General features: G+C 48.9%; 6 protein-coding genes and 1 non-coding gene across 11 annotated transcripts; 5 read left to right on the top strand and 2 right to left on the bottom strand.

Moving 5' to 3' along the window:
* The first annotated feature begins 17,342 nt into the window (after positions 1–17,342).
* SRCAP (Snf2 related CREBBP activator protein) lies at positions 17,343–48,932 on the top strand. The gene is made up of 34 exons (XM_036074266.2): positions 17,343–17,439; positions 18,006–18,079; positions 18,676–18,938; positions 20,121–20,372; positions 22,267–22,452; positions 22,701–22,841; positions 24,797–25,019; positions 25,135–25,412; positions 26,055–26,145; positions 26,286–26,375; positions 26,877–27,065; positions 27,151–27,485; positions 27,589–27,766; positions 28,312–28,448; positions 28,688–28,857; positions 28,973–29,165; positions 30,484–30,620; positions 30,710–30,896; positions 32,377–32,546; positions 32,943–33,208; positions 33,419–33,703; positions 34,200–34,364; positions 34,645–34,830; positions 35,049–35,315; positions 35,663–37,170; positions 40,264–40,529; positions 40,649–40,851; positions 42,667–42,836; positions 42,987–43,183; positions 43,279–43,393; positions 43,807–43,926; positions 45,312–45,506; positions 45,659–45,742; positions 45,855–48,932. Exons 3-34 carry the CDS (start codon positions 18,885–18,887, stop codon positions 48,537–48,539), a joined length of 9,723 nt encoding a protein of 3,240 aa, XP_035930159.1. The 5' UTR covers positions 17,343–17,439; positions 18,006–18,079; positions 18,676–18,884; the 3' UTR covers positions 48,540–48,932.
* LOC118524213 (small nucleolar RNA SNORA30/SNORA37 family) lies at positions 25,836–25,964 on the top strand. Its single transcript, XR_004911508.1, has one exon. It is a non-coding gene; the product is annotated as a small nucleolar RNA SNORA30/SNORA37 family (small nucleolar RNA).
* Positions 48,933–49,067: 135 nt separating the features above from the next.
* On the top strand, positions 49,068–52,457 carry TMEM265 (transmembrane protein 265). The gene is made up of 3 exons (XM_036074296.2): positions 49,068–49,514; positions 50,556–50,726; positions 51,964–52,457. Exons 2-3 carry the CDS (start codon positions 50,559–50,561, stop codon positions 52,123–52,125), a joined length of 330 nt encoding a protein of 109 aa, XP_035930189.1. The 5' UTR covers positions 49,068–49,514; positions 50,556–50,558; the 3' UTR covers positions 52,126–52,457.
* A 3,659-nt stretch (positions 52,458–56,116) lies between these two features.
* Positions 56,117–65,811, top strand: PHKG2 (phosphorylase kinase catalytic subunit gamma 2). 2 transcript variants are annotated; one of them, XM_036074287.2, is made up of 10 exons: positions 56,117–56,326; positions 56,728–56,840; positions 60,963–61,138; positions 61,414–61,468; positions 62,490–62,555; positions 62,639–62,802; positions 64,597–64,687; positions 64,787–64,940; positions 65,013–65,138; positions 65,245–65,811. In XM_036074287.2, exons 2-10 carry the CDS (start codon positions 56,746–56,748, stop codon positions 65,536–65,538), a joined length of 1,221 nt encoding a protein of 406 aa, XP_035930180.1. In that variant the 5' UTR covers positions 56,117–56,326; positions 56,728–56,745; the 3' UTR covers positions 65,539–65,811. The 2 variants fall into 2 exon arrangements, with proteins under 2 accessions (XP_035930180.1, XP_035930179.1); XM_036074286.2 differs by having other exon boundaries at positions 56,118–56,399.
* A 52-nt stretch (positions 65,812–65,863) lies between these two features.
* On the bottom strand, positions 65,864–69,613 carry CFAP119 (cilia and flagella associated protein 119). Of its 2 annotated transcripts, XM_036074289.2 has the most exons (9): positions 69,261–69,610; positions 68,903–68,934; positions 68,435–68,500; positions 68,102–68,271; positions 67,471–67,541; positions 67,154–67,270; positions 67,002–67,071; positions 66,827–66,928; positions 65,864–66,099 (listed from the first exon to the last, which is right to left on the bottom strand). In XM_036074289.2, the coding sequence occupies exons 1-9, from the start codon at positions 69,462–69,464 to the stop codon at positions 65,921–65,923; spliced, it is 1,011 nt and encodes a 336-aa protein (XP_035930182.2). In that variant the 5' UTR covers positions 69,465–69,610; the 3' UTR covers positions 65,864–65,920. The 2 variants fall into 2 exon arrangements, with proteins under 2 accessions (XP_035930182.2, XP_035930184.2); XM_036074291.2 differs by lacking the exon at positions 66,827–66,928 and having other exon boundaries at positions 69,261–69,613.
* A 270-nt stretch (positions 69,614–69,883) lies between these two features.
* RNF40 (ring finger protein 40) lies at positions 69,884–81,968 on the top strand. Of its 2 annotated transcripts, none has more exons than XM_036074272.2 (20): positions 69,884–70,028; positions 70,138–70,341; positions 70,761–70,928; positions 71,063–71,204; positions 71,940–72,146; positions 72,693–72,814; positions 72,916–73,062; positions 73,156–73,230; positions 74,148–74,267; positions 74,364–74,543; positions 74,728–74,863; positions 75,724–75,845; positions 75,929–76,356; positions 76,443–76,560; positions 76,679–76,828; positions 76,996–77,208; positions 77,289–77,414; positions 78,406–78,546; positions 78,657–78,758; positions 80,691–81,968. In XM_036074272.2, the coding sequence occupies exons 2-20, from the start codon at positions 70,210–70,212 to the stop codon at positions 80,865–80,867; spliced, it is 3,006 nt and encodes a 1,001-aa protein (XP_035930165.1). In that variant the 5' UTR covers positions 69,884–70,028; positions 70,138–70,209; the 3' UTR covers positions 80,868–81,968. The 2 variants fall into 2 exon arrangements, with proteins under 2 accessions (XP_035930165.1, XP_035930164.1); XM_036074271.2 differs by having other exon boundaries at positions 70,000–70,066.
* Positions 81,969–85,154: 3,186 nt separating this feature from the next.
* On the bottom strand, positions 85,155–94,078 carry ZNF629 (zinc finger protein 629). 2 transcript variants are annotated; one of them, XM_036074273.2, is made up of 3 exons: positions 93,886–94,078; positions 91,197–91,304; positions 85,155–91,041 (listed from the first exon to the last, which is right to left on the bottom strand). In XM_036074273.2, the coding sequence occupies exons 2-3, from the start codon at positions 91,267–91,269 to the stop codon at positions 88,508–88,510; spliced, it is 2,607 nt and encodes an 868-aa protein (XP_035930166.1). In that variant the 5' UTR covers positions 91,270–91,304; positions 93,886–94,078; the 3' UTR covers positions 85,155–88,507. The 2 variants fall into 2 exon arrangements, with proteins under 2 accessions (XP_035930166.1, XP_035930167.1); XM_036074274.2 differs by lacking the exon at positions 93,886–94,078 and adding an exon at positions 93,181–93,308.
* Between the last annotated feature and the right edge of the window lie 43,219 nt (positions 94,079–137,297).

Here is a 137,297-nt window from a genome sequence, read left to right as displayed (position 1 = left end):
GAGAGAGAGAGAGAGAGAGAGCATGCACGCATACAGGGGGAGGGGCAGAGGGAGAGGGAGAGAATCTCAAGCAGACTCCGTGCTGAGCTCAGAGCCTGACGCAGGACTTGAACTCACGACCCTAAGATCATGACCTGAGCTGAAATCAAGAGTCAGTCGCATAGGGCGCCTGGGTGGCTCAGTTGGTTGAGCGACTGCCTTGGGCTCAGGTCATGATCCTGGAGTCCCTGGATCGAGTCCCGCATCGGGCTCCCTGCTCGACAAGGAGTCTGCTTCTCCCTCTGACCCTCCCCCCTCTCATGCTCTCTATCTCATTCTCTCTCAAATAAATAAATAAAATCTTTAAAAAAAAAAAAAAGAATTTTCTTTACAGGGCGCCTGGCTGGCTTAGTTAGTAGAGCATGAGACTCTTGATCTCAGGGTCATGAGTTCGAGCCCTACTATGGGCATGGAGATTACTTAAAAAAAAAAAAAAGAAAAAGAATTTATAGATTCACTTGTACAGCTCAAGATATAAGTGTACAAGGTTGCCATCACAGCAGAATACAAAATTAGCTACACACCATGGTGTATCCACTCAAGTGAGTTTTCAGCAGCTATTTAAAAGTAAAAGATAAGTCTTATGTATTAACCTGGAAAGATGTTACACATATATTAAGTGTAAAAAGACAAAATGTAGGACAATATATATAGTATGATATCATTTGCGGGCATAAAAGACACACATACTCATGGAAAATTCCTGAGCAAATGCAAACAACTGTTAACACCAGTTACTTCTGGGGAGTGGAATTAAAAGGGTAAAGGAAAGGACATACTTTTTGGTTTATATTTAATACTGGATTTTATTTTTTATAAAAAGCAAACACTTATTACTGCTGTAATAAAAAATCTATTTTAGGGGTGCCTGGGTGGCTCAGTTGGTTAAGTGTCTGACTTTTGATTCCACTCAGGTCTTGATCTCAGGGTCATGAGTTCAAGCCCCATGTTGGGCTCCATGCCTAGCATGGAGCCTACTTTAAAAAAATAAAAATTAAATTAAAAATCTATTTTAGAAGTTCAAAAGAAAGCGTTATATGTCAATTATATCTCAGTGAAGCTGGGGGATAGTTCATAAATTAAAAAGAGGCAATGTGGGGTGCCTGGCTGGCTCAGTCCATAGAGCACGTGACTCTTGATCTTGGGATTGTGAGTTGGAGCCCCATGTGGGATGTACAGATTAGTATTTTTTAAAGATTCTATGTATTTATTGTGTGTGAGAGAGAGAGAGAGAGAGAAAGAAGGCACGAGTGGGGAGGAGAGGGAGAAGCAGGCTCAGTGAGAGTAAGGAGCCCCACGCGGGCCTTGATCCCAGGACTCTGGGATCATGACCTAAGCTGAAGGCAGACGCTTAATCAACTGAGCCACCCAGGTACCCAGGAAGTAGAGATCACTTAGAATAAAATCCTAAGGGGTGCCTGCGTGGCTCAGTCGGTTGAGTATCTGACTCTTGGTTTTTTTTTTTTTGCTCAGGTCCTGATCTCATGGGTTGTGAGATCCAGCCCTCCCCCCCAAAAATTGGGGTCTGCGCTCAGTGGGGAGTCTGCTTGAAGATTCTCTTCCTCTGCCCCTCCCCCCACTTGTGCATGGTCGCACACGCTCTTTCTCAAATAAATAATCTTTAAAAAATAAAATCTTTTTAGGGGTGCCTAGGTGGCTCAGTTGTTGGGCATCTGCCTTCGGCTCGGGTCATGATCCCGGGGTCCTGGGATCGAGCCCCGCATCGGGCTCTCTGCTCAGCAGAAAGCCTGCTTCTCCCTTTCCCACTCCCCCTGCTTGTGTTCCCTCTCTCACTGTCTCTCTCCATCAAATAAATAAATAAATAAATAAAATCTTAAAAAAAAATTTAAAAAATAAAAAAAAATCTTTTAAAAAAATATTTTGTTTATTTGAAAGAGGGAGGTAGAGAGTGAGAGAGAGAGAAAGAGATCATGAGCAGGGGGGAAGGGTAGAGGGAGAAGCAGACTCCCCGCTGAGCAGGGAGCCCGATGCAGGACTTGATCCCAGGACCCTGAGATCGTGACCTGAGCCAAAGGCAGATGCTTAACCTTAACTGACTGAGCCACCCAGGTGCCCCATAAATAAAATCTTTAAAAAAAAGAAGCAATGGGGGCACCTGGGGGGCTCAGTCGTTAAGCGTCTGCCTTCAGCTCAGGTCATGATCCCAGGGTCCTGGGATCGAGCCCCACATCGGGCTCCCTGCTCCGTGGGAAGCCTGCTTCTCTCTCTCTCCCACTCCCCCTGCTTGTGTTCCCTCTGTCGCTGTGTCTCTCTCTGTCAAATAAATAAATAAAATCTTTTAAAAAAATAAAAAATAAAAAAGAAGCAATGTGGGGTACCTGGCTGGCACAGTCGGTTGAGCATCCAGCTCTTGGTTTCGGCTCAGGTCGTGATCTCCAGGTCATGAGATCAAGCCCCACTTTGACTTCGCACTCAGTGGGGAGTCTGCTTGAGATTCTCTCTCCTTCTCCCTCTGCCCCTCCCACTCATGTTCTCTCTCTCTCGAATAAATAAATAAATAAATAAATAAATCTTTCAAAAAAGAAGGAATGTAAAAAGAAACAATTTTTTGCTCACTGCAAAAAAAATTTTTTTAGGACAATATAGAAGCATATGAGGAAGAAAAGATGACAGTTTTTGCCTTCTTATCCTCAACAAGAGGTCACATTTAATAGTTTGGCGTATATTATTTTATTTTTTTTAAAGATTTATTTATTTATTTATTTGCAAGAGCGAGAATGAGAGAGAGAGAGAGAGCACGAGAGGGAGGAGGGTCAGAGGAAGAAGCAGACTCCCTGCCGAGCAGGGAGCCCGATGCGGGACTCGATCCCAGGACTCCAGGATCATGACCTGAGCTGAAGGCAGTCGCTTAACCAACTGAGCCACCCAGGTGCCCCTGGGGTATACTATTTTTAAAATTTTGTCTGGTTTTGGGCGCTTGGTGGCTCAGTTGGTTAAGCGACTGCCTTCGCCTCAGGTCATGATCCTGGAGACCCGGGATCGAGTCCCGCATCGGGCTCCCTGCTCGGCAGGGAGTCTGCTTCTCCCTCTGACCCTCCTCCCTCTCGTGCTCTCTCTCATTCTCGCTCTCGCAAATAAAAAAAAATTTTTTTTGTTTGCTTATTTAGATTTATTTATTTATTTATTTATTTTATTTATTTGTCAGAGAGAGGGTCTGCCGTTGGCTCAGGTCACGATCCCAGAGTCCTGGGATCGAGTCCCACATCAGGCTCCCTGCTCAGCAGGGAACCTGCTTCTCCCCTGCCTGCCATTCTCCCTGCTTATGCTTGCTCTCTGTCTCTCTCTCTCACTCTCTGTGTCTCAAATAAATAAATAAATAAATTTTTTTTTAAGATTTTATTTCTTCATTTGAGACACAGAGATACAGGGAGAGAGAGAGCATGAGCAGGGAGAGAGGCAGAGGGAGAGGGAGAAGCAGGCTCCCCGCTGAGCCAGGAGGCCAATGTGGGGCTCGATCCCAGGACCCTGGGATCATGACCCGAGCTGAAGGCAGATGCTTAACCATCTGAGCCACCCAGGCGCCCCAATAAATAAAATCTTTAAAAAAAAGAAATGCAAGTTGTAGAACAATACATACAGTATCATGTCGTTTTTGTTTTTAAAAAAACAAAATGTGAATGTGTGAGGGTCTGAAAGATGGTCTATGAGGAGAACCACTAAACTCTGTTCAGAGTATTGACAGGTGGGAGATTGGATTGAGGGGGTTTGGGAGTTTTGTAGTGCGTTGCTTTCATAATAATGATACATGCGTGTGATCACAATTTTTGAAAATTCAGACAAGCATACAAAAACTTGAGATCATCCCTAAATCCTACCACTCAGAGATAATCCCAGTCAGTATACAAGTACACATTCTTTCTTCTTTCCTTCTCCACCTAGAGAAAGATATTCATCCTTTCAATCGATAAACTGGAATCATCCAGAACACACTACTCTGTGCCCTGCTGTTTTCAATATGTTCCATGTCAGTACATCACTGCAATGACTGCACATTTTGCCGTTATAGCAACTATCCCATAATTTAATCATGCGATCCCTTGCTGTTGCCCCCCTTTTTTTAACTTTTTAATTGTAAAGTATAACGCACATTAGAAGAATGTATAAGTACATATATTTTTTAAGATTTTATTTATTCGTTTGAGAGAGAGAGAGCACGAGCAGGGGGAGGGGCAGAGGGAGAAGTAGACTCTGCTGAGCAAGGAGCCCAATTTGGGGCTCTATCCCAGGACCCTGAGATCGTGACCTGAGCTGGAGGCAGATGCTTAAACATCTGAGCCACCCAGGTGCCCCTAAATACATGTATTTTTAAAAGAGTAATTATAAAGCAAACATTTATGTTACCTCTACCCTAGAAATATTATTTTTAAATTGTTTTGAGGACGCCTGGGTGGCTCAGTCGGTTGAGTGTCTGCCTTTGGCTCAGGTCATGATCCCAGCACCCTGGGATCGAGCCCCTCATCGGGCTCCTTGCTCACCGGGGACCCTGCTTCTCCCTCTGCCTGCTACTCCCCCTGCTTGTGCTCGTGCTCTCTGACAAATAAATAAATAAAATCTTTTTAAAAAATAAAACTGTTTTTAAGTTTTCAAAAAATAAGGAAAGTATAAAAAACACCTGTGTACTTCTTTCCTAGAATTAACAAATACATGTTCTCTTTTTTTGTCTCCTTTTTTTAAGTTAACAAGACAACAAAACAGAATGTATTTTATCCTACACCTTGTTTACATACAGTACTTTATGTTTACTCTTTTGTGAAAACTTCAATGGACCAAGGCCAATATTGACAGCTCGATATTTTAAGGTTTCAGTAGTCTTAGAGTTGGCCCTGAGTGAAGGTTCTTGTGTCTTTCCAACAAGATTTCATTAATCTTTTTTTTTTTTTTTTTAAAGATTTTATTTATTTCCTTGACAGAGAGAGACACAGCGAGAGAGGGAACACAAGCAGGGGGAGTGGGAGAGGGAGAAGCAGGCTTCCTGCTGAGCAGAGAGCCTGATGTGGGGCTCGATCCCAGGACCCTGGGATCATGACCCGAGCCGAAGGCAGACCCTTAACGACTGAGCCACCCAGGCGCCCCTGTTTTGCTTTTTTTTTTTTTAGATTTTATTTATTTATTTGACAGACACATAGAGAGAGAGCACAGATAGGCAGAGCGGCAGGCAGAAGGAGAGGGAGAAGGAGAGCAAGAAGCAGGATCCCCGCTGAGCAGGGAGCCGGACGCGGGTCTCGATCCCAGGACCTTGGGATCATGACCTGAGCAGAAGGCAGCCGCTCAACCGACTGAGCCAGCCAGGCGCCCCTTGTTTTGCTTTTATAAATAATGCTGTGATCAACATCTTCACACATGCACGTTTGCTCATTTTTCTGATCCATTCCTTATCATAAGTTTCTAAAAGTGGAATGTCGGGGACAAAGGATATAGTTTAAATTTACAACTTTTTGGGATCGAGCCCCGCATCGGGCTCCCTGCTCGGCGGGAAGCCTGCTTCTCCCTCTCCCACTCCCCCTGCTTGTGTTCCCTCTCTCGCTGTGTCTGTCTCTGTCAAATAAATAAATAAAATATTTTTTTAAAAAATAAATTTACAACTTTTTTTTCTTTTTAAGAAACAATCATTTAAAAATCCAAATCAAAGGGGCACCTGGGTGGCTCAATCGCTTAAGCATTTGGCTCAGGTCATGATCCCAGGATCTTGGGATTGAGCTGCATCGGGTTCCCTGCTCAGCAGGGAGTCTGCTTCTCCCTCTCCCTCTGCCACACTCACTTGTGCTCTCTCTCAAATAAATAAATAAAGTCTTATTAGAAATCCAAATAAAAAAGACTGTGTACATCTACACTCCCCCCCGCAGCAGCATGTGAGTGCCTGTCTTCCCACACCCTTCCCAGAACTGAGCGTCATGGTTTTAGTTTCCTTCTTTGAGGGTTGGGGATGTTTTTGATTGGGGATGTGCTTGCTTAAGATGTGCTGGATTCCGGGCGCCTGGGCGGCTCAGATGGTTAAGCGTCTGCCTTCGGCTCAGGTCATGATCTCAGGGTCCTGGGATCGAGTCCCGCATCGGGTTCCCTGCTCAGTGCAGAGCCTGCTTCTCCCTCTCCCTCTGCCACTCCCTCTGCTTGTGCTCTTCTGTCTATCTCTCTGTCAAATAAATAAATAAAATCTTAAAAAAAAAAAAAAAAAAAAAAAGATGTGCTGGATTCCACCTGTAAAGTCCCTGCGCCGTGTTGGCTGTGTTCTCAAAAGTTCCCAGGCGTCCTAGAGAGGAGAGAGGGGTTCTAGCAGCTCGCCACCCTCTCCTAGCCTCCTGGGACCTCAGCCCCTTGACCGCTGCCTTCCGGAGGCTCCTCTCAGAGGTCCCCCCCCGGAAGAGCTATTTGCTAAATCTGGCAACGCTACCCTCAGGTTCCCGTTCTACTCCTCTCACCTAGACTGCAGCAGTCGCCTCCGGGTCTCACCCCTACGGCCCTTCTCGACACCAGCCTCTGCTCGTAGCCCTCCTGCTACACTTAGAATCCCATCTAAACTCCTGAGCTTGGCCTTCAGAGGCCTGCCAGATGCAGGCCTGGCCCTTCTCTCAGACCCCATTGCCAACCGTTCCCCAGTCCCCTGCAGCCCCCTGGGCCTCCTGGTTGTTTCCTGTTAGGATAAGCTGGGCCAGCCTCAGAGTCTTTGTACTTATTTACCTCTGCTTAGAATGCTCTCTCCCCCAAGCATTCTCTGTTCAAATGTCACCACACCAGAGAGGCCTTGTCAGGCCACCTCGTCTAAAACAGCACCTTCCCTGCCCCAACCCTGCTTTATTTTTCCCTAACACACATTACCCGTCATTATTTTATACTTTGACTTGCTTAATGTGTTTGTTCTTTGTCTTCCCTCACCAGGAATGTAAGCTTGATAAAAGCTGGAACTTAAAGTGTTTTACTGGTTTGTTTTTCCAGTATTATCTCCCTGGTGCCTAGGATAATGCCTGACACTTCTCAGACCTGGGTCTGACAGGCTGTCCTGCACGGCAGTTAAGGGCACGGCGGTGAGTCAATCTTTCTGGGTTCAAGCCCCTGCTCTGCTGGTTGCTTTCCAGCTGTGTCATTTGGGGCAAGTTACTTAACCATCCTTTCTACCGTCTGTAAAACGGGGATGACAATCTACTTTAATTGGGTTATTTTTAAAAATATTTTATTTATTTATTTGACAAAGAGAGAGAGCAAGAGAGCAGATACAAGCAGGGGGAGTGGGAGAGGGAGAAGCAGGCTTCCCATTGAGCAGGAAGCCCGATGCGGGGCTCGATCCCAGGACCCTGGGATTATGACCTGAGCCGAAGGCAGACGCTTAACGACTGAGCCACCCAGGCCCCCTAATTGGGTTATTGTGAGAATTAAATGAGTTAATCCATGTGAAAACATAGGCTGGTGTTTAGTGTTTGTCACTATTACAGTTTTTGAGAGAATTTTTTTTTTAAAGATTTTATTTATTTGACAGAGAGAGACAGAGCAAGAGAAGGAACACAAGCAGGGGGAGTGGGAGAGGGAGAAGCAGGCTTCCCACCGAGCAGGGAGCCTGATGCGAGGCTTGATCCCAGGACCCTGGGATCATGACCTGAGCCGAAGGCAGACGCTTGACGACTGAGCCACCCAGGCACCCCAGTTTTTGAGAGAATTTAACACCAACGGGTTATTACTATTATACACACATGCAAGTGTCACCCAGCCCTGATCTACTGATATTTAGTATGTGCCTGTCACTCCCCCAGATGATGGGTATCGACACCTACACAGAAATTAACAAGACAGATGTGACCCCTCCCTTACCACGAGTCTTCCGGAACTCAAATAATTATTGCTAGTGTTAAAAGTGTTGAGAGGCAACAAAGCACAGAATTTTTCAGGAGATATAACTTAGTCTGAGGGCCAGCAAGAGATCCTGGAAACTTCCACTCTGTAGGTTCTGACGTGGTGGAGAGGAGAGAGAGAGCCATGTGTGAAAAAGAGCCTGTACGGTGGGAAGGCCAGTGTGGGAGGAGTGCAGGGCTGGGGAGATAAACCTGGAGAATCTGGCAGGGACCACCAGGCGGGGCTTTGGTGGTCTCAGAAAGGAGTTTCACAGGAGCCGTGAAAGGACTCAAAAGTTGGAGCCTGACTCTGTCCGCTAAGGAGTTAGCCAAGTTTTCCCTGACTGTCACTTTAGGTCTCTGTTCAACTGCCACCAGAGACCACCTTGTCTAAAATGGCATCTCCCCTGCCCCCCCATCTCTGCCCCTCTTCCCCTGCTTTATTATATCATGAGCCCTGGCATTCTATCACACACACTCTTTTTTTAAAAGATTTTATTTATTTATTTGAGCGAGAGAGAGAGATCATGAGCGGGGGGGGGGTAGGGGGAGAGGCAGAGGGAGAAGCAGACTCCCTGCTGAGCAGGAAGCCCGATGTGGGGCTCAATCCCAGGACCCTGGGATCATGACCTGAGCTGAAGGCAGACGCTTAACCGACTGAGCCACCCAGGCGCCCCTCTATCACACTGTCTTATGCTTGTTTTCATGTCACCCCCATTGGAATGGAACCTGCGAAAGAGCTGGGACTTCGGGGAGGGGGAGAGAGACTGGCCGCAGGAAGACCGGTTAGGAGGTTGGCCAGAGCTCTAGAACTTTGATTTGCTAGGAGGGTCAGGAGCAGCTGGCTGGCTGGTAGAGAGCAGGAGGCTAGAGGACTTGACAGCTTGAAGCTTCATTTGCATAGCACTTTACACAAGACTGAAAAAAGAGCAATTGTCCATATCAAAGAATGGAGTGGGGAGGCAATGGAGATAGTGGTGCTGAGGAAGGGGGACTAAAGTCCCAGCAGTCCCAGGGCGCCTGGCTGGCTCAGTCGGTAAATAAAGTCCCAGCAGTCCCAACAAGCCAGTTCTTGGTACTGTCACTGATTTTGAGTCATCAAGGGCGAAGGATCAAGTGTGGGGCTGGAGAGAAATAGAATATAGAAATATTGGGGTGCCTGGGTGGCTCAGTCGGTTAAGCATCTGCCTTCAGCTTGGGTCATGATCCCAGGATCCTGGGATGGAGCCCTGTCGGGCTCTCTGCTCAGAGGGGAGTCTGCTTCTCCCTCTCCTTCTCACACTCCCCCCGCTTGTACTCTCTCTCTCAAATCTTTATTTGAGAGAGAGCATGAGCAGGGGGAGCGACAGGCAGAGGGAGAAGCAGGCTCCCCGCTGAGCAGAGAGCCCTACAGGGCTCCATCCCAGGATCCTGGGATCATGACCCAAGCTGAAGGCAGATGCTTAACCGACTGAGCCACCCAGGTGCCCCAAGAATACAGAAATCTTTAAGATGTAATGGACAAGACTTGGTGGCCGGATGTGGGGCATGAAGGAAAGGGAGGGTGATGGCTTCATTTCTAGTTTAAGCAACTGGGGGAATGGTGGTCCCATCTACTCAGAGCAACTGGGAGGCCTGGAGGAATCCAGGAGTTAGACTGATTGGAACACAAGCTCTGAGCTGGGGGAAAATGCTTGGCTCTAGAGATGGTAATTGGAACGCACAATGAAATCATGACAAAATGCCTTTTTCTTCTGAGATCCCTTTCGGCAAATTACCAGAAATGTTTATATGCAAATGCTTTCTGGTTGCAGCCGGGGCTTCTCCACTTCATCTAGACCGTTCTATAACCCCCAGATACTTCTAGCAACGGAGCGTCCCTGTAAAGAAGGGGTCCAGAAGCTTAAACTTCCTTAGCTTCAGGGTATCTGCCTCTGCCCTTGTGGATGTGTTGGATGAGAGAAGGCAATTGAGGGAAGAATCTTGAGGAATGCCTACAATTGATGGACGGGTCCAGGAGAAGTGGCCTGTGAGGGAGACTGAGAAGGGGCATCCAGAGAGGTACGAGGTAGGAGGAGACTGGGAAAGGCTTCACAGAAGGCAAGAAGAATGGCTGTTTAGAGGATCATTATCACTAGCAATCAACTGCCAAGTTCTGCTAATGCTTCCTCTGCAATATCTCTCCCTCTAACTCCACTGCCACCTCCTGGCCAATAGTCCTCATTACAACTGCTCGGGCTTCTCTATTTCCAGCCTCTAGTGGAGCCTGGACCATGCCCATCCCTCCTCAACAACTCTCAGGAGCTCCCTGTCACCTCCAAACTAATCCCACTACCCAGCCTGGAATGCTGGACCTTTGGCCGCCTGGTTCCAGGTGACTTATCTATCTCAATCTGCTCCCTCATAAAGAAGATAAGCTGATCTATTCACTATCCCCGCAACCCTCAACCTTTTGTGGCTGGGTCATCTTCCTGAATTGCCCACCCTTCATGCCTAAATTTTTCAAGGTCAGGCTCAAATGACATCTTATCTAGGAAGCCCTCCCTGATGCCCAGTGGATCGGATCTGACCCTTGACCACCTTCTCTTGTGACATCAAAACACTGCCCTGATTTTCACAAGCTCACAGATCACCCCCAATGAGACTAAATTCTTGAGAGTAGAGACTGTCATCTTCTCTGCTGTCTCTCTCATTTTACCCAGTACAGGGCCAGACACTCAGTGGGCAGAGGAAATGCTGGTCAGGAGAGAACACCCACTACCACCCAAATGTAGGAACAAGAAGTCACAGATTCAACTACCCCCAGGAGCCAGACAAATATGACAAATGCACAAAGTTGCCCAGTGCAAGACAATTAGGAATGGTGGGGGCCTATGGCAAGTAGGAGACTTCATTCTTCTGCCTAAAGTATTAATAACACTCAGAACATTAAAACACTCTGTAAAGCATATCTGAAAACTAAACTTGACCTGAAGAGTCATGAGTTTGAGACTCTGAAATATGGGTCCAAAATACACCCCTCTATTTAGGCAGTTCTTTAGAGCTTTCAAAGCAATTTTACATCAGCAACTCTATCTCCCTTATACATGTGAGAAAAGTGAGGTTCAGAGAAGTGAGGTACTTCTTTTTTTCTTAAGATTTTATTTATTTTTTGACACAGAGAGAGACAGCAAGAGAGGTAACACAAGCAGGGGGAGTGGGAGAGGGAGAAGCAGGCTTCCTGCTCAGCAGGGAGCCTGTTGTGGGGCTTGATCCCAGGACCCTGGGATCATGACCTGAGCCGAAGGCAGACGCTTAATGACTGAGCCACCCAGGCGTCCTGAAGTGAGGTACTTCTTAAGATGACATAGCAAGGAATTAGTAGGACAAGGCTAGGTCCAACCCATTTGGACTCTGGCCTGGCTTCCTGTCTTCTGAAGGTGATGGGAAGAGGGTCTAAAAAGAGGGGCATCATTCACATTTTAGAAACTAAGGCTATTTTTTAGGGCAATATTACATTCACAGCATTGAGGGGAAGGTACAGAGATTTATTATACACACCTGGTCCCCACACATGCAGAGTCTCTCTATTATCAACATCCTTCACGATAGTGGGACATTTGTTACAATTGATGAACCTACATTGACACAGTCTAATCACGCAAAGTCCATGATTTACATTTTAGTTAACTGTTGGTATTGTACATTTTATGGGTTTAAAAAAATGTATGACAACATGTATCCACCATTAGAGTATCATAGAGAGAATTTTCTGCCCTAAAAATCCTCTGTCCTCTCCTCCTATTCATCACTCCCCCACTGACCCCTGGCAACAACTGATCTTCTTAGTCTCCATAGTTTTGCCTTTTCCAGAATGTCATAGAGTTGGAATGATACAGTTTGTAGCCTTTTCAGATTGGCTTCTTTCACTTGATAATATGCATTTAAGTTTCCTCCATGTTTCTCTCTCTCTCTTTTTTTAGAGAGGGAATCGGGGGTAGAAGGGGCAGAGTGAGAGGGGGAGAGAGAATCTTAAGCAGGCTGCACGCCCAGTGCAGAGCCCAATGCGGGGCTTGATCTCACATCCCTGAGGTCATGACCTGAGCCAAACTCAAGAGTTGGATGCTTAACTGACTGAGCCAACCAGGTGCCCCTCCTCCATGTTTCTCTGTGGCTCAATAGCTCATTCTTTTTAGTGCTGAATAATATTTCACTGTCTGGATGTATCACAGTTTATCCATTCACCTACTGAAGGCCACCTTGGTTGCTCCCAAGTTCTGGCAATTATGAATAAAACTGCCATAAATATCTATTTGCAGATTTTTGTGTGGATATAAGTTTTTTTTAACTCCTTTGGGAATTAGGAGAGTGATCGCTGGATTGTATGGTAAGAGTATGTTTACTTTTGTAAGAAACCACCAAACCATCTTCCAAAGTGGCTGTACCATTCCCACCAGCAATGAATGAGAGTTCCCATTGTTCCACATCCTTGTTGGCATTTGGTGTTGCCAGTATTCTAAATTTTGGTCATTCTAATAGATGTGTAGTGGTATCTCACTGTTGTTTTAATTGGCATTTCCCTGATGACACATGATGTGGAACATCTTTTCATACGTTCATGTGCCATCTGTATGTCTTCTTTGGTGAGGTGTTTGCTAGGGTCTTTGGCCCATTTTTTAATCAGGTTGTTTTCTTATTGAGTTTTAACAGTTCTTTGAATATTTTGAGTAACAGTCCTTTATCAGATGTCTTTTGTAAATATTCTCTCCCATTCTGTGGCTTGTCTTCTCATTCTCTTCACACTGTCTTTCACAGAGAAGTTTTTAATTTTTTTTAAGATTTTATTTATTTATTTGACAGAGAGAGACACAGCGAGAGAGGGAACACAAGCCAGGGGCGTGGGAGAGGGAGAAACAGGCTTTCCGCGGAGCAGGGAGCCCAATTCGGGGCTCGATCCCGGGAACCTGGGATCATGACCTGAGCCGAAGGCAGACACTTAACAACTGAGCCACCCAGGCTCCCCAGAAGTTTTTAATTTTAATGAGATCCAGATTACCAATTATTTCTTATACGGACCATCCTTTTGGTATTGTTTCTAAAAAGGCATCAACACCACTGTCAAGGTCATCTAGGTTTTCTCCTATGTTATCTTCTAGGTGTTTCACAGTTTTGCTCTGTACATTTAGGTCTGTGCCCCATTTTGAGTTAACTTTTGTGATGGGTGTAAGGTCCGTGTCTAGGTTAATATTTTTGCTTATGCATGTCCAGTTGTTCTAGTTCCACTTGTTGAAAAGAGTATTTTTGCTCCATTGTATTACCTTTGCTCCTTTGTCAAGATCAGTTGACCATATCAATGTGGGTCTACTTCTGGGCTCTCTATTGATCTATTTGTTCCATTGATCCATTTGTCTATTCTTTTGCCAGTATCACGCTGTCTTGATTACTGCAGCTTTACAGTAAGTCTTGAAGTCAGGTAGTATCAGTCTTCCAACTTTGTTCTCCTTCAATATTTTGGCTATTCTGGCTCTTCTGCTTCTCAGTATAAACTTTAGAATCAGTTTGTTGATATTCACAAAATAACTTGCTGCGATTTTTATTGGGATTGCACAGAATCTATAAATCAAGTTGGGAAGAATGGACATCTTGACAATATTCAGTCTTCATCACTCACTTTTGATTCAACTGAAATTTAATTTGTCAAATGGAACAATCTCCTTTTCACAGGATTGTCTGAAATGTTTTTCATTGTTCAGTAACTACCTAGAATACTGTAAACCCTGTGACAATGTCCCTGCTCTCAGGGAGCTTATCTTTTAGAGGGGAAGGGGGCAGACGATAAACAAGCATACAAATAAATTAGTGATTTCAAATAAGTGTTGTGAAGAAAGCATGGAATAGGGAGTGACTGGCAGTGAAAGGGCTATTTAATACCAGGGAACTTCTCTGAGGAGGCAACATTTGAACTGAGACCTTCATGAAAAGGGAGAGTTAAGGAAAAACTTTCAGAGGAAACAACAAAAATGAAGGCCCTGGAAGCAGAAAAGAACTTGATGGATGGTTTGGAGAAGGGCATGTGGCTTCAGTACAGTGGACAAGGGGTAAATGAAGTTTTAAAAAAAAGTAGACAGGGGTCATAGCCTGTAGGATATTTATTTTTAAAATTTAAGTATAAAATACATGCTTTGAGGTACACAAAGTACACAAATTTTAAGTACACAGCTCAATGAATGTTTACATCTGTATATATCCATGGAAATGACCTCATCCAGATCAAGATAGAGAACATTGGTCAGCAGACATTTTTTGGTAAAGCACCAGACAGAAAATAGTTGAGGCTTTGTGGGCCTAGGGCCTGTGTTGCAACTAGTCAGCTCTAGTACTGTAGTAGGGAAGGAGCCAGATGCCATGTAAATCAGTGGGTACACTTCTAGTAGAGCCCTGTGGCTCTTCCCAGGTAAAATCTGTCTCTCAATGGTTATTTTTATTTTTATCACCTGCTCTTGAACTTTCTATAAATGGGATTATATATATTCTCTTGTGCCTGGCTTCTTCAGCTCAACATGTCTGTCCTGTGGAGATTTTAAGTCATGATACATAATTTGGGTTTTTATTTAAGTGAATTAAGATGCCATTTGGGGGGCTCATAGGTGTGAGAGCAACATGATCTGATTTATGTGTAAAGGTCACTCTGGTTGCTATGTGGAGAATGGAGTAGAGAAACAGGAGTGGATGTGGGAAACCCAGTCAGGGGTAATCCAAGCAAGAGATAATGGTGACTGGCTCAAGGGTGATAGTCATGGAAATAGAAGAGAGATTTGGGGTTTATTTTCAGTTTGAGCTCATGAATCCCATACCAGTTATTTTTGTTTTTAACCAAGTATTATAATACAAGTAGTTCACACTAATACATTTCCTGAATAATCTTTCTGAGACTGGCTTAGTGGATTTTCATGTATAAACCATGTTGCTATCCTCAAGGGGTTAATAATACTTTTTGGGGTGGAGGGGACAGACCATGAATCCAGATATAATGCAATCAGTGCTTTATGAAACCCAGGAGGCTATGGGAGCCAACAGTATGAAAACCAGCCTAGGTGTGGTCAAAGGAGAGAGATCACCTGGGGGTTGTCGCCCTTGAGCTGAATTTTGAAGGAAGAATAGCTGAAAAAGGACAAAAAGGTTTATGGGAGGGCCAAGAGATGTGAGATCTCTTGGAAGCTCAGTGTGGTTCTATGCTGGGGTCTCAGAAATATGTAAGCTTGGTATAAAAAAAAAAAAAAAAAAGACTGAACTTGCCCTAAATGGATAGGCCTTCAACCACTTTTTCAATCAAACAATCTGTCCTGGGTGCTTTTGTATGCCTTGAGGCCCCAGCATAGGCCAGAGGTAGTAAACTGGCAACCTGCGGCTGAATTTGACCCTTTTGGCCGGCAGGGTGACCACTGGAACAGTGGTGTGAACAGTGGCTGTTCTTGCGGGACAGAGCATATAGTCTCCAGTCCCTCACGTTTCTCACCTGACCCTCTTCATTTTATTTATATTACCTTCCTAGGTATTTGAGTTTTCTTTCATTTACATTTATTTTCTTAATAAAGTATAACGAGCATACAATGTTATGTTAGTTTCACGGGTACACGTTTTTCAGTTTTCAACCCTGATCTTTGCTGTAAGAAAAACATCTTCAAATCAGTGACACCGAGAGAAGGATCAACTCTTTGAGTAAACCAGGTAAGAACTAAACTGAGTGGATGAAGAGGACCTGAATGAAAACTTTATCAGGGCTTCCTAATCTGACTTTAGTTGGTAAATTTTGCCTGTGTATCCTTGTGATTTAGACTGCTTGGCTATGAATCCTGGCTTTGGGCTCTGTCACTGGTTAATCTATGAGCTTCAATTCATTTGTAAAATGGAGCTTGTTGGGATTAAAAGAATTAGTGCACAAAGTGATCTCAGTAGAAGGTAACTGTTGTTATTCTTTTCTGGGGTGAGGCATCTCAAAGGAGTTCTTAACCTAGAAAGTTGGCCAACAAATGGCATATAGGTGCTTGGGAGCTATCGGGAATAACTCCCTTGTGTAAAACGGAGCAGCTCTCTATGTAAGTGGACTGCCGTGGGGAATCCAGAGGCCCAGGCTCTACTGCTAACTTGCTGAAAGGACCTGACAAATTGCTTTAGCTCTCCGGGTGATGTATTAAAAAACGGTGGACTAGTCCGAATTGGCAGCCGCAATGCAGCTCCAGGAGCACTTTCGCTGGTGGAGGATAAAAACGCTCTGCCGCCGGGCAAGCGCGGAGTCTCCGAGAGGACTACATCACCCAGCCTGCTTTGCGCTTCAGGCAGCGCCCTACGCTAGCACGCGAGCCTCCCCGTTCCCCCAACCTCCAGTTACTGTCTCTCGCGAGAGGACGGGCCGCGCCGGCGGTAGCGATAGTGAGCTGTGGTGGTGGTGCTGGTGGTGGTGGTGGCGGCCGAGACGGCGGCGGCCATTTTGGTGGGGCCTCGGAAGCAGCGGCGGCGGTTCGCTGAGAGTAGCGTCTTCCATTTTTCCCACCCACCGCCCGCATCTCTTGTGCCGTGAGAGGAGGCAGTGGAAGCAAGGCGGTGGCAGTAGCCACGGGCCCCAGGGGAATTTAAAGGCCGCGAAGGCGGCAGCCAAGAGGGGGCCCTCCCCCCTCCTCGGCGGGAGGGGGGGTGGTGCGCACGCCCCCGAGGACGCAGGTAAGGAGAGGGAGACAAGATGGCGGACGCTCCACAGTTCCCCCTCCCCTGACGGGTGACTGCGCGCGCATCTTTCCGCCACCGCCTCTCCTCCCACCTTCCCGGGGTGCTGCGCGCGCACCTTCGGCCGGGGCCCCGGGGCCGGTGCGCGAGGCTGTCGGCGCGAGCCCATAGAGACAGGCTGAGGGGGGCCAGGCCGGCCAGCACAGGGCCCGGGCGCATCTCCTCTCCCCTCCCGCCCGTCTGCGCACGCGTGCCTGAGCGAGCGAGCGAGCCCTGAGAGGACGGACCCAGGTGCGCTCCTGCCCGCCCACCAACCCCATTCCCCCCCCCCAAGGGGCGCGCGGGAAGAGGAAGGGGGGCGTGGGACGAGGAGTCGGGGCGCGCGCCCACCATATCCAGTCAGTAACCAGGACCTGGCGGCACGAACCCTCCCTTATGTCAGCCCTTCGCGGTCTGGTGGTGGGGGGCTCCCTGACGGGTAGGGATGAGAGACTTCCCAGCCTGCGACCCTTGTGTGCGTGGGTTTGGGCTCTGGCGGGAGCCCCCGGGCGGTGCGCGCAGCCGGCTCTCTCCACTTCCAGGCGCGCACGCGCGGGCCCCTCCCCCAGTCTGTCGCGCACGTTGGGTGGGGTGGGAGTCTAGGAGGGGGCGGGGCTAGCTTAGGGTTAGTGGCAACTTGGGGCAGAGGTCAGGGGTCACGCCGGGTCAGTCTGTTGGAAGGAGTTGGGAGAGAGCAGTGAAGCGGGGGAGTCAAGAGTTCAGGCGTCTTGGATTCTGGTTAGCTCGGGTCCTGTGAATCTGTTGTGGAGGAAGGAGTGAATCAAAGGCTGCACCGTGGTGAAGGAATTTCCTTAAACACTGGGGAAACACTTCCGGGCCTTTGGTGGGTTTACCCTACCTGTTTCCGGGGCATGGTTCTTTGCTGAGCGGTCTTTCTCACTTCGGACTTCTCCTCTAATGTCTCCTGCTGCAGTTCTTGTGTTTGGGGAAGTGTCTCATGGCTCAGGTATAGGAGTTACAGGGCCCTGCCCAGAGAGGAAGAGTGGATTCTCCTGTGATTTTGTGCAGCCCTCACTGCAAAGGAGAGCCAACATCTTTGAGCTTCTGGATGTGACAGCTCTTTTTGCTTTATTTGCTCTCCATTCAATGGTTGGAGCCTTTTACACTTCAGCTTTTTAAACTTTTTTCTTTTTTTTTTTTGCTTCACTTCAGTGCTTCTCCTCCAGCCAGAATCTTAGGTCTCTAGGGAATTTTGTTTTTGAAAAACATGATTTGCTTTTATTTTTCTGAAATGTGAGCTTTTCTTACTACTGTAACTCTCTTCTTTTCAACCTTTGATTTGGGTATACTTAAAAGCCTCAAAAGTTGTTGTAAAGAAGGTTTTGATAGGTGTTGGTAAATGTGGATTGGTTCCTCACTGCTGTTTTTCTGCCCTTCTGTTTGTTTCAGGCGTGATTTCCCTCAGTACGGCGGCACCGTGGAAGTACAGACTTTCACAGGGGGTGTGGTCTCAGCTCACACAGGTGAGGGTTCAGATACTGTTTTGTGTACTGATGCTAATGGGAGAGATGTTTGAGATAATTAATGAGGGAAATTATAAGTCAGTATTTTTGGTTTGATAATGGTGCAAGAACAAAACTAGACGTGTGGATAGAGAAAGGTCTGATCACCCTGGTTCTCCCAAGGAGAGTAGCATGTTCTCCATGGATTTGGCATCAGACTACCTGAGTTTCGGTCTGTCAGTTCCTTACTGTGTGACCTTATGCAAGGCATTTAGGTCTCTGTGTGTGCTGATTTTCTAACTTATAAAATAGGGAAAGTATTAGAATGCATGTTTCATTTAGGTTAGGGATATTTTCTGTCTCTATCCTTAGTATATAGAAGGAACTGAATAAACATTTCTTAAGGTGTGAAAAGTACCTGACTTGCAGGGTAGGTGTGAGGATTATAGAACATACCAAGTCGGTGTTCAGTAAAGTATGACACATAGTGGAAGCTTAGGAAATGTAGGATATAATCATTGTTCATTATCTTTATTCTTTAACATTGTTCTTGGTTTTTTTTCTAAAGATTCATTAATCTTTTTAAATCCCATTTTTACTCTTTTTACCCATTTTAGGTGCTCCAGAGGCCGGTGGACCTGAGCGGAGGCTGGGACGCCCTAGTGGGCCCCGGGCCCTGGAAGGCGGGTCCCGGTGGCCGGTGGCCCAGAATGAGGCCAGCTCCCAGCATGCCCTGCAGCCGGACGCCAGCCCCTCGGCCAGCAGCAGTGGTGATAACGACCCAGTCATTCTTCAGGCGTCCAAAGAGGAGCCTGGGAGTGGGACCATGCAGAGCAGCCCCTCCCCTGCTCACCCTCAGCTCCCAATCCTGCAGACACAGGTTTGAAAGTGGGGAGGGTTCCTTCTCTGTTTCTGCTTTGTGGGCTGTTGGGTCTGAGGCAGAAGAAATGTGGCAAGTTTTAGCCACATATCCATGATCCTAGCTATCTGTGTTTAGAAAATTTTTGGTGCTCAGGTTGAGCATCAGTCCTATTAGATACTCACATTCTTTTTGACGTTAATACAATATTGATCACTAAGAGTGTAGAAACTTCTTGTTACCTGAAAAGGGTTCAGTTAGGCCAGGTTGGAAATGGAGGTTGGGACAACATGCTCCTAAACTGTGAGCTTTGAGAATAGCTCAGTTTCTTTAGGAATTGGAGCAACATAAGCATTATGGATGGTGTGTAGTGTTGATACTTTTCTTATACTAAGGAAGTGTAAGAGTATAAAAAATGTGGCTTTTGAGAGTATACCTATACATAGGTTTGCAAAGAGTAGGCTTTTGACGGGTATGGATTTGATACTTATAATTTTCCTGAGCAGCTGGGGAATTTTGTGACATACAGTCTTCTGTCATTTAACTGAGGTAGGAATTTCAGTGGCACACCTGTGAGGATGGTGTGCCGGAGTGATTTTTATGAGTTTCTTCACTGTCCACATTCAAGTGAGACTTTGTTCTCTACTTACTATTGTTTGTTCCGTACCTTGTAAAGTAATAGGTGAGTATTTGAGAACAGTGACCAACCCCACGCCCCTTCCCACCTTCCTAGTAAAAGAAACTACCAAGATTGATGAAGAACATAAAGAGGTTTAAGTGATCTTGGTGGTAGTCATTGTTGCTTTTTGAATTTGGTGATAACTCAAATTTATTCTAATAGGTGAATCTGCCATACTTGCTGTGTAAAGGAAGGAAGAATAGGGAGTTGTTTATGTGAGTGGAATTCTTGAGTTTCTGAAAGGATCATTAGCATTTGAAATCACATGCTATGGTATTATTCTTGAATTTGGGAACTGTGTAAATGTCAGGTTATAACTCTTCTTGCATGCCAAGCATCTCTAAACTTGGGTCTGTTACCTTGAACACCTCATCAAAACATTACCCAAAAATTTGTGTTTATAAAAACGAGGTTGATCATTTACTCCGGAGTTTTTTTTCCTTGTAAGATAGAATGAAATAATATGATGAGAACTTCTCATGGTGCTAAGCATTCATTTTATCTATCATTTTCCGTTTTTCTAGATGGTGTCGGACGGCATGACAGGCAGCAATCCTGTGTCCCCTGCCTCATCCAGTTCCCCAGCCTCTAGTGGGGCAGGCGGCATCTCCCCCCAGCATATAGCTCAAGATTCCTCTCTGGATGGACCTCCAGGGCCCCCAGATAGTGCCACAGTGCCCCTGGAGGGGCTCAGCTTACCCCAGGCTGCTGACCTGGCTAACAAGGGCCCAAAGTGGGAGAAGAGCCATGCTGAGATTGCAGAGCAGGCCAAGCATGTACGTATTGGGAAGGCCTTTGAGGATTCTTCTTTCCTCGACTTCTAAGTCCCATGAGCATTTTACATTTCTTTCCTTGTGGATTTAGAGTATAGGCTGTGCCTTAACATATCTTGAGCAAGTTGCTTGATCTCTGAGCCTCCTTTTCTGTAAGGTAGAGGTGGTGTAGTAGTCTATAGACTGTTGTGAGGTCTAAGTTAAAGGAGAAAATAGACATGAAAGTGCTTTGTAAACTGTAAGGCTCTTAATATTTACTGGTTTCTACTTCTCATTTCTATCCTCTAGCCTCTGTTGCCTTACCCAGTGGTTAAGTGTGGTCCCTGGACCAGCAGCATTGGCATCACCTGGGAAGTTTGTTAGAAATGCAAGTTTGTTCGTACCCCTCTTCCACCTATCCATTTAAAGGTCGAGGGTGGGGCTCAGCAATCTGTCTTAAAAAGTACTCCAGATGATTTTTTTTTTTTTAGATTTTATTTATTTGAGTGAGAGAGAGAATGATCAAGGAGAGCAGCAGAGGGAGAGGGAGAAGCAGACTCCCCGCTGAGCAGGGAGCCTGATGTGGGGCTCGATCCCAGGATTCTGGGATCATGATCCGAGCCGAAGGCAGATGCTTAACTGGCTAAGCCACCCAGGCACCCCACTCCTGATGATTCTGATGCATGCTTAAATTTGAGAGCCATTGGTCTAATACCCTTGTCTTTCTTGATTTTTTTCTTCACCATCAGGTCATTTAGTTCCCTGTGTCATCTATGGCTGTTATTTTCTCTGATTTAGTTTTTGTCAGGAGAGAACAAGAATAATGAAGGCAGTTTTCTTGAGTTTATTTGTTTTTAAAGATTATTTTAGGAGCTTCTGAGTGGCTCAGTCAGTTAAGCATCTGCCTTCAGCTTGGGTCATGATCCCAGGGTCCTGGGATCGAGCCCCGCATCAGGCTCCCTGCTCAACGGGGAGTCTGCTTCTCCCTCTCCCTCTGCCCCTCTCCCCCCGCTTATGCATGCTAGCTCTCTCTATCTCAAATAATTAAAATCTTAAAAAAAAAAAAAGATTTATTTATTTTAGAGAGAAAGTGGGGGGGGGCAGAGGGACAGGGATAGGGAGAAAAGCCGAGTGGGGAGTCTGACGGGGGCTGGATCCCACAACCCTGAGATCATGATCTGAGCAGAAATCAAGAGTCCAATGCTCAACTGACTGAGCCACTAGGCGCCCCAGTTGTCTTGAGTTTTTAAGTCACTTTTGTTGATTTCAAATGCTTTTACTTTCCTGCTTATGAAATTTAACCTTTATAGAAACATGTTATCTTTTGTCATACTATTGTTTAATCTTTTTATGTATAACTTTCTAGTATTTTCACCAAAATGTACGTTTTTATAAAACATACATTTGTTTTGTAAAAACAAATCAGATTGTATACGTTGGGCTTTATATTTCTAAGCATGAACATCTTTTTCTCAAGCGGAATTCGACAGTGATGAAGATCCTTTGTATCTGGTATATAAGGAAGGGTACGCTCCCTGCTTCTCTGGAGGCTTCCCTTGGAATATGTTTTCCTCAGTCTTTGCTATGTTCATGGGGCATGGAGATTGAGTGAAATAATGGAAAGAACGTGAAATCTGGTGTCTGGAGTCATTAGACCTATTTTTAATTCCCAGCTCTTATCACTTCCTGGTTGTGTGATCTCAAGTAAATCACTTAATCTCCCTGATCTTTTTTTTTTTTTCCTCACTTGAAAAGGTTATAATATCTACTTACTTGCAGGATTGGTATGTGAACTTAAGACTCATAAAACACTCAGTCCAGACAGTGCCTATATATAATCAGTGCCCAGGAATTCAGCTGTGTTCATGAGGTAGCATATATGTGCAGTAACTTGATTGACCTAGCTCTTCCTCGTTAGGAGGCTGAGATTGAGACTCGGATTGCTGAGCTGCGGAAGGAGGGTTTTTGGTCACTGAAGAGGCTGCCTAAAGTGCCCGAGCCTCCCCGCCCCAAAGGCCACTGGGACTATCTTTGTGAGGAGATGCAGTGGCTCTCTGCTGACTTTGCTCAGGAGCGACGTTGGAAACGGGGTGTGGCCCGTAAGGTATGTCAGCAACTGGACCTACCTTCCATATTTCTTTTCCAGGTTTCCTTTTCCTTGATAAGTGAGTTGGTTTGAAGGGAACCAAACAGAACAAACAGTATAGGGTGCTTATTAATGCCCATAGTCTCAGGAGGCAAGCTCTGACTTCTCAGATTTCTTGGACTTGATTATTCTCTTTGCTCTTGATTTGAGGAGGGAGTAGGAGACTGGCCTTGGAGTGTTTTCACTCTGGTTCCTTATTCCCACAGGTTGTGCGCATGGTCATCCGGCACCACGAGGAGCAACGGCAGAAAGAGGAACGGGCTCGGAGAGAAGAGCAGGCCAAGCTACGCCGAATCGCCTCCACCATGGCCAAGGACGTCAGGCAGTTCTGGAGCAATGTGGAGAAGGTAGGTAGCAGGAATTGGGAAAGGGAAATGCCTTAGGTTTGCTTAGTGGATAGCATGGTAGCAGGAATGATCAAAACATCTTGAGAGAATGAATATTCTAATTTCAGGCAACTTTAGTGACACTTCTGTTGTGCATTGGATCTCTCTAGCATTGAGTGCTGTGAAGAAGAAAGAAATACAGTGGAAAAATACGGTCCTGCCTTTGGGGATTGTTAATAGGACTTCTTGATCCCTCTAGGCCATCTGTCCTCTGCAGGGCATTCAGCATGCTTTTCCTAAAACCTTTCAGTGCCATTTACTTGTTTAAATACCATCGAAGTTCTTAGTAATCAAATTGTTCTCATATATTAAGTTTTATTTCTCAAGTACCACCTGGTTTCTGTCTGTATTTTCAGTCTTGTCTCCTGTCAATTCCTTTTTTTTCTACTTCAAATATTTTTTTTGCACATCCCTGGTAACTTACCCATGTTCTTTCTGCTGCCAGGAATGCCTTTTTCCGCATGCCCACTTAGGGAACACCTACTTACAAACAGAGAAAGACATGTATCATATGACCTCACTGATATGAGGAATTCTTAATCTCAGGAAACAAACTGAGGGTTGCTGGAGTGGGGGGTGGGGTGGGAGGGATGGGGTGACTGGGTGATGGACACTGGGGAGGGTATGTGCTCTGGTAAGCGCTGTGAATTGTGCAAGACTGTTGAATCTCAGATCTGTACCTCTGAAACAAATAATGCAATATATGTTAAGAAAGAAAAAAAAAGAGGGGCGCCTGGGTGGCTCAGATGGTTAAGCGTCTGCCTTCGGCTCAGGTCATGATCCCGGGGTCCTGGGATCGAGTCCCACATCGGGCTCCTGACTCAGCAGGGAGCCTGCTTCTCCCTCTGATCCTCTCCCCTCTCATGCTGTTTCTCTCTTGCTTGCTCTCTAAAAAATAAAATAAATAAAATCTTAAAAAAAAAAAAAAAGAAAAGAAAAAAAAGAAAAAAAGAAGAAGAAGAATGTAGCAGGAGGAGAAGAATGAAGGGGGGGAAATCGGAGGGGGAGAAGAACCATGAGAGACGATGGACTCTGAAAAACAAACTGAGGGTTCTAGAGGGGAGAGGGGTGGGAGGATGGGTTAGCCTGGTGATGGGTATTGAGGAGGGCACGTTCTGCATGGAGCACTGGGTGTTATGCACAAACAATGAATTATGGAACACTATATCTAAAACTAATGATGTAACGTATGGGGATTAACATAACAATAAAAAAATTAAAAAAAAAAAAAAGGGAACACCTACTTAGTCTTTTAAGATTCAGCCCCAGATACATTTGTAAATCTTTCCCTGCTGCCTGAAATTAAACTGGCTTTTCTCTTTCCTGTCCTCCCTTTGTGCTTTCCTCAGAAGCACTTTTTAGGTCATTTAGTTTTTCCCTCTTGAAAAGCCAGTCAAGGGGCGCCTGGGTGGCTCAGTTGTTAAGTGTCTGCCTTCGGCTCAGGTCATGATCCCAGGGTCCTGGGTTCAAGCCCCACATCCGGCTCCCTGCTTGGCAGGAAGCCTGCTTCTCTCTCTCCCATTCCCCCGCTTGTGTTCCTGCTCTCGCTAACTCTTTTTCTCTGTCAAATAAATAAATAAAATCTTTAAAAAAAAAAAAGAAAGAAAAGCCAGTCAAGAGGCTAGCACAGAGGAAGTTTCCCTAAATGTTGGGTAAAAGAGTACGTGAATAAAAGATTATCTTAGGGTACCTGGGTGGCTCAGTTGGTTAAGCAACTGCCTTCGGCTCAGGGCATGATTCTGGAGTTCCAGGATCGAGTCCCACATCGGGCTTCCCACTCAGCGGGGAGTCTGCTTCTCCCTCTGACCCTCCCCGCTCTCATGCTCTCTCTCTCCCATTCTCTTTCTCAGATAAATAAATCTAAAAAAATAAATAAAATATTATCTTAGTGACCCATCTATTTCATGCTATGGCAGGTGGTGCAATTCAAGCAACAGTCCCGGCTTGAGGAAAAGCGTAAAAAAGCTCTGGACCTGCACCTGGACTTCATTGTGGGGCAAACTGAAAAGTACTCAGACCTTTTATCTCAGAGCCTCAACCAGCCACTAGCATCCAGCAAAGCTGGCTCTTCCCCTTGCCTTGGCTCTTCCTCAGCTGCCTCTAGTCCTCCACCCCCGGTTTCCCGGCTGGACGATGAAGGTGTGTGTCCTCTTTGGCTCTGTTACTCTTCCTCATGTACCCTTTCCAGAGCTGAAAACCCACCCTGTGGCTTGCAGGGCCCCGTGGACTTTGTGACCTTGTTCTCCTGCTATAGATGGGGACTTCCAACCCCAAGAGGAGGAGGAAGAGGATGATGAGGAGACGATTGAGGTTGAAGAACAACAGGAAGGCAACGATGCGGAGACCCAGAGGCGTGAGATTGAACTGCTTCGACGTGAGGGAGAATTGCCATTGGAAGAGCTGCTCCGTTCCCTCCCCCCTCAGCTGCTAGGAGGGCCTTCCAGCCCCTCGAGAACCCCCTCATCTCGTGACAGTGACACCCGAGATGGGCCTGAAGAAGGTGGTGAAGAAGAGCCCTCTCAGGTGTTACAGGTATAGGGAGAATGGGTAGAGGGAGGACTCAGAGTGGGAGCAGAGGTAGAGGTTCAAGGACTGATTTCTGGTTTATAAGGTCTGTTTTGGTGTTCAGGAGTTCTCCCTGGTTAAGGGCAGTTGGCTCTCATTTAGGGATGGATAGGGAAGAATCTGAGTTTGGGGAAAGTTGCATTCTGAGGTGGGTAGTTTCTGATGCGGTACTGGAAGAGCGTATTGTTCTCTACTCTTTAATTGCTATGTGGTCTTGAAAAAAATACTTAAATCTGGTTCTTGCCATTTTTGTGAAATGGTCCTAATACTCCCTCTTGGTTTGTCGGTTTGGAGCTGGGATGATAATCTTGAAGTGTTTCCTGGACTAGGCTGTCTCTTTCTCATATGTCTGAGTGTGTGGGGATGGTGCTGGGGGCCTGTGTTTCTTATCTAGCACTTTCACAGATCCTCCTCCAGGCAGTGGGGCCAGGATTTGGTAGCTGGTGCTGAAAGAAAACCCTTGGTTGCGTCCTTGCCCTGGGACTGTGCCAGTGGCAGCTGTGACTCAGTGGGACAGAGAGACTGTTTTGTGACATCGTATTCAACATTGTACCTTTCTCTTGCTGCTCTAACCTTAGGTCTTCTCCCTTTTCATCCTTTGCCATATAGGTGAAGCCCCCACCCTCTGTCACACAGCGCAACAAACAGCCTTGGCATCCAGATGAGGATGATGAAGAGTTTACTGCCAATGAGGATGAAGGTCAGGCTTGTTCTCTTTATCCTATTGCCCCTTTCCTTTTAAATTATCTGGACCTAACATTTCATGCTTTCTTTTCTCCTCAACTTGGACTGGGTCCTATGATTCTGTTCCCATTGATTTTGCTTCGTTCTCTTTCCTAGCGGAGGATGAAGAGGATACTATAGCAGCTGAGGAGCAGTTGGAAGGGGAGGTGGATCATGCCATGGAGCTGAGCGAGTTGGCTCGAGAAGGTGACATTCACCAGACGTTTACTGAGCATCCGCTTGGTGTCTCTTCTGTGCAGAATGCCAGGGATAAAGAGATGAATAAGACACTTTTTATCCCCCCTTGGAGGAACTCCAGGTCTAATGACAAAGACAGATGTAAACAAATAATTATAAATAGAATGTGATGACTGGTTACGATGGAAGTTTGAACAAAGTGATACAACAGCTTAGTGGAGCTAATGTAAGAGGATGTTGGCCATGTTTGACTTGTACTTTAAAGAGAGGTTTAGTTTGATATTACCCTTCCCAGTGGAAGGCAGCATCATCCACAGTTCTAGCCCAGGCTGTGGGCTTGGCTGTAGTGCCTGGTGCTGAAAGCAAACTCTTCTGTCTCCCTTCAGACATAAGCCCAGTAGTGTCTGTAGAAACCTGGATAAAATGAACTGGCACCACTCAGACCTCTCCTTCTCCTTTACCCTCTTTCCCTTGAAGCACCCGGAAGCTTATCCGCTGTTTCTTCTCCAGGTGAGCTATCTATGGAGGAGCTGTTGCAGCAGTACGCGGGAGCCTATGCTTCTGATGCCTCTGCCCCAGGCTCTGGGAGTAGTGAAGAGGAAGACGAAGATGAGGTTGAGGCTAACAGCTCTGACTGTGAACCAGAGGGGGCCCTGGAAGCCGAAGAGGCTCCTCAAGAGGATAGTAGCAGTCAGTCAGGTGAATGTGTGGTCCTGGGCACACCGGAGGGGAGACACTGGGGGAGTAGGTATGGTGAGCGCTAAGCCTTGGTCTTGTGCTTTAGAATCTGCTGAGGAGCAGAGCGAGGAAGAGGAAGATGAGCGTTCAGAGGAGGAAGAAACAAGCGGCAGTTCAGAATCAGAGGAATCTGAGTCTGATGAGTCTGAGGAGTCTCGATCACAGAGCCAAGCGGAGGAGGAGGAGGAGGAGGAGGAAGACGATGACTTTGGGGTGGAGTACTTGCTTGCCCGGGATGAAGAGCAGAGTGAGGCAGATGGGGGCAGTGGACCTCCCACCCCAGGACCTGCCACTACTCTAGGCCCTAAGAAGGAAATTAGTGACATCGCTGCGGCAGCTGAAAGTCTTCAGCCCAAGGGTTATACCTTGGCCACCACGCAGGTAACCCCAGACACCAGCTTCTGCTTTCTCATGTCTTGACTTATTTGTTTCTCAGTGACTAGTGCCTCATTTCTACTGTGATACCTCTCTTCCTCCCTACCAGGTGAAGACTCCCATCCCCCTGCTCCTGCGGGGTCAGCTCCGGGAGTACCAACACATTGGGCTGGACTGGCTGGTTACTATGTATGAGAAGAAGCTTAATGGTATTCTTGCTGACGAGATGGGGCTAGGCAAGACAATCCAGACCATCTCCCTTCTTGCCCACTTGGCCTGTGAAAAAGGTAACGAGGCAGGGCCGTCCCTCTTGGGTCTCCTTGGCCAGCTCCCTGCAAAGCCTGTTTAATGGTGACTAGCTTCGGGATGGTGAAACACTCACTGTTTGTGCTATCTTGGTGGCTTCATTGACTCTGGTCAGGAACTATGGAGATGCCAACGTAGGTGCTAGGATTCTTAGGGGGGGCCATTGGGGTAGAGTGGTCAGGGTTATACCTGAGGAACTAGAACAGAGCCCCAAAGTTTGTATTTCCTAACCATCTCTCTTTTTAATTCTGCTTAAAATCTTTCTATTTTGTTTTTTTAAGTTGAGGTATAATTGACGCCTAACATTATGTGAGTTTTGGGTATCCAGCATAATGTTGTGATACTAGTACGCATTGTGAAATGATTAGCACAGCAAGTCTAATTAACGTCCACTACCACCCAGTTACAAAAACTTTTTTTCCCTTGTGATGAGAATTTGTAACATCTCTTTTAATGATTTTCAAATATGTAATCCCGTATTACTATAGTCACCATGCTGTACATTTTTCTGTCTTTTTCTAAACAGGTAACTGGGGTCCCCATTTGATCATTGTCCCCACCAGTGTGATGCTGAACTGGGAGATGGAGCTGAAACGGTGGTGCCCCAGCTTTAAAATCCTCACTTACTATGGAGCCCAGAAAGAGAGGAAGCTCAAGCGGCAGGTTCGCGCTCCATGTGATCGATCACTCCTCCGCCCGCCCCCCACTGATGCCTCTTTTACTCTTAGGCCCTTTCCTCAGAGGAGTTCCTTTTCCTCCCCTCTCTGTTGCTGCCTTCTGCTCCTGGGACTTTCTCTTTTCTCCATACCTGATTTATGTCCTTCGAGGACCTTAGCATGTCTTTTCTTTATCCTTTCTTTTCTTTTCACCCCATCGTCTGCTGCTTTCTTCTGCTGCTTTAGGGCTGGACGAAGCCCAATGCCTTCCATGTGTGTATCACGTCTTACAAGCTGGTGCTGCAGGACCACCAGGCCTTCCGTCGCAAGAACTGGCGCTATCTCATTCTGGATGAGGCACAGAACATCAAGAACTTCAAGTCACAGCGCTGGCAGTCACTGCTCAACTTCAACAGGTGGACATGGAAATGGGGATCTGGAGGAGGGTTGACTTGACCTAAAGAGTGGGATACTCAGAAGGTTGGGACCTTGCTGATCATCCTCCTTCTAATTCCCTCTGTTTCTTTGCAGCCAGAGACGCCTGCTCCTCACAGGAACGCCATTGCAGAACAGCCTCATGGAGCTGTGGTCCTTGATGCACTTTTTGATGCCCCATGTCTTCCAGTCTCATCGCGAGTTTAAAGAATGGTTCTCTAACCCCCTAACTGGCATGATTGAGGGCAGCCAAGAGTACAATGAAGGTCTAGTCAAACGTCTCCACAAGGTAGGGCCTATAACAGTTTGGCAGGGGGATTGGTAGTGGCAAACTAAGGGCAGTACCTAAAAAAGCTTTAGGGAGAGGGGTGGCAGTGTTGGGCTGAATTCACTCAGTTGTCAGGTGGCAGTGTTGTAGTGACTGACCCATTGCGAAATTGAGTGACTTCATCTTAGTCATCATTTTACTTGTTTTTTTCTAATAGTGACATTTCTGTCTTTATTCTCTGAGTAGAATGATACTGCTGACCAGTCCTTGCTTAGATTTCTTCTTACCAGGCTTTCCTCAACTTTCGTTGGGTTCTCTCTCTCTCTCTCTCTTTTTTTTCTTTTGTTTTCTCTGGCTCCTCTTCCTTTGTCCGGCTTTTTTTTTTTTTTTTTTTAAGATTTTATTTATTTTAGAGAAGGGGGGGGAGTAGAGGGAGAGGGACAAGCAGACTCCACAGTGAATGCAGAGTAATGCGGGGCTCGATCCCACGACTCTGAGATCATGACCTGAGCTGAAATCAAAAGTCAGACACTCAACTGCTTTGTCCAGTTTCTAAGTAACATGTCTCAGCGTACTGATGAGACAACTTTTTTGTCTCAGTTTATATGTCTTAAGGCTTTAAAGACACTCTGATTTATATTTTTACTCTTAACCAGTCAAGCTGTATTTTAAATTTCTGACTTGATATTTTTAATTCAGAGTTTCTCTTGAATACACTCTATTTAAGCCAAATATCTCAAGTCTTAAAGCCTACTATTTCTGCTCCATTTTGTTCAATCACACCGTTACCTTGGTACATCAAACTAGAAACCAGAGTTGTCTTTAGCTATGTCTCTTTCCTTCATTATATTTCTATTTTCCATTTCTTCCATGTCATAAAGACCATGTCCTATCAGATTTTACCTCTTCGGATTTCAGACTTGCCTTTTGTTTTCTATGCTGCTGTCACTGCCACAGTTTTTGTTCTCAGCTTCTCTCCTGGATTTACTTTCATAATATTATAAATTTACAGTTCCTCCTTGGAATGTAATTTGAGTCCTCTTTTCTGCATAGTTACTCTGCCCTCAGTGTCTTTTTTTTTTTTTTTAAGCGTTTCTTAAGCAGTGGTATTATCATCTTTATATGTCTCTTTCAACAGACAGTAAAGTCCTGAGAGGAGGGCTTACATTTGATTCCTCTTTGTGTGATTGATTCCTGGCATGCTTCATGGCTTCATGAGTGTTTACTGAAGGGCTGAGCCAGGGTTCTGCTGGACATCAGGCCAAGACCCAGCTAGAAGGGCTAGGCTGGGGCTCAGTGCCCTCGTTCTCCTGTCAGCATCCTGCTTATTTACTTTTAGGTTTTGCGGCCTTTTTTGCTGCGCCGAGTTAAGGTGGATGTTGAGAAGCAGATGCCTAAAAAATATGAGCATGTTATCCGCTGCCGGCTCTCCAAGCGTCAGCGCTGTCTCTATGATGACTTCATGGCACAGACCACGTAAGGGAGGATCGAGGGTGGGTCTTGGGGCCCTATATTGGAACAGATGTGATTGTCAGGATGCCCCATTTATTTTTCCTCTCTCCCAGAACTAAGGAGACACTAGCTACAGGCCATTTCATGAGTGTCATCAACATCTTGATGCAGCTGCGAAAAGTCTGCAATCATCCAAACCTGTTTGACCCTCGACCTGTTACCTCCCCCTTCATCACCCCAGGAATTTGCTTCAGCACCGCCTCTCTGGTGCTAAGGGCCACTGATGTCCACCCCCTCCAGGTAAGTTGTTCCCAAGGTTATTGGCCCTACCCCCAACCCTGCATCCTTTTCTTTAGGCAGGAGTCCGACCTTTTGCATCCTTCCCTCCTTGTAAACTGAGCACTGTTCCCCTAGTTTCATCGTTTTCTAGCTGTGTGCCTTAGGGCAAGGTAATTATTAATTGATCTCTAATCCTAAGTTTGCTTGCCCTTGAAAGTAGGGATTATAAAGGCCATATTATCTGCGGTATGTTTGTGAAAATTGTGTTAATATTTTTGAAAGTGCCTGGCATGTTAGTGATACTTAAATATTATTTTGTTTTCCTGTTCCTTCTCTCTTTTTGACCACTTTTCCCCCCAAAACTTTTGGTTTTGTTGTGGTAAAATACACAAATTTTACCATTTTAATCATTTTTAAGGATATGTTTTAGTGGCATGGGTACATTCACATTGTTGTGTGACCACCGCCACCATCCATCTTCAAAACTTTTTTCATCTTTCCAAATTGAAACACCATGCACACTAAATGATAACTCCTCATTCTTCCCTTTCCCCCAGCCCTTGGCAGCCACCACTCTACTTTGTCTAAGTTTGAGTATTCTGGGTACTCATTATAAATAGGATCATATGGTATTTGTCCTTTTGTGACTGGCTTATTTCACTCAGCAGATTGTTTTCCAGGTTCATTTTGTAGCATGTGCCAGAATTTCCTTCCTTGTTAAGTTTGAGTGTTGCTGCTTTATATCTGTGTCTATATATCCATATATATTTACACTTATACATGTGTATATACTGCATTTTGTTCATTTGTTTATCCATCAATGGACACTTTGGGTTATTTTCACCTTCTGGCTATTATAAATAATGCTACAGTGAACATGGATGTACAAATACCAGTTTGAGTCCCTGCTTTCAATTCTTTTGGGTACATACCTGGACACAGAATTGCTGGATCATATGGTAGTTTTATTTTTAATTTTTGAGGAACCGCCGTAGTATTTTCCATAGTGGCTGCTCCATTTCACATTGCCACAAGCAGTGCACAGGGTTCTGATTTCTCCACATCATTGCTAGCACCTGGTATTTTCTGTTTTATTATAATAGCCGTCTTAACAGGTGTGAGATGGCAGTACCTTGTGATTGTGATTTGCATTTCCCTAATGATTAGTGATGTAGAGCATCTTTTCATGGGCTTATTGTATATTTCCTTTGGAGAAATATCTATTTGGTATATTTGCCTGATTTTTTAATTGGGTAGTTTTGTTGTTGAGTTGTAGGAGTTCTTTATATGTTCTGGATATTAATCTCTTATCAGATACATGATTTGCAAATATTTTGTGCTATTCTGTGACTTGTGTTTTCACTTTGTTGGTAGTATCTTTTGATGCAGTCCAATGATCAGTTTTTTTCTTTTGTTTCCTGTGCTATTGGTGTCATATCCAAGAAATCATTGCCATATTGGTCCCTTTGACACCATGCTTTTGTGTTCCTTCTTGTACCAGCGGATAGACATGGGTCGGTTTGATCTTATTGGCCTGGAGGGTCGTGTGTCTAGATATGAGGCTGACACATTTCTACCCCGGCACCGCCTGTCCCGCCGGGTACTGCTAGAGGTGGCTACTGCTCCTGACCCCCCACCCCGGCCCAAACCAGTCAAGATGAAGGTCAACAGGTACCAGGGCTGAGGGGTAAAGGGATGGGTTCCTAGAAAAGGTGGCTACAGCTGGCTGGGAGCAGAAATTGGGGTGGAAAGGAGAGAGTTGGAGGCTAGGCTAGAATGTTTATATGGGATGGATGCAAAGTACTGGTGGAATTGGGGGAGAGAAGAGGGTCCTGGGAGGGCCCCTTGTGTTTGTCACTGATTTGTTTTCCCGTTTTTCTGCTTGGTGCTTTTCGGTTATCTTAGATTTCTTTTCCTCTTTCTCCTTTGTGTCTGTCCTTTTCCTTTACTCCTTTGGTTTTTGTTAATCTTTGTCTTATGTTTCTGCTTCATTTTCCTTATTCCTTTCTTTTCCTATTCCTTATTCTCCTTTCCTCCCTACCCACCCTTTTGTTTTTGTTCTTATAGGATGCTGCAGCCAGTGCCCAAGCAGGAAGGTCGTACAGTAGTGGTGGTGAACAGCCCACGGACCCCCATGGGCCCTGTCCCGGTCCGACCCCCTCCAGGCCCTGAGCTCTCCACCCAGCCCACCCCTGGCCCAACCCCCCCAGTGCTGCCAGCACCACTGATGGTGTCGGCCTCGCCTGTTGGGCCCCCGCTTGTTCCGGCGTCCCGGCCTCCTGGCCCTGTTCTGTTGCCCCCACTGCAGCCAAACAGTGGGCCTCTGCCCCAGGGTGAGTTACAAGGGGGCCAGCTTGCTTGGGGGTTACCTCAGGCAGATTGTTCAGATTGGGGAAGAAGTAATGAAATTAGAGTGTTGAGGGAGCTAAGTTGGAGACAGAGGTGTGGTGTTTGATGGGTTGGGAGGGTGTATGGAGATTTCTGGGAGCAGGCTAAGGCTCTAGTCAGGGTATATCTGACAGATGTTTGCTTTGTGTCTACAGTGTTGCCATCCCCCCTGGGGGTCCTTAGTGGGACTTCACGGCCTCCTACGCCAACCCTGTCCCTGAAACCGGCCCCACCTGCTCCTGTTCGCCTGAGCCCTGCCCCGCCTCCAGGCTCCTCCAGCCTGTTGAAGCCCCTGACAGTGCCACCAGGCTATACTTTCCCTTCTGCTGCCACCACCACCTCTACCACCACGGCCACTGCTCCCACCACGGCAGTGCCAGCTTCTACTCCTGCACCACAGCGCCTCATCTTGTCTCCTGATATGCAGGCTCGCCTGCCCTGTAAGTTCTCAGGTGTCTGTGAACGAAGGCTTTGAGATGGGAGGAAGGTTTATATGCTATAGGGCTGGAGAAAAGCTCGGGAATGTGAAAGCATAAAATTCTGGGTAGTTAATGTACGTGAAGTATTTTGGCATATGGTGGAAATTCATAATCAAGTAAGAGCTGTCAGGGAGTTCTCGGGCTAGTGGGGGAGATGACCCAGAGATGAGTAAGTAGTGGTAAACCTAGTAGTAGGAAGTTATTTGGGGCAAAGGGCAGCATGGAGTTGGGGGTGGTGATTAGCTCAGTACGGTGGCAGGCCATTAGAAGATATAAAGGAGATTGCTAGGCAAACAAGTGGGATTGGAAGGAGCACATCAAAGGCTCAGAGGCTGAGTTTGTTAGAATGTGGTAAATTGAGGGGGGGAGGGTTGGAGGAACTGGAGACCTGTGCTTCGTGGGGCGAAGAGGCCTTAGAGTCCTCCCTGTGTACATTCAGCCCCTTCTTTGTTCCTAGCAGGCGAAGTGGTCAGCATCGGGCAGTTGGCCTCACTGGCACAACGTCCAGTGGCCAGCGCAGGGGGAAGCAAACCTCTCACCTTCCAGATCCAGGGCAACAAGCTGACTTTGACTGGTGCGCAGGTGCGCCAGCTTGCTGTGGGGCAGCCCCGCCCGCTGCAAAGTAGGTAAAACCCACCCCCTGTCCTGCCTTTTTTTTCCTCTTCCTTGTCTCTCTGTTTTTGTTGTTCTTTTCAGACACAGTCTTTATGTTTCTTTCCCTAGCTTTTGGTGGGTGGGGCCAAAGGGAATCTTTGGAGGGGGTCTTTTCCTGGAAAAGATAGGGATAAGGTCATTCTAGAGAAGTTATTCCCTCTCTGTTCTTTCCTTTTCCTCTTGCCCTTGCCTCTGTCCTCCTCCGGCTGATAGCTGCTTCTCTTTCTCTCTCTCTTCCCTTAACCCAGGGAATGTGGTGCACCTGGTGTCAGCAGGGGGGCAGCACCACCTCATCAGCCAGCCTGCCCATGTGGCTCTCATCCAGGCCGTGGCCCCGACCCCTGGCCCCACCCCTGTCTCTGTGCTGCCTTCTTCGACCCCCAGCACCACCCTTGCCCCCACTGGCCTCAGCCTTCCGCTTGCTGCTAACCAGGGTGAGGCTCCTGGCCTTCCTACTTTCTTAGCCCTTGCTGGCCTTGGTCCCTTTAGGCATGCCCTGGGCTACTGTCTGTCCGGCCTTCCCTCAGTGTTGTTTTCCCTTGCCAGTATCTTCAATATCTGTCTGCTACCCTCTCCTGCCCCTGGACTATTTCCATCCTTTGGGTCTCTTGTCTCTTTTCTACCTTTCCCTCAATGTAGCTTCCTCTTGCAGTGCCACCAACCATGGTGAATAATACAGGCGTGGTGAAGATTGTAGTGAGACAGGCCCCTCGGGATGGACTGACTCCTGTTCCTCCGTTGGCCCCAGCACCCCGGCCTCCGAGTTCTGGGCTTCCAGCTGTGTTGACTCCACGCCCCACATTAACCCCTGGCCGGCTGCCCACACCTACTCTGGGTACTGCCCGGTCCCCCATCCCCACGTCCACTCTGGTGAGGCCCCTTCTCAAGCTGGTCCACAGTCCTTCGCCCGAAGTCAGTGGTGAGTCCAGGTGGCTAAGAGCAGATGTTTTTGCCAGGAATGGACATAGGGTGGTCCGGAGGATTTCTTAGTCACAATAGATTTCTAGTTTATCAGCATACTGACTCGGTTTGTAGTGGGCCCCAGAACTAGGGTGCTGAGGTCTTGCCTTATCTTAGAGTATACTTCTTAGAATCTTGGAGGGAAAGGAAATGTTAAGTTGTCAGAGTCCTTGAATCTTTGACGTCACAGGGTGGGAGTGAAGGTTTTCTGGGAAAGGGATGAAGCGTGGGGGTAAGGGGAAGGGTGGGACAGGGTAATAGAGCAAGAAAAGAATTCTGGGGCTAACTCATCCTCTGTCTCCACAGCTTCAGCACCCGGAGCTGCTCCCTTGACCATCTCTTCTCCTCTCCCTGTGCAGTCCTCACTCCCTGGGCCAGCCTCTTCTCCAATGCCAGTTCCCAATTCCTCCCCCCTTGCTAGTCCTGTGTCCTCTACAGTCTCCGTTCCAGTGTCATCTTCACTTCCCATCTCTGTCTCCACCACGCCTCCTGCCCCAGCCTCAGCTCCACTCACCATCCCCATCTCAACCCCCTTGCCTGTTTCGGCTTCTGGCCCAGCTCTGTTGACCAATGTGACTCCAACACTGGCACCTGTTGTCTCAGCGGCTCCTGGACCTCCCTCTTTGGCACCAGCTGGGGCTTCCCCGTCACCATCAGCTTTGACTCTAGGTTTGGCCACAACTCCACCCCTGTCTTCATCTCAGGCACCTGGTCACCCTCTGTTGTTGGCTCCAGCCTCTTCACATGTTCCAGGCTTGAACTCAGCTGTGGCCCCAACATGTTCACCTGTCCTGGTACCAGCTTCTGCTCTGGCCAATCCTTTTCCGGCAGCACCAAATCCAGCTCCAGCTCAGGCTTCCCTTCTGGCTCCAGCACCTTCTGCATCTCAGGCTCTAGCCACTTCTTTGGCTCCCATGGTGGCTCCACAGACAGCAATCCTGGCTCCTTCTCCAGCTCCTTCTCTGGCTCCTCTTCCAGTCCTGGCTCCATCACCAGGTCCTGCTCCCCTCCTGGCTCCATCGCAGACTCCAGTTCCAGTTCTGGCTTCTTCATCTACTCCAGGAACCTCTTTAGCTTCAGCTTCTTCACTGGTGCCAGCCCCAACTCCTCTGTTGGCTCCATCATCAACTCAGACCATGGTACCAGCCCCGGTTCCATCACCTCTCCCAAGCCCGGCTTCTACGCAGACACTGGCCTTAGCCCCAGCTTTAGCATCCACTCTTGGTGGTTCATCTCCATCTCAGACCCTCTCTTTGGGAACGGGGAACCCTCAGGGGCCTTTTCCAGCTCAGACATTGTCATTGACTCCAGCGTCATCCCTAGTACCAGCTCCAGCCCAGACATTGTCTTTGGCGCCAGGACCACCACTGGGTCCATCGCAGACGCTGTCTCTGGCTCCAGCACCCCCTTTGACTCCAGCTTCTCCGATGGGCCCAGCCCCAGCTCACACGCTGACTTTGGCTCCAGTATCGTCATCTGCTTCACTCCTGACCCCAGCTTCAGTGCAAACGTTGACCTTGAGCCCTGCCCCAGTTCCGGTGTCCACCTTGGGTCCAGCTGCAGCCCAGACTCTGGCACTGGCCCCGGTCTCAACACAGGCTTCCGCTTCCCAGACATCCTCCCTTATGGTTTCGGCATCTGGCGCTGCTCCCTTGCCCGTCACCATGGTATCCCGGCTGCCTGTTTCCAAGGATGAGCCTGAGACGCTGACATTGCGCCCCGGTCCCCCCAGTCCTCCATCCACTGCTACCTCGTTCAGTGGTCCCCGGCCTCGACGCCAGCCCCCACCACCACCTCGTTCCCCTTTCTATCTGGTAAGTTTTCCTCCCTCAGAGAGAGGGAACAGGAAGTTGGGTTTCTTTGGAGTGTTGGTAGAGTGGATGGAACAGAACGGTGTTACTTTTATCTTGGTAAATTACAAAGCCTAGTTTTGTGGACCTGATACTTGAGTGTGCAGTTGGACAAGTCCCTTCTCTTCCCTGGCCCTGTCCTCTTATCTGTATAATGGGAATAATAATCTATATTTTGCCTTTCTCAGAGGAGTAATTGAGGATCTAACGTGCTTTTAAACTATGAAGAATTACTGATATGTTCAAGGCTGCCTTGTTACTGTTGGTCTTTTTGGTATTTGATTATTCTTGAGTCAGTGTTGGCATCTAATTGCCTCATTTTACAGATGAAGAAACTAGTCCGCTAAATGATGTTATAAAGGTGACACAACTTGTGAGAACTCAAATGTGTTGACTCCATTGCTTTCTCCTCTTCCACACAAGAGGTATTCCTCAGAGATAGGAAGACTTTTCTCAGTTGCTAAAACCATCACAGTTGTCAAGTATTTGAACTTCTGAGGGGGGGTGACAACATAGAATACAGTTCCTTTAAAGATCACAAGCCGCTGACTAATGGTTATTTCTTGTAGGCTTTTTTTTTTTTTTTTTTTTACCTCCACGGTGATCAAGTGGGCAATAAAAAGAACTGTTTCTTGTCCTTCCATGAACTTTGTGGTAGCCATTTTTTTTCTTTTACATGTAAGGCTGCATATATGTTTGGTTAAGTTAAACTCACAGCTCAAATTAAATAATCCGGGAGGTAATAGGAAGAAAGATTGAGTGACTTGTTCCAGGACCTCTGTTTTTTTCTCCCTTTAAAATAAAGGGAGCTGCTTCTTACTCAGAGCTGCTGCTTATTTTTTGCCTCAGCCCCAGGCCCCCACTCCAGCAGTGCCATTAACTCCACCTTTGGTCTTTTTCTAATACTACCAGGTTGGTCTGGCTTGTTGAAAGTAGAGAGAAGAGAGCTAGATCCTAGCCCAAGAGTGGCAACTCCATGGTCTGTGCTAAATTTTGGTTGCTTTGCAAGTATGTAGAAGCTTCTTAACACTTTTTTTCTTGAAACAGTTTGACATAAAGATCACATACCATAGAGCTTACCCATGTAAAATGTATAATTTAGTGGCTTTTAGTATATTCACATAGGTTGCAACCATCACTGTAAGTGACTTTAAAACATTTTCATGGTCCTGAAAAGAAACCCCACACACCCTTAGCCATCATATTCCAACCCTTCCATCTCTTCTAACTTTAGGCAAGCCCTAATCTTTGTCTCTTTAGATTTGCCCATGGAGTTAATACGGTATTTGGTCTTTTGTGACTGGCTCTCTTCATTTCATTTTCATTTTTTTCATGTTTTTGAGGTTCATCCACATTGTAGCATATGTTGGAATTTTTTTTATTGTTGATTAACATTCCATTGTGTGGATATACATTTTATGTATCTGTTCATCAGTAGATGGACACGTTTGGAATATTTCTCCTTTTTGGCTGTTGTGAATAATGGTGCTATGAACATTCACTTGTAAGATTTTGTGTCTTCATATGTTTCCAGTTACATTGGATGTATGCCTAGGAGCAGAATTACTGAGTCAGAAAGTAGCTATGTTTAACTGTTTGAAGAACTATCAGACTGTTTTCCAAAGTGGCTATACCGTTTTATATTCCCACCAGCAGCACATCAGGGTTCTAGGTTCTCCACATCTTTGCCAACACTTGCTATTACTTGTCTTTTTGATTATAGCTATCCTAGTGGGTGTGAAGTGGTATCTTGTGGTTTTGATTGGTGTTTTCCTAATGGCCAGTGATGTTGACCATCTTTTCAGTGGTTGGCCGTTTGTGTATCTTCTTTGAAGAAATGTTAGATATTCAGATCCTTTGTGTTTCTAATTTATTTTTTTAAATTTATTTTCAGAATTTTTTTGATTTTAAGTAAATTCTGCACCCACCCTGGGGCTTGAATTCACAACCCTGAGATCAAGATCAAGACCATGCTCTACCAACTGAGCCAGCCAGGCGCCCCTACCCTTTTTATTTGGGTTATTTTCCTGATTTGAAAGAGTTCTTTATATATTGTGGATACAAATACTTTTTCAGATACATGATTTGCAAATATTTTCTCCTTTGCTACTACTTTTGAGAGCTGGCCTGTTCTGCTAGGATGCTTTCCTTTTTTACCTTGATCACCAGGAGCTTAAGAGGTCAAGTTTAAGGGAGCGGTCAGGAAGGTAGATTTGGGACATTGCTTTTTTTCAGGACCATCTCCTAGGGTCCCATTTCCTTCATTTGTTCATTCTAATAGCAGCTACTTATTGAGAGCCTACTTGGTGCCAGATAACTGAGCTACGTAGTGGGTGGTTATAGTGAGCAAGATCAGATCCGGTTCGTGTTATGGTTAGTTTCGTGGATAGAAGACATTAGTCAAAGACTCATACAGATGTAAAAGTACCAATCTGGTAAGTGCTGCAAAAAAAGAGGTAGTTTTATAGCCTGTGAAACCTTGTGCTAGTGATGGGAAAAGACTGGGTCAAAGTCCTACAGATTTCCTATTTGCCCCTTTTCTCTCTTAGGGTGATGAAGTCTAGATGTGTGATTAGCTTTTCCCATCCTACCCCATTCCAGTTTGGCCCTTGGCAGAAACCTGCCATGGATTTGATTAGCCACTCTGTCCTGCTCAGTGATTGGAGGAGGGTTTTTAATAATTGTTTTGGATCCACTTCAAGAAGGCAAATTAACTTGAATGTTGTGGAATAAGTGTTAAGAAACTTCCCAGAAATCATTTATTTTATGAACTTATTAGATACACAGATCTTAAATTTGAATATTCAGGCATTCTGTTTTGGTAGCATGCAAAGGAAGATCAGTTTTTTTTGCCGAGAAGTTATTTCATATAACATTTGAAAGGAGCAATTCTCATTATTGACAACTTGAAAACCACTAAAAGTGTAATGTAGTTTTGAATCCTGTGGTTTCTATAGGTTATGTTTAATTCTGGGATGAATGGTCAGGTTTTCTATGAGGACACTGATTACTTTTTCTGTGTTTTTGTTTTTGTTTTTGTTTTTCTTTCATCCCCAGGACTCTCTGGAGGAAAAGCGGAAGCGGCAGCGGTCTGAACGCCTGGAACGGATTTTCCAACTTAGTGAGGCTCATGGGGCCCTGGCACCTGTGTATGGGACTGAAGTCCTGGATTTCTGTACCCTGCCCCAACCTGTTGCCAGCCCCATCGGCCCTCGTTCTCCTGGCCCCAGCCACCCCACCTTTTGGACTTATACCGAGGCTGCCCGCCAGGCTGTACTGTTTCCCCAGCAACGACTAGACCAGCTGTCAGAAATCATTGAGAGGTTGGCAGAAGCGGGTCTTGGGGCCTCTGAGTGGATGTAGTGGTTAGGGCTGGTGAAGGTGCACTTTTGGGGCCTTTCAGAATTCCATCTTTTATACTGCTTGCCTTCTTCCTTCACAGGTTCATCTTTGTCATGCCTCCTGTGGAGGCACCTCCCCCTTCCCTGCATGCCTGCCACCCACCTCCTTGGCTGGCCCCACGTCAGGCAGCCTTCCAGGAGCAGTTGGCCTGTGAGCTCTGGCCCCGGGCTCGTCCTTTGCACCGTATTGTGTGTAATATGCGCACCCAGTTCCCTGACTTGAGGCTCATCCAGTATGATTGTGGTAAGTTCATTGATCAGTGAGGATCCCTTGACTTTTTTTTCTCCTCTGTTAGTAGCACTATATCAAAGGGATGCTATACATAGATTTTTGTGAATTTCGTTAAACATTAGACAGTTTTTCAGGCTATGCTTATAGGCAAGATGGAGAAGTGTAGGCCTTATGGATTCTTGGCATTCATGAATTTGACTTTGATGACAGTTGAAAATGTGTGCTAACTCATTCATTCAGTAATTATTTTCTATTTGTTGTATTTTGCTGATCATTTGGGATACAGTGGCAAATAAGATAGCGCAGCAGAGGATTTTCAGATTCGTGGGGAAAGGTGCAAGGTGGTAAAAGACTGCACAGTAAATAGTAAGTTTTGTTTTGGGAAAACACAAGGATTTTCCTGTCTTTGGTTAGAATCTTGTTGGTTAGAATGCATTTGGCTGTGGAGTAATGGAAAATTGACCAATAGTGGCTTCACCCGCAAGCATTTATTGTTTCCTTAATGAGAAATTCTGAGAATAGTGGTATATGACTGGTTCAGCTTACTGATGTTTTCATGGACCCAGGACCTTCTGGTCTTTCTGCATCCTTAGCTTTTATCTTTTTATTCTCATGTTTATTTCTTGATGGTCTTATCATGGCTGCCACACAACTCCAGGGAGCACTGCAATACTCTGAGCAGGAAGCAGGGCTTGAGATAAAATATTCTCAGCAAGTTTCTCTTTTTGGGGAATGGGGAGAAAGTTCTCCCTATTGACTCTGCTTCACAGCTCACTGCCTTAATTTGGGCCATATGCCCATCCCTAGAATAATCACTGACAAAGGGAAATGGCAAAGAGGAACTACGGCTTTTTTAGACCAATCATGATTTATCTTTTGGGGTTGGGTTGGGGCTTATCATCCCTGGAATCAAGGGATCTCTGCCAGCGTGTCTACAATGTAAATCAGGTTCTATTAATCAAGAATATCTTTTGGGCAGTAGTGAATTGTTTCTGCCACAACCCAGCAGAGATATTTCTGTAGTAACATATTTGGAGATTTTTTAAATGGCCTTAGAATATAAGACAGCAAAATTTTTATTAATACATACACTCAAAAAATATTTTCATAAAAAAACAATTGTGTAACATTTCAAACCATTTAGAGTAGATGAAAGTCTTTGTTAAAAGCGTTGAAACTGATTTACCAGAAACATTGTAGAAGGTATTTCTGTGTTTGATGGGAGGTTGAACTAGATAACTTCATAAGATCCTCTCTCCATGGTTCTGATCTCAGGGGTCTTCAATCCTTGTATGTAAGTCATGACATCCAATGGATGTTGTTGATGTCTGTCCTGTGAATCTGTTTTGTGTTTTAGGTGGCATAACTCAGTGTAGTTCTTAAGGATTTTCTTCCTGCTCATACACCATTGAGGGTTCCCTTTTTTCCAAGGTGTCTATATGTTATCCTACCCCTGGTTAGACACAGAAGATAGATCCAAGACAGGAGCAGACTGAAGAGGAGGATCCCATAAGGGAATAAAATAAAGTTAAATATTTCTTTAAAAATAATTTATTTTAGAAAAAGAGCACATTTATGGGGGTGGGATGGGGAGGGAGAGAGAATCCGAAGCAGACTCTGCGCTGAGCACAGAGCCCAACACAGGGCTCAATCTCATGACCCTGAGATCATGACCTGAGCCGAAACCAAGAGTCAGACACTGAGCCACCCAGGTGCCCCTAAAGTTAAATATTTTTGATCTCCTAGGCTAATTGAAACCCTCATCTAAAGGTTTTATTATTTTTCAACCACAGTCTTTCAGTCCCTGTACCCTTCATTTTTCTTCAGGAAAGTTGCAGACATTGGCAGTGCTGTTGCGACAGCTCAAGGCGGAGGGCCACCGGGTGCTCATATTCACCCAGATGACCCGGATGCTGGATGTATTGGAACAGTTTCTCACCTACCATGGCCACCTCTACTTGCGTCTGGATGGGTCTACTAGAGTTGAACAGAGACAGGTAACCCCAGGCATCTGCAGCCCTTCAAGGCCCACCTCAGCTATTATCTCCCATTTTGCAGACCTTAGGGTTCCAGAAGGGGCACCACTAAGCCTTCGGTCTGTTTCAGAGGATACATCTCCTGATACTGTCTTTTTTCTTTCTCTCTAGGCTTTGATGGAACGATTCAATGCAGACAAACGCATATTCTGCTTCATCCTTTCAACTCGGAGTGGGGGTGTGGGTGTGAACCTGACAGGAGCAGACACTGTTGTTTTTTATGACAGCGACTGGAATCCCACCATGGATGCTCAGGCCCAGGATCGCTGTCACCGAATTGGCCAGACCCGAGATGTCCACATCTACAGGTATTGCCTAGTGTCCCCTCACCTTGCATCCTCTTTACTGATAGGGTTTTATTAATGTATTTGGCTGTTTACACATGGCCTTCATCACTCCCTAGACTTATCAGTGAACGGACAGTGGAGGAGAACATCCTAAAAAAGGCAAATCAGAAGAGAATGTTGGGAGACATGGCCATTGAGGGAGGCAACTTCACCACAGCCTATTTTAAACAGGTACTAAGATCTCCCAGTCTATGCGGGAGAGAACTGCTATGCCCACAGGAGTTGCTCCTGCTTATTAAACTGGATGCTGGGGCTCCTGGGTGACTCAGTCGGTGAAGCGTCCATTCTTGGTTTCGGCTCAGGCTGTGATTTTGTGGGATTGAGCCCCACATTGGGCTCCACGCTCAGCAAGGAGTCTGCTTGAAAGATTCTCTTCCTGTGCCCCTCCCCTCAAATGTGTGTGCTCTCTCTTTCTTTCTAAGATAAATAAATCTTTTAAAAAAATAAAGAAGATGCTTTGGTCTCCACAGATCTGCCTATTCAACTAGTGGCAATTTCTGATTATTTCTAAGAGCTATTATCTCATAGTAGACTGGGGCCCAGCATTCCATGGGCTCTGACACTTCTTCCTGTTCTCTCCAAAGCAGACCATCCGAGAGCTGTTTGATATGCCCCTGGAAGAGCCATCTGGCTCATCTGTACCCTCTGCCCCTGAAGAGGAAGAAGAGACTGTGGCCAGCAAGCAGACCCATATCCTGGAGCAGGTGAAAAAAGAGCAGGCAATCTCTATAGAGTAGAGCTAATAGTTACGGTGTGGGTTTTCCAGGGGGAAAGAATGTTTCTGCTGCTTCTCAGATGACTGTTGGCCTTTAATAGTTGTGAGTAGATTGCTTATTCGTTCATAAGATTTCATAGAAGAAAGACAGGATTTGGAATTCTCAGTTACAGGTTTGAATTCTAACAGCACTTCTTACTAATTGTGTTTGTTGAGCAAGTCTGCTTAATCTTCTGAGCCTGGAATCAATCTTTTCACTTTTCTGAACTGCTAATGGGAAGGAAGTAACAGGATGAAATGGAATAGTGGATGTAAGAAGTGCTTTTTATGTGGTATAATCTCTTGTTTTCCAAACACTGATGGGTGCTTAGAATCAGTTGGGGAACCTTTTGGCTTTTTATTTTTTTAAGTAGGCTCCACACCCAATGTGGGGCTTGACAAACTCACAACCTTGAGATTAAGAGTCGCATGCTCTACTTACTGAGCCAGCCAGGTGCCCCTGGAGAGCTTTTTTTTAAAGGACTGATTACTGGGATCTGATCTGAGAATCTACTAAATTGTGACTTTGGGGGGCAAAGGCTGGGCATTTGTATTTTTTCAGAAGTAGATGTTAGACAAATACATAAATAAAATCTTGGGGGGAAAAATAAGTAGATGTCAGGAACTACAGGGTACAGTACTGTGGAGGTGTTTTTCCCTACCAGGTGCCGTCCCCTCATTGTTGAGCACACTCTAGGTTGCATCCCTTGGTGACTTTGGTGTGAGCTTTCTGGATATTAATCACAGGGGAAAATCAGAGGTGGTTAGTCTGTTGTCAAGAGGTATCTCAGTGCAAAAAAAGAATTAGGGATTTTTTGTGTTAAGGCTTTCTGGGACTGCTCTTTTGAGGAGATCTAAGACTGACTTGAATGGAAAAGGAAGCAGAACTAGAGGTTTCTAAAACAGTTACTTTCGGGGTGCCTGGGTGGCTCAGTCATTAAGCATCTGCCTTCGACTCAGGTCATGATCCCAGGGTCCTGGGATCGAGCCCCGCATCAGGCTCCCTGCTCTGTGGGAGGCTTGCTTCTCCCTCTTCCCCTCCCCTTGCTTGTGTTCCCTCTCTCGCTGTGTCTCTCTCTGTCAAATGAATAAATAAAAATCTTTAAAAAAAACAAAAAAAGTAGTTACTTTCACACTGGTGGGCTTCCGAGTGAAATATGGTTCATCCTATGTGGAATACTGCATTGTTTTGATAACTTTGAGGGCTCAGAAGAGAGTTGAGTTCAGTTATATACCTGGTTCGATATAAAAGGGGCCTCAAATTTTTGTCAGAATCAAACCACAGGATGTAGAGTTCTTTAATTCTCCTGGTTATTCTTCCTCACATCTTTGCAGGCACTGTGTCGGGCAGAGGATGAAGAGGATATCCGTGCGGCCACCCAGGCCAAGGCCGAACAGGTGGCTGAACTTGCAGAATTCAATGAGAATGATGGGTTTCCTGCTGGTGAGGGAGAGGAGGCCAGCCGGCCTGGGGCTGAGGATGAAGAGATGTCCCGAGCTGAGCAGGAAATCGCTGCCCTTGTAGAACAGGTCAGTGTTGTACCCAGTAGTTCTCAACTTCACCCTTCACAATTTCTTCCTCTGGACCTTGTGGTCCTCCTCCTATCTTCTCTGGTGAAAATAAGGGTGATGGGCCCTGGTTACCAAGTCCCTACGTTCATCACTACTGCTCCTTCCCACAGCTGACCCCCATTGAGCGCTATGCCATGAAATTCTTGGAAGCTTCACTGGAGGAGGTGAGCCGAGAGGAGCTCAAGCAGGCAGAAGTGAGTATTTCTAGGGAGTGGGGACCGAAGTGAAAAGTGGCTGCTTTCTACCCACTTCCCACCCTGCTTGCTTCCCTCTGACCACCCACTGTTTGGGCTCTCTTGTTGGTAGGAACAAGTGGAAGCTGCCCGCAAGGACCTGGACCAAGCCAAGGAGGAGGTGTTCCGCCTACCCCAAGAGGAGGAGGAGGGGCCAGGGGCTGGGGATGAGGTTTCCTGTGGGACTGGTGGAGGCAGTCACCGGCGCAGTAAGAAGGCCAAGGCCCCTGAAAGGCCAGGGACTCGCGTCAGTGAGCGTCTTCGTGGAGCCCGGGCTGAGACTCAAGGGGCAAACCACACTCCTGTCACATCCACCCATCATACCCGTAGCACTTCCACACCCCCACGCTGCAGCCCTGCCAGGGAGAGAGTTCCCCGGCCAGCACCTAGGCCTCGACCCACTCCAGCTTCAGCTCCTGCTGTAATTCCTGCCCCAATCCCTGTTCCAATCCCTGCCCCGATCCCCATTTCAGCTCCAAATCCAGTAACCATGCTTCCTGTTCATATCTTGCCTTCTCCCCCACTCCCTCCTTCACAGATTCCTCCCTCTTGTTCTTCTGCCTGTACCCCTCCTCCTGCCTGTACCCCTCCACCAGCTCATACCCCACCTCCCACCCAAACCTCTCTCTCAACTCCTTCTTCCCCTCTCCTGCTTGGTCTACCTTCTGTGCCCATCTCCCCCCCAGTCACCAACCTCCCCTTTGGCTTGGGGCCTGAGACAGAGCTGTGTGCACAAGCATTGGCATCTACTGAGTCCCCGGAGCTGGCTGATATGGCCAGTTCCGAGACTTCCCCGCTTACTCTTGTGCCCCCTAAGGATCTGTTGCCACTTGCTGTTGAGATCCTGCCTATATCAGAGAAGAACCTTTCTCTCGCCTCTTCTGCACCTAGCCCAACCCTGGAGGCTGACAGCGTCCCCAACGGTCAAGAGCAGGAAGTGCCAGAGCCTGCTGAGGGGACCATCCTCACAGTGCTGCCTGATGGTGAGGAGGTGCCCTCGTGTCTGAGTGAGAGCAATGGGCTGGATCTCCCACCTTCAGCATCTGATGAGCTACTTCCGGAGCCATTGGAAGCTGACAAGAGCTCAGAAGAGCTGGTGGAGGCCCAGACCCCAACCTCCAGCCCAGAGAAGACACAGGAACTTGTTTCAGCAGAGGTCGCAGCCCCATCAACCTCATCCTCCGCCACCTCCTCGCCTGAGAGTCCTTCACCTGCCCGGCCCCCTCGGCGTCGCACCAGTGCTGATGTAGAAATTAGGGGTCAGGGGGCTGGTCGGCCAGGGCAGCCTCCAGGCCCCAAAGTGCTCCGCAAGCTGCCAGGACGGCTGGTGACTGTGGTTGAGGAGAAGGAATTGGTGAGGCGACGGCGACAGCAGCGGGGAACTGCCAGCACCCTATTGCCTGGAGTCTCTGAGACTGGTGCCAGCCCGGGAAGCCCATCTGCCCGCAGCATGTCGGGGCCAGAATCCTCACCTCCCACCAGTGGGCCCTGTGAAGCTGCTCCCCCATCCACACTGCCCACCCCAACTCAGCAGCCCTTCATAGCTCGCCGTCGCATTGAGCTGGGGGTGACTGGTGGGGGCAGCCCAGAGAATGGAGAAGGGGCACTGCTTGCCATCACCCCTCCAGCTGTGAAACGTCGGAGGGGGAGGCCCCCCAAGAAGAACAGGTCTCCAGCAGATGCTGGGCGAGGGGTGGATGAGGTACCTTCATCCACCCCTAAGGGAAAAACCAATGGGGCTGACCCAGTCCCTGGGGCTGAGACCCTTATTGTTCCGGAGCCTGTCCTGGGACCCCAGCTTAGTCCTGGGCCCCAGCCTCTTGGACCCCAGCCAATTCACAGACCCGAGCCCATCATCCTCTCACCTGTGGAGAAAAGAAGGCGTGGGCGGCCCCCTAAGGCACGAGATTTGCCCATTCCTGGGACCATTTCCTCTCCAGGGGATGGCAACTTAGAGAGCCGGACACAGCCACTCCCGCTACCACCTCCCCTGCCACCACTCCCACCACTCCTAGCCTGTCCCACTGCTACTGTCGCCAACACTGTCACCAATCTCACCATGTCAACATCCCCACCCAAGCGGAAGCGGGGCCGACCTCCCAAGAATCCACCATCACCTCGGCCCAGCCAGCTCCCTGTCTTGGACCGTGACAGCTCTTCTGTCCTTGAGAGCTGTGGATTGGGGAGGCGGCGGCAACCCCAGGGCCAGGGGGAGAGCGAGGGTAGTTCCTCTGATGAGGACGGAAGCCGCCCCCTCACCCGCCTGGCCCGCTTGCGGCTGGAAGCGGAGGGAATGCGGGGACGAAAGAGTGAAGGGTCCATGGTGGTGGCTGTAATTCAGGATGACCTGGATTTAGCAGATAGCGGGCCAGGCGGGTTAGAATTGACACCTCCCGTGGTCTCGTTAGCTCCAAAACTGCGCTCGACCCGGCTGCGTCCAGGGTCTCTGGTCCCCCCACTAGAGACTGAGAAGGTGCCTCGCAAACGGGCAGGGGCCCCAGTTGGCGGTCCTGGGCTGGCAAAGCGGGGCCGCCTACAGCCCCCAAGTCCCCTGGGACCTGAGGGTTCAGTAGAGGAGTCTGAGGCTGAAGCCTCAGGTGAGGAGGAGGACGGGGATGGGACCCCACGTCGCCGGCCTGGCCCCCGCCGACTTGGTGGGGCCACCAACCAAGGGGACCAGCGCATCCTGCGCAGCAGTGCCCCTCCCCACCTGGCTGGCCCTACTATTAGTCACAGAGGCCGCAAGGCCAAGACGTGAGTGGGCTGCTCCTCCACCTAGGCTTTCTGCCATGGCCCCTCTTCCTCCACAACCAGGCCTGACTCTGTTAACCACTACTTGAAGTCTTGAGGGGGAAAGCCTCCAGGGAGACATAGGGGCCTTCTCCCTTCTTTCCACCAAAGTAGGGGGTAGGCAACTGGTTGTCATGGAAATGGGGCTCTTCACATACCCCTTCCCTTCCACCCCACATGGCTGGGCAGTGTTAAGGGTGGCAAGATAGTCTCTGTCCCCACCCCCTTGTACTTGATTCCCCAGCTATCTTTCACAGCCCCCCACCCTTAGGGGAAGGGGGAGGGGCTTCTCTCTACCATGAGTTTTTTTTTTTTCTTTTTTTTTTAAGAAGAAAAAATAATAAACTTAGTTTCTGTATGAGCATCCGCGTAAGGAGGCTTCTGATTTTCTGGTCTGGTGGAGGGTTGGGTGGGAACTTGGGCACCGTTTTCCTCCTCTCTCTTGTTCTTGCCAAAACCCTAGTACCTGATCTCTAACCCAGAATTATGTGTCTTTGAGGCAGAAATCACCCAAGAGGAGGAAGATTTGGCAAATCTGATCTGGTAGGGTGCCTTTCCTTAAAATTTCAGTTTTAAGTCACTCCAACTCATAACTTTTTCTTTCCTCCTATTCCCTTAGTTCCTGGGCTTTTCCCTCAGAGCTCTCTGATGCCTCAGACTTTTCCCTGCTTTTACCCCCATTGCTCAGGTGCTTTCACTCCTTTTCCAGAAGGCAGGCATCCTACCTCCAGTTGTTCCTTCCCCTCCACCCCTTTGCTTTCCTCCATCTTGCCAAACTAGTTTGAGTCAGCCACACCCCCTTCTGAGCTCCTGGGGCTTTTCTGGCCACCCAACCCCACCCCTGGGCTTGGCTTGGAGACCTGAGTCAGCTCCATCTCCACCCAAGCCAAATCAAACCTGAGGCAGGAGCCGAAACTCACAGTCCCTCGAGGCCTATAGCCAGGTAAGAGCCCCTGTTCGTTTTTACATTTTCTTTGGTCTCAACTCCCTGGACCCTCTCCTTGCATTCTCCCCCTAATGACTGTATCTATGTTAACCTCATCAGTTCTTTCCTCATACCCACTCTCCTGCAGCCTTGTGGCAGAGATTCTTTGGGTTCTGTTTATCTTGCCTCCTTTCACTCTATCCTTTATTGCTTGTGTTCAGAGAACTGTAAATGGCTCCGTTTGTGTAGGATGTAGGGGGATGGTTGGAGATGAGGGTGGAAAGGTGGTTTGATGCCACGGCTCAGAGGACTTGAGAAGTTAGGGAGATGAGGAATGATTAAGCAGGTTTCTGTGTGGGTTATGAGGTCATAGTGTTAATCTGAATATATTGTGTGGTCTGGGTTAAAATGGAGAAAAGAGGTGGCAGGGAGTCAGCATAGCGAAGGAGGCCCAATTTGGGGAGGTAAGGTTTTTCCGATGTTCAGCTTCCTCAACTATGAAGAGAGCTTAGATGGGTCCTTTCTCCCTCTTTTCCCCCATCCCTGTGTTTTCATCCACTGTTTTCACATGAAGTGGCTGCTCTGCTTGAAGTGGGGTACCAGGGCTTAGGGTGCCATTTTGTGACCCCTCCTTAATCTTCAAGGGCAGCTTCTGAGGGACTTCAGAGAATTTTAAGGCCCTTTGAAATACAGTTTAAAATCACTGATTTGTGTAGTCTGATTCCTAGCAGCTTTTGAGATTGTGTTTCTCCTGCTTGTCAGTGTGCACCTGTCATTTTGTTTTTCCCTACTTGTCAAAACAGTTAAGTAATACAGATAATGCTATGTTGGTGCCGGCTTGCCTTTAAAGACTCAGAATCTTAGGCTGAGAAAAAAGGATTCCGGCCGCACATTTCCGCTCTTTGGTCTCTGAGTCAGGAGGGGAATTCCCCAGTAAGGCAGCATTCCTGAGAGTTGGGCCAGGTCACGAGGACACATCAGAGAGAGGGGTGGAGTCTGACCCAGCCAGGCCGATGGCTCAGTTGTTGGGCTTACAATTACCTTGACTATCGCCCACAGGTGATGGAGGACGAGGAGAAGGCAGTGGACACCTTGGTGAGCAACATGGGAGCTGCTCATTCTCCATCCCCCATCCGCTGCTGCTGGCTCCGCCTCCGCTACTTGGCGGCTACTAGCATTATCTGTGGCTGCTCTTGCCTGGGAGTCGTGGCCCTTGTGTTTGCCATCAAGGTGAGGAATGCAATGCCTATGGGAGCACGGGGCGGGTGTAGTTAGGCAATGATCTGTCTACATTGATCGCACAGCTACTAAGTACCTGTCAGCTTGGCTCCGGGCCTGGTGTCAGAAATAAGAATGACATGGTTCCTGCCCTCAAAGGGCCCACAGTCTGATGAAAGAGAGAACTGTGAAAATGGGTAATTAATGGAATGTAGCTCATCAGTATTGTGATGGAGGAAACACAAGGTATTCTGGAAGCTAGGGAGGATATGTATGTGTGATTACATACGTGTGTATGTAGAGTAGGTGACGGGAAAGTAACCTTAAAGGATTAGTGACTAAGAGTTGAAAGAGTATTCCAGGTAAAGGGAGCAGTGTGTACAAAGGCCTGGACTATTAGTTCACACGACCAGACCAGTGAGGAATGGTGACAGATGAAGCCAGAGGGTCCAGATTCCTAAGGGCCTCCCAATGCTGTGCTTGGAGTTTAAACTTCACCTTGAAAGTAGTGGGGAGTACTTTCAAGAGTTTTTGCAGAGGAGAGTGACATGGTCAGGTCTGTGTTTCAGGGCCTACCTGGAGGATGGATTGGAAGTGGCAGGACTCGAGGCAGTTGAGCAGTGATTAGAGCAATCTGTAGCAGTCGGGAAGAAGCTGTGGGGTTTTTGAGAGGGCTCCACCATTTCCAAACACCGGGACTGCACATGTACCTTTGGAAAGGCCACACAGGCTAACTTAAATAGCATGCTGGAATTTTCTCAACCCTGGTTGTATTTTAACAATCAGAAACTGTATTCTTATCAGCATGAGAATTTCTAGTTTTGTCAGGTCAAAATCATAAAAAGAATCCTTAATAATGAAAGCGATGAGGCCCATTGGGCTAATGAGAAGGGGGTGTTGTTTGGCTGGACGGGAGGGAAATATTCCAAGATAGCCCTCGGTTTCTTGCCAAGGATTCCAAATTCTGAATGAACGTGGGATGAGTAGAAAGGATGGGGGATAAAAGGATTGAAAAGTACTTTCCCATATGTGATCTTGTGAGCTAACAGTGGCTACTCGGAAAAGTACACAGTGCTGAGTGGGAGCCTTACTTTGCAGATGAGGCATGAGAAACAGACATTGGAAAGGGAGGGCAGGGGGGTTGGGTGTCAGGTTTTGAGCCATGACAGGGATGGAGGATTGGTGTGGGGCAGTGGGCACTTTGGGGCAGAAGCAGGGGGAGAACCTAACCAAAAACCTGCCCCCACAGGCGGAAGAGCGGCATAAGGCAGGCCGGTTCGAGGAGGCAGTGCACTGGGGGGCCCGGGCCCGGAACTTCATCCTGGCCAGCTTTGCCGTCTGGCTTGCTGTCCTCATTCTGGGCCCCCTGCTTCTGTGGCTGCTCTCCTACGCCATCGCCCAGGCTGAGTGACCCTGGGTGGCCTCTGCTGAGAGTCAGCGAGACCTCCTGGATCCTGCAGTGCGGCATTGCTAGGGTCTGAGGCCGGCAGTGGTCCTTCCTGGCTGGAAGGATGGTGCCTCTCTCAAAGGTCTTTGGAAGAACTCTTCTAGACCTTTCTAAAAGGAGGCAGCAGCTGAAACTGTTGAAGGGAGGCCAGCCTGCTCTGTTCTTTCAGTGCCCACCATCCCCTATTTCCCCCAGCCTACTACATCCTAGGGGCCTCGACCCAGAGGTGGGGTTGAAGACCAGGCCTGATTTTATTAGAATTTGTTTTGTAATAAAAATCTTTTTTAGTGGTGAAATGTTCCTGTCTAATTGTTGTTCCCCTACTTTCCCTGGGCCCTTGGCAAGAGCCAGACTGGACATCTGACTGATGGCAAAAGTCTGCGTTTTCCCTTACTTAGGAGCTCCAAGAGGATTTTTCGTTTTTCCTTCTCCTGTAAGTTTCCCTTCTTGGAAAAACCCCAGCTTCTCCCTTGCACATCAGCAGAGAGACCCTGCGGCCAGATAGGAAGAGGAGCCGCAGCAGCTACTCTTCATGGAGTGCTTCCTGTGTCCCAGGCTGCAGTCTTAGGCGCTTTCTATCACCTAACTCCTTCAGCCCTCACAGCCACTCAGTAGGAGGTCCCACTGTTTTCATTTTATAGTTGAGGAAGCAGGCGCCCAAGGTCATACAGCTAGTAAGAGGCAGAGCTGACATTGAACCCAGACGCTTTGGTTCCAGAGTTGAGAGAGGAATGAAAGGGTTGGATGGCAGCTGCAGTGAATTTCTGCCCTGGATATGAAGCTCTGTAGGATTATAATGAATTTTCATATCCTTTATCTTGGGCCTCCCGGTAATATTTTAAACATTTTAAATTGTGAAGTATATCACATATACAGGAAAATTTCCAAAATGAGAACATAGCTTTTAACAAAGCTAACATCTGAAAACCACCATTCAGTCAAGAAATTGAACATTGACAGCACTCCAAAGCCTCCTTTAGACCTCTCCCAATCACTGCTCCTTCCTTTCTTCACACAGATACCTAGCATTCTGACTTCTAACAATGGAGTTTAGTTTTGCCTGCATTTGAACATTTATATAAATGGAATCCTATGTATTCTTTTTATGTTAGGCTTCTTTTACTTAACATTGTTGGTGAGATTCATCAATATTGGGTGTAGCTGTAGTTGTCATTACTCTGTAGTATTCCATTATATGAATATATTAACAATTCATCCATTTTCTTTTGGTGGACTTTTGGGATGATTCCATTTTGGGGATATTATGAATCTTGCTGCTATGGACATTCTTGTACATGGCTCTTGGAGTACATATGCTCTGGGAATTGAATTTTTGGGTTACTTCACCATAATTCAGAGACAGCAGAGCACCTAAAGGAATTCGAGATATTTGTTGCACTCTGAAGAGAAGATTAAAGGGGAAGATGGTTGTCTTCCATGTTCCAAAGTGCCTCAGGAAGGAAAAGTGAAGAGTATCCATTGCTGGTCTCAGAGGTTAGAGTTACAACACTGGTTAGAAGCCACACCTAGGGCATTGGTTCTCAAGCTCAGTTTCACCATAGAACCACTTGGGGAGCTTTAAAAGGTACTTATGGGGGCGCCTGGATGGCTCAGTCGTTAAGCGTCTGCCTTTGGCTCAGGTCATGATCCCAGAGTCCTGGGATCGAGCCCCACATCAGGCTCCCTGCTCAGCGGGAAGCCTGTTTCTCCCTCTCCCACTTCCCCTGCTTGTGTTCCCTTTCTCTCTGTCAAATGAAGTCTTTAAAAAAAATAAAATAAAAAAATAAAAAGTACTTATGCCTGGGCTTCAGCCCTACAGATTCCGATTTAATTGGTGTAAAGTGCTGCCTGCCTGGGCATCAGGGAAACACATTTTAGAGAAATTTTTTTTACAGAAACCTTTTTTTAAAGCTAATATTTCAATAATCAGCAGCTTTAGGTTACTAGAGACTAGATCCCATTCCCCCAAAGTGATTAAATGAGGTCTTGCTATTTTTTATTTTTGTTTTTTTTTTAGGTCTCACTTTTTAAAAAATAGTAGAGAGAAAGGGAAAGAGAGCACAAGCAGGGGGAACAGCAGGCAGAGGGAGAAGCAGATTCCCCGCTGAGCAGGGAGCCCGATGTGGGACTCGATCCCAGGACCCCGGGATCATGACGTGAGCCGAAGGCAGGCACTTAACCGAGTCACGCAGACGACCTGGGTCTCACTATTTTTAAACTCAATTTTGAAAAAATTTCAAACCTACTGAACAATAAGAGAATGGTACAATGAACTCATGTGTGCTCTTCACCTAAGTTTATAATTTTTAACATTTCACCACATTGGTTTTACATCTAGAATATACATACTGGTATTGCAGAGCCATTGGAGAGTAAGCAGAAGGCCCTTCGTTCCTAAATTCTTATTTACAATTTTTAGTGTCAATATGATCTCAGATTGTTTTTTAGTTCAATTTGTTTTATCCATTACTGTCATCCTTCTTAAAATATTTGGTTGAGATGTAATTTACATGAAGTGCACAGATCTAAAGCGTGTGGGTTGGTGAATGTTTCGTATGATCCCAACTGTAATCACCACCTAGGTGAATAGAACATTTCTAGCACATCAGAAGGCTCCCTCATGTCCCTCTCAGTCTCATTCTTTTTGTTCCTGATTTTGACCCGTGGAAATCGCATCAACCTGGTTCTTGTGTCCTGATAAGTCCCCACACTTCTTCACTTGCTTTCTGGCACAAATTATTCCAGGCTCATCTTACACTTTCTCTGCTCCAGCCTGGGAAACTGGCCATTTCTCCCAAGGAGTCCTGGTTCCTTGAACTGGGGACTGTTACTTTGAAATCGGTATCTAGACTAGCTGTGCTCATTCTCCTGAGATGTTCCTGCTTCTAGGCCCTTTCAGAGGTTAGAGCTAGAAAATATCTAAGCTATTTTAAATTTGTGTTTAAAATCATACCTCCAGTTTCAATCAGTCATAAGGTTCTCTCTCTCCCCACCTCAAATTCCATAGTCCCACAGTAATAACCTTGGCTGCCAAATACATCAAATGTTTATTCATTTGCAAATATATATAAATATAAATATATATATTGCTCAATTTCTGAATAATTATCCCATTATACTACCAAACGATAAGCCTACTAAGTAAAGTTAAAGGTTTCTTTGCAATTATTTTGTCTTTAGATTGATGGTATAAAGTCAAAATACTCTGTTGGATTCGTTTTTCTTTTATGATTGTGATCCCAAAGTGACATTTCTAAGATAGTTGTTAGAAGGTTAAATGAATTCATTCTGTGCCTCTTTTGCTGGAACATAACTTCCACAAGGGTAAGGACTCCCTTCGCCCCCCTGCTGATAGTTTAGCGTTTAGACGCTCGGCAAATATTTATTTGAATGAGTAGGTGAATGCCAGGGTTGAGCTGTGCACTGAAAAGGCTTATGAAGTAAGTCGCTTCTGGCAATCTCTCACAACTCGGCAGGCTTAGAGTGTGATACTCCCCAAGGCTTACGGGAGGCGGTGGTGGAAGACTGGGAAAATATATAACCCTAGATGGTGAGCACGAGGGCTTTGGAGGTATTCAAGAATCGGAGCAGCCAGAGGACTAAGAAGCCACTTCTGGTTGACCGGCCGTGGTTCGTCTAAGTCCACACCAGCAGGCAAGTTGCGGTCCAAGCTGCGCGCTCCGAGCGTTTTAAGAGCTGAAGGCGGCCCCTCAAAGCACGCACTTTGGACCAGGCTGCCAATTTTAAAAAGAGCGGATTTGGACAGTGATGCTAGGAGGGGAATGAGGGAACCATGCCCAAGTCAGGGAACCGGAGGCGCAGCGAGTCCCGCGTCCTAGATACCTAGAGGCCACGCTTCTGGGTAAACCTAACTTCCGGGTCCCGTTCCTGGCCTCCAAGCCCACTAGTCAACAAGCTCCGCCCCTGCCGTCATCTGCAGATGCTTGCGCTAATTGGCTGCTTCTGAAGTCCCGCCCCAGCGTCTCAGCCTTAGGTAACTCCGAGCTCCAACGCCCGCGCCAGCCTCGGGACTCTCCGCTTCCTATTGGACTACCAATTTCCAATCGGAAGGGTATTTGAACCTCAGTCTTCACGCGGCGCTGGCCATTGGCGGACAGGATGGGGGCGGGGCCTGGGGTCGTTGCCGGCGCCGCCCGGGTGTAAGGTAAGGAACTAGAGGCGAACCCCGCGACACAGCTGCCTCGCGTCGACCCTGGCTTCTCTCTCCGCCCCCGCGGGTGAGCCTGCGCGAGACCCCGCGCCCCCTCCCAGCGCCCGCCCAAGTGCGCCTGCGCAGCAACAGCCACCTGCCAGTGTGCCCCTTCCCTTCTTCCTCCGCACCTTTTCCCTTCCCCTCCCCCGCCCCCTCCCTGCCCTGACACCCTTCACGCCCCCTAGGCCCTTTCGTAGGGTCTCCCCAGCCCTGATCCTTCCCCCACCCCGTCCCCATCCCTGAGGATCCTGGCGCCCCAGCCGCAAGGGCTGCGCCTCCGCGAGCCGCAATGTGCGTCCTCCCAGAGCCTGTGGGCCTCACTGCCCTCACTGCCCTCCGTTTCCTCCACACAGGCCCCCACCACCTTCAGAATGACGCTGGACGTGGGGCCGGAGGATGAGCTGCCCGACTGGGCCGCGGCCAAGGAGTTTTACCAGAAGTACGACCCTAAGGACGTCATTGGCAGGTGAGGCTTAAGCCAGGGAAACAGAGGTCCAGAGAGGTCGGGCCCTAGCCAGAATACAGTGTTCCATCTGAGGGCTGGATAGTTCTAAATGGGAACGAACAGTGGTTAGTGGAGGAACATTTGGTGACTAAACTCTTTCTCTGGGTCAATCCCCATTTCTTCCAAGTTCACTCATTTATGTGTTCAACAAACATAGTTAAAGCAACTATGGTCTGCCAGACACAAAGCTAAACACAGGGAGGGTAGAAGAGATGTTTATGCCTTGGAGGTGAAGTGACTGAAAGAGACACATGAGCATTCAAGTAGTATCAGGTTGTGGCATGGGGCTCAGAAAGCCACAGCTTTCCACAAGGGGTGATATTTGGGTCTTGAAGGATGAGTAGGAGTTCAGCATGCAGAGAATGGAAGGAAGGCCTCACCTGTAGAGACAGAGGCAGGCACACTTATTCATCCAAGGTTTCCTAAGCACATACAGTGTGCTGGGTGCAGTGTGCAAGGCACTGGGGATACACGCCCCACATGTTTTCTGTTCTCCTAGAGTTTGTATTCCAGTGGTAGAGACAGATGATAAAACACAAAAACAAGATAAAGGTCATCATCTGCTTGGGTGAGGGAATGAGAGTAATTAACGGGACTGAGACTTGAAGGATGGGAATGAACAAGATATATTTGGGGCAGAGGGAACAGCACATGCAAAGGCACAGGCAAGAAAGGGCCCATTCAAGTAATAGGCAGATGATCATGGTGACTAGAACGTAGTAAGCATGGGACAAGGTGGAGGAAATTAAGTTGGAGAGGTAAATAGAGGTTAGAGTATGTAGGGCCTTATGCCATGATAAAGAATTTCGATTTTATTCTAGTGAAACTGGTGGTTTAAAACAGGGCAGTTAACATGGTCTCATTTATATTTCTGTAATTTGGGGGCTAGGAACTTAGCCTTTCTATGCCCCAGTTTCACCATTTAGATTGGGAATAAAAATAGACCCTATCTTGTACGTTGCTGTGAGCGTGGGAAGAATTAGTATGATAGTCTTAGAACACTTCCTGGCACATGGTAAGTGGTCAACACAAGTGTGTTACTACATTTTAAAAAGATCACTCTGGCTCTTGTGTAGAAAATGGATAGGAGGGGGACAAGAATGGATGTGTAGAGACCAGTTAGGAAGCTGTTGATTGATTCAGGCAAGAGATGGTGATGGTTTAGGTTTGAATGGTGGTGGTAGAGATGGGGAGAAGTGGATAGATTGAGGTGATGATTTGAAGAGAGACTGATACAGATTTCCTGAGAGACCGGATATGGGCCATAAGAAGAAGGGAAGGAAACAAGAATAATGTCTAAGGTTTGGGTTTGAGCACCTGAGTACCATTTTCTGAAATGAAGAAGGCCAAGGAGGATCGGACTGCCGGGAGGGCCAAGCAAGTCAAGAGTTCAATTTTGGAGATGTGAACTTTGAGATCTCCAACTGGAGCTGCCAAGTAGGTACATGTGTCTGCAGCTTGAGAGAGAGCTGGACTAGAGCAATAAGTTTGGGAGACATTAGCATATACGTAGTAGCTGGTGAGAAGATACGTGGGGAGAGGTGAAAGGGGCCAAGCTCAGGCCTTGGGGCATGTCACCATTAGGGGGTTAGAAAAGGAGGAGTCAGCAAGGGAGACTAAGGAGAGAGCATCTGTGAGTTAGAAATAAAAACACAAAAAGAATGTGCTTCTAGAAGGTTGGCGTGGTCTGCTGTGATCAGTACTGCTGAGGCCAGGAAAGCAGAAAGGGCTATGACTATTAGATTTGTTCAGACTCCTTTCAGATATCATATGGAGATATTAAAAAGGCCTTTGGGATCAGGAATTCTGGAAAGGAATCAAGGTTTGAGGCAGTGCGGTGGGAGCCGTTTGTACAAATGGTACTTAAATCCCCCGGGACTGGATGGAGGTCATCAGGGAGAAAGAGTATCTGGAAAAGAAGAGAGCTGAGATCCAAGTCCTAAGCTGATGCAGGGTTTCAGGACCAGGTGAGGCTAGGAGAGCCCTTAGGGCAGAACAGTGGTTCCACTTCCACGGGGCGCAGAAAGATCAGTTTTGGAGAAAGCAGGTCAGGGGATAGGGTCCTTTATCATACCATTCCGGCATTACTGTAGTAGCATCATCCCCGGTCTCCATCTTTTCCCTGTGTTTCTCCTGCACAGTAAGTTACCTGCCCACTCTCACTAAATGAGTTCCCAGAGTACCAGTTTCTTTACGTATAAAGGTCTGAAGCCTTAAAAGAGCTTGCTGCATTCTAGAAATTGGTGATAAGTTATAAGTCACTGAAGCAAAGATTGAATAGCAGGACATAGCCAAAAATGAGGCTGAAAAGAAACCGAGACCATTTGGTAAAGGCCTTGAATGACAGGTGAAGGAACTGGGATTTGACTTCTATCTTACAAGGGAATAAGGAGACAGTATGGATAGAAACCAGTTTTGAGTGCCCTCCATAGTTAATAACTATATAAGGTTGAAATTATTAGGTCTCACTTAAAAAGAGCACAGTTGCTCTAGGGGTCCTGCTGAGGAATGAGGGAACACTTAGAACTTAGGGAATTTAAGCTGGAACGTTTTTAAGCAGGAAATGACATAATTGGGGCGGTCATAAGCTCATTCTGGAAGCAGTGTGGCGGATGGGTTGCGGTGGCTGAGGTTGGCAGCAGGGAGATCAGTGGGGAGGCAGTTATGGCTATGGGGGTGGAGTACTAGGAAACAGATTTGAGAAACAGAATGGAGTGGACTGGTTGGATGTGGTGGATTTTGAAGGAGAGGGAAAAGCCAAGAATCATACCAAGATTTCTAGTTAGGAGTCTGATCGAATGGTATTACCGTTAATGGAGATCAGGGAATTAAAACTGTGTAGTGGCCAAGAATAAGACAGTAGGAAGTGGTGAGCATTGTAGCAGCTGCAAGGTTCTTGTCCCACTTAAGATAGTAATTCAGAGGGGCGCCTGGGTGGCTCAGTCATGCCTTCGGCTCAGGTCATGATCCCAGGATCCTGGGATTGAGCCCTGCATCTGGCTCTCTGCTCCGCGGGAAGCCTGCTTCTCCCTCTCCCACTCCCCCTTGCTTGTGTTCTCTCTCTTGCTGTGTGTCTGTCAAATAAGTAAATAAAATCTTAAAAAAAAAAAAAAAGATAGGAATTCAGATTTGAAAAGAACAACTCACTGACCAAACAGAACACATCTGTGGGCTGTGTTTGGCTGGAGGGTCAGTGGTTTACATCTCTTGATGGAACCAGAGATGTGGGTGACAGGCATTCTAAGCAAAGGGAGTTATGTAAGGGCAAGGAAGCCGTGAAGGGCAGCCAGGGAACCAGCACAGGAAATGTGGTGTGAGATCCGATCTTGGAGAGATTTGTACTTAGCCTGAGGTACTTGTAGGGTCATAAGGAATTGGTGACAGATTCCAAGCAAGGAAATACCTGTCTAGGACTTTCTCTTCACCATGCCAAATGGGCTTTTCTGCTTCTACCTCATGTCTTTCGACATCTCTTCAAGATGTTGTTGTCCACATTTCAGAGCCGACAAAGCAAAGTTCAGAGACCTTATATCAGCGGGTCACTTGGAGGTTAATTAGTGGCACATATGGGGCCTACACCAAGGTCTCCTGATTCACAGCTTTGGGCTTCCAGTCAATGGTCTGATATTTATTTGGAGCCTCCTACACTTGAGGTATTGTAGGAGAACTTTGGGATTTGGAAGGGGTAATCAGGGAAGTGTTGAGTAAAATTTGGAGGGAGCCTTAGATCATTTCTTCCTGCTTTCTCCTTTTGGGGTTCCAGGAGGAGGGGCAGGTTCTGGGGCTCAGTGTGGAAAGGACCTGCCTAGGCTTCTCCATGCAGAGAATGGCAGAGATTGGATTCAAACCCAGGACCCCCCTGCCTTCCCTTTGAGCTTTGTGTTACACCTTGCTGGGTACCCAGGTTGCTTGCTGAGGCTACCGTGAAGCTACTGTAGGCCAGGTTGAGCCCTGGGAGGCTGCCTTGTTGTTCAGATGGGTCTTCAGAATATGGTGCAGTGGGTATGAGGATGGCAGGGCTCCATTCTGTGTGGAAATGAGAGAGCAGGAGGCCCTGACTCGTGTGCGGTCTGACTCTGGCAGAGGAGTGAGCTCCGTGGTACGCCGTTGTGTTCATCGAGCTACTGGCCATGAGTTTGCGGTGAAGATCATGGAGGTGACAGCTGAGCGACTGAGTCCTGAACAGCTAGAGGAGGTGCGAGAAGCCACGCGGCGAGAGACGCACATCCTTCGCCAGGTCGCCGGCCACCCCCACATCAGTGAGGCTGCATTCCCTGCTCCTGTTAGCTGACAGCCACCTCCTGCTGGCCCTGCCCACAGCCCAGTTCCCCCAACACTGCCTCCATGCCTCTGCTCCCTTCGTCATGGCTCCACTCCACCTCAAAGTGTGGCCAGCCTTTGGGTCCCTACTGCCTCCTTTTGGTTCTCCTTCCTTCCCAGTAACAGCCCACTGCCACCTCGGGGTGGAAAGCCCCTTTAACATGCATCCGCTCCTTTCCATCTCCGTATCTCTGCCTTTCTGCCTCTTTCCCAGTCACTCTCATCGATTCCTACGAGTCTTCTAGCTTCATGTTCCTGGTGTTTGACCTGTGAGTATCTCCCTGCCCTGATCTGAGAAGCCTCCTCCTTCTCCCCTCCATGCGTGGCCCCAGCCTGACAGCACAGTGGGCTAAGACTACCCCGCTCACACCTTCCTGTGTGCCCGAGGCTCGGGCCCCTCTCCCTAGGTGCCCTGATGAGGCAAGTTCTTCCAGAGTGTTCATGACCAGCCAATTAGAAAGGGTTTTCATGACCCTCGGGGTCACTGTTCCAGTCCCCCATGGTTATAAGATTAGGAGGGAATACTGAAGAGCTGACCACTTATCAACAGATTCTCGCTCCCTTGTCTCTTGCTGTTTAACACCCTACGTGGTGTTTGTCTCTGCCCATCAGTTCATTTCCTGGGTAGTCTGAATCCGAGTGTGAGATGTTCTACAATATAACGTAAACCAGTGCAAAGGTACTTCAAAAGAGAATGGTTTGAATAGCAAATATTTAAGAGACCCCTAGAAAAATTTCACAAAGTCTGCATACAGAATGACCCTCTGCAAAAGTTGGGGGGGGGAAGGTAGGAAGTATCTGTCACCTCATCGTGCAACTTTGCAGAACAATTATATGCCCCCAAACAACACCTGATTTCAAGGATTGTAGAGTTGCAATTATAAATTCAGTTTTTAAAGACAAGATAAAAATAAAGTCCTATTCAACTTTTTTGCTGTTATTAACTGTGAAATTTTGGTCCATGGTCTAAATAGATTCACTTTAAAAGGCCCTCTTTGAATATAATTAGTCTCAGATAATGAGGACCTCTTATAAATTATTGTTCCAAGAAGGCACGTATTTTGCTGACATAGCACCCTCCCTGCAGAGTGCCTATATTTTGACTGCCAACCCCCTGGGCCAAACTGCCCCTGGCATCCAGTTCACTCTTGGAGCACTCTAATCACTCAAGAAAAAACAAAGAGGACTCTCTCTTCACCGGTCTCTTCCATGGTATTTTCTGTGAGCACTGGCTTATTTTCTCCGCCCCCATGTAAGGTACACCTACCTCCCAACCCTCCTATCCCTTAGGATGCGGAAGGGAGAGCTGTTTGACTATCTCACAGAGAAGGTGGCCCTCTCAGAAAAGGAAACCAGGTAACGACTGAGCCTGCAGCCCGTGGGGTGATGAGGGGGCGGGGCGGGGTAGGGAGAAGCAGAGGAGACTGCGCCTCCCCCAGGTCCATCATGAGGTCTCTGCTGGAAGCAGTGAGCTTTCTCCATGCCAACAACATTGTTCACCGAGACCTGAAGCCCGAGAATATTCTCCTAGATGACAATATGCAGATCCGACTTTCAGACTTTGGGTTCTCCTGCCACTTGGAACCTGGCGAGAAGCTTCGAGGTGAGGGGGCTTGGTGCCCTAAGAGGCTTGGGAGGGAAGGAGACCCAGGCCTGAGGCCGGTTAGCTGGGTCTGACAGTCAAGTACCCAGGTACCAAGAAAAGGGGAGAAGTCAGTGAGCACTTGCCAGGTACCCTCTGGGTGCAAAGCCTCGTGTGCGTCTCAGAGTGGGCTTCCTGGTCTGGGCGGGGGAGGGGACAGAGCCGAGCGCGCAGGTCGTGGCACACAGCAGCAGGGGCCCATGCGAGGGGAAGCCGCCAGGGAGGAGCACCTGATTCCGCTGGAGGGCCCCACAGGGGCCCCACAGGGGACGGGGCTCCGGGGCTGGGCCTGGCCCCTGAGGAAGATGGCGGAGAGGGGCTAACAGGCCTCAGCTGTGTGTTTGGGTTTGGGTGCAGACAGGACCGCAGTGTGCTGCTTAGGTGCTAGGAAGAGCCCGCCGCGGCCGGACGGTGGTGCCCAGCTGCCGCACCCAGTGTTAATCCAGTTGTTGTGACAGAAATATTTTTAGTGCACATGGAAAACTTCACAAAGTTTGTGGACTCCTCAGAGCCGTTAACATCCTACTTTCTCTCCCTCAGCGGCTTTGCGTTGTGCTATTAACAGCTAACGTTCACTGGACCACACTAAGTCTTTATACAGCTGGGTTCTCTAGGTCCTCTCGACAGCTCTTTGAGATAGCATCTGGATCACCATTTTATAAATGGGCTTAAAGAGATAAGGGGACTTACCCACAGCCAGGTAGCTGGGACTTGAACTTGGACAGTCCGACTCCAGAGCTCATGTTCGTAATCTATGGACTTAACACGTTTGTCTTGCGGATGCTGTGCTTTGTTTCCCTTTGGGCTTCCCCATACACTTCTCCCCATTCTGGAACCATCTTTGCCCCTGCTCCACACCACCCTTGCCCTTGGCTTTAGGAATTCAGGTTTCCCTTTAAAGCTCCAGGTTGGGTTAGATCCCGTGCTTTCTCTTCTTGTATCTTCTCCCTTCAGGACACACCTCTTACTCTATTATTTCTTGTTTGCTTTCCGGTAGACAGCGTGGTAAGGGCACATCTAATTCACTGGCATCTAGTATGGTGCCTGGTACGTGGTGGGCATTCTTAAATACTTTTTATAGAAATGAATTTCCCGGGAGAGTCAGGCCTATTAAGATTTCCTGGAAGTATGCCACAGTTCGGCAATTGCCGGGATGGAAGAATTGGTGCCTGAAGTGGTAGAAGCAGCTACAAATAACACGCTCGGATCAAGTCATGGAGGGCTCTGTGCTGGAGCTAGACTTGAGCCTGAGGCCATATGGGGGGGTTGGCAGCCAGGGAAAGGTTTTAAATAAGGGACTTACCTAGTGTGTGCCTTAAGAAATCCCATATTCCCACTCATTCTCCTTGGGTTTGAGTGGTGATTCCACTACACAGAATAGCAATCACAGGAGGAGGAATCGATTTGGGCAGAAAGAAACAGAAGAGTGAAGATTTGTTTTCCGTGTGTATTATGTACGTAAAAATGTGACAAAAGGTTGTGTAAGGAGTGGGTGGGTGGGTTGGAGGTGGCAAAAGATATGGTGGGGTAGGACCTTGAAGTCAATCTCAAAATCAGGTTTTCCCAGGAAGGCCGCCAGGAACCTTGGGGCATACTTGAGTTGTTCAGCAGGGATAGGGGCTAGGTCAGCCCTTAGGGGAGGACGGGCAGGAACAGAATGGGAACACTTAACGGCCCTGGCAGGGTTGAGGCTCCAGCAGAGGTCTGGAGTTAGTTAGCTGGTGGCATCCATCAATCTCAGCCCTCTCTCCCCAGAGTTGTGTGGGACCCCAGGGTACCTAGCACCAGAGATCCTTAAATGCTCCATGGATGAAACCCACCCCGGCTACGGCAAGGAGGTCGACCTGTGAGTTTCTGGTCTCCCTACTTCCTTCCTCCTTTGTGTCCCATCTTTCAACACGTCTGCCTGGCACCTAGTCCTGCCTGACTCCGCTCTCTTTCCCAGCTGGGCCTGTGGGGTGATTTTGTTTACACTCCTGGCTGGCTCACCACCATTCTGGCACCGACGCCAGATCCTGATGTTACGCATGATCATGGAGGGCCAGTACCAGTTTAGTTCGCCCGAGTGGGATGACCGTTCCAACACCGTCAAAGACCTGGTGAGCTGGGGCCATGAGAGGGCTAGGAAGGAGGTCCAAGAGCTGCCTCTCATACTCTGGGGTTTCCCCTAGATCTCAAAGCTGCTCCAGGTGGATCCTGAGGAGCGCCTGACAGCTGAGCAAGCCCTCCAGCACCCCTTCTTTGAGCGCTGTGAAGGCAGCCAACCCTGGAACCTCACCCCCCGCCAGCGGTTCCGGGTAAGCCTGAGAGCATCAGGGTCTGGGCCTGCTCCTCTGTCCCGTGATCTTTCTCATGTGGTGGCTGCTCCACTGGAGCTCACACTGCCCGCCACCCCCCCCCCAGGTGGCAGTGTGGACCGTGCTTGCTGCTGGACGAGTGGCCTTAAGCACCCAGCGTGTCCGGCCACTGACCAAGAGCGCACTGCTGAGGGACCCTTACGCGCTGCGGCCAGTGCGGCGCCTCATCGACAGCTGTGCCTTCCGGCTCTACGGGCACTGGGTGAAGAAAGGTGAGCAACAGAACCGAGCCGCCCTCTTCCAGCACCAGCCCCCTGGGCCTTTTCCCATCTTGGGCCCTGAAGAGGAGGGGGACTCAGCTGCTATCACCGAGGAGGACGCCATGCTGGCACTGGGCTAGCACTTCGGCCCCGGGGAACCCCAGAGTGCAGGACTCTCCAGGAGGAGGATTTTTATCATTCCAGCCCTTCTGGGCTTTGGCCTCAGGCCCCCCCAGCCTGGCCAGGCCCACCACTGCTCATACTACCATAAAGACCAGCCGTGTACACCTGTCCCCACCAGCCAAGACTTTGGGATCGGAGCTGAGGGGGAAGGCAGCCGCGCGCAACAGCATGCCTGGCCTTGTCAATGCTGCCTCTGCTGCATTTGCAATAAAATCTGCACTCCGGAGGGAGCCAGTGCCCAGAGTGTGGTGTCCGGCTTTGGCAGGGGAGCCCAGAAGGTGCTCGGGGCGGGGATGGGGCTGCCCTGCCCCGGGCCTTTATTGGGGAAAATGCTGGAGGTCACTTGGTCTTGTTCTTGCCTTTGCCGGAAGGTAGCTGGAAGGGCCGCTCTAGTGTGGTCAACTTGCTGCTGAGCCTTTCCTCGCTGGCCTGGAGCCGCTCCTCCATCAGCTGTTGGAGCTGCCTCAGCTCCTTGTTCATCTGGGTCCTGATGTAGGCTTGCAGGATGGAGACGTGGCCTGCCGGGGGCAGGGAACAAGGGGCAGGTGAGCAGAGATGCTGTGGGGCTACACAAGTGGCAGGGTAGCTTCAGTTCAGGAAAGGCCAGCTAACCCTTCTATGGAGAGAGGCGGGGGGGGGGGGGGGTGGACTGGCCAGGCTGGACTCTCTGGGTTGCTGATCAGCAGATAAGTGACTTTACACAGGTGATTCCATCTTTGCATACCTCGGTTTTCTCCTGTGTACAGTGTAGATAGTGATAGCACCTAGTGCCTAGGCCTGAAGGAAGATTAAATGTAAAATGCTCAAAACAGGGCCTGCCTGGCACCACAGTATTGCCAAATGTGCGCTGGCTGTTACTGGTTTTTTAAATTTTTTTAAAGATTATTAGAGAGAGTGCGTGCACATGCGTACGAGCAGGAGGGACAGAAGGAGAGGGTGGGAGAATCTCAAGCAGACTCCGTGAGCTGTGAGCTCGTGACCTGAGCTGAAACCAAGAATCGGCTGCTTAACCCACTGCGCCACCCAGGTGCCCCCGTCATTGGTTTTATAATGATCCTTTCCTGGAGCTCCTGCTTCACCCCCAGCAGCTGCACTCTTATTACCTGTTTGTCATCTTGGACTTCTGCATAAGGAATCATTTGGAGAAAGGACACTGTGCCTAGAACAGACCTGAAGTCCTGATGTGGTCTAAACCCTTCATTTTATGCCTGCCCAAAGTCACGGGGGACCCTAACCCATCCTCACTTGGCTCTGGCTCTGGCTCTGGCTCTGGCTCTGGCAGGACCACTGTTTCTGGTTCCTCCTGCGGGGTGACTGCCTGCTCCTTCGCCTCCTCGCCGCCTTTCTCTGCAGGCCAGAAGCAGGAAGAGGCTTCAGCCCCAGCCCCAGCCCCAGCCCCGGCCCCAGCATTCTCCCTTACCTGTCTCATCTTCTGGCCAGAGCTTGGGTGGCTGTAGCCCCATGTAAGTCAAAGATAGATCCAGCCACACCTGGGAAGAGGGAGGAGGAGAGAGGCTAAGAGGAGGACATCTGCACTGAGTGAAAGGGGGAGATGAAGAGTGGCTTCCATACCTGGGGTGTGAAGACATATTTGTAGAGCTTGAAGTGGCGGAAGTAGGTGTTGACCACATAATCTGCCAGGGCCAGCAGCTGTTCCTCCCTAAAGAGGTTGATACTGAAGGGGGGCCGCTGTGGGGATGAGTGGGAGTTAGAGGACTGACCACCTTCAGGAACCCTGACCTTTTCTCCAAGTGCCCAGCCGTTTAGGAGCAGGGAGTACCCCCTGCAGCCTTCAGAGGAAGATGAGGGTGATGAGTGTGAGAGAGGACAGGAGACTGGGCTAGACCTTATCTGTGGGAGACTGAAGATCCCGTTTCAGGGGAACTGACCTTGACTCCGTGGCAAAAAAGGACACTGGTGAAGTAGCGGTAACATTCCTCCACGTTGCCCAAGGGGGTTGCTGGGAGGGAAAGCAAGATGTGACAAGTTAGTCCCCTCCCGGATAATCATTCATTTCAGTCACTCACCAGTTACTTACTGAGCATGAGCTTTGGAAATTAACAGATCTAAGTTTAAGTCCTTACTTGTTTCATTAACTCACTCAACAGATAGTACTGCAATGCACTGTTCTAGGCACTGAACAAGACAGACGAGGTCCTGCCCTTAAGTGACATACAATAAAACAAGAAATATGTGATTTCAGCTCTTGTTAAACATTCTGCAGGAAATCAGTTCCAGGAATGAAGTGGGAGGTGGAGGAGGAGCGATTTCATTGAGCACTGTTTTTATATTTACGTATATTACCTACAGTATTTCTCAGAACAATCTCATAAAGTTGGTGCTGTCACCACACAAGTTGTCACACACAAGTTACTGTGTGGGTGTCATTACAATAGTGCTTGTAATGACAGAACAAAGATTCCAGGTGGTAATCCATTACTTGCTTCCTGGGGTCACTTGTGCCATCCCAGCCTCCACTGTCCCCTGGGCTCAAACCCTTTGGTAGCCGCCGCCTCTCACCAACACAGGCCTTGTGAAGATCTTGGAGCAGGGCACAAGCTGCCGATGTCTGTTCCAGTGAGAAGCCGTGCTGGCGGCAGAAGAGGAGTGCGTGGGAGAAGAGGTCCAGGGTGATGGCATCCCGCAGGCTTTGCTCAGGACAGCTTAGCCCCAAGAGCTCAGCTAGCACCCTTGGGAGGGACACAGGAAGACAGGCCTGAGCCAGCCCCCCTTTACCACCCCACACTGGTGCACCACGTGCTCTGGAGCTGGGCATTCCTGCCTTCCCCGCCCAGCCCCCTTAGCCTTCCCCAGGAGCCAGCTCTTCTGCTCTTCCCTGTCCCACCCCCATACTCCCTCATCTCCTCAGTGTTGGCTGTCTTCTCCAGCCTGTGCATGGAATGGATGTCCAGGTACTTCCTGTTATAAGAAAAGAGGAGAAAAGGTGTTGGTGGCCATCAGGCATTCGTCTCATGAGAAGGCTGTGATGGCTAGAGCACCGGACTGGGAACCAGGAGACCTGAGTTTGAGGGTTAGCCCTTCCACTACCCTCTCTGGGCAAGTCACTTCCTCTCTGGGTGTAATTTTCTCCATCTTTAAATAAGGGATATGGCTTAAAGGAACTCTCACGATCCTCTTCATTTATAAAGCTGAGGATTAGGAAACTTGAGTTCTTGTCTCTGCCACTCCCCAGGTGGCTTCAGTGTCTCCGTTTATACAATGCTCCATAGCAGTCGATATTGCATTTACATCCTTAGTCTTCTTCCCACCCTCCCTCTTTGGACTGGGGAGGCAGGAAACCCCAAGATTCTTCACACTCACCACATGCAGATCCGGGGCTGGGGCAACGGGGGCTGCGGAGAGAAAACGGAATGGGCAGGCGGAGCTGTGCCATCCCTGGCCCCAGTCCCTGACCCATCCGGAATCTCCAGCTGGCCTGAGAACCTGCTAACTTGCCTTGTCATTTTAAGGATTATGTACGAGCAACACTGGCAGGCTAGGCTTCAATAGGCCCTAAGTACTATTCATGAGCATTTAACAATCGGAGTCACACACCCTGCCTCTTCACCAAGGCACCCAGGAAATGTCTTGAACGTTAATAAACATAACGACGGGTGACGCCCTGCCGGGGAGCCCTTTTATAAACATTCATGAGCGGACCACTCTGTCCCGCCCTCACCGGGAACAGGTTGGCTGCAGGATCTTCATCCGCTTCTATCGAGGCCGCAGTTCTGGACTCGGTCCGCACACCTGTTACCATCCGCGTGACGGACCCATCCACTGAGCTAAGGTCCTTCTGGTGTTCCCGCTGCAGTTCTGAGGGCTGTTCAAGCTCCGACTGTATCTTCAGTGCCATGAATTGGCTGGACTTCTGGCGGATCATCTCGTCGCTCTTCCTAGCCGCGGCTCACCACAGGCTGTGCCCCTCCTGGGTCCTGGGAATGCCGGTTCTTGGGCCTCGACTGTCAAGCCCTCCCTCCAGCGACGCCTCACCCAATCTACGACGCAGAGAGGCCTCGTGCAGCCAATCCGCGGGGGGCGTCTCCCTCCGTCTCAACGGCGACGGTTGCTAAGGGAGCTCGTGGAGGGAGGGAACAAGTGTAGGACGCTCGCCAATCAGTGAGAAGAGAATGCGCATGCGCAATAAGCTTCAAGTACCGCCCCCGTGCCGTCGTTTCAAAGTGGCTAACAGGAGGCAGGCGATTCCCTCAGGGCTGGAGGATGTGAGTGTGGTGTCAGTTGCCACGGGAACTGTCTGCTGGCCAATCACCGAGAGAAAGAGATGGTGTTCAGGAAGAAACCAAACGGGGCCCGAGAGGCGGGACAAAGCGCGACCAATAGAAACAGGAAATGAAATTTCGCCATATCCGGCATTGCCTGCGGCGCTTGCGCTCTGGGCTGGACGTCCGGTGAAGTCCAAGATGGCGCTAGGCTGAGCCTGCTGCCGGTGAGGGGCCAGGGGCAGGCGGGGTAGGAATCCAGCAGGTGTGTGCGGGGAAGGCTTGGGGCTGCGGAGCGCTGGCCACATCCACATCTCTGCTCTCTGTCTTCTGCAGGTGACGGAAGTGCCGCTTACGCCTGCCTGACGTCTCTCGGGAGACCCTGCGCCGCTCCTCGCAGCCGCGGCCATGTCTGGACCCGGCAACAAACGCGCCGCCGGCGACGGTGGCTCAGGGCCCCCAGAGAAGAAGCTGAGCCGCGAGGAGAAGACCACGACCACGCTTATAGAGCCCATTCGTCTTGGGGGCATCTCTTCCACGGTTCGTGGGCTCCTGCCCCAGTCCTCACAACTTGCCGGACTCCCATCTCTGTTCTCCGCCCAAATCGTCTAGAACCTTTACTCGCAGTTCCCCCAAGCTTAGCAGGATCCACTTTACAGAACACTCTGTTGAAGGAAACCGAGGACATGACGTCTGCCTTCTTTTTACAGATAGGGAACCAGATTCCCAGAGGGCGTGTGACTTGTCAAAGACTTGAGAATTAGAAAGAGGCAGAAGCAGAACTCTCCTCACAATTAAGATGCTTTCTCTGTGGGTGTCTGAATCTCTTTAAATTTTGTTAGTGGTTAGTCTGGAGATACTGTCTTCTCCGTTCCAGTTGCTCTATTTTGTCTCTCTCTGTGATTGGTTTCTTGGGCCCTGCTTGACCCTCTCCTCGTCCCCTTTGTTTTCCTTGGTAGGAGGAGATGGACCTGAAGGTTCTGCAGTTCAAGAACAAGAAACTGGCAGAGCGGTTGGAACAGCGACAGGCTTGTGAAGATGAACTCCGAGAACGAATTGAGAAGCTGGAGAAGCGGCAGGCCACAGATGATGCCACACTCCTCATTGTCAATCGCTACTGGGCCCAGGTGGATGCCCCTCTGCTTTCCAAGACCTGGCCTTGATCCAGCTGCCAATCCTCAGACTACTCTGCTGGGAAAGGAGTATCATGCTGGGAAGCACCTGAGGGATTCATAACATTTTTGGTGCTTTCTCCCTTCAGCTGGATGAAACTGTGGAAGCCCTTCTCCGACACCATGAGAGCCAGGGGGAGCTGTCTTCAGGGACAGAGGCGCCTGGGACCCAGGAGGGGCCGACACGTGATGAGACCCCTCTCACAGAGCCAGGGACATCGGAGCTGAGGGGTAGGGCCAAAGCCCTAGGATCTGGGGAGCTTAATTAAGTCCTGGGAACGGTCCTGGAGAGGAGGGAACTTTCATATTAGTCTTCTGAATTCCCCCACCACCCTTCTCTCTCTCTCCCTCTTCTGAATTCCCCCACCACCCTTCTCTCTCTCTCTCTCTCTCTCTCTCTCTCTCTCTCACTCACACACACACACACACACACTTGACTTTCTGTTTGGACAGCAAAATGCAGCGGGTAAGAACCCAGGCCCCAGGCTTTGGGATCTGAGTGACTTGGTTTGTAGTGCACGTCATGTTTGACCCTCATTTAGTTCAAAAAAGTATTAATATCAAGTGTTAGCTGTGTAGTTAGTACTGTTACAACCTCGGAAGAGACAAAGATAAGCGAAAAGAAATACTGCCTCTGCCATCAGGGAGGAAGTGATTTTAAACCATAAGTAAAAAGAAGAGGGGCCCTTGAAAGGGAATTAGTGTATGTGCACTCGTGTGTGGTTCTAATATAGATTGCGAAGGCGGAGAAGGCTTCCCTGAGGAATGATTTGGAAGCTCTGTGGCCTTGAAATTACTTTAGCTCCCTGAGCCTCCGTAGTTTCACTTTAATGATGGGCATTGCTTGTGCTGATTCAGTGAGCCATAGAGTACCGAAGGGCTCAGTCTGGAAGTTGCTGTGGAGTGGTGGTGACTGCTGCTGTTCTCCTCCTGAGATCTTCATGAGGGTCTGTCCCTCCCTCACAGAGCCCCTGCCAGTGCAGCTGCGGCCCCCCCTCAGTGAGCCAGCCTTGGCTTTTGTGGTAGCACTGGGCGCCAGCAGTAGTGAGGAGGTGGAGCTGCAGCTCCAGGGCCGAATGGAGTTCTCCAAGGCAGCCGTGTCCCGTGTCGTAGAGGCCTCAGACCGCCTACAGCGCCGGGTGGAGGAACTCTGTCAGCGAGTATACAGCCGAGGTTAGTTCTTTGTGTCCCGCCGCAGAGGTGTCTGTCCCCATTTGTGTCTTGCTTGTATCCCCTCAATGCCCGAGCGCAGAGGCAGCCATAATTCTCCAAGGAATAAATCAGCCACTTTCTCAGGGAAAGGGGTAGGTTGTAGATGGGGCTCTGCCTTTGGTTCATGGGGTTGAGCTCTAGAGAGCTGGGTGGGAGGAGTTGATGCTTATGGGGCTACTGCCTTCCAGCTGGAGACCTTTAGAACACTTTGCACAGATTTTGGTTGCAGTTGCTGACCCACAAGGCACAGTAGCAAGGGCCCAGGCTTTGCAGGCTGACAGGCTGACAGGCTTCCCCCAGCCCTAATCCTGTCATTCTGGGCAGATGGCTCTCCTCTCTGAGCTGGTTTCCTCCTTTGTGCAGTGGAGATACAGACTCCTGGCTTTGTCATGAGAAATTGGCAAGACAGCTGGTGGATCACACTGGGCACATAGCAGACTCCAGAATGAGTTAGTACTTTGCCCCATTGCCCTGGACTTGGCTCTTACCCGAGCCCTGCCTTCTCAGGGGACAGTGAGCCCCCCGGTGAGGTGGCTCGGGCACGCACCCGGGAGTTGGGTCGTGAGAACCGGCGGCTGCAGGACTTGGCCACTCAGCTACAAGAGAAGCACCATCGCATCTCGTTGGAGGTGGGATTAAAACCAGGGCAGGGTTTGGGTTAGACGTGCACCAAGGCTCTCAGGGAGCCAAGTCCCCTCCTCTAAGCATCTGACCCTATCATTGTCCCCAGTACTCTGAGCTCCAGGATAAAGTGACATCAGCAGAGACCAAGGTGCTGGAGATGGAGACGACGGTGGAGGACCTGCAGTGGGACATTGAGAAGCTGCGCAAGCGTGAGCAGAAGCTCAATAAGCACCTGGCAGAGGCCTTGGAGCAGGTGGGGCTTGGGTACTGGGTCAGATGGAGCCATGGCTGGGTACGTGGAGCCCTAGCTTCTCTCCTCCACCCCCATCGGTCTGTCTCTCCACAGCTCAACTCTGGCTACTATGTGTCTGGGAGCTCCTCCGGCTTCCAGGGGGGCCAGATCACACTCAGCATGCAGAAAGTGAGTAGGCACCATTTTTCCCAATCCTTCCTGTAACCTTTTCTCTGCCCCACCCATGAAAATCTCCTCAGAATTAAGGACAGACCATCTGCATGGTCTGAATCCCTTCCCTGTCATTCATGGTGCTCTGTTTTATTCATTTATATATTTAATAAGTAATTGTTAACATTAAGTACTAAGCATGGTGCTTGGAAGTAGGCATCAGAGGACAAGAGATAAAAAGCAAAGGTTTCATGGAGCTCAGGTTCTGGTTGGGGGAACAAACAAGAAGTAAGATAGTTCATCAGGTGGTTACAGGTGCCCCAAAGGAAAAGCATAGAAAAGAAACAAATGGGGGCGCCTGGGTGGCTCAGTTGGCTAAGCGTCTGCCTTTGGCTCGGGTCATGCTCCCAGGGTCCTGGGATGGAGCCCCATGTTGAGCTCCCTGCCCATCGGGGAGCCTGCTTCTCCCTCTACCCCACCCCTCCCTCACTCGTGCACACGTGCGCTCTCTCACACATGAAAATAAATCTTAGAAAAAAAAAACAGAGAGAGGCAAATGAAAGTATATTGGAGCTGACTGGCATTCTTTGCTGGCTGGCTGAAGGAGGTGTCTCACAGAGGGCTCTCTCACTTCTTATTCATTGCACATTTTTTTGATGCTGTAAGGTTTGTTGTTCCCTGTTAATTCCTTATTTCAGGTTCCTTTTCAGGTCTTTCAAGAAGGCTACCCTGATTCCCTGTCAGTTATGAGCCTTGGTTCCCAGCACTGACCATGCAGTATTTTCTCCCACTTACCTGGGAGCCCTTAGGAAAGTGCTTGGGTTTGGCTTGTCCGTGGGGCTTCAGAATCCATCATTGCTCACATGTGGTGGGGATGTGAGGGAAGCAGGCATCCTGGCCTGGCCCTGCCTCCCACAGCCCCTCCCATTCCACAGTTTGAGATGCTGAATGCAGAGTTGGAGGAAAACCAGGAATTGGCCAACAGCCGTATGGCAGAGCTGGAGAAGCTGCAGGCCGAACTTCAGGGGGCTGTGCGGACCAATGAGCGCCTCAAGGTGGGCTCTATTTAGGACTGGGAGGGCCTGAACCTGCAAGGTAGCGGCTGGGTCCTGAATCCTCTTGCTGATCGTTTTTGGGCACCCTGGTCCTAGGTGGCCCTGCGGAGCCTTCCCGAGGAGGTGGTGAGGGAAACGGGGGAGTACCGAATGCTGCAGGCCCAGTTCTCGCTGCTCTACAACGAGTCTCTGCAAGTGAAGACCCAGCTTGATGAGGCCCGGGGGCTGCTGCTGGCTACCAAGAATTCCCACCTAAGACACATTGAGCACATGGAGGTATGGCCCTGGAACAGACTTCAGGGTCAAGGTGTTGCTGGCCTTCGCAGGCCCTGTGTGCTGCCAAGGGTCCCTTGGGAATAAATTCTTCCTAAGCCACAGAGGCCTGAGGTGGGGCGGAAGAGGAGAGGAGTTTGCCAGGGGGCTGAGGGGTTGTGTGGGTCCTTAACGCCTCAACCTACAGAGTGATGAGCTGGGGCTGCAGAAGAAGCTGCGCACAGAGGTTATCCAGCTGGAGGACACACTGGCCCAGGTACGCAAGGAGTACGAGATGCTGCGCATCGAGTTTGAGCAGAACCTGGCGGCCAACGAGCAGGCGGGTATGTGGTGAGGACAGGGTGGGGTGGGGCCCTTTCTGGGATTGCTGGTCCCTGGTGTGGGGCTGCTGCTTATCCAGATGCGAGGGGTTGAGCCCCTTCCTTTTGCAGAGCCTCCTCTCCCTGGCCAAAACAGGGATCATACCACCTGACTCAAAGGCATGGTAAGGGTCACAACCAGCCGAGGTGGCTGACCGAGCAGGCGCAGCCAGAACGTGAGCTCTTGGCCCGGTCCGTGGTTCTCTGGCCTTACGGTGTCTTTCTCTTAGAGGTAGTCGTTCATTTCACAAAGTTTTTTGAATAGGACCTATGAGCCGGGCTCTTTTCTAGGCTTTGGGATTATGTCCGTGAACAAAACACAGACGATCCCTGCTACTGTGGAGCAGTATTGTAGTAAAGGGAGGCAACAAAGCGAAAAACAGACCACGTATGTTAGGTAGTGGCAAATATGTCAAGAAAAACAAAGCAGGGAAGAAAGATAGGAAGTGTTGGGAGAAAGGGGTTGTGATTTTGGATGGGAAGGCTAGAGAGGTGAAACTCAGAAGGTGACATTTGTTTAAAAATACAAAAGAAGTGGACTAATTTATTTTGGTGAATATTACAATTATGTGTTCCTTTAAAGGAAATTTGGAAATATTAGAAAAATTTACATTAACAGAAATAAATAGGCAGTGTCAAGTTAGTTTTGGGTGAGATTTCTTCAAGCCTGGGTTATTACTTTGATGAGATCACACTGTATGTATGGCCTCAGTTTCCTTCTCCTCCACAATGGGAGTGACGGCTGTGGCTTCCCTTCTTCCCCCACTGAGGGGTTGGGCCCTTCATGCAGAAGCCGGTCTAACTCCTTCCCAACCCTCTCCCAGGGCCCATCAACCGTGAGATGCGCCACCTGATCAGCAGCCTCCAAAACCACAACCACCAGCTAAAGGGGGATGCCCAGCGGTACAAGCGGAAGCTGCGGGAAGTGCAGGCGGAGATTGGCAAGGTGAGAGTGGGCTGCCTGGGAAAAGCCTTGGCTGGACCCGGGTGAGCACTGTCTCATCTCAGCCCTGTTCTCTGTCTTTGCAGCTCCGGGCCCAGGCCAGCGGCTCAACCCACTCCATCCCCAACCTGGGCCACCCAGAAGACTCTGGCCTCAGTGCCCCAGCCCCAGGGAAAGAAGAGGGTGGGCCAGGCCCTGTCACTGCCCCCGACAGCAGAAAGGAGATGGCTTCAGTGCCTGGCGCCACCACTACTACCTCCTCAGTGAAGAAGGAGGAGCTGGTCCCCTCTGAGGAAGATGCCCAGGCCATAACTCCTGGGTCCCAGGGCCCCTCCTCCCGGGGCCGAGAACCTGAGGCCAGGCCCAAGCGGGAGCTTCGAGAGCGGGAAGGGCCTGGCCTGGGACCCCCATCTGTGGCCTCGGCTCTCTCAAGGGCTGATCGGGAGAAGGCCAAGGTGGAGGAGGCCAAGAGGAAGGAGTCAGAACTCCTCAAAGGTCTCCGAGCAGAGCTCAAGTGAGGCCCTATTCCTGTTTCCCTCCCACCCCTATCAAAGTAGCCTCCATCACCATTCACTAAGCCTTCCTCCTGTGTTTCCCCAGGAAGGCCCAGGAGAGCCAGAAGGAGATGAAGCTGCTGTTGGACATGTACAAGTCAGCACCCAAGGAACAGCGGGATAAGGTGCAGCTCATGGCAGCTGAACGCAAGGCCAAGGCTGAGGTGAGGACAGGTAGGGCCTGTGGGGCACGCACAGAGGCTGCCCTGGGGAGTTCTGACCAGAGCAGAGCCCTAGGTCAACGGGAAGCAGTGACAAGAGCTAACACTCTGGTGGCTGTAGGTTGATGAACTACGGAGCCGTATTCGGGAATTGGAGGAAAGGGACAGAAGGGAGAGCAAAAAAATTGCGGATGAGGACGCCCTGCGGCGCATTCGCCAGGCGGAGGAGCAGATCGAGCACCTGCAGCGCAAGTTGGGTGCTACCAAGCAGGTGCGACCCCCTTGTGGTCCCCTTGCTTCTGAATGTTGGGATTCCCTTAACTCCCTGTTGAGTGCTTCTAGCAGATGGTCCAGGACCACTCTGTTCAGCCCTGTTTTCCTGTGGTTTCCCCACAATCATCTCCCATGTTCCATCTCATCTCTGCCCGTTTACCACAGGAAGAGGAGGCTCTGTTGTCAGAGATGGATGTAACCGGTCAGGCTTTTGAAGACATGCAGGAGCAAAACGGGCGGCTGCTACAGCAGTTACGGGAAAAGGATGATGCCAACTTCAAGCTGATGTCCGAGCGGATCAAGGCCAACCAGATACACAAGCTGCTGCGGGAGGAGAAGGATGAGCTGGGCGAGCAAGTTCTGGGCCTGAAGTCCCAGGTATGGCTACCCTGGGCTTTCAGGGTGGAGCTAGAGGGGCCAGAGGCTCCCCAACACTGACTCACCACCCCTGACCTCAGGTGGATGCCCAGCTGCTGACCGTGCAGAAGCTGGAGGAGAAAGAGCGGGCCTTGCAGGGCAGCCTTGGGGGTGTGGAGAAGGAGCTGACGCTGCGCAGCCAGGCCCTGGAGCTCAACAAGAGGAAGGTGAGGCCAGGCCCGAGGGGAGAAAGCAACCTAGGATGGTGGCTCACAGCTGAAGCCCTCCTGTGCCTCCTCTCCCAGCCCAGCTCACGTCTTGAAAGCTTACTGTGTTCTAGTTCCTGTGCTGAGCCTTGTCCGTGCTGGATTGCATTTTGGTCTCATAACAGTTGTGAGATGGTGTTTGTTATTATCTCCTTTTCTCAGTGAGGAAATTGAGGCTTAGGGCAGGCAGCTGACTTGCTCAAGAAAGATTGGACCAGGAATTGGGGCTGATCTCCTTGGCTCCAGAATCCACTCTCTTGGTTAGCTGTGAAATAGGGATGCTGGTCCCTGTCACATAGTTGTATTAAACCTCAGGAACGTCTAGGTCATGGCAGAGGCTTAAGATCAATGTTGGTTTTCGTTTTCTTTCCCCTGTTTGGCTTTTTTTTTTCCCCATTTAATTCATTAATTAAGGCAGTGTTATTCATGCCCTTGCTATGAACCCCTGGCACTGAGTGCTGGGGAGAACCTGGAACAAGAGGGTCCTACCAGAAGTGGGAACCTCCAGTCTTGAGGGGCAGATAACCAGCCAATAATCCCACAGGTAAAATATGCTACTGCAGATCCCAGTAAGTCTTGTGAAAGAAAAATAGGGGAGCCTGTCTCGGGAGCTGAATGTAAGCTGGGGCCTGAGGGGGCCACTGGAAAGAAATAAGTGTGTTGTGGGAGTTGAGGGGAGCAGAGAGAAGAGCCCCGTGGAGGCTGAAAGATAGGAGAGAGCGTTATGCAGGTGAAGAAGTGAGTGTGTCAGGAACTGTGGAGACCAGGAGGAGGTGAAGGTGGAGAAGTCAGGAGGCAGGACTAACTCCAGTGAAGATACTGGACTTGGTCCCAAGAGCAAGAGTCACTGGAACGTTTGACACAGGCTTCTGTGGACCATGGCTCCACACGCCTGACTCCCCAAGCTCAGGTGAACGGTCCCCCCCGCCCTTTCCTGTCCCACCTACCTCAGGCTGTGGAAGCGGCCCAGCTGGCCGAGGATCTAAAGGTGCAGCTGGAGCACGTGCAGACGCGACTGCGAGAGATCCAGCCTTGCCTGGCAGAGAGCCGGGCTGCTCGCGAGAAAGAGAGCTTCAACCTCAAGAGAGCTCAGGTGTGTGCGTGGGGCAGGGGCAGTGTGGCTCAGGGTCACTGGTGTGGCCTCGGGGCGGGTGGTTCAAGAGGAGAACCCTTGCGCTTAGCCTAGCCCTTCTCCTGCTCCAGGAGGACATCTCACGGCTGCGGCGCAAGCTGGAGAAGCAGAGGAAGGTGGAGGTTTATGCAGATGCCGATGAAATCCTCCAGGAGGAGATCAAGGAGTACAAGGTGGGGCTGTGGGGCTGAGTTGTGCCCCATCCACCCAGGAAATCTTAGATGGGGAGTTGGTGAGAGCTGTAGTGGATAGTCTGGGGACCCCAGAAATAAGTAGCAAAAAGTGGGCAGAACCTTGGTTGTAGAGAATCGAATAACTAACCAAGTATCGTACACGTACTTGTGCCAGGCACAGTGCCTGGCTGGGTGTGGGAGGGCTAGGAACTAGCCTTAGTCTTAGATCTCTTGAAACTGACCATCTGTTAGAGGAGGAAGCCAAGAAATTCTGAGTGATGAGCATTGCGATAGCAGAAGCCAGGGGCGCATGGCAGCTCTGGGGGCTAGTAGGCTTTCTGGAAGGAGTGTCATCCAAGGAAAATCTGAAGAATGAGGGTTGGCTGTGAGGAATGAGGATGAGAGGGTTCCAGCAACGGGAAAGGCAGAGGTAGAGGCCCTTCATGGAGAGTGGTGTGCTGGAGGACAGATTGCTGGGCACTGTAGTTGGAAGACAGAATGTGGGTTTTGTGGGGAGCAGGAAGGTTGGAGGCCTTGGACAGTGTCAGATCCTGAAGGGTGTGGTGAGGAGATGTTGGCTTATCCCGTAGGCAGTATGGAGACATCAAAGGGTTTTAAACCAGAGAGTGATGTGGTCTGATTTGCTGTTAGATTTGGTACAGAGGAGGTGAAGACTACAGGCAGAGAAATCTGTTAGGCTATTGGAGTCATTGAGGCAAAAATGGACAGGGAGCTAGCATGGGGTGTTAGTGACAAGTAGAGGAGGTCAGGAGATACTCAGGAGGCAGAAGTGCTTGGACTCAGTGATGGAGTGAGGGAGAGGAGGTAACGAGAATGCTTGCATTCCTGATTTGAGAAGCGAGGGATGACAAGTGGCACATAATGGGATTAGGAAGACTGTGGAGAAGCAGATTTTGGTGGACAGTGTTGTGTCTCCAGGATATTGAAAATGAGGTACCTGTGGGAGGCTGGCTGGGAAGGCACTTGAAGCAGAGGGACTGTGTGGACAACAGGGGTTTGGGAGATTGTGAGTAGAGGCAGCAGTGGGAGCTGCATACAACTGTGGTCACGCAGGGAGGGTTTGTAGCATGGGGACAGGTCATTCTTTTCCTTTAGGAACCTCAAAGCATAAATGATAGGCAGAGGAGGAGAAGCCTGTGGTTTGGCCTTGAAGGAGCAGAGGCAGCTGGGGGGCAGCCGTGGGGAGGGAGAGGAACACTTTTCCAGAAGAGATGGACTTGGATGGGTGTGGTTTGAGAGCTAGGGAAGAGGTGACGCTGGGGCAGTAGGCTGGGCTGGGATTTCAAGCAGGGCAGAGGAAGAATGTTGGGGAATTTGGAGTTGAGGGAACTCCTGGAGTTGGAGGTGAGATCTGGTGGCCGGTGGGAGGTTTCAGGATAGGAGAGATTTGTAAAACCTTCATAGAGAAGAGTGAGTCCAGGGACCCAGCCGGATCTCTGGATGGCACCAGGGGTGGGCCCAGTTGAGGGTAGAGACGGCAGATTTCTAGTGGCACTGCTATGCCCATCTGTGACTTAGGTGCAGATGAAGAGAAGGTAGACAGTGAGCTCCAGCCAGGATTGGGGTTTTGCCAGAGAAGGCCAGCGGGGTGAGATCAAGCCCCAGGGCAGAGGAGCCCGGGCTGAGCCTGTGGGTTGTCAGCTTTGAGAGGGGAGGGGACATGTTGCCTGCTGGCCACCACTGAGCAGGGTAGAATTCAGACTCTGCTACTTTCTAGTTTTGAGACCTTGCTCGGCCTCTGAGCCTTAGTTTCCTTATCCAGAGAGTGCTCTGCCCCACCTCTCAGGGTTCCGGGGAGAGTTAGATGGATTCTGCTATGTGGTGGGCTTAGCCTGGACCACCTCCTACTGTCAGCTCGGGGTCTGGGTGCCATCAGGACTGTGCCCAAGCTGATGCCTTTGCCCGGCCCAGGCGCGGTTGACCTGCCCCTGCTGTAACACCCGCAAGAAGGATGCAGTCCTTACCAAGTGCTTCCACGTTTTCTGCTTCGAGTGTGTGCGGGGCCGCTATGAGGCCCGCCAGAGGAAGTGCCCCAAGTGCAACGCGGCCTTTGGTGCCCACGACTTCCATCGCGTCTACATCAGCTGAACCCGTAACTCAGGGGACTTTGGAACACCCACGGACCCTGGGGGCTGTGCCTCCAGTCCCTCCTTACCCCATGTTCAGTGGCCCCTACCCTCCATTCCAGACCCTGTGGGCCCAGCCCCTGTCCACCTAGTTGGTTTGGGGGTCCCAGTGCGTGCTAGTGGGGGTGAGATCCGTCAAGCTTAGTTCCATCTTTCCCCCCCCGCAGTCAGAGCTGTAGCCTAAGGGGCACCTGCCCTGCAGGAAGGGTCTGCTCTGAGCGGAGCACTCAGCTGAGCTTCCTGGAAGCTGGCCCTAACCCTTCGCCACAGGCTGACTCCTAGGCAGCTGTCTCCATGGGCCCATCCTAGTCCAAAGGGTGAAATCCCCCAGGCTGTGACCTCCTACCCAAGAGGAGGTTCATTCACTACCTGCTTACCCACAAGTGAGGACCAAGGGTGGGCCAGTTTCCCCAGCCCCTTAACTCTGGGGCCCAGGGAGACTCTCCAAGCTTGGGTGGGGCTTCCCTCCTGTGGAGTTCCCTGGGCTCTTTGGTCTGGTTCTTATGCCAAGGGCTGAAGGAGGTACCCCCTGGGTGGGGGGCACTGTCGTCCTCTTCTGGGAAACTTTGGCTGCTGCAGTCACCTTGCCCTCATCTCAGGAGTGCTGAACCAAGATCATCAGTCTCTATTCTAATCAGCCTCCCCACCTCCATCTCTATTTCTTTCCCAAGCCCATTTACCCCACCCTCCACCCCCCACCTCATGCTTCCCAAGACTCCACTGGGTCCCCAGCCCAGACCCTGCTTTCATCCTGATGGCCTTAACTGCAGTGGAGGCGGAATTTCCCAGGAGGGGAAGGGACAGACTAGCGGCTGGGCCAACTTCCAATCATTCCAGGTAGAGGAGCTTCATCTAACACCCTGTGACTGAGCCTGTCCCCAAGATGCTTCCTGTGCTGCCTGCCCAAGCAAACTCCCATGGGTTGTGAAGGCCGCAGGCAGGGGTCTGGAAGGTGGAGCTGCTGACAGGTGCAAGGGTCCATTCAGACCCATAGGCCCTGCTCTAGAGATGTCTTGTATAGGCTGTTAATTGTTACGAATAAACGTCCAACCCTCAGCCTACACTCCGAGTAGCCAGGCTTCCTGCCCTAAACGTGGTCCCAGATTTTAGCTGCTACACTTCTCCCGTCGCTGCCCTGGCTGGCATGTGAACCCCCAAGGGCCCGCGCAGAAACCTCACCCTTCCCACCCCCAGCATCTAGTTACATTTGGATCTAACTGCCGTCTCGGATCCCAGACTGTGCTCGTGGGTGGAGCATGTCTGCAGGGAGAAAGCATCCTTCGTCCACCGTCGCCAGCCTGCCCCTCCTGCTCCCACCCGGTCCGGCTGACCCTCCCCGGAGCCCGGCAGCCCTGCCGGCCCCCTCCGCGCGGGCTCACCACGCCCCTCGCAGTCATTGGCCGCAGGGATGCTGGGAGCCTCGCGTTGGGTTCCGGGAAATGTAGTCCTTTGTTAGCCCCTGGCAACAAGGTCCTCGGTGGGGTCGGCTGGTTCCCGGGTTGTGACGGCCAAAGGCAGGTCTGGACCCAATCTGCGGACTGTCCCTTCCCACCGGCTTCACCCGCCCGTCCCCCCGCGGGCGGACAGATTAGAGCAGCGCAGCGGGTGACTTCTTTCATTGCAACTGTGTTCTCGGGAACCGCGTGTCGAGTGGTGTCTGTGGGTTCAATTTGCTATCGGGTCCGCGGGCGGAGCCTTCGCTGCGGCGGTGACGGGGCTCGCGCCGGGGCCGGTACTGACCGGGCTAGGGGCCGGAGTCGGACGCATGGTTGTGGCGGCCGCAGGTTTGGCAGCAGTCGCGCCTTCGCAGGGCCCCGCGGCCTTTTCGACGGTCGCTTCTTCGCGGGGGCTCGCGGCCTTGTCTGCCTTCGGGCCCCACCTGGCGTCCAGGGTTTCGGCGGGGTTGCAGCGGCTGGACCAGGTCGGAGTGGAGACGGAGACGCGGGCCACGGGGACTTCCGGCGCTGGGCTGGCCGCGGTGGGCACGCTCACCGAGACTCGGGCCGCGGCGGGCGATGGCATCGGGCCGTCGAGGAAGACTCTGCCACCCAAGGGCAGCGGACGCCAGGCTGGGAAAAACGCAGCATATTGCATCATAGAGACGTGGGCATGCTCTGAGAGGAGGGCTGCGCCCGGAGTGGTCAGGGTCAGCCAATCTTCAGTGAGCACTATCCTCTTTCTCAGCAGTCTTCTCCACACGGGCTCTTTCAGTAAATATTAGTAACTACACATCGCCTCCCCAGACGTCTCTGTTTGGCCAGTCTCCGTAGCCAAAGAAGTAAAAACTCGTGTCTAGAAGGCAATCAAACCACTTTCTCAAGCTCAAGGGCAGGGGATACAGATGCCAGAATTTCTGGGAGGCTGTGCCTTAGGGGCTGGTCAGGTCCCTTCACTCAGGAGGTTTGACCCCTGACAACCCCCAGTAGCCCCAAGTGGCCTCAGTGGCTGTGATACCCTGGGCCCCTAGGATGGGCAGGCCAAAGTTCCTCCTGGACCAGCCCTGACCTTAGCTGGCCTTGGGGGTGAGCAGATGTCGGCCTCATGGTGAAGGTGCCTGTTTTAGCCAGAACTAGGGCTACTGTGTGGTTGGCCACAGAGTCCAGTGGAGCATTTGACATTGACCACTCTCTTTAAAACTTCCTTGGACTATGGTGCTACACTCTCCTGATTGTTCTCATACTATATTCTGCTGGCCCTGTTCCTCCAACCCTAAGCTACACTCTCTCCTTTCTTTTCCACTACTCTCCCTGTGTCCTTATTCATGGCTTTGGCTACAGCTAAGCTGCTAAGATCCAATTCTCTAGTCCAGTTCTCCTTCCTGAGTTCCAGACCTACAAAAACACCACCATGGCGGGGGAGGGGGGGGCGCAAGGTCGTCACTCTCCTCCCGGTGGTGCTCTACCCCCAGGTTCCTCAGACAAGATGCCCCACACTTCGGCTTCTGTTCTTTACCTGACCTCAGTCTCTGCTCAGTGCTCTGCTGCCCACCCCGTGTAATGTTATGTACTTTGTATCCCCCACCCCATTCCTGGCTCCTGCCCTCTGCCTCCGGTCACTTCCTCCGGCCAGTTTCCTGACCCTCTGCTGTGGCAGGGACCACGTCTGGGTCCACAGCCTTTTCTGCTAACTCCCTGAACCAATCACTGTGCTCCAGTGCCTGTTCTTTCCCTGAAGTCCCCTCACTTCACTGAAGACTCCTGCGCTGGGACCAGGACAGCGGACACAGAAGGCAGGATAGCCTTCGCTGCTCACCTCCCCGGGAAAGGCAAGTCCCTTCTCCCTTACCCCTCACCCCACTCCCTGCTTTCCAGATGGGGAAGGGGAGGGAGAGACAACGAGCCTGCCCTGGGAGTCTAGGCCAGGGAGGCACAGAGAGAGGGGAGAGAAAGCTTCCTGGCCGGGACAGAGGCAGGCTACAGGTTAGAGCAAGTGTGGATCTCAAGTGGCTGTTCAGGGGGCCATCGCCAGGCCTAGGCCCAGGAGATGGCACTGAGGCAAGCCTGGCACTGAGGATTCAGCAAGAGCAGCCCTGCCTGGCCAGACAGTGTGGAGCCCAGGGCAGGCCCAGGCAGGCCCAGTGCTGGGGGAGGAGAGGTTTGGCTGGGTGCAGAGCCTGCTCCCGGCCGTTCTGGTTCCCCTCACTGCCTTCCTGTGGATCTTGTGCAAGTGGCTTCCCTTCTCCGAGCCTCTCCACACAGTGAAGGCTTATGGGCTGCCTCCTGCGGTGAGATCTCCACCCATGTTTCCTCAGGGTCTAGGAGGCTCTACCAGCGGTGGGCTGACTGGGCCCCACATGAACCAGGGGAGGTGCCACCAGCTTTTGGAACTAGATCTTCGGAGCTTTCCCTTGTGGCAGCCTGGGGAGAGTGCAGTTGTGGGGTGGTCAGAGAGGCCTCCCTAGGGCCGCACGGCTGGACCGGAGCCAGCCAGCGCCAGAATCACCGGGCAGCCACCCAGGAGTCAGCAGGTCATGCTGGTGGCAAAAGCCAGGCACCAGTTAAGACCTTGGCTCTGCCACCATCTCAGCACGTTTCTCCCCCTTTCTCTGAAGGACGTGGATTTTAACAATCCATAAACCCTCGGGCTCCTACCCGCAAGCACTGTTCGGGGATTTGAGGGCATCTGAGCGAAGAGTACAAGGGGAGCCTGGGCCCGGCTGAGCTTTGGAGGTGACACACAGACCCTGGCTCTGGGAGAGGACAAGCTCCTTCAGCTTGCTCCAGGCTTGAAAGAGAAGACAGAAAACATCTGGGAAATCTTATTCCCTTTATTCTCTTCAACTAATCAACATGACCACCGGTGACACAACACTGTTATTGACACACAACACTCAAAAGTGGGGCCTCTCTTCACTCCACGGGGACAAGTCAGGTTGAGTGGGGCTTCCCTAATGGGGGCAAAGGAGTCTGGGGGCTGCTCACCTCAGGAGTGGGTGTCATGGAATCCCACCTCTTGGTTGTGATGGTTTCAAGTTTCCCCACCATTCAGGATTCATGCCCAGCTCTGTCGAGTTCCCATGTGACCTCCAGAGCCATAGAGGTTTCAAGTTGCACCCTAAGCTCAGATCAGTGTCTACTCTCCCCTCTGCTTTCACCGATGACCCTGTGACCGGTCTGTTGAGCTCCTCCACCAGGGCACTTCTGAAGTCAGGCCTGCGTGGAGCTGGACAAGAGGGTTTGGCTACACTGTGCCTTCTGGACTAAGTTCTGGTGGGCACGTGCCATGACCATCCCCTGGGCCTTTGCCTAATCTGGTCAGAGGGACTCTGGACAGTGCCACCTCCCCAAGCCAGATCCCTGCTTAGTACCTCCCAAGATGTAGCTCACTCTGGGAGGGAAGCACCTGGGTAAAGAAGTTTGGGGAGGTGGGCAAGAGAGAACAGGTCACGCCCCAAAGGTCTCCGATTCTGCCCCTTTCCTGCTACGAAACCCCAGACCCCGACTAAGCATGTCCACATCATCCATTCAGTACCGGAGCCAAGACTGCTGGCCCTCACCCATCCCTACACATGCGAGCATCCTACTACATATGCTACACCCTAGTCCTCAATAGGCCGACGGCTGGCCTTTGACCACACTGACCACCTCCCCCCCCGCCCTGGACTGGCCCCAGAGCCCCAAAGGCTGCTCTCTGGGACTCTTCTGAAGACAGATTCCTCTGACCTGTTTCCGAGGGGAGCTGTTTCTAGCTTTACAAGGGGTTTGTCTCTACAACTGGTTTCTTTCTACTACCATCTTAGAAAAAATCTGCTTTGACGTGGAGGATTGTCTCCTCTTCCTCAGTCTCCTAGGGACACTCCCTCTGTTGACGCTTCTGTCAGTAGAGATCCGGCAGGCAGGCTCCTTCTCCCCTCTCAGTAGTGCTTTCTGACCGGGCACTTGGGTGGGCTGGGGCTTTTATGCAGATGATGACGAGGGTCTCCCCACAATTAGCCAAGGCCTGCCTTTTCCTTCTCCCCAGCAGGCCTGGGCTTTTCCTCCTACAGTGTTCTAGATTTTGATCCTTTGAATTTAAGGTCATCCCTTTGGGGGCAGGAGAGATGAAAGGTGAAGGGCTTTCAGCTTTCAAATCATGGAATTAGAGGTCTCTTCCACAGCTCTGAGGAATCTGGGTCGCCCTCTCCAGGGGTGCGACTCCTGAAGGGCCCCTTCACCCGGCATCTCAGTTCTCAGACTCGAGGACCACGGTGCACAACCGGTGCGTGCGGTCCATGGGCACTTCCTTTGGACCCAGCACTGGACGGAGTCCTCTCCTTCTTTAAGGGTCTCCCGGGTTAGGGGGTGGGGTTCTTGTTACAGATGTTGTGAGAGTGTCCACTCAACCATTTCCTAGGGCAGCAGTCTCTCTCCCCCCGCCACACACACCCAGTCATGTTAGCAGGTTTGGCTGGGTTAATGAAAGAGTGTTACCATGTGGTGTGTGAGGACAGGAGATGGGCCTGGCAGGGGAATGGGTTTCTCATATTTCCATTGCTCTCTGAAGGTTTCTGGCTAAGGAGGAGAGGAGCCAAGTGGGTGGGATCTGTGCCCTCCCAAGGCCATGATCGGGCTGGGTCATCACCACCTCGGAGCGCTCCAAGTACCAGGGTGAGGAAGGTGGCCAGGCCTCCAGATGCTCTTCAGGGACCCATGGCCCAGTCTGTGGGGTGTCTGGACGCCCCCCACTACGTGCCGGCTGGCTCAGCCCGCCAGCAGCCTGGCTAACAGCTCAGATGAAAGAGTGAGGTTGAAAAGCAGGTTGCTGGCTAATCAGAGCGCTCTATTCTGTCGACTTGCTGTCCCTCGTTGCCACAGAGAACCCACACGTGGCTCTCGTTGACTTGGAGAAGAGAAGTCTAGGGAGGATTTAACCACACACAGGCCTTGAGTCTCTGAAGGGCTTTATTCTTTGGAGGTCGACTAGCAGCGGTTACCCCTCTCCACTGAGGACAGAATTCGAGGAGGTGAGCTGCCACGGCAGCAAGACTGGTGGCAGTTAGATTGCAGGAGACACCTCCTGACAGTGAGACCTGAGAATGGGCAGGAGGGACCCTGCAGCCCTGGAGGCCTCTCAGAATAGAAGTCCCCCATCCTGCCTGGCTGGGGGGAGCCCTGACGGCCTGAGCTGGGATCTGCTTGCACTTGCAGCTTAACAAGCTCCCGGAAACGGGGAGGACTGGGCAGCCCCGAGTTTGCTGGGTTCCATCTGGACACGGCTTCACCTTGGTTTGCTTTCCTCAAAGCACTCTAACAGAAATCCCTCCCTGCCCCCTAATTTTTTTGTGATGGTTCCCCAGTATTCTTTAAAAGTTTCTATGCACCCCAAACTTCAGCCTTTAAAAAGGCTCGACATTGCTTTTTCTTTTTCCTTCCCCATTTTTGGGTTCTTCCTCCTAAGGAATTCCGTGGGCCTCTTCCTCTAACACGCAATCACCTAAGATCGGCCTCATCCCCCAAGGAACCCCCAGGGCAGCAAGCTGAACTTTCTCTTCCTAGTTCCCTAGGTCGTTTCTTCTCTGTGGGCCTGGGGGCTCCTCATCACTTATTTTTCACCTCTCCCCACACTAGTCCCCAGCTGAGCATTTTCCTCAGTGTCATTGTCCAAAGCTTCTGGGAGAGAGGCTCCCTCTGAACTCCAGGGGGAGAGAACACTGCGGAACAAGTTCATGGAAGGCTCTTCTACACCTTCTGAGGGTCACTCCTCTCGAGTCAATGCCATTGGATTCCCTGCACTTCCCCGACCCTATAGTTTCACAAGGATTTTGATACAGTTTTATAGGGTTGTCTAGAGACGTATTGGGACCTCTTCCTACAATTAATAGGGCTTTTATCCACTATGGTTTATAGGGTTTTTCTGCTACAGACTTAAAGGACTTTTTTTTTTTTCCTACATATTTATAGGGTTTCTAACCCAACAGTTTTTCTCTACTGCCTTATTAAGTGGTTCCCACCAACAATTTTATAGGGTTTCTCATCACTGATGTAAAAGCACTATTTTTACCCAGGGTTCTTTATCCTCCGCTTCTCTACAACCTGATAGGGTTCTCCTCCTTTCCCCACATGATTTTTGGGGAGCTCCAGTGTTCCTCTCAGGAGAGAGAGGCCCCTGGTCTCCAGACCCATTTCACAAGGTGACCCCTGGGTGGCAGCTCCTATGGAGGAGGAGGGCTGCGACTTCCGTGAAGCCGTCTCCACACTCAGGGCACAAATAGGGCTTTTCTTCCAAGAGGGTCTTGGGGTTCTCCCCGTCCCCGTGGCTGCTGCCCCCCGTGGGGGTGGGGGCCTCTCCCTCCCCTTCCTGGCTTGTGGACAGGGTGGCTGGCTCTGCAGGGGGTTCCTCAGGGGTGGGGGACTTTTCTTGGGTGTGGGTCTCCTGGTGCCGGGCGAGTGCCAGGCGATCGAGAAAGGAGGCCCCACAATCTGAGCAGCTGTAGGGCCTGGCCCCCAGGGGGCTCCTGAGGTGCTCCAGGAGGACTGAGGAGCTCTTCCCCAGCTCCGGACTCTTCTGGGGTTTCCCAGCTGCATGGACTTTCTGGTGCAGCAGCAGCTCAGAGCTGAGGCTAAAGCTTTTTTTGCATTCAGGGCATTTAAAGGGCTTCCCACTTAGGAAGGGACTGGGCCCGGCACCTTCCCCTAGACCAATCCTATAGTCAGGGAAGAGAAAGGGCTTTTCATTGCCGTGGGTGAGCTGATGTTGGAGGAGCACAGCGCGATCCAGAAAACTTTCTCCACAGTGGGAACAAATGTAGGACTTGGAAGAGAGCAGGCCCAGCCTTTGGCTGAAGCTCTCCTGCCCCTCGGGCATTTTAAAGGGCTGTCCCGGGGGTTCAGCTCTGCCCTCCGCAGCCCCTGGGTACGAATTGCCTCCGAAAGGGAGCCTGGGGGGTCGGAACTGAGGCGCCTTGGGGGCCGGGTGAGCGATGAGGCCGTCTGCGTTTTTGTAGGGGTTTTCGCCGATATGGATCCGCTGATGCTGCATGAAAATGCCCTCGTCATTGAAGCCCTTTCCGCAGACAAGACACTTGTGTGGTTTGGCTCCCGGGGGTGGCGTCAGCAGGGCGGAGTCGCCCAGCCCCAGCAGGCTGTCGCCCTGAGCTCTGCGGGCTGGGGTCTTGCCCCTTTCGTGGACCACCCGATGCTGCTCCAGCTCGTGCGCCTCCAGGAAGGCCTTCCCGCAGTCGGAGCACACGAACAGGTTCTCGTCCATGTGGGTGCGCACGTGGGTGATGAGGTTGGAGCTCTGGCTGAAGCTCTTGCCGCACTCGGGGCACTTGTAGGGCTTCTCGCCCGTGTGCGTGCGCCGGTGCTGGATGAGGTGGGAGCTGCGGATGAAGCTCTTGCCGCAGTCGGAGCACTTGTAGGGCTTCTCGCCCGTGTGGATGCGCTGGTGGCGGATGAGGGTGGAGCTCATGATGAAGCTCTTGCCGCAGTCGGCGCAGATGTAGGGCCGCTCGCCGCGGTGGATGCGCTGGTGGTTGATGAGGTTGGAGCTGACGCTGAAGCTCTTGCCGCACTCGGGGCACTTGTAGGGCCGCTCGCCCGTGTGCGTGCGCTGGTGCCGCAGCAGCGTGGCGCTCAGCGTGAACGTCTTGCCGCACACCGGGCACTTGAAGGGGTCCTCGCGCAGGTGAGTCCGCTGGTGTTTGATGAGGGTGGAGCTGTGGCCGAAGCTCTTGCCGCACTCCAGGCACTCGTAGGGCTTCTCGCCGGTGTGCGTGCGCTGGTGCTGGGTCAGCTCCGAGCTCTGGATGAAGCTCTTGCCGCACTCGGTGCAGCGGTACGGCTTCTCGCCGGCGTGGATCTTCTGGTGCTTGAGGAGGTTGTGGTTCTGGCCGAAGCGCTTGCCGCACTCGGCGCACTTGTAGGGCTTCTCGCCCGTGTGCGTGGCCTGGTGCTGGATGAGGTCCGAGCTGCGGTAGAAGGCCCGCCGGCACTCGCCGCACTTGTAGGGCTTCTCGCCCGTGTGCGAGCGCTGGTGCTTGATGAGGTTGGTGCTCTGCGTGAAGGCCTTCTCGCACTCGGTGCACTTGTACGGCTTCTCGCCCGTGTGCGTGCGCTGGTGCTGCACCAGGTTGGAGCTCCAGCTGAAGCACTTGCCGCAGTCGGGGCACTTGTAGGGCTTCTCGCCCGTGTGCGTGCGCTGGTGCTGCACCAGGTGCGAGCTCTGCGTGAAGCTCTTGCCGCACTCGGAGCAGGTGTTGGGCCGCTCGCCCGTGTGGATGCGCTGGTGCCGCAGCAGCTTGGACCACTGGCTGAAGCTCTTGCCGCACTCGTTGCAGATGTAGGGCTTCTCGGCCCCGGAAGGGCGGCCCTGCACCAGCTCCCGCAGGCTGGGCTCGTTGGCCGGCACCACCGGGGGGCTGTTCCACGGGGTCAGAGTCCCCCACTGCCAGCTGGCCTCACAGGCCTTGGTCCAGTCAGACGGGGTAGGGACTACCTCGGGGGCGGGGGGATCCAGAGGGGCCTGGTGGTCCAAGGGGTTGGGGTGACCCATTGGGGTTGGGGAGTCCTGGGGGACTGAGGGATCCTGGGAGGGTCTCTCCAGGGGCATCTCTGATGGGTCCTTGAATTCTGGACTCGGAGCTGGATCTCCCAAGATGATCTCCTCCCCAGAACTTTCCTGCTGAGGGCTCTCCTCTTCATTCCCACTCTCGGCACCTACAGAGAGAAAGGGAGTCTCCAGCCCCCATCTCCTTTCAGAACACGGGGTTGGGTCTCTCTTCCCTCCCCTGGGTGTCCCCCAGAGTCTGGGCCCCTCCCTGAACTGGGGCCACTGTCTTGTCAGGACTGCAGTCCCTTCTTGTGCCCCTCACCTCTGTGAGCATCGTTGGGGCTCTGTTCAGGACCCTGCAGATCAGGGCCCCACAGCGCCGACTCAGGCTCCATCCCAGAGCTCAGGACTGCCCAGTGTTCCAGGGACCCTGGCGGAGAGGGAGAAGAGAGGAACACACAATGGGAGCTGATCTGCCTTTCTTTACTCCCCAAGCCCCCACTCCTTCACCTGCCTTATTCCGCCTCATGTGAACTTCAGTTTCCCACCTCCCCATTTTTCTGGGCATCAGTTCTCACCGTGACCCCCCTACCCCTGCAGGCCTGATTCCTGTTCCAGATCTTAAGATCACAACTAAGCCAGTAGGTGAATTTAAGTGTGTAATTAAAAGCTCATCAGTCATAACCATTTGAACCCAGACTGGGGGCTAGAGAAGTATCTGACACCCACAGGGGAAGGAGGCTCTCACCCCACCCCTCTGATGCCCAGAGGCTGGGAAACCTGTTATTTTGCTAATCAGAGGAAGCTCATTAAGACTCTAATTTTCCTCCTTAATGGGGCTGCTAATTGGGACCAATAAACTTTCCTTATGAGCCCAGAGAACTGACAGTGCCTGGAACACTTGAAGAGTTAAAAAAAAAAAAAAAAAAGAGAGAGAGAGAGAGAAAGGAAAAAGAAAAAAAGAAAGCATGAAAGCAATCAGATTTCCCTGAGGGGATGGGGGCCCTCCAAAAGGACTGGGGCATTTTCCCGTTATCCAAGCACAGAAAGAAGTTCAAGCCAGAGGTGTGGGGGTGGGGTGGGGGCAGTTTGAAGCCATGGGAGGCTTCTACAGAGACGACCTTGAGAGGGGAAGGAAAAGGAAGAGGGAGAAGGGGAAAGTGTGTGGAGACCGCCCAGCCGCTGACTTGGTGCTCGGTGCTCATGCTGTCCTCCTTATCTCTCCGGATCCTCCCCACAGGCCTGCGAGGGGACCCAGGAGTCAGGCTGTCCATTTTACAGATCAGGAAATCAACACCCAGGGAGATTTCTCCAAGGTCACAGGCTGGGAAGTGGCAGAGCTAAGACCAGAAATGCAAGGTTCTGGGTCTGGCTCGCCCCAGCCTCTGCAAGGGAGATGACCTTGGGAGTCACGTGAAACTCCTAAATGTGGACGGCTGGCAGGAGACGGGTGATGAGGAAAGCTCAGACAGAACCTGCTGGCCACGAGGCGGAGAAATCCCCAGGACCATCCGCTTTCCTTGGCTTGTTGCATCCAGTGACTAGGCCTGACAGTATGCGCGGATGACCTCAAAACAGTACTCCCCGCTGAAGCCCCCCATTAACACTCCCATCCTGGCACCCCTTCTTCTATTTCATTTGTTGTTTTCTTGTTGCCATATCCCATGCCTAGGACGGTGCCTGACACATAAGAGGTGCCTTACACATTTTGTGGAATGAATGAAGGTGAATGAGTGAGATGCCCCTTGTTCCTGGAAAACCTATCTGGTCTAATGCCTTTAAAGGTCAGTTTGTAAGGGGCTGGCACCAAAGGAGCAGGCGTTCAGAGTGGCCTCCTGGTAAAACTTAGCTACAGCTAGCTATCACTCCAAAACGGGTGATAGGATTCCAGCTTGAGGGAATAAGGTCTCAGGAGCTAAATTCTAGGTTTCCACGATGTTTAGAGCCTTAACAGAGTCCCTGGGGAGGGTCCGGGCTTCGAGCGGCTGTGTGGGAGGGGCACTGTGTGTATGGGGGGCAGTGGTGCAGGAAGACATGGCCAAGACTCACGAGGAGGCAGCTGGAAGGCAACCGAAGTGAAGCAGGAGCGAGCTGAACCCTGCCAAATAGCGGTAGGAGAGACGGGAGTTGGATTTTGGGAAGTAAATTAATTTCTTCATCTCTGCAGCTCTTTAGGCCATGAAATGCCCCCTCCCCCATCTGTAAGTGTCCTTGGAGCGGTGGGAGCAGGGGCCTCCGCCGCGCTGGGGGCTGCCTATTCTGAAAGGCCTGCTGGGCTTGCCTAGGACAGGTAAGAGCTTATGTACCTTGACTGTCCCGAGAAATTCAAGCTCAGCGGTCCCGAGCAGAAGGGAAAGGGTTAAAGTCAAGGCCGCCATGGAGTAGGAAAGTGGGAGCACCGAGGGAGGCAAGAAGTGCTGGGAGCCCACCCAGGCACGCGCCCCGGGGCACCCGCCTTGGACCTCGGGCCGGCCCCACCGCGGAGGGAAGGAGGGAGGGAAGGACAGAAGGAGGAGGCTGCCTCGCAGAGAGGTGTGGAGAGCGGCCCAGGGTGACCCTGACATGGAGGCAGCTGCGAGAATGCAGCCGCCCGGGCCCCGTTCCCCCCCCGCCGCCCCCCACGCCCGCACCGGCGCAGACCCTGGACTTCTGCTCGGGCCGGTCCCCGCGACCCTCTTCCGGCTCCCGGGCCGGAGCCCCGCATCTCGGCCTCCCCCGCCCGCAGGGCCCCCAGGATTCCGGCGCTCCGCGGCGGCCCGGCCCCGCCGGCCGCCCAATTCCCTCTTCCCAGAATGCTCACGCCCTCCCTCCCCTCCCCCACAGCCAGACCCTCGCGCTCTTCCCAGAATCCTCGGCCCCTCGCGGCCCCTGCCCGGCCCCCACCCCACCGGCGCCCGGGGCGGGGAGGGGGCGCAGCCCCGCGCGCCCCCGCCTCCCGCGCCCCATTGTTCCCGGCGGCCGTCCCGGGGCCTCCGGGCCACCCCCCAGGAACCCAGGCGTCCCCAACTCACGGCTCTGGGGTCTGGGGAAGGCCGGAAGGCAGAATCCAGCCCCAGGGGACTTAACCCCTTGAATGCCCTGCCTCGGGGGGCGGGCTGGACGCCGAGGACTCTGGGGTCCTTCTCAAGGGGTGATCCCAGGCTGAGGACCCGGGGACCAGTTCAGGGTGACTGGGACGGAGCAGGAAGTGACCCCAGCTTCCCGGGCCCCTCTAGCCTGGAGTCAGAGCATCAGCTCTATGGGATTTAACCCTTTGCCTCCCGCAGCCTGGGAAAAAAAAGAGGACGGGGAGCGGGGAGGTGGCCGAGACGCCCCTCTGTCGGTCTCCCACGGGAGCGGGTCCTCGGGGGGAAGCCCAGATGCCAGTGGGGGGTCTCTGGATTGCTGGCCACTCTCCATCTCAAAGGGGCTCTGCCAGCGGCAAGCCCGATCTCGGATTTGGTGGCTGCTCGTCCCCTGGGGCCTGCCTTTGTTGGGACTCAGACCCAGGGATGGGGCTCAGATGCCTGGGTTGTGGGGTGGGAGCGGGGACTGGCTGGGCAGGTGCTGAGAGGGAACATCCTACAGACTGAGAATGGCTTAAATGAAGTACTAAGTCCTGGCAGCCAGAGTTTGGGCTGAGGGGACCAGTGCAGCCAGGATGGATTTGTAGCTCGCTTCTTCCCCCGTTAGCTCTCCTCAGAGCTGCCATGGTGGCAGGAGGGAAGTCGGGGGAGGGGGGGTTTCCCTGACCAGGGAGGGCCGTTCCCAGCAGCTCAGGGGGTACCCGGCTCATAGCAGGAGAAACCCTTAAAATCCTGAGAACGCTGTCTCCTTCACCCAGCTTCCCAGCCAGGCGCATCCCTGTCTTAGCTCTGGCTCCCATCACCTTTGACACCTCACTTCCACCTCGGGGCCTTTGTCCCTCCTGCTCTCCCTTTCTCTGCTCTGTTTCTCACAGCATCAGCTCCTGACAGAACACGTGCATGTTTGCCGTCCGTCTGTCTATACCCATGCCTTCCCTCGCGTGCACACACACACCTTAATGTCTGCGCCTCTTGGACTCACTGCTGTCTCCCCAGCTCCTGGAACAGACTGGCATGTAGTAGGTGCTCAGTTCACACAGTGCAGGGGATGAAGTCATCCTCCTGCCTCATCCATCCATTTCTGGATCAACCCCCAGGCGGGACAGCTGTGGCAAAGTTGGGCAAAGCTGGGCTCTGGCTGCGTAATCACATTCATGGTTCAGACAGCCTCGCTGTCCACCCCTCACTCTGAGGGACAGATGAGGAAGAGGCGGACTTGGGATCTGATCGGCGCTCACTACTGTCTCCTCCTTGCAACGGTTGCAAAAGCCTAACCTGGCCTGGGGGCAGTAAGTCGGGGGAGGGGGGACTAGACGGAATCTGCACCCTGGAGGCTGACAGAGGAGTTTCATTTGACCTACACCCTTTTTGGTGGCAGCGGTGGTGGTGGGTGGGTGTGTGTGTGTGTGTGTGTGTGTGTGTGTGTGTGTGTGTTTAGCCGAATTAATCGCCACCTTTAAAAATCAGTACATTTCACATACAAATCCGAATTTCCCACTTCTTTGGAAAATCCAAAGATGTGGCAACAAGACCCAAATTTTCCCATGACAGCCACTGGCTGGGCTGTAGCTTCCTTCCTTACAAGGCCACTGGCTTTCCAGTGTGCCAGACCCTGTCACCCTATTGTGTCTCCAACCCTGAGGCTGAGAGGTGGTTCCAGTGTATCTGTGATCATCCACTCTGGGTGGTCCAACACCCAGTTAATGGTAGGTACTGATTCTGTACCCCTTGGTGTGTCCCCCAGGTTCAGAGTAACAAGTATGAGGATGATGTCTTCTGAGTAGTTAGATTTATTGAGTATTTACTTTGTGCCAGACGCTAATCCAAGGGCTCCATGGACCTTCACGACAACTCACGGAACCGATGTTACCATCCCGAGGATAGAGTAAGTCACTTGTACACAGCTAACTAGTGACGGAGCTGGATTCACATCCAGACCTCCTGCCTTCAGAGCCACACGGCTCCTAAGCACAATTCTCAGAACGGCTCATGTGTGTCTGAGGGGCAGAGAGAGCGCCGCTCAGCCCCGCCATCCTCTCCCTCATCTTGCTCCAGGAGCTGGAGAGAGGAATGGGCAAAGGTGGAGGGCCCCTGCTCAGGCCGAGCCATTCTCCAGCAACGGTTTGCTTGTCCTGCTCCTAGAGAAACAAAGGGCGCCCTGACTGTAGGTGACTGCGTGCTGTCCTGTTGCCTACAGTCAGATGGCACGGTGGCCAGAAAGGAGACCCTCCTGGGAAGATGAGGACTGTCCCCCCTTTGGCTTTCACGGACAGCCCACCGCCATGCTCTTCTCAGCCACCGCACAGCAGCCTTCCACGTGGCCCCTTAACGCAGACCCTTGTGTCCCAAGACCCAGGTTGTGTGAGAGCAGTGAGGTCCTAGAGGTGGACCCTGGTCCAGACCCTGCTCTGTCCTCACTGCTCAGTGGTCTTGGGTAACTCGCTTTGCCTCTTGGAAATTTGGCTTCTTCTTTGGAAAGGGGATGAGCCTTGATTCCCAAAGAGACAGAAGGGTTAAATGAGATGATATGGGAGTTCAGAGTGGACCAACTCTAGCCAGGGTTGCCTCATTCTTTCTCATCAGAGCACACAGCCCTCAGCCCGGTGGGCAGGAGAGCCAGGAGCCTGGAAACCATGTCCTGAGAGACACAGGGAGTGTGTAACTTGGGAGGACCTGGGGCCATGACCTGAGACTCCAACCCTCTGCTCTGTGGGGGACGCTCTCAGGCAGGATGCAAGAGCTGAGAAGGTGCAGCCTGGGAAGGCTGCTTACCTCCCCACCCTTCTCACGAGGACAGCTGCCTACCGACAGGTGAGGGGAGGGAGATGCGGCGGGTGGGGGGGGAGGGTCCTGCTGGTGCCAGGAGGACAGGATGGGCCTTCTTCCCTGGAGATGTGCATGCCCACAGGGTGTATTAGGAGCTGCTTTTTAGGAATGTGGTCCTCAAATGTGGAACAAGAGCAGGGTCCCAGCACTGGGAGATTCTTTCTGCCTCTGAGAGTCCAGGATGAGACTCCTCTGCTCAAGAACCTACAGTGGCTCCCTAAGACTTCTCACATTGAGTCCTACCCTCCTGGTGCCTCCTAACCACCGTGTCCCTAAGGCTCAGAGCCACGTCCTTCCTTTACATTCCCTTCCTCAAACATTTCCTGCTCCATGTGCTCAGTTCCAAAAATCCTTCCATGTCAGCTGCTTAGCCTTGTCCCTGTCCTTGAGGCCTTGTTCTTTCTGTCCATTTGCCTAACAGACCTGTCCACATCACAGTCATCCAGGCTCACCAGCTCCATTTCTCTCCGTGATACCTAGTCATCCTGCTCCCCAAGGCCTGAAGGGCCCTCCTCTGCCCCACATTTGTCAGTAGGTCCTCAGGCCTATGGCACCCCTGCCGAGTCTGCCCACCTCTTCGCCCTGCCCCAGGCCACTGTCACACCCTGGTTCTCATCCCTGAATGACCACAGTGACTTTCTGACAGGTTCTCCGGCCTCTAGCCTCCTTGGCTTCTTCCCACCTGTCTGGTCCCCCATGATTCTTCCAAAAAGCACCAGTGTATTCACCCTCAGAACACCTCCTCCATGCTCATCATCAATAGAGAAGTTTTTCTTGTTTGTTTTGTTTTTTAATTTTTGAAAACTAAGAACTTTTATATATTTATATTTTGACTGTAACTTTGATTAAGCTATAGAAAGCCACGGGGCACCTGGGTGGCACAGTCAGTTAAGCATCTGCCTTCAGCTCAGGTCATGATCCCAGGGTCCGGGGATCGAGCCCCACATCGGGCTCCTGGCTCAGCGGGGAGCCTGCTTCTCCCTCTCCCCTCCCCCTGCTTGTGCTCTCTCTAGCTATCTCTCTCTCTGTGTGTCAAATAAATAAATAAATAAAATTAAAAAAAAAAAAGAAAGCCACATATATAATTGGGTAAATAATGTTATATATTAAGTAAATGTAGATATGTATAATTTAAATAAAAATAAAAGTAAATATGGCGTCGGGGCGCCTGGGTGGCTCAGTCGGTAGAGCATGAGACTCTTGATCTCAGGGTCATGAGTTTAAGCCCCACGTTGGGCATGGAGTCTACTTAAAAAAAAATAAAACATAAAACATAAAAGTAAATAAAATATATGTATACTCTTTTGTTACCAAGTATTTGCATGAAGGTGTGAACTGAAATAGCTCTAGTCATCACGTTTCTGGGGCCCCAGTCACCTCATCTACAAAACGACACATCAGATCAAATGTTCTCAACAGTAAGGGTCTGGCCATATGGAAAACTTTTCTGTATATTTGACTATTTGGGGAGGGTACATAAGTGCCTGGAAAGGACAGTGGCTTCTGGGGAGAAGGACGGAGGATCTGAGATAAGAGGAAGGCTTAACTTTGGATTCTTTGGTTCTGTTTGATGATTTCCAATTTGTAAAAATCACTTTCTAAACGGTAAATATTTAGAGTATAAGGATGGAGTGGAGATCAACAGCATGTTGATTTCCTTTTCAGGTTTGTCCTGATCCAAGTCACATTAAATCATATTCAACTGATTTCCTACCCATATGTGACACGTGGAGTAACCTTAGAGAGAGGTCCCCATTTCCCCTGGAACAGATGCTCTACGGCGGCCTAAGCATGGGAAAGGAGATTGAAGACAGATGGAAGAGAGGATTATATTGTCACACACGGTTACGGTACTTAAAAAAAAAAAAAAATCAGTAAGCTCCCAGACACTTGGAGCCTGATTTGCACCATTGCCACACCCCAAGGACCCCAAGGACTTGTGGCTGGAGAAGTGTAAACACCAGACAGAGCACCAGGTCCTGTCTGAAACCAGCCTTTTGGCCTCTCGCTCAGTGTCCCCTAAGATAATCCCCACTGTCATGCAGGCCACAGGCTCCAGCCCCACCCTCCCCCAACACGAACTGTCCTGTTCCTCGGGCCTTTCACCAAGTGTGGCTCCCTATGCCTCCTCTAGAATGCTTCCCCGTCTCCTCTCCACACAGGCAAATCTTGTCTGCCTTCAGGGTCCTGTTCAAATGCCAACCAACTTAAGTCTAGGCCCTGATATTCACCCCCATTGAGTAAGTGTCTTATAACATATACTTTCATTCACATTAAGGCATTTGTGTCTCTTGATACAAGGCAGTTATCCTCACCCTTTACTCCTGAGGGAACAGGACTTTGGACAGGTTACATGTTCGGGTCACAGAGCAACTGTGAGAACCTGGGATCTGTGGGACTTGGATTTGCTGACTGCAGGTCAGAAATCCTTCAGAATCCCGCTAAATCCTACCCCTCCCTTCCCAGAAGACATTGTCTCCTAGAGAACGGCCCTCCCCTTTTGTCACAATCTGACTGCGGGGATTTCTATGTTTTACTCGCCATCTTGGCCACATCTGGGTACCCTCAATAGTGTTGATATTTTTCTTCAGTGCATTTTTCTTCACAGAAAGAAACATATCTGAGAAGGAAACTCAATGTCAGTGTGATAAATTAAAAATTGCTTGTTACTGGGGTGCCGGGCTGGCTCAGTCGGAAGAGCATCCAATTCTTGATCTCAGGGTTGTGAATTTGAGCCCCACGTTGGGTGTAGAGATTACTTAAACAAATAAGACTTTAAAAATAAGAAAATTGCTAATTATAAGTGTAAAAATAAATACAAGGCAAAAGTAACTCTAAATGGTTCAAAGACCTAACACTATAAAACTTTTAGAAGAAAACTTAGGGGTAAATCTTCATGACCTTGGATTTGGCAATGGTTTCTTAGATATGATACCAAAAATACAAGCAACAAAAGGAAAAAAATAGGTAAATTGGACTTCATCAAATTAAAAAACTTTTGTAGGGCGCCTGGGTGGCTCAGTTGGTTAAGCGACTGCCTTCGGCTCAGGTCATGATCCTGGAGTCCCTGGATCGAGTCCCGCATCGGGCTCCCTGCTCGGCAGGGAGTCTGCTTCTCCCTCTGACCTTCCCCCATCTCATGCTCTCTCTATCTCATTCTCTCTCTCAAATAAATAAATAAAATCTTTAAAAAAAAAAAAACTTTTGTACATCAAAGGAAACTGTCAAGAAAGTAAAGACAACCACAGAATGGGAGAAGAAACTTAAGCAAACCATGTATCTGATAAAGCACTAGTACCCAGCATATATAAAAAACTGTAGGGGCGCCCGGGTGGTTCAGTCGGCTAAGGGTCCAATGTTTTATTTCGGCTCAGGTCATGATCTCAGGGTTGTGAGATGAAGCCCCAGGTCAGGCTCCCCACTCAGCGTGGATCCTGCTTAAGGTGCCTGGGTGGCTCAGTCGTTAAGCGTCTGCCTTCGGCTCAGGTTGTGATCTCAGGGTCCTGGGATCGAGCCCCACATCGGGCTCCCTGCTCTGCGGGAAGCCTGCTTCTCCCTCTCCCACTCCCCCTGCTTGTGTTCCCTCTCTCGCTGTGTCTCTCTCTGTCAAATAAATAAATAAAATCTTAAAAAAAAAAAAGATTCTCTCTTTCCTTTTCCCTCTGCCCCTCCCCCCCTTAAAAAAAAGGAACTGTAACAACTCAACAATAAACACAAACAACCCAATTAAAAAATGGGCAAAGGACTTGGACGGTTCTCCAGAGAAGATCTATAGATGGCCAACAAACACCTGAAAAGATGCTCAACATCATTGGCCATGAGGGATATGCAAATCAAAACCCCAGTGAGATCCCACTTTGCACCCACAGGGGCAGTTATAATAATAATACTTTCTAAAAACCTGAGAGTAACCAGTGTTGGTGAGGATGTGGAGAAATTGCAACCTTCATACACTGCTGGTGGGAGACCCTGAGATCATGACCTGAGCCGAAGGCAGAAGCTTAACCGACTGAGCCATCCAGTCGCCCTGAACCTTGAAAACATTGTTAAATGCAAGGAACTAGATATGCAGGGCTGCATATTTTATGATTTTGTTTATATGAAGTATCCAGAACAGGTGAATCCAGAGAGACAGAAAGCAGATGAATGGTTGCTAGGGGCTGGGGGAGGGAGGAATGGGGAGTGACATCTTAATGGGTACAAGACTTCCACTGCGGTGATGAGAGTGTTCTGGAACTAGAGAGGGGCGATGGCTGCACATCACTGTAAATGTGCTAGATGTCACTGAATTATATACTTCAAAATTATTGAAATTGTTGAAATTATTAATGTTATGTGAATTTTACAATAAAAACTTCAATCAGAGGCGCCTGGGTGGCTCAACGGGTTAAGCATCTGCCTTCAGCTCAGGTCATGATCCCGGGGGGCCTGGGATCGAGCCCCCTTCTCGGAGTCCTTGCTCAGGGGGGAGTCTGCTTCTCCCTCTGCCCCTCCCCGCCCCGCTTGTGCTCAATCTCTCTCTCAAATAAATAAAATCTTTAAGAAAATTCAACCAATATTAAATTATGTTAATAAATGCCATTGATATATTATTGCACAATTAGGTGAAGACTCTGGGTCTAAGGGGCTCATTTTGTGTGTATGTGAGAAGGAGTGACAGACACAGCAAGCGGTTAGAGGTGATTAAGGCCTCGCACCAACCTGAAGACTCTCCCCTGGGTGGACTCAGAGGGTTCTCCTGGGAAGGGGAACAGGAAGGACCACCCTTCTCCTGGTGAGGTCTCAGCACACTGGCGGAGCCCCTGACATCACCTGGGCGCCACCTTGCCTGCCGTGTGGGTGCTGGTGCAGGTTACGTCATATGCAAAGGTGCCGGCTACAAGGGACGGATATGATGACATTTCAACCCAGGTTTAATCCACTAGCCAAAGGCCATGCGACCTGCTCAGAGAAGGGATCTTTCCGCAATTTGTCTGTCCGGGGTGGCGGGGGGGGGGGGGCACCTTCCCGTAAATCACCCAAAGGCTCCACAGATTGGCAGCCCTCCTCTGTTGTGAGACACCTGGAAAGCCGCCAGACTTTGTTTCAATTCTTGTTTCTATCACACTCAGCTGTGAGACTTTGTTCTAACTAATTCCTGGACCTTCTCTGAATCTTCGTTTCCTCTTCTGTAAAATAGGGAAACAACGCCTCCAGAGGGTGAAGACTGAATGAGGTGTGTGCCCACACTGACCGTTGGGTTTTTTCCCCCTAGTTAGCTTCAGCTTTCATCTTTGGCTTAAATACATTTTTTTTTTACACTAGAAAAATGATATACCCATACTAACGAAAATATTAAAAAATGAAATTACACATTTTCATCTACTCCTAGTTCAACTATTTATGCCTTTCGTTGTATTTCCTTCCTGTATTTTTTTCTAAGCCCTTTTTTTTTAACTTAGTTACACGTTTTGGGGGCTTCATTGTCTTCACAGCCATGATTTTAATGGCTGTCTACAGAATTCTTTCTACATACACCATATTTTGCTGAGTCATTTCCCTGTTGTTGAATATTTACACTGTCTCCCGTTTTTGTTCTTATAAATAAAACCGGTGAACATCTCAGAGTATATGTCTCCGATATTTTGACTGTTTTCTAAAAAGACAGTCCCAGAAATAAAAATATTGGGTCAAATCTAGGAGCATTTCCCTGGCTTTAGTGATGCATAACCTTGTAATTAGTTGTGACTCTAAGTGCAGGATATTCAGTCTCTGTCTTGTCTAAAGGATGCGAGGAGAGATTTGATTACATGCCTTGCTGAAATCCATCTAAATGAAATCTAGAAAATGTCCTTGGTCTGTGAGCCTAGTAAGTAACCTTATAACCATAGAAAATAATGCCTACTTCATAGATGGATGTGAGGATTAAAGGCATCATCGCATGACCGTTCAGACCAGGGCCCAGCATGAGTGAGCCCTTGACCGACTGGTCAACCCCTATTCTTGTTTTCTCCCTGTGAAGGATTTGAGAGTATTCTGGGCCCTCTAGGGACGACTGCTTCCCTTACCAGACTCTTAGGGTTTGACTCTTGTAAGGTTATCATCCCTTGACTAATGGCTGCTGCTGCTGCTGCTTCTTCTTCTTCTTCCTCTTCTTCTTCTTCTTCTTCTTTTTCAAATAAGGATTTTATTTATTTGAGAGAGAAAGAGAGAGATTGAGTATGAGCAGGGGGATCAGCAGAGGCAGAAGGAGAAGCAGAGTCCTCACTGAGCAGGGAGCCCAATGTGGGGCTCGATCCCGGAACTCCAGGATCATGACCTGAGCCAAAGGCAGATGCTTAACTGACTGAGCCCCTTGACTAATGGTTTCTGTTTGCTAAGAGGTTCGGTTTTGCTTTGTACACTTGTTCATTTCCAAAGACAGGTCCGTAAAGAGAACTATGCAAAGATGTACAGCCTTTCTCTAGTATATACGATATTATAGATATTTAAAAGATATTAAATCAGATATTAAAAAGACACCTTTAAGTGGGTACCATAAAGGAGATGAGCGAGTCTGGCAGTTGGGTTTGTTTGTTTCTTTATTTATACCTTGCCTCGTTTCAAAAAGGACCCGAGGCCTTTACAGAGCCACATATCCTACAACAGGTGCCTGGCATCTAGTAAGACCCGCAGCTGCTCAGCACTGGCCATTACCACTGATAATAGCCGCAGTCGTAAAGTGTCATTAACAAGACAAAACAAAAACAAAAACCAAAACACACACACACACACACACACACACACACAAAAGGCAAAGGGAAAACAAAGGGGAAAATGATAACATGAATCCAGGGTCGGTACACAAAACATGGTGTAAAGGTCAGTTGATACCATTGCTAAAAGCGAGGCACACATTTGCTGAGCTTTCTAGAGGCCCAAGCAAATGTTGGTTACGTAATTCATGGGAGGCCCGGGAGAAAGTTCTGGGAGTCCTTATCAAAATGATATTTCGTGATGCAGAGGATCATGTCTTCAACCCCACCCCCTAATTCTGAATCCAGTCCAACACAGACAGATGGGCACGCAAAGCCCCAGTGCGGTGGGAGATGGATCACGGCTGTGCTAAGTTCCTAAGTTCAGCCAGTCCGCTTTTAAAGCCGCTGTTACAAATCACACATCCCAGCCTTAAGCAATCCCAGTAAGGGGCTTAGCTACAACATGTATCTTTCGGCCCTGGGGGTTGGTAGATACACAGTATCTCCAGGAGCCATTCACAAAGAATGGAACAGGGTGGCTCTGGAAATACACAACTGGCAAGAAGATTGCTTTGTTTCAACATTGTAAGGGGGATTAATATAGGAGCTTTTGTTGTTTGGTTTTTCACCCTTGAGATCTGACCACTACGTTTGGAGCAAGCCTGCCTTTTACAGGGGCAATCAAGGGGGTTAAGTGTCTGCCTTCGGCTCAGGTCATGATCCCAGGTTCCTGGGATCGAGCCCCATGTCAGGCTCCTCCCTCCCACCGTTCCCCCCACCCCCCACTCCTGCTCTCTCTCTTAAATAAATAGATAAAATCTTAAATATATATATATATATATTTATTTATTTATACAAGGGCAATTAAGCTGTGCCTGCTTCCAGCTGTTCTGTCTCCAGGTCACCTTCCTTTTTCTCAGTGGTCTAGGACCTGTAACCCCAGAGGGCTTGGATTTGACCTTCTTCCTTCCGTTTTAACTAACATCTTTTGTGCCAAGCATTTAACATGAGTTATTTTACAGTTTTCCCATAACTCTGGCAGGTGGCTATTGCTGCCCTGTTTTATGCTGACAAAATAGAAGTTCAGAGATGTATGAAGTACCTTGCCCAAGGGCACCCTGCTAGTAAGAACTGTAATTTAATGCAGTCCTGTAGGACTCAGGACCCTTATTCTTCCCTGCACCAAGCCATCTTGAAAATCATCTGTTCGATGGTTTGATTTAGGACTCCAATTGAGTTAAACATCAAGTTTTCTGCCCTTTGGTTTGTGTTATTAATATCTTTCCCTTGTTTTGAAAACCGGGACTTCGTTTGTCTGTCTCCAGATTTTGTATCTCTTCTCCAATGAGTCAGGTGGCTTGGAGCACTGCTCGTTGGCAATTTTTCTCATTTTACTTCTCCAAGTCAGATCAGGAGGTGAGGATTAATTCAAAGTAGCACGATGTTTTTTCAAATTTTTATACCTCCAAAGTCAGGTTTCCATTTCCTCTTACCAGTGTTTGTTATAAAAGAAATCTCATAATGCAAATAAAAACCATGAAATATTATTTTTAACCTAAGAGGTTTGCAAATATAGTTTGCTTATAGACTATGTGGAGAATCAGGCACTCTCCAACATCATTAGTAAGAGCATACATCTGCACTGCCTTTTGGGGGGAAGGAAAATTTGGCAACACTGATCAAAATTCAAAATGTGCACACCCTTTGACCCAACAACTCCACTTCTAGATCCTACAGGCCTGGTGGCACATGCGCACAATGCTATTCAGCAAAATATTCCTTCTATAGCAAAAGACTGAACATCACCTACGAGTCCACTAACAAGGAAGTCGATGAAATAAATTATGGCATATCCATATAACAGAATACTCAAAAAAAAAAAAAAAAGAATACTCAGCAGCTGTGAAAAAAAAAAAGGAAGCAGATATGTACAGATTGACGTGAGACATTCTCCAAAATATGCTGTTACATGAAAAAAGCAAGGGGAAAAGCAAGTGACTACAGTGCATTATCATATTTGCGTTTTCCTAGAAGGAGACACTTGCATATGCATAGACTACCTTTAGAAAGACACAAGAAAATCGGTCACAGTGCTCAGGAGATGGTGACAGGGGCTGGGGCCAGGCAGAGACAGGAGGGCAGCCTGCTTTTCCTTTTTTGTTTTTTTATACCATATGAATTCCCCCCCCCCCAAATATAAAAGGAAATGAAAGGGGAAAATGTAAAAGAAGTCTTATTAGAAAACCTCCACCCTGTGTTTTAAGGGCATGGTTTTCCTCTCTGGAGAAAACGTGTATGGTCATTAGACCGGGGTGACGCCACACTCCTCATCCCGCCCTTGGGTACGTGACGTGAGATGCCCAATGCCCTGCTCTGACCAAACCACTAACTTGTGGAGTGACCCGGGAAAGCCCCACACTCTCTTGTCACTAGGGTGCAGAAGACAAGATGGACAAGGTTCTGCCCTCCCAAAGCTTAAACCAGGTAGAGGGAGCAGTGTGGCCAAGGGCGGGGAGGTGAGAAAGTCTCTGGTTCCTCGTCTCCCGTGACCGCCCACCCCTTTCCCTCACAGCTCCCAGGCCTGCACTCTCCCCGGCTGCCTTCCTGTATGATTGTCCAGTTGCTAAATCCCTAGGGAATGAAAGGCAAGGACAGCCTGACCGTATCCTCCAGGCTCCACGAACTCTAAGGAAGGGCGTTTAGCACTAAACGCTGGAGCCCAGTGGAAACTGGCAAGAGGGACCCTGAGAGTGGAGGCAGGGAGAAATGGCTGGCCGGACCTGCCCCCCAGGTTTCCACAGGTTGTGTCAAAGGTGGGACTGTTAATGGGTTTTGCACATGAAAACATGGCTTTATTTAAATAGGGGTGCCTGGGGGCGCCTGGGCGGCTCAGTTGGTTAAGCTTCTGACTCTCGGTTTCTAGTTTCTGCTCAGGTCATGATCTCAGGGTTGTGAGATCAAGCCCCACGTGGAGCTCCCTGCTCAGCATGGAGTCTGCTTGAGACTCTCTCTCTCTCTCTCTCTCCCTCTGCCCCCTCGCCCTGAGCTCTCTCTCCCCCTAAAATAAATAAATCTTTAAAAAAAATAGGGGTGGGCGCCTGGGTGGCTCAGTCGTTAAGCGTCTGCCTTCGGCTCAGGTCATAATCCCGGGGTCCCGGGATCGAGTCCCACATCGGGCTCCCTGCTCGGCGGGAAGCCTGCTTCTCCCTCTCCCACTCCCCCTGCTTGTGTTCCTGCTCTCGCTATCTCTCTCTCTGTCAAATAAATAAAATCTTTAAAAAAAAAAAAAAATAAATAAATAAATAAAATAGGGGTGCCTGGCTGGCTCAGTTGGAAGAACATTTGACTCTTGATCTTGGCGTGGTGAGTTCCAACCCCAAGTTGGGTGTAGAGATTGCTAAAAAATAAACATTAAAATATATATTTACTCAGTGCCTTTCTCTGTTTGGATGTCTGCAACTTGCTTCTTTTGAAGGTCACAAGATGCTTGTCTTTAAGCAAGGATAGCGTCCATGCTGGGGCAGCGTTGTTCATTATTGAGTGTCAGCCTGGTGTAGGATTTGGGTAGCTTTGCACAGGACTAATGGGACATCCATGTCTGACAGCCCTATTGTTTTTGATGCTTCAGTTCCGAATTCCCAGAAAAGGCTTCTAAAATCAGTGCTGCAGGGCGCCTGGGTGGCTCAGTCAGTTAGTGTCTGCCTTCGGCTCAGGTCATGATCCCAGGGTCCTGGGATGGAGCCCCGCACCAGGCTCCCTGCTCAGTGGGGTGTCTGCTTCTCCCTCTCCCTCTGCCCCTCCCCCCCCACTTGTGCACACGCACATTCTCTCAAATAAATAAAATCTTTAAAAATAAAATAAAATAAAATAAAATCAGTGCTGCAGTGCGGAGGAGAAGAAAAGGCATGTGCCCTGGGGTCAGAGGGCCTTGAGTTCAAATCCCACGCTGACATCCCTTCAGTTCCTAACTTCATCCATAAATGGGAATAATAAATAATACTGCCTTCACAGAATTGCCCTAAGGCTGTGTCAGGAACCTAGCTCGAAGAAGGCCCTCAAGAAATAGCAGCTCTTACCATCATGTCTATCATGTTCTTCATTCTTGTGTCACAAAACTGACCCTCTAACACCTGTCCTTTTTCAAAAGGTAGCAGTAAAAATCCTAACAATGACGACTAGCATTTACTGAGCACTTATTCGGCGACAGGCCCTCTTCTAAATCCTTTACATGTTCACTGAACCCTTACAGCAAGCCTTTGAGGTAGATACGGTGATTTTACAGATCGGAAAGCCGAGGCTCAGAGAGGTTCAATAACCGGCCCGAGGCGGCTCAGCACCTTAGCCGAGCGGGCGCACGAACCCAGCGAGTTGGGCGCCGTCCTCTTGATCCGGGCACGAGGGTCACCGAACCGTCGCCCGGGGAGAACACAAGACAAGTCAGCCCTCGGCGGGGAGAAGCGGACGAAGCCCCCCCCCCCCCCGGGCGGCGGCTCTGGCCCGCTGGGGCCGAAGGGGTTATTCCCACTGAGACGCCGGCGCCCGCGGCTGCTAGAGAGGCCCTGCGGGCGGCGGGAGGAAGGCGCACTTCCGGCCGCGGCCGGGCTCCGGGCATCCCACGGGCCGGCTCGGGGCGCGCGGTGCTCGGCGGCGGCTCGGGGCGCAGAGGGCGGGGCCCCACGCACCTGCGCCCCGAGTTCCGGAGAGCGAGCGCCCGCGCGGGGCAGGGGCGCCCCGGGCCGTGCGGGGAGAGGTGTCTCTGAACGTGACCCCCTGGGGCCGGGGCGGGGGGGCTCCTGGCCTCTCCCCGCAGGCCGGGCGGGCGGTGCTCGCGGGAGGCCCGGCAGCTTGCTCCCCCGAGGGACCTCGAGCCTTCCAGAGCCCCGGCTCAGAAAGCGCCCGCTCCCAGGTGCCGGCGCGCCCGCCTCCCCCGGTCCCCACGGCCGCCCCGAGAAGCCGGTGGCATCATCCCGGTTTTATGGGCGACTCGCTTAGGACGCCTGCTTTGTAAACGGGCTGGTCCCCGACGCCCGGCCGGCCGGGAGCCGGACTGCGCGGCGCTGCCTGGGCCCTGGCGCTCCTGGCCGGTTGGGATGCGGGGCGACGGCCGGATCGTCGGGCCGGCGTCCGTGAGCTCGGCAGCCCTCCACCCGACCTGGCCGGCCCTTCCCTTCCTTCCCTTTCGGGCGAGAGACGCGGGGCCTGGTGGAACCGCGCTTGTCTTTTCTCCTGCCGCTCCCCGCGGCTCCCCGCATCCTCCTCGTATCCTTTTCGCCTTCGTCTTTTTCTTGTCCGCTCCGTCTTTCCGGTCCCACTGCCACCATCTCTCAGTCGCATTGTCACAAACCTGTCTTACTGCAGTAACCTTCAACCCTGACTGCTTCCTCGCTATTTCATATGCCACTCTACACCCCACCGGTCCCCAAACTCTTGCATCAAGCCACACCCTTGTTCAAAGAACCTTTTTAGCCCCAAATTGAAGCTGTCTATGAGCTCAAGTCAAAACTCTTTAGCACGGCATTCAAGCCCGCTTAAAATTTAGCTTCAGCCCATCTTCCTACCCTGATCTGTCTCCTGGTGACCTGAGTAGAAGTTACAGACTGGTAGGGCGCCTGGGTGGCTCAGTCGTTAAGCGTCTGCCTTCGGCTCAGGTCATGATCCCAGGGTCCTGGGATCGAGTCCCGCATCGGGCTCCCTGTTCGGCGGGAAGCCTGCTTCTCCCTCTCCCACTCGCCCTGCTTGTGTTCCTGCTCTTGCTATCTCTCTGTCTGTCAAATAAATAAATAAAATCTTTAAAAAAAAAAAAAAGTTACAGACTGGTAGCTACAATTCCAAAGTCTTTCAACTGGCGGGCAATTTCTTTCGAAAATTCGAGTTGATATTTACTTTAGAATTGGGAGATTTCAGGGGCACGTGGGTGGCTCAGTCGTTAGGCGTTTGCCTTTGGCTCAGGTCATGGTCCCGGGGTTCTGGGATCGAGCCCCGCATCCGGCTCCCTGCTTCTCCCTCTCCCACTCCCCCTGCTGGTGCTCCAGCTCTCGCTGTGTCTGTCAAATAAAATCTTAAAAAAAAAAAGTAAGCGGATTTCTAGCTTTTGACGCATCTGCAGAGCTGGAAACAGTTCGCTCATGTTCTTACACTAAGCAACTGGTTCAAACTGAGAAGTGGGTGCCCCCCTTAGGAGGACTGCACCCCCTGCTTCACCCTCCTCTCCCGAGTCCTCCCTGTCTCTGAGCCTGAGGATCAGCTGCCATGCTTATGCTGATGCTTTTCCTGTAAGAGAAGCAGGTTTTGGTTCCTGTGTCTCTATCAAAAGTGCACAAATGGAAGGTAAGCCAAGAGGCATTCAGGTGCAAAGACACCAGCGACTAAGCACCCAGCCTCCACGCACGTCCTGTTCTTTCCTGGACCCCATAGAGCCATTTGAATTTTCCACTCAGGCCCTAAAGGAACCCTCACAGATTAATGGCCTCACAGACTCTCAAATGAACCTGAGGACTGTATCTTTGCGCCATCTTCTCCAGTGAGTCACCTCCATTCCACGAGGTCCTTGGCTAGGTCTCCTACCATGTAAAATCTTCCCTAACAACCAGCCATCTAACCAACTCCATCCATCCCTCCATCCCTCCCTCCATCCCTCCATCCATCTCGTCAGCATTTCTGGACGCCAGGCTGTGGGTTAGCTGTGTTATGACCAAACCACCATCATTTCTCCCTCCTGTGGATTTCTGTGACTCTCACTCAATCAATATCTTATACAATGTCATACACATGGCAGGTGATCAATAAATACTTAATAACTGGGTAAGTGGCATAGTCACGCCTATCTTATCCCCCTAGTTCTGTTGTAAGATCTCGGAGGGAGGGGTCCGGATTGGATCCATCTTGGCACTGTCCTGGTGACCAGCACACTGCCTGGCACATAGGATCCGAGGAAATACGTTCCATAAGGAGGTGCCCCAGACAGGCAATAGATGCCGAGTTTCAGTCCAGTCCTGCGGTTGGAGGCGGCACCCCCGTTCCCCCCCCCAACCCTGAGTGATGCAGAGGAATGGAGAGGCAGCCCCGAGAGAACAGAGAACAGAGGCCTTACTCAGTCCTGACAGCGAGGAGCACTTCACAGACCCCTCAACCTGGAGGCTCCGCTCGGGACTCAGCTGAAGCCGCGTCTAGGACCCAGCCGTATCCATGTGCCCTTGTGAGTGAAACCCAACCTGATTCTGATTCTGAATTCCAAGCTCTAAAGTAACAACAATGGTTCACATGTACTGAGGCACTCTCTGAGCCAAGCACTGCCAAGGGCTTCATCCCCGTGGCCTCCTTCCAGCTGTGGAGTCAATACTGTGAGTATCTCCCCTTTGTGGATGACAAGGCTGAGGCTCTAAGGCTGAGCTACTTACCTAAGGCCACTTAGTAATGGGCTGAGCCAGGAGTTCAAGTCCATGTGGGCTGAGTCCAGGCTCCCATGCTTGGCTCCGTACTCCTTCCAAACATCTGAGGCTGTATTTAATACCACTGAACTTTACACTGGACAATATTCGGGTGGCAAATGTTATATTATGCGTGCTTTAATTCAATTTTTTAAAAGCAAAACAAAAACAAAACTCAGGCTAAAGAGGGATTTGGGGCAGGGCCCAGGGACTCCGAATTCCACTTCTTAGGGTTCTGGGTAATGTGCCAAGTGGTAGAGCTGAAGCAAATGCCAAACCCAACTCCCCATTCACTTTCTCTCACATCCTTCTTTAACTCCCTACTTAAAGAATTAAAAATTACACTTTTAGAATTAATATATATCTTCAAAACTCTTTAAAAGTCCATGGGGCACCTGGGTGGCTCAGTCGTTGGGTGTCTGCCTTCGGCTCAGGTCATGACCCTAGGGTTCTGGGATCGAGCCCCACATCGGGCTCCCTGCTTGGTGGGGAGCCTGCTTCTCCCTCTCCCACTCCCCCTGCTTGTGTTCCCTCTCTCGCTGTGTCTCTCTGTCAAATAAATGAAATCTTAAAAAAAAAAACCTCTTTAAAAGTCCAAAGCGAAACCTGGATTAAAAAAAAAAAAATCAAACTGAAAATGTAGCTTTAAACTCTTGAGGAACAAGCCCCGTATTCACAGGAGAGAAAAGTAGTTTCAAAAAAAAAAAAAGCAGAGAGAGAAAGCAATAATTAATCAAACACCTACTGCTTGCCAGGGACTGACAGCTGCTTTCATATTTTATGTCACCAAGTCCTTAACAACTAAGAAGGTATTATCCTATTGTGCAGAAGAAGGAAGTGAAGATTTAGAATGTTACGTAATTTTGCAGACGTTAAACTGCTTCTGAGAGCTGGAGTTGGATCAGAAACCAGTCCTGGTAGTCAGAAAGCTGACTGCAGCGGCGCCTGGCTGCCTGAGTTGGAGGAGCATGCGAATCCTGATCTTGGGGTTGTAGGTTTGAGCCCCACATTGGGTGTAGAGATTACTTTAAAAAATAAAATATTAGAAAAAAAGGTGACTGGCTTTCATCCTCTCTGCTGTCTCTGTATCGATGATCCAGTTAAAAAAAACCTGTTAACTTAATGAGTTATGTGTTCATCATGCTAGTCCCTCACCACTCAAATGTCATTCTGGATCTCTCTCCTTGAACTCTAGAGGTGTGTGTGTGTGTGTGTGTGTGTGTGTGTGAGCGCGCGCACCCGTGCACGCACATGTCCACGCATTAAGATGGGTCCAAATGAGGAAAAAAAAGGCTTCTTTCTGTCCCTTGCCTCAGAGCTATGAATCTGTCAGATTTACAACATGTTCTTTTAAGATTTTCTCCCCATGTTGTAGTTCATTCATTCATTTATTTACTCATTCAATAAATATTGAGGGCTTACTCTGGGCTCTTCTAGACACTGTAGATACACTTGTGAACAAAACGGCTAAAAATTAAAACCAAAACCCCAAAATCCCTGTCCTTACAGAGGTTATATTCTAAGGAAGACAGACAATAAGAAGGAGAAAACCAAGTGAGCTAGGAAGCGCGGAGGACAGGGAAGGTGTTGAAGTCTTGGATGGGGAGGCCAGGGGAGACTTCTCTAAGATGTGAACAACCCACCGAGTGTTGCTCCCTCCAGGAACTCCTCCAGGAAGAAGACAGCCCAGACCAGGAGGAAAGCTACTCACACACTGTCTGACATCTCTGAAGTAGCCCAGGAAGGGGAAAAAAAATCACAAAAGATCAACGTTGATTTCTTTTCCTTCTCAACATTCCCTTTCTTTCTGATTTTCTCTTAGAGGGTATCTCACTTCTTCAGTATCACGTGAGACTCACCTCTATTCTGCCATGTGTATCCCCCCTCCCCCCCCGCCGCCGCCTTTTTATTTTATTTTTTATTTTTTTATTTATTTTTTTTTTTAGATTTTATTTGTTTATTTGACAGAGAGAGACACAGTGAGAGAGGGAACACAAGCAGGGAGAGTGGGTGAGGGAGAAGCAGGCTTCCTGCCGAGCAGGGAGCCCGATGTGGGGCTCGATCCCAGGACCCTGTGATCATGACCTGAGCCGAAGGCAGACGCTTAACGACTGAGCCACCCAGGCACCCCGCCGCCGCCGCCTTTTTAAAAGATTTTTTAAGTCATCTCTCCATCCAATGTGGGGCTTGAACTCACAACCCCAGGATTAAGAGTGACACACTCCACCGACTGAGCCAGCCAGGTGCCCCCTGGTAGGTCTCTTGTTGTTGCAGCTTCATTGAGATAGAATTCACATACTGTACACTTACTTAAAGTGCGATGCACAATCCAGGGATTTTTTAGTCTATTCACAGAGTTGTGCAACTGTCAGCATAATTTCAGGACATTTTCATCATTCCTGGAATAAATTTCGTATCTATTAGGAGTTACTTCTTGTTTCCTCTCAATCTCCACACACACATGCACACATACGTATTTCGGGCAACCACTAATGTACTTTCTGTCTCTGTAAGATTTGCCTCATCTGGACATTTCATATAAATGTCACACCTGGGTTTTGGCTTTAGTTGGCTTTTTTTTTTTGGAAGGTAGGTGGATGATCCCTGAAGAATCACTGAAGATCACTGAAGAAGAGGGGGGTTTGGGAACATCAGAAGTTGAGAAGCTTTTCTGGGGACATAAGGGTGACAAAAAGGAAAAGCAGAAGAGGGAAATGACTTGTTTCTGTTTTATTTTTTATTGGTCTGTTTCTGCTTTGTAGGTCACCCCAGATGTAGGCAGGATTCAAATCTTAAGTAAACGAAAGTGGGAAGTTTCTAATTAAATTGAAAAGAATTAAATTAAAGTTACAAACTAAATTGCTTTTATTTCTGTGGACAATTTCTTTACCTGCTTTTACATGGTTACGCCTTCTGTTTGCCGACACTAAGTGTAAAGGGACTGATGATGTAGTCAAGCCAGAAAACCTGGGTTCTTCCTATTAGCAGCCCGACTTAGCTACTCTCATCGTTTTCTCTTCTGTACAGTGAGGGGGTTAAAGTATAAAGGATTATTCCATTCTTCTCTCCAGCATCATCTCCTGAGCTGCAGGCTTTCACTCCTTCAATATCTGTTAACAGTCCCTATTTTATTTTTAGGTGCCATTCTAGACTTTTCCCTTCATTCCTGGAACTTCTGGGCACAGAAAGTGAAGGAGGATGAGCAGAGAGCAATGTGAATCGCTTACAATATGTATACACGGTGAACATTTACAGAGAAACTTCACACGTGTTATCAAGGCTGCTTCATAACTAGGAAGAACGAAAAGGGACCTTAGAGGACATTGAGTCCGATCCCCTTCACAGCGAAATGAGGAAACAAGCCTACAAATAGGATGTGACTTGGTCAAGGCCACCCAGCAAGTGAGTGCCAGAGCTGGGGCCAGTTCTGGGTTTCCCAATGCCTGTTCATTTACACTTGAGGAAGCCAAAGCCCACAGAAGCCCAGGGACTTCCGTGAAGAAAAGGATCTGTCCGACGGGGTTGGCTCCTTGGAGATCATCTACTGAATCCGGTCCCTCTTTCTTTTTTTTTTTTTAAAGATTTTATTTATTTATTTGACAGAGAGAGACACAGCGAGAGAGGGAACACAAGCAGGGGGAGTGGGAGAAGGAGAAGCAGGCTTCCCGCGGAGCAGAGAGTCCGATGTGGGGCTCGATCCCAGGACGCTGGGATCATGACCTGAGCCGAAGGCAGACGCTTAACGACTGAGCCACCCAGGCGCCCCTAGTCCCTCTTTCAATAGGCGAGATGCCGGCCCTGGGCCGAGGTTTCTCGGAATTTCCTGGCCCTGGATCCAGACGTCCGGGCTGAACCGCAGCCTGAATGAATAACCGGGGAACCTGTGATCGCAGGGTCCCGGGGGCTGAAGCACATCTCCCCGCGCCGGCCCGGGGCGATTACCCGGGGAAGGGCGCCTGTGTCCCGGCCTCTGAGGTTTCCTCGCCAGGCGGGAGCCTCGGAACCTGGCCCCGGGCAGCTAACCGCTGGGGGAGTGGCGAGAGCCCGCTTGGGGGCGTGGCCCGATAGTGGCGAGCCAATCCCAAGCGGCGCCGTGATAGGGGCGGGAAGTCCGCTTCCACACCCCGCCCCTTTTCTCTCTCTGCCAGGTGAGGCTCCGCGGTGATGTAGGCAACCGCCCCGGCGTCCCGCCCACCTGCTAAAGTTGCTACGTCCCGCCCCTCTTGGCAAGATCTTTCGGAAAGCGAAGTCCTTTAAGGGGCAGAAAGGACGGAGATTTTGATTGGTTGGCTGGATGAATGACCCTGGCGCTGGGGGAAGAGGATTCACGCCCAGGTTGGACAAGGGGAGCCCGGGACGCACACTTTGCAGAAGCTGAGCAGAGAAAGGGCTTTGGTGAACTGAAAATTCAGTGTTTCCAATTCAAAGTAGCTGCCCTCCTCCTAGGTGCGGGTGAAGGTAGTGGGAGTCCGAGAACCCCTGGGTCCTATCACCTGATATTGTTAGTCATACTTCTTAGTTGTAGTTTTGCGAGGAATACAGGCATTTAAAGTTTACATCAAAAAAAAAAAAAGTTTACGTTTAACATTTATCGAGCACCTGCCACTGTGACAGACACTGTTCTAAGTTCTTGGACTCAGTGAACAAAACAGATTTCTGCCTTCTTGTAGCTTCTATTCCTAGACAAGGGAGACAATACATTGTGTAGCGTGCTAGAAGATGGGACAAGGCTATGGGGGGGGAAGTACAGTAGTTCCTCTTACCTGTAGGGGTGTGTGTGTGTGTGTGAATATGTTCCAAGACCCCCAGTGGATGCCTGAAACCCCAGAGAGTATTGAACCTTACATATACTACATTTTTTTCCTATACATACATACCTATGATAAAGTTTAGTTTATAAATTAAGCGTAGTAAGAGATTAACAACAACAATAATAAAAAGGAGCAATTATAACAATATACTGTAATAAAAGTTATGTGAATGTGATCTCTCTCTCTCAAAATATCTTATTGTCCTGTACTCACCCTTCTTCTTACGATGATGTGCCTCCATGATGAGATGAGGTGAGGTGAATGGCATAGGCATTGCAATGTAGGCTACTACTGACCTTCAGAAGAATTCTCTGTTTCCAAACTGCGGTTGACCGTGTGTAACTGAAACTGTGGAAAGTGAAACCATGGCTATGGGGCAGTACCGTAGAGCAAGGTTAAAGGGAGCAGCTCTGGCCAGATTACACACAAGTGAGAAAGTGAGAATTGAAGGAGGAAAGATAGTTCTGCTTCCACGGGCTCTCTGGTGGAAGAGCATGGCAGGCGGAAGGAACAGCTGACTGGTGTTACTGAAGAAGAACAAGGAGAACAGTGTGGGTGGAGCATTGTGAGTGAGGGGAGAGTGGTGGGAAGCGACTGGGGGGAGAGAGAGTGTGCGGATTTTGTTGGGTCTTGTATGCTTGGCCCTTACTCTGAAATAGGGAGCCATTGCAGTATTTTGAGCAGAAGAGTGACGTCATCTGACATATTTTAAAATAACCATTCTGGCTGCTAGGTTGAGAATTAACCAGAGGGACAAGGACAGAAGCAGGCGTGCCTGCTAGAAGGTTATTGCAATACCACAGTGTGTAGGAGATGATGGTAGCTTGTACCAGGGTGGTGGTGGTGAAAGTGGTGAAGGATACCCAATTCTGGATATATTTTGAAGGTAGAGCCCCCAGGATTTCTCAAAAGGTTGGAAATGGGTTATGAGATAAAGACACGAATTAAGAATCACTCTGAGGTTTTTGACCTGAGCAACTGAAAGAGGAGTTGCCGACAGATGAGGTAGAAAGGCTGGGGGCGGAGCCTTGGGGTCTTGGGAAAATAAATGTTTACAATATTTACTAGGAGAGTGTTTCTTTCTTTCTTTTTTTTTTTTTAAAGATTTTATTTATTTATTTGACAGAGAGAGACACAGCGAGAGAGGGAACACAAGCAGGGGGAGTAGGAGAGGGAGAAGCAGGCTTCCCGCTGAGCAGGGAGCCGGATGCGGGGCTCGATCCCACGAACCTGGGATCATGACCCGAGTGGAAGGCAGACGCTTAACGACTGAGCCACCCAGGCTCCCCTCTTTTTTTTTTTTAAGATTTTTTTTATTTTCAAGTAATCTCTACACCCAGTGTGGGGCTCAAACTCACAACCCCGAGATCAAGGGTCGCATGCTTCACCGCCTGAGCCAGCCAGGCGCCCCACAAGGAGAGTGTTTCAATCAGAGAAGCACGGCTGGGACCAGAGCACAGAACAGGGTTTGGTAACTTAGTCAAGGGTCAAGGAGGCTTCCTTTCACTTCTGTAAGGAGCAAGAGTTACCCCCGTGAGTCTCTAATGAGTGATAGGGTCCTATCAGAATCACCTGGGAAATCTTTTCAGTCGAAGCCACTAAGAGGGGCGCCTGGGTGACTCAAGTTGCTTAAGTGTCTGACTCTTGATTTCGGCCCAGGTCATACCACAGGGTCGGGAGATCGAGCTCCGTGTCAGGCTCTGCGCTGAGCCTGGAGCCTCCTTGAGATTCTCTCTCTCCCTCTCCCTCTGCCCCTCCCCCACCCTCACCCCTCCACCCGCTTTTGCGCGTGCTAAATAAATAAATAAATAAATGAAAACACTGAGACAATCTTTACTCCTCCAACTCTGGTTTACTGGTTGGGGCTGGAAGGGGTGGCGGGAGCGGTGGCGGCCATAGGGGGCGCGGTCAGTCCATCAATGAAGACTGAGGATGAGGGGGAGGGAGGGAAGGGTATCTACTTTCTAGTAAAGGGCTCATCTTGTAGAACAATTATTTCCCCCAAGTTGGAAATCAGTCATCAAGTGACAGGACTGGAGAAAAGCATCCTGTTCAGCCTCTAGACTTTTATTCTTTTTTTTTAAATTTAATTAATTTATTTGACAGTGAGAGAGAGAGAGCGAGTGGCAGGCAGAGGGAGAGAGAGAAGCAGGCTCCCCGCTGAGCAGGGAGCCCGATGTGGGACTCGATCCCAGGACTCCGGGATCATGACCTGAGCCGAAGGCAGATGCTCAACCAACTGAGCCACACAGGCGTCCCTAGACTTTTATTCTTTCAGTCACACTTTTATTGGTAGAAATTATATAACAAGACATTAACAGGAGACTTCTGGTTATATATGGTGGTCTGCAGGCATTTATCTCTAGCCTTTCCTGAAACTCTTTTAAAATAAGAGGGAAGGAATTTTTTTTAACAGCTTTAAGTACACAAAGACAGAGAACTATAGTGGAGATGAGAGCCGATAAGAGATAAACTTTTTTTTTTTTTTTTTTTGAAGCTTAAAAGGAGAGAATCCTTTCTGGTGAATATAGCAGGCTATTCAGACCAATCTGCTTACTGAAAACAATGAAAATGCAGAATAAAAGATATAATAATAATAAATTATTTTTTAATTAACATATACTAGTTATTATTAGTTTCAGGAGTAGAATTTAGTGATTCGGGGCGCCTTGGTGGCTCAGTCTGTTGGGCATCTGCCTTCGGCTCAGGTCATGATCTTGGGGTCCTGGAATTAAGCCCCACATCGGACTCCCTGCTCAGCAGAGAGTCTGCTTCTCCCTCTCCCTCTGCCCCTCCACCCTGCTCATGTGCACGCACGCGCTCTCTCTCAAATAAGTAAATAAAATGTTAAAAAAAGAATTTAGTGATTCATCAGTTGCATATAACACCCAGTGCTCATTACTTCAAGTGCCCTCCTTAATGCCCATCACCCAGTTACTCCATCCCCCCCCACCCACCTTCCCTCCAGCAACCCTCAGTTTGTTTCCTAGAATTAAGAGTCTCTTATGGTTTGCCTCCCTCTCTGTTTTCTTCTTATTTTTCCTTCCCTTCCCCTATGTTCATCTGTTTTGCTTGTTTCTTAAATTCCACATAATAAACTTCTTAAAAGTACTGAAGAACAGGGGCGCCTGGGTGGCTCAGTCAGTTAAGCGTCTGCCTTCTGCTCAGGTCATGATCCTGGAGTCCCAGGATCAATCCCCACATCGGACTTCCTGCTCAGTGGAGAGCCTATTCCTCCCTCTGCCCCTCACCCTGCTCATGTTCTCTCTCTCTTTCAAATAAATAAAATCTTAAAAAATAATAAATAAAATCTTTTTTTTTAATAAAGATTTTATTTATTTGAGAGAGAGAATGGAAGAGAGCATGAGAGGGGGGAGGGTCAAAAGGAGAAGCGGACTCCCTGCTGAGCAGGGGACCTGGGACCTGGGACTCCAGGATCATGACCTGAGCGGAAGGCAGTCACTTAACCAACTGAGCCACCCAGGCGCCCAAATAAAATAAGATCTTAAAAAAAAAAAAAAAGTAGGGGCACCTGGGCTCAGCTGGTTAAGCATCTGCCTTTGGCTCAGGTCATGATCCGGTCCTGGGATCCAGCCCCAAGGCAGGCTCCCTGTTTGGTGGGGAGCCTTCTTCTCCCTCTCCCTCTGCATCTCCCCCTGCTTGTACTCTCTCTCAAATAAATAAATAAAATCTCTTTTTTAAAGTACTGAAGAACAAAGAGGAACGACCAGTCTAAAATCTAGGTGAAAATGTGAGCCCAGAGAGGAACCTGAGTACTAAAACTGCCTTCACCCTGAAAACATTTGCTAAACTAGGTCAACTTAAGCAGGCATCTCAGAACAAAAATCCAAACCCGTCCTAGTGATTAAGAAGAGATGCCCCCTGCTGGATTAAAAAAGGAGTCAACCAAAAGTAACCTAACCCAGGCCCCTTGCCCTAGGGGATTGCAAATAAGTTCCTAGATGCTGAGCGGAACAGAGGGAAGAAACTATTTCTGAGTTGTGATGACAAGCCAGGCCTGGAGTGGATATGTAACTTCAAATTACATCATTTGTGTGGTCAAAAAAAAAAAAAAAAATCCTTAAGCTGTCTATTTAGTTTATTTATTTATTTTTTAAAGATTTTATTCATTCATTTGAGAGAAGAATGAGAGAGAGCACAAGAGGAGGGAGCGGGAGAGGGAGAAGCAGACTCCTCGCTGAGCCGGGAGCCCGATGTGGGACTCGAGGATCATGACCTGAGCCGAAGGCAGTCGCCCAACCAACTGAGCCACCCAGGTGCCCTGTATATTTAGTTAAGTGACTACATGCAGGGCGCCTGGGTGGCTCAGTGGGTTAAGCAACTGCCTTCGGCTCAGGTCATGATCCCGGAGTCCAGGAATCGAGTCCCATATTGGGCTCCCGGCTCAGCGGGGAGCCTGCTTCTCCCTCTGACCCTCTCCCCTCTCATGCTGTTTTTCTCTCTTTCTCGCTCTCTAATAAATAAATAAAATCTTAAAAAAAAAAAGTGACTGCATGCAGATTGGCAGCGTTTAGGCAACTGGTAGAAGCAAATTCCTTCAAATAAGTTTTCAAAGAGAATATACAGTCAGAAATATCCCAGCACACAGAGAAATGACAGAAAGCAGAAGCCAACAATTGTAAGTATTTCAAATATTGGAATTAATACACCAAAATTACAATCTTTGATTATTATGTTTGTTTATTTATTTATTTAAGTTTATTTATTTAAGTAATCTCTACACCCAATGTGGGACTTGAACTCATGACCCCAAGATCAAGAGCCACATGCTCTACTGACTGAGCCAGCCAGGCAACCCTGATTATTATGTTTAAAGAAATAAAACATAAACTTGAAAAATAATTGCAAGAAGCAGCAAACACCACCACTACCACCACCAAATGACCTAGCAGATTTGAAAAAAAGCCAAATAGAATACAAATACAATACAAATAGCCAAATACAATAACCAAAATTAAAAACTCAACAGACAGGAACTTTGGGGTGCCTGGCTGGCTCAGTCAGTTAAGCATTTGACTCTTGATTTCTGCTCAGGTCATGATCTCAGGGTCATGAGATCATGCCCAGTGCAGAGCCGGCTTAAGATTCTCTCTCTCCCTCTCCCTCTGCCCCTCCCTTGTTCCTGTTCATGCATACTCTCTCTCTCTAAAAAAATATTAATTTTTTAAAAAAGAAAAAATCTATTGCCAAAATCACACTTAAAGGTGAAATATTGTATACTTTCACTCTAAGATTGTGAACAAGCCAAGGATGACCACTTTCACCACATCTGTTTGACACTGTACTAGAGATACTAACTGGTACAATAAGACAAGAAAAAGGAAAGGCATAAGTATCAGAAGAGAAGAAGTAAATTGTTTCCATTTGCAGATGACATTATTTACAAGGAAACAGTAAAACAGCTACTAGAACTGATAAATGAATTTAGCTCTGTCTAGGAAACAAGGTCAAAATACAAAAATCAGTTGTATTTTTTTAAGTTGTAATTTTTGTACAGCATTAGCAACATTTGGAAAATAAAACTTAAAGAATGTCCATTCTCTCCTCTCTTATGCAACAAAATAATGGAAGTTCTAACTCATGCAATAGGGCAAGAAAAGAAAATAAAAGGCATGCAGATTGTAATGGAAGAAACAAAATGGTCACTACTTGCAGATAACATGATTGTTTACAGAGTAAATACCAAGGAATCTACCAACAAACTCCTAGATTTACTTGGTGAATTCAGCAAGGTCTCAGAATACAACAACATTAAAAAAATAAATTGTGGGGCGCCTGGGTGGCTCAGTAAGTTAAGTGTCTGGCTTCAGCTCAGGTCATGATCCCAGGGTCCTGGGATCAAGCCCCACATCGGGCTCCCTGCTCAGCAGGAAGCCTGCTTCTCCCTCTCCCACTCCCCCTGCTTGTGTTCTCTCTCTCTGTCAAATAAATAAAATCTTTTAAAAAATAAAATTTTGGTTATATATAACATAAAATTTGCCTTTTATCTATTTTTAAATGTACAATTCAGTGACATTAATTGTATTCACGATGTTGTGCAACCATCATCACTATCTATTTCCAAAACGTTTTCATCACTCCAGGCAGAAACCCTGTAACCATTAGGCAATAACTGCTCATTTCTCCCTCTGCTCAGCATCTGGTAACTTCTTTTTTTTTTTTTTAAGATTTTATTTATTTATTTAATTGACAGACAGAGAGAGAGAGAGAGAGACAGCGTGAGAGGGAACACAAGCAGGGAGAGTGGGAGAGGGAGAAACAGGCTTCCGGCCGAGCAGGGAGCCCGATGTGGGGCTCTATCCTAGGACCCTGGGATCATGACCTGAGCTGAAGGCAGACGCTTAACGACTGAGCCACCCAGGCACCCTACAATTACCATCTTAAACTTATAACAATCTAGTTTGAAAAATATCAACTTAGATTCAATACTATGCAAACATTTTCCTCCCACACATCTCTGTTCCTGGCTTTTATTTATTTATTGTCACCGTTTATATCTTTATACATTATAAGGCCATCTACATAGATCTATAATTACTGTTTTATGCATTTTCCTTTAAATCATACAAGAAAAAGAGAGAAGTTACAAAACAAACCAAAAATACAATAATACTGGCTTTTGTATTTATCTATGAAATTACCTTTACTAGTGTTAAACTTTAATTTTTTCTTAATGACTTTGAGTCATAGTGTCCTTTCATTACAGCCTGAAGAACTCCCTTTAGTATTTCTTGCAGGGCAGGTCTACTAATAATGAGCTCCTTCAGCTTTCATTTATCTAGAAATGTCTTAATTTTTCCTTCATTCTTGAAGGATAACTTTTCCAGGTATAGAATTTTTGATTGACAGTTTATTTTCTGACAGAACTGAAGGAAGGAGTAGACAATTCAACAATAATAGTTGGAGTCTTGATAGAGCTACAAAATAGAAGATCAACAAGGAAATAGACAACCTGAACAATACCATCAGCCAACTAGACTTAACAGAAATTTGTAGAACACTCCATACAACAGCAGAATACATGTTTTTATCAAGTGCGTATGAAATGTTGTCCGAGAGAGACCATACATTAGGTCGTAAAATATGTCTCAAGGCACCTGGGTGGCTCAGTCAGTTGAGTATCCGACTTTTCCATTGGGATCAGGTCATGATCTCAGGGTCCTGGGATCGAGCCCCACATCAAACTCCACGCTCAACTGGGAGCCTGCTCCAGAATTCCCTCCTTCTTCCTCTGCCCCTCCCCCTGCTCATGTTCTCTCTTTCTCAAAGAAATAAGTATTTTTTTAAAGATTTTTATTTATTGGTGGACCCTGGGTGGCTCAGTTGTTAAGCATCTGCCTTCAGCTCAGGTCATGATCCCAGAGTCCAGAGATCGGGCCCCATATCGGGCTCTGTGCTACACAGTAAACCTGCTTCTCCCTCTCCCACTCCCCCTGTTTGTGTTCCCTTTCTCACTGTGTCTCTCTCTGTCAAATAATAAATAAAATCTTTTTAAAAAATTTAAAAAAAGATTTTTATTTATTTGAGAGAGAGAGTGAGAGAGAGAGCACGAGTGGGGTGAGGGGCAGAGGAAGAAACAGACTCCCCGCTGAGCAGGAAGCCTGACGTGGGGCTCAATCCTGGGACTCTGGAATCATGACCTGAGCCGAATGCAGACACTTAATTGATTGAGCCACCCGAGCACCCCATAAATAAATAAATCTTTTTTTAAAAAGTCTCAGTAAATTTATTTATTTATTTATTTATTTTTGGTCTCGGTAAATTTAAGAAGATTGAATCAAACAACTTTTTGAGGTATAATTGACATAGAACATTATATTAGTTTCAGTGTACAATGTAATGATTTGGTGTTTGTATACACTGTGAAATGAATCACACAACTTTGACAAAAATAGAATGATATTAGAAATCGGTAACAGAAGGAAATTTGAGAAATTCACAGATATGTGGAAATTAAGGCACATATTCTTCACCATAACCAATGGATCAAAGAAGAAATTAAAATGAAAATTACGGGGCGCCTGGGTGGCTCAGTCGTTAAGCGTCTGCCTTCGGCTCGGGTCATGATCCCAGGGTCCTGGGATCGAGCCCCGCATCAGGCTCCCCGCTCTGTGGGAAGCCTGCTTTTCCCCCTCCCACTCCCCCTGCTTGTGTTCCCTCTCTAGCTGTGTCTCTCTCTGTCAAATAAATAAATACAATCTTTAAAAAAAAATAAAATAAAATGAAAATTAGAAGACATTTTGAAATGAATGAAGATGAAAACATTACATACAAAATATATAAGATGCAGCTAAAACAGTGCTTAGAGGGAAATTTATAGATATAAGTGCCTACATTACATCCAACTTATCTATTCTTTTGTTATTCATGATTTTAGTATCATATCTAAAACTCCATTGCCAAATTCAAGGTCATGAAGATTTACCACTTTATTTTCTTCTAAGAGTTATACTTTAGCTCTTGTATTTAGGTCATTGATTCATTATGAGTTAATTTTTATATATGATATAGGTATGGGTCCAGCTTTATGCTTTTGCATGTGGATATCCAGTTGCCCCAGCACCAATTCCTTCCACATTGAGTGGTTTGGCACCCTTACAAAAATCAAATGACCACAGATGCATGGATTTATTTCTGGACTCTCATTTCTATCCCATTGATCTATGTGTCTATTTCTATGCAAGTACCATACTGTTTTGATTACTGTAGCACTGCAATAAATTCTAAAATTGGGAAGTATGAATTCTCCAAATTTGTTCTCCTTTTTCAAAATTGTTTTGGCTCCCCAGGACCCCTTGCAATTCCATATAAATTAAAGATTGGCTCTTCTATTTCTACAAAAACAAAAACAAACACACACACACACACACAAAACAAACAGCCGTTGGCATTTTATAGGGATTGCATTGAATCTGTAGATCACTTTGGGCAGCATTGCCATCTTTACAATATTAAGTCTTTCAATCCATAAACACAAGTTGTCTTTCCATTAATTTGGGTCTTCTTTAATTTCTTTCAATAATGTTTTGCAATTTTTAGCATACAGGTCTTTCATCTCCTTGGTTAAATTTATTCCTAGGTATTTTATTCTTTTTAATGCCACTGTAGATGAAATTTTCCTTTTGGATGGTTCATAGCTGATGTATAGAAACACTGCTGATTTTTTTTTTTATGTTAATCTTGTACCCTGCAACTTTGCTGAATTTGTTTATTAGCTCTAGTGCTTTTTGGTAGATCTTTTTTTTTTTTTTAAGATTTTATTTATTTATTTGACAGAGAGAGACACAGCGAGAGAGGGAACACAAGCAGGGGGAATGGGAGAGGGAGAAGCAGGCTCGCTGCAGAGCAGGGAGCCCGATGCGGGGCTCGATCCCAGGACCCTGGGATCATGACCCGAGCTGAAGGCAGACGCCTAACGACTGAGCCACCCAGGCGCCCCTTTTTGGTAGATCTTTAGGATTTATTTTCCATGTATAAGATCATGTCATCTGTGAATAGACATAGTTCTACTTCTTTTCTAATTTGTATGCTTTCTAATTCTTTTCCTCACCTAATTGCTCTGGCTAGAACTTGGAATAGCAGTGGTGAAAGTGGGCATCCCTGTCTTGTCCTTTAATTTAGAGGAAAAACTTTCAGAGTTTCACCACCATGTTACCTGTGGGTTTTTCATAACTGCACTTTATGATGTTGAAAAAGATCCCTTCTATTCCTAGTGTACTGAATGTTTTTATCTTAAAAAGTGTTGAAATTTGTCATATGTGTTATAACATCAATTGAGAAGATCATGTATTTTTTTCCTTTTATTCGATTAGTGGCTGTATTATGCTGATTAATTTTTTTTTTTTTTAAGATTTTATTTATTTTTCAACAGAGAGAGAGAGACAGCGAGAGAGGGAACACAAGCAGGGGGAGTGGGAGAGGGAGAAGCAGGCTTCCCGCTGGGCAGGGAGCCCGATGTGGGACTCGATCCCAGGACCCTGGGATCATGACCTGAGCCGAAGGCAGACGCTTAACGACTGAGCCACCCAGGCGCCCTATGCTGATTAATTTTTGTGTGTTAAACCATGCTTGCATTTCTGGGATAAATCCTAATTGGTCATGGCGTTTAATCTATTTCCCTATCTATTTATCTATCTATCTCTACCTATCTATTTATCTATGGATTTTGTTTTTAAGTAATCTCTACACCCAACATGGGGCTCGAACTCACAACCCCGAGATGAAGAGTCACATGCTCCACAGACAGAGCCAGTGAGGCACCCTAATCTTTTTTTTTTTTTTTTTCTGAGAGAGAGAGAGAGAGAGAGAGAGAGAGCAAGCAGGTGGGGGGAGGGGTATGGGTAGAGGGAGAGGGAGAGAGAATCTTAAGCAAGATCCATACTCAGTGCAAAACTCAATATGGGGCTAGATCTCACGACCCTAAGATCATGATCTGAGGGGAAATCAAGAGTCAGACACTTAACTGATTGAGCCACCCAGGCACTCCTGTCCCAATCCTTTCAATATGCTATTGCATTTGGTTTCCTGGTATTTTGTTGAGGATTTTTATATCCATATTCATAAGTAATATTGGTCTGTAATTTTCTTTTCTTGTGTTGTTTTGGTCTGACTTTGGTATCAGAGTAATCCTGGCCTCATGAGTTAGGAAGTATTCCCTCCTCTTCTGTTTTTTGAAAGAGTTTGAGAAGAATTGATGTTAATTCTTTTTTAAATGTTCAGTAGACTGGGATGCGTGGGTGGCTCAGTCGGTTAAGCGTCTGCCTTTAGCTCAGGTCATGATGCTGGGGTTCTGGGATCGAGTCCCGCATTGGGCTCCTTGCTCAGTGGGGAGCCTGCTTCTCCCTCTGCCTACCACTCCCCCTGCTTGTGCTCTCTCTCTCACACACACACACACAAATAAATAAACAAATAAATGTTCGGTAGAATTCACCAGTGAAACCATCAGGGATCACTGTCCTTCCTTGTCATGTCCAGTGTCTTGAAAATCATTGTTTTGTGTATTTTGTCTTGTTGTTATCTCAGGCAAGAAGGTAACCTGGTCCCAGTTACTCCATTTCAGCCAGAGGTCAACATTAAGCAATGCCTTTGCTTTTTATTGTGGTAAAATATACATAACATAAAATTTACCAATTGTGATGGTTAATTATATGTGTCAACCTGACTGAGCCTTGGGGGGCCCAGATGTTTGGTTAAACATTATTTCTGGGTATGGCTCTGAGGATGTTTCTGGATTTGAGTTGGTGGGGCACCTGGGTGGCTCGGTCGGTTAAGCATCTACCTTCGGCTCTGGTCGTGATCTGGGGGTCCTGGGATCGAGTCCCACATCGGGCTCCTTCCTCAGTGGGGAGTCTCTTTCTCCCTCTCCCCCTTGCTCATGTTCTCTCTCTCCCTCAAATAAATAAATAAATAAATAAAAATTTTTTAAAAAAAGATTTTATTTATTTATATGACAGAGAGAGACACAGTGAGAGAGGGAACACAAGCAGGGGGAGTGGGAGAGGGAGAAGCAGACTCCACGCTGAGCAGGGAGCCCAATGCGGGACTCCATCCCAGGACCCTGGGATCATGACCTGAGCCGAAGGCAGATGCTCAATGACTGAGCCACCCAGGTGCCCCAATAAATTAATCTTTTAAAAAATTTGAGTTGGTAGACTGAGTAAAGCAGATTGCCCTACCTGCTTTGTGGACATCATTCCGTGGGTGGACATCATTCCGTGTATTGATGACCTGAATAGAATAAAAGGCTGAGTAGGAAAGAATTCTCTCTGCCTGGCTTCTTTGAGCTGGGACATTGGTCTTCCTCCTTCGTTCTTAGACTCAGACTGAAACATACATCACTGGCTCCTGGGTTGGGATTTCTCAGCTTCCCTATCATTGCAAGAGTCAATCCCTTGTAACAAATCTCTTCATAATATATATCAGTTATGTTTCTCTGGAGAATTCTATTTTTTTTTAAGGATTTTATTTATTTGACAGAGGGAGACACAGTGAGAGAGGGAACACAAGCAGGGGGAGTGGGAGAGGGAGAAGCAGGCTTCCCGTGGAGCAGGGAGCCCGATGCGGGGCTCGATCCCAGGACCCTGGGACCATGACCTGAGCCGAAGGCAGACGCTTAACGACTGAGCCACCCAGGCGTCCCTCTCTGGAGAATTCTAATACTTTGCCCTTTTTAAGTGCACAATCCACTGGCCATTAAATACATTCTCATGTTGTGCAATCATCACCACTACTCATTTTGAGAACTTTTTCATTATTCTAAACAGACATTCTGTACTCATTAAACAACAATCTCCTATTCCTGTTCCCACTATCCCTTGGTAACCTCTATTCTCTTTTCTGTCTTTGTGAACTTGCCTGTTCTAGGTACCTCATATCAGTGGAATCATACAGTATTTGTCTTTTTGTGACTGGCTTATTTCACTCAGCATAATGGTCTCATGGTGCATCCACATTGTAGCATGTGTCAGAATTTCCTTCCTTTTAAAGGCCAAATAATATTCCATTTGGTGTGTATATATATATCACAGTTTATCAATTTGTCTGTTGATGGACATTTGAGTTGTTTCTGCCTTTAGCTGTTGTGAATAGTGCTGCTGTGAACATGGGTGTAAAAGTAAGCCATGCCTTTTTAAGTTCACTGCTCTTTTCATCAAAGGAGTTATGTGGTGGTCATCAGCTTTTTTTTTTTTCTGTCCAGCACCCCTCCCTTCTGCCACAGCCGCTCCTTCACCAGGAATAGAAGAGAATCTAGAGTCAGGAATCACCCCATTGTGCTAAATATCTCCTTTGCCCCAATTGTGGCCATTTGGTCCTAAACTGAACAAAGCAGGGAAGAGCTAAGGAAAGTGAGGAAGGGCCACTGTGTGCAGCCTTACTACCAGCTATTTGGAAATACTGCTCTCAGAGAATAAAGCACACCTGAGTCATCAAGAGAGCTGGGGAGAGAATGCCCTGATTTCAGATGCCTCTGTGGCCCAGGGGTACTCCTCTCCTTCTTGGGATGACTTGGGAGACTCTGCATCCTTCTGACCTTCTTGTCCAAGCTACCACCTTTGGATTTATGTCTCTTGCAACCAAAAGGACATAAACTCAAAAAAAAAAAAAAAAAAAAGAAAAGAAAAAGAAAAAAAAAAGAAAAGAAAGAAAACAAAAGAAAAGAAAAAGACGTGAACTCACTACTATGCTCAGTCCATATCACAATTCCTCCTGCCAGGAAGGAGTGAAGCAGTTTATCTGAGGTCAGATTCTCCCAGAAGCTTAATCCAGGCAAGTGATTTATTAAAGAAGTGTTCTCAGGAAAACCCATTAAGGGAATGAAGTAGGTGAGCAAGGTAAGCATGGGAAGAAGACTAGCCAGTGTGGGAGCAGCTCTCGAGTATAAATAGCACTGCAAAATTTGTCCTGCTCCAGCCAAGTAGCTGGACTTTAGTGCTGACACACCAATCACTGACTATAAGCCCCCCCTGGAGCAGGGAGGGTGTGAAAACATCAAAGTTCCCATGAATAAATGCCTCCGGTGTCCAAGAGCGAACCTCTGAAGGTTGCAGGTGTAAGGAGTTGGCAGGGAAACCTACAGAATCCCAGCTCGCAGGGCTGGTAAAAGGGACCTGAGGATCTGAGGTGGAGGACCCAGTGTTTGAAATGACATCTGGGGAAAGCTGGGCCCTCTCCCTCTTCCTGGCATCCCACCTGCCCCATCCTCACATGAAAGGCTGGAGAATGCCATTAATACTCACATGTCCATGCACAGGTTGACCCAGTGATCCCACCATCAAAACTAATATGTGTCATTCTGTGTTCGCATGCTGGGAAGCTCTCAGCTTTCCCCGTTTTCCACAGTGACTTCTGATGTTCTGCATGGGGCATTCTGTTTACCAAATGTGCACTGGCTAGAGAAAAAGAAAGAGGTTCTTCAAGGCCTTTTCTGCCTCCATAACAGAGGCTTCGAATGCCAGCAATGGTCAGCCAGGCGATATAACAACAATCAGGACAGTGAATTCTAGCTTTATTGAGCACTTACCATGTGCCATGGTTTACATTCACCTCACCCAATCCAACAATTATACGAGGGAGATACCATTATTATCTCCATTTTCTGGATAAGGAGTCTAAGCGAATAAATGATGGAGCCAGGGTTTAAATCCAGGCTGTCTTGACTCCACAATGTAATTAATTTCTCATGTGTTAAATACCAAAGATCCATGAAATAAAATGTTGAGTAATACTAGGAGAAACATGAAAAACGGTTTTATTGGAAATATTCTAACACATATTCTGAACAAGTAATCAAAAAATAAATAAGGACATAGAAGATATGACCACACAAAATTTTTTAACCTGAAAACAAATAGTGTACCTTCTATTCAAGTTCCATGGACAGTGACAAAATTCAACAAATATTAAGCTACAGAGAACATTTTGGTAAATTTTGAAAAGTGGAAATTCTAAAAGTCAGTCTCTGATCAAATGCAATACAGCTAACAGTAATATAAAACATGCCACTTCGAAATGGAAAAACGTGAATAGCATATCAAATTACTCTTAGGACAAGAGGTAAATCAAAAGTAAAAAACAAACTATTTAGAAAATAATTTTAAAAATAGGATACAGTCAAAACTATGCAGAGGTAAAATTAACAGCCTTAAATGATTTAGAGTCAAAAAGAGAAAAATAAAATGAATGAATGAAGCACAGAAGTTGAGATTTTGGAAAAGAGCATAAAAATAGCCCCCCCCCCCCCCCCCCGCCCCGGGGCGCCTGGGTGGCTCAGTCGTTAAGCGTCTGCCTTCGGCTCAGGTCATGATCCCAAGGTCCTGGAATCGAGCCCCGCATCGGGCTCCCTGCTCAGCAGGGAGTCTGCTTCTCCCTCTGCCACTCCCCTCCACTTGTGCTCTCTCTCTGGCTCGCTCTCTCTCTCTCAAATAAATAAAATATTAAAAAAAAAGAAAGAAAGAAAAAATAGTCCCCCCCCATAAAAATAGGAGAAAGGAAATATTTAAAACAGAAAACAGAAAAAAGCAAACACCCAGAAGCATAAGAGTAGGAGAGATGTGCCTTCCAGCCTGTGGACAGAGGTATGCTGCGGTGCTCCGCGGGAACTTGGTCCTCTGACAGGTGTCCTCAAGCCGCCCCCTTCTCACTGCGCATGCGCTCCTCTACCGCCAAGGCTTCCGTGCCCCCAGCTAGTCTCCGTGTCAGCACCGCGTCTTGTGCACAATGCGCCTGTCTGGGGCATCTTCACGTGCTTTACAGTAAATTATCTCCACCCGTGGTTCCCGTTCTATTAGGCTTGAGTTCCTAGACAGGAAGTATGTCCTGATCATCATTGTATCCTCAGGGCCTGGGAGAGGGGAGTCCTTAATAAACGTTTGCTGAATGAAGGAATGAGTGGATGGGCTCAAGCACTGATTCCTGAGTTGCGTTTGGTCCCGGGGTTGCTTCTGTCCCCACTGCCCAGCCACAGGCTCCAAGCCAATGTCTTGAGGCCTGGAAATGAATTATTCTAACAGTAAGAGGGCTAACTATATAAAGTAGCCGCCTAATGGGATATTCACGTAACCAACAACGATTGTGTGGACAATGTCAATAAAATGTGAGGAAGGGGGGGCCTTGATTTTTTTCCTTATTTTTCTTTTCTGCTTGAATAATCAAATATTTCCTTAGTGAAATGGAAAATTGTCCTCTCTGTCCTCAAGGCCCGGTTCAAATGCCACCTTTTCCAGGGAACCTTCCCTCATTTCTCCAACTAGTAACAATCTTGCTTTCTCGGGCTTCCAGAACATCTGCCCCTCCCTGTGGTCTCTCGAAATTCTGCCTTTGCTTATTTGTGTCTCCAATGGGCTGTCGACATGCTCTAGACAGGATTGCGGGCCTCCTGCACAGCACCACCCCTGGTAAGTGAAGGATGCACTAGAATGTTTATCCAGACTCAACCCATTTTCCTTAGCACGTGCAGGGGTGCGGAGGAGACAACATACTTTGAATGGGCAGTTGCCTGGCTGGCAGAGCCCACACTGAACTCAAAGCATGAGAGGGCAGAGGATCACAGTAGCCAGACTCCCACAAACCTCAGGGACCAGCTCGTGCACACTCCCACCTACAATGCACCTGGCTAAGAAAAAGTTCCAGAAGCAAGCTGTGCCCTCCAGCTAAAATGAGGCAGGGAGATGGGGGCTGCTCTCATTACCGGAGGCTGATAAGTGCAGCCAAGGCAGATCTGTTGATCATCTTTTTTGTGCCCAGGTGAATGAGGAGAGGGCTTCCCAGACACACGGATCCATCTGAGAAATCTCCAGTGGCAAGAGGATAGCAGATTTACTTTAGAAAGACCTATAGCATTAGCCACTTCCATGACTCTCCAGATCATCCTTACTTGGCTGTCAGAACAATCTTTCTAAAACTCAGATCATACCCTGGCACTCACTCCCCTACTCAGAACCCTTCAGTGGTTCCCCATAGCCCTCAGGATTTGGCCTGACATTGCAGGCTCCATGACCTGGCCCCCCATCTCCCCATTGCCATCTCCTGCCACACACACCCATGCCCCCAAACAGTGAACTCCCTTAGGATTCCCAGTCTGGCCCCTCTCATTCCTCATTACATATTCTCCCCTTACAGCATTTCATCCAGGACCATGGACTCAAAAATCATCCATATGTGACAACTCCTAAATTTTTTTCTGGTCTGAACTTCTCTCCAGAACAAAACATATCTAATTACTACTTGACATCTGCACCTGGATGTCAAAGACATCTCACACTCAACTGTCTAAAATACCCATCCCTCCTGACCCCCTTACTCTGCTTGTCTTCCCCATATCAGTAAATATCTCCACCATCCACCCAGCTACTCCGGTCGATCCCTCTCTGATTGCTTGCACATTTCCTGAACCACGAGTTCCTGCTGATTGTATCGCTAAATTTTCTTGAACATCCAAATTAATTCCCTGGTCTAAGCCACATCTCCCACCTGGACTACAAAGGGCCACCTGCCAGGTCTCCCTACTTCCTCCTCTGTGCCCGTACAATGCATTCTCACACACAGTGTCTAATATGCAAATTGAACCATGCCGGTCTAGTGAAGCTGGGATAGAATCCAGGTCTAGTTTTAAGGGGCTCCCACTGGCCAAATCTGGGATAATTTGAGCACCAAAATAATTAAGGTTAATAACTAAAATTATTGGAAAATAGAAACCCAAAAGTCCCTGCTAATAATAAATATATAAATAAATAGGCAGAAGAATGTCAAGGGGAGAGAGAGCTGAAGTCATTCTCTAACCCTCCTGACACTGATTTGCTTTAGGCAAGAAGACTTGATGGATGATAAATTTCATCTATTTAGTAATCTCTGGAATAGGATATCTGCACAGCTATAACTATCTCCCTGATTGCTTATCAGTGACAAGGGAAAAACAGTAACTATAGATTAATCAGACAATATTTAAATCACCAAGAAGGAGGAGATAGGCAGTGTGTGCCTTTTGTTGCCTCAGTGAGAAAGACACAATAACATGTTATCTTCCAGCAGGGATGTGTGATGAAGAAACAGAGGACAAACCCCAAAATGAGAAATATTCTCTTAATGGGGAAAACTGAATTTTTCCATCATGTCAATGTCATAAAAGACAAAGCCAACTATTCCAGATTAAAGGAGACTAAACAGAAATGACAGTGGAATGCATCACTTCATTTCTAGACTGGATCCTGGACTAGAGGAAAAATGCTATGTAAAGGACATTATTGAGGTGATTGACAAAATGGGTGGTAAATGAGATACTGTGTTGCATTAATGTTAAATTTAGTGAAGTGGATAATTGTTTTTGTATACACTGTAACTGTTTAGGGGTAAAAGAATGTGATCTATGCAACTTATTCTCCAATAGTTCAGAATAAGTCACCTGTAACCCTTCATATAAAGAATTGGTAATTTTAACAGATGAATTTGGGATAAAGGACAGACAGATGTCCATTGTACTATTCACTTTTCTGTAACTTTGAAATTATTTCCAAATAAAAAGTCAAACCAAAAAATCTAGGCTCCTTACCATGGCCCACAAGGCACCAGCCACCACCCCCAGCCAGACTGTCCAGTCTTATCTTGACCAGTCAGCATGGCCAGCATACTCAGCTCCATTGACGTGGCTGCCTTTCAGTTTCCCCAACACACGTCTGGGTCTTCATACACACACCTACTATTGCCTCTATATGGAATTCTCTTCCCCCCAACTCAGTTCTCAGGGATATAGTAATTATCATTTCTCAAAATGGCCTTTGACCCCCACTCCAACCTAATACAGACCTATTATATTCTTTCGTAGCTCCCTGAACTTTTCCTTCATGATACTTATCACAGTTTGTAAGATTTCGTATTTTGGGAGGATTCCTAATGTCCATCTTCTCTAGTAGCCTGAAAGCTCCCTAAAGCCAGGGATCCCATCTGTTTCACCCCTGAATGTATCCTCCACCCCTGCTCCTGGACCTGACACACTGCTGGGCACTTAGGACACAGTGGATTAAATGATGAATTCCACCCTCCAAATGCACCCCTAAATTGTTGGCAGCTCTCAGAGAACACACCCTACAGTCCACGTCTAGCTGCAGGAACAGACTCATGAGGCTGTCTATGCAGGCTTCTTGGATTCCCTATCGCTACACCAGTACTTGAAACTAAGAGGCCATGGTAAGGAAGAAGGGGAACTCGGAGGGAGAATTATGCTAAGGGAGAGATGATGAATTCAGCTGAGAGCCTGGAACCTCAGATGGGGATGTCGAGGAGGCAGTTGGCTGGATCATGCTGGTGCTTGGAGGGGCAGTTTGGATTAAAGAGATGACCAGTAGCCAAAGCTGTGGGCAACAGGAAGATCCCTCACAGACCTGTATGTGCAAAAGAAAGAGAAAAGAGTCCAAGGAATGGGGCCAGGAGGACCCAGACTTCAGGGCTATGCAGAGAAAAATGTCTCTGGAAGCGAAGAAACAGTGTCCGGAAAAGTAGGAGTAATATCGGGAGAGAGAGAGAGTTGTCACAGAAGACAAGTGAGGAAGCCAGTTAGGCGCCAAACTCCATACATTTGTGTTTCCTTTTTCCTTGTTCAAGCTCAGCACCTGGCATCTCATGAGATGAGGTTGGCCTGGTGGGGACTAAGGGCTTGGACTCTTGTCTCAAGACAAGAGGAATCTTGACTCAACCACAAATAGGCTGTGTGACCTTGGGCAATGGACTTAACTTTCTTTCCCAGACCCCGAGCCCCCATCTGCAAAATGGGAGTAGTGCTAGTATTCTCTTTACAGGTCTGCTGTCAGGATTACAGAAGCTCATCTCTGGAAAGCCCTTTGATCCATGTTTGGTCTACCGTCTAGGGATGAATGAACATCATAGGTCACGCACAGCAGGGGCAGGCTGCACTGGTTCCAGCTAATAGGATCGTTTCCTGGGTTTAGTCAAGGACAGGGCTTCAGACAATAGTCAAAGAGCCCCCTCGCCACCTTCTTTTCCACGTCCCCTTCCCCTGATCCAATCCCTATTAAACAAACCTATAGTGGGCAGGCTCCATTTAACACAGTCCTTTCTCCAAAGCCTCTTTCTGAAAATCATCTCCCCCCCCAACCCCCCAAGTGTGCCCCAAGTCAGATGATGCCAGAGTTTGCCCACTTGATTGCAACTAAACCCTGTTTTTCAGGTAACCATGGTGACACCTCTCCCCCATACAGCTACCTTCCATGGATATCAGGAAGTAGCCCCAGGCCTCTTACTTGGAGATAGCTCTAATATCTGTCAGTAGCTTCTGACCATCCCATCTCTGAAGGAAAGGGAAGAACGTGGACACCACTTCACAGCTTAGAAAGCAACTCCACAACATAACCTCCCTTTTGTCCTCACAACGACCCTGTGAGGTAGATACAGCAGGTAATAAGTACTCTGGTCCTCGTTTATCAAGCATTTACACTGTACCATGCTCCGTGTGAAGCATTTTCATACGTGATCTCATTTAAACTCACCCAAATCCTATGAAGTGGGCTCAGCTTTTCCATTTTACAGAGGAGAAAAATGGGGCTCAGAGTGGCTAGAACTTGCCCCAAATCAAAGAGGTAGTAAGTAACGGATTCAAACCTCAGACCATCTGACTCTAAAGCCACACTTTTAATTAACCCTTCTACAATATTGCCTCACAAAACAAGTATATTATTTCCAGGCACCATCTTATCCATTGAATGGAAGCTCAGAGAGGTAAAGTGACTTGCCCAAAGTCTCACACCCGGAAACTGGCAGAGCTGAGATCCACAATTGGATCTTCTGGCTCTGAGGCCCCTGAAACCAGGAAGCATCAGTGACTGGGTCTGATGAGATACTAGGTAATTATTTCTGTAGCAGACTTGCTTTGCCAATCTTGTTCAGCCCAGAATAGTATTTCTATGCAGGAAGTCCTTCCTGACATTTTCTGGGAAATTTATGTTTTTCTGAATCCCAAGACCAATCAGTCAAGAGATTGGGAAAATAGGAAAAAGTGTTATAATTCTCCTGTGAGAATTCATGCTTAACAATAAACATAGAGGCATTCCTGGTATGAAAGAATCACTGACATCAAGTAGAAAGCATGAGAAGGAAATGATGATATACGGAGTCCAAGATTAAGGTAAACATGTTGGGAACTTGGATCAGAAGGAGAGAAGTGGGGGTGCCTGGCTGGCTCTGTCAGAGGAGTGTGTGACTCTTGATCTCAGCTTCATGAGTTTGAGCCCCATGGTGGGTGGGTGTAGAGATTACTTAAATAAATAAATATTTGTTTAAAAAGGAGAAGTGGTCACAGTCTAATCATTCTTTTTCATAGCTGTTGCCATATCACAAGTGGATCTGTGGCCCTATCTGCTGTAAACAGTCATTTTCACAAACAGAGTACTAATCTGTTTACATGCATCATATATCTCACACAAATCCTATGAATGATGTTACAAGAATCAAATTTTGGAAACAAACTAGTCCTCAAATTGGCAATTTCAACACATACTGCTGTGTGGTACAGATATCTTGTTGAAGATTTAAACATTTTGTTACTCAAATGTTACCCAATAATGTTCTCTGGTATTTTTTGGTTTTTTAATATTTGCTATAGCCTACAGTTCTTTGTAACTACTCTTATTTATTAAAAAATACAGAAAGTTATGAAAAATACAGAATAGTATGATTTCAGGAATTCCCAAGAATTCCAATTTCTCATTTCCAAATCCTGAAGATGAGTATCTGTTGGGAAATTGGATACCCTAGCCCAGAGGAACTGGATGAACTTCCCAAGCAGCCCAGTGGGATGGCAAACTATGGAGAGTCCATCTTTCCTGGCTTCCAGGGAGTCTCTGCACAGGAGCAGGTCCTGGAGTAGAGCTTCCTTGGCCAACATCCCTCTAAAGGCAGAGGTCTGAGAAAAGGTTACTTCAGGGATCCATGGGCTGAGCCTGAAGCTTTGGTCTCAATGCGAACTATGTCAAGGCTCAAGTTTTATTGCAATCTCATTCCAGAGAATGTCTGCTCATTTTAGTATACAGTTTTATGTAATTGCTCTGTAACTG

This window comes from Halichoerus grypus, chromosome 6, assembly GCF_964656455.1.
Source record: "Halichoerus grypus chromosome 6, mHalGry1.hap1.1, whole genome shotgun sequence".
Lineage (NCBI taxonomy): Eukaryota > Metazoa > Chordata > Mammalia > Carnivora > Phocidae > Halichoerus > Halichoerus grypus.
This window is presented reverse-complemented; position numbering and strand designations above follow the sequence as displayed.

What these genes read in the sequence shown, in the direction of transcription:
- SRCAP (XM_036074266.2), top strand. Translation starts at nt 18,885, where the DNA reads ATGCAGAGCAGCCCCTCCCCTGCTCACCCTCAGCTCCCAATCCTGCAG. An exon ending in TTCCCGGCTGGACGATGAAG is followed by an intron (nt 25,020 to 25,134) that starts GTGTGTGTCCTC and finishes CTCCTGCTATAG; the next exon opens with ATGGGGACTTCCAACCCCAA. An exon ending in TCCTTCGCCCGAAGTCAGTG is followed by an intron (nt 35,316 to 35,662) that starts GTGAGTCCAGGT and finishes CTGTCTCCACAG; the next exon opens with CTTCAGCACCCGGAGCTGCT.
- TMEM265 (XM_036074296.2), top strand. Translation starts at nt 50,559, where the DNA reads ATGGAGGACGAGGAGAAGGCAGTGGACACCTTGGTGAGCAACATGGGA. An exon ending in CCCTTGTGTTTGCCATCAAG is followed by an intron (nt 50,727 to 51,963) that starts GTGAGGAATGCA and finishes CTGCCCCCACAG; the next exon opens with GCGGAAGAGCGGCATAAGGC.
- PHKG2 (XM_036074287.2), top strand. Translation starts at nt 56,746, where the DNA reads ATGACGCTGGACGTGGGGCCGGAGGATGAGCTGCCCGACTGGGCCGCG. An exon ending in ATGTTCCTGGTGTTTGACCT is followed by an intron (nt 61,469 to 62,489) that starts GTGAGTATCTCC and finishes CCTATCCCTTAG; the next exon opens with GATGCGGAAGGGAGAGCTGT. An exon ending in ACCTGGCGAGAAGCTTCGAG is followed by an intron (nt 62,803 to 64,596) that starts GTGAGGGGGCTT and finishes CTCTCTCCCCAG; the next exon opens with AGTTGTGTGGGACCCCAGGG.
- CFAP119 (XM_036074289.2), bottom strand. Translation starts at nt 69,464, where the DNA reads ATGATCCGCCAGAAGTCCAGCCAATTCATGGCACTGAAGATACAGTCG. An exon ending in TCTTCACAAGGCCTGTGTTG is followed by an intron (nt 67,542 to 68,101) that starts GTGAGAGGCGGC and finishes TTTCCCTCCCAG; the next exon opens with CAACCCCCTTGGGCAACGTG. An exon ending in AATATGTCTTCACACCCCAG is followed by an intron (nt 67,072 to 67,153) that starts GTATGGAAGCCA and finishes CCCTCTTCCCAG; the next exon opens with GTGTGGCTGGATCTATCTTT.
- RNF40 (XM_036074272.2), top strand. Translation starts at nt 70,210, where the DNA reads ATGTCTGGACCCGGCAACAAACGCGCCGCCGGCGACGGTGGCTCAGGG. An exon ending in GGCGGCCAACGAGCAGGCGG is followed by an intron (nt 74,864 to 75,723) that starts GTATGTGGTGAG and finishes ACCCTCTCCCAG; the next exon opens with GGCCCATCAACCGTGAGATG. An exon ending in TTCTGGGCCTGAAGTCCCAG is followed by an intron (nt 77,209 to 77,288) that starts GTATGGCTACCC and finishes CCCTGACCTCAG; the next exon opens with GTGGATGCCCAGCTGCTGAC.
- ZNF629 (XM_036074273.2), bottom strand. Translation starts at nt 91,269, where the DNA reads ATGGAGCCTGAGTCGGCGCTGTGGGGCCCTGATCTGCAGGGTCCTGAA. An exon ending in CCCCAACGATGCTCACAGAG is followed by an intron (nt 91,042 to 91,196) that starts GTGAGGGGCACA and finishes TTCTCTCTGTAG; the next exon opens with GTGCCGAGAGTGGGAATGAA.